At 53.5% G+C, this 121,896-nt stretch overlaps 3 protein-coding genes across 4 annotated transcripts; all 3 read right to left on the reverse strand.

The window, feature by feature from the left end:
* Positions 1–7,407: 7,407 nt before the first annotated feature.
* Positions 7,408–29,160, reverse strand: TAS1R2 (taste 1 receptor member 2). The gene is given in 7 exon segments (XM_068537746.1): positions 7,408–7,910; positions 7,913–8,335; positions 8,798–8,921; positions 20,026–20,235; positions 22,441–23,203; positions 25,912–26,211; positions 28,979–29,160. Coding segments are annotated over 7 exon segments (2,505 nt in total).
* Positions 29,161–38,043: 8,883 nt separating this feature from the next.
* On the reverse strand, positions 38,044–69,392 carry ALDH4A1 (aldehyde dehydrogenase 4 family member A1). The gene is made up of 15 exons (XM_068539026.1): positions 69,286–69,392; positions 59,472–59,565; positions 58,649–58,741; positions 52,591–52,638; positions 51,599–51,754; positions 49,889–50,038; positions 49,736–49,810; positions 48,427–48,614; positions 45,921–45,994; positions 43,247–43,443; positions 43,068–43,115; positions 42,115–42,267; positions 41,230–41,351; positions 40,263–40,381; positions 38,044–39,540 (listed from the first exon to the last, which is right to left on the reverse strand). The coding sequence occupies exons 1-15, from the start codon at positions 69,345–69,347 to the stop codon at positions 39,428–39,430; spliced, it is 1,692 nt and encodes a 563-aa protein (XP_068395127.1). The 5' UTR covers positions 69,348–69,392; the 3' UTR covers positions 38,044–39,427.
* Positions 69,393–72,174: 2,782 nt separating this feature from the next.
* Positions 72,175–120,510, reverse strand: IFFO2 (intermediate filament family orphan 2). 2 transcript variants are annotated; one of them, XM_068539027.1, is made up of 9 exons: positions 119,578–120,510; positions 86,658–86,718; positions 85,281–85,376; positions 83,972–84,112; positions 82,479–82,618; positions 78,256–78,376; positions 78,027–78,119; positions 76,965–77,095; positions 72,175–75,748 (listed from the first exon to the last, which is right to left on the reverse strand). In XM_068539027.1, exons 1-9 carry the CDS (start codon positions 120,231–120,233, stop codon positions 75,643–75,645), a joined length of 1,545 nt encoding a protein of 514 aa, XP_068395128.1. In that variant the 5' UTR covers positions 120,234–120,510; the 3' UTR covers positions 72,175–75,642. The 2 variants fall into 2 exon arrangements, with proteins under 2 accessions (XP_068395128.1, XP_068395129.1); XM_068539028.1 differs by lacking the exon at positions 83,972–84,112.
* Between the last annotated feature and the right edge of the window lie 1,386 nt (positions 120,511–121,896).

Consider the following 121,896-nt stretch of genomic DNA (forward strand, 5'->3'; position numbering starts at 1 on the left):
ACCAAGGTCTCCCCTCTTTGAGCCCGTAGCCTTCCACCATGTGTCTTTGCCAGGGCAGGACCCACTGGCTCTCGGACATCCCTGCCACAGCCAGGGTCAGGACGCCACTCTCCAAGAGCCCTTCCCTCCTCCTTGAAGTTCAAGCTTAAGTTTCAGGAGCCCAGGCGCCCCTCCTCAGTGCAGGGGCAGAGGCACAGCCGCATCTGCCCAGGCTCTTCAAAGCCTTTTGACACTTGTTAATATCCTGCCACTTCTGTGCATGAGGATCTGGTTTGCATTAGCACCCCAGGCCCCACGGTGGTCAACACAGGGCTTGGGCTCTGTCCAAAAAGTATCAGACTCTGCTGGGGCTCTTCTGACTACTTATCTAATGTGGAACATCGAATGGTTTGATCTGCCAATTAGGCTCCCCCGGAGCTGCTAATTGGAAGCAGATGGGCCTATGCGTTACTGTATGGAAAACCCCACACTCCCATCTTCCCTGCAGAAGGGGCAGGAGGGGCCCGGCCCTTCTTCCCGGCCCACCCTGGACATCCCCCATGGCCGCTGCTCGGAGGGTCTCCTTTGGGGGTCTTATGGGGGAGATCTGAGGCCCAAGGAGAATCCGCCTCACTTCCTGCTCCCAGAGAGATGGAGGAAATATTGCTTCTGGTTATGCAGTGAGCCAGGATGGGGACCCGCCCAAGTGGTCCCAAGTTCCCGGAATATTACAAGCTTCTTTCTGCCGGTTCTCTGCATCTAGTGCTCTAAGCCTGCCCAGGAGACCTTTATAAAGCGGGTCAGCGCTGGCCACCAGGCTGGGCCCCAGGCCTGCCCAGAAGCAAGGGGGGAGGTGTGAATGCCCTCTGGGGTCCCTTCTGACTCTTGAGTGGGCCGGACCCACCCACCTGACAGCTTCCCCAGCCAGCGGCTGCCCAAATCAGGAGCCCCCTCCTCCTTGCAGGGCCAAGCTGTCCCCAGGTCCACGGTCGCCCCACGTCCACGGCCGCCGCAGGTCCACGCCTGTGTCCTCACTCACCTGGACCTGATGCCCAAGGGGCCTCCCCGCCTCCTGTCTCACACCACACGGCCTGCTTTCTCCCTTCAGAAACCCTTCAAACTTCCCTCTTAGGACCAAACGGCTTACACCTGCCGGGCACTCACTCTGTGCCAGGCAGCCTGCTGAGTGCTTCACAAGGGCAGCTCGTGTCATCCTCACAGCGGTCCTGTGACCATCCCCCCATTTCACAGGAGAGGAAACTGCAACACAGAGGGGTGAGTTCACTCTCCCAGAGCCACACAGCTGGATAGGTGCGCTCTCTCTCTCTCTGTCTCTCTGTCTCTGTCTGTCTCTGTCTCTGCCTCTGTTTGTCTATCTCTCTGTCTCTGTCTCTCTCTCTCCTTCCCTCTCTCCCTTCCTCCCTTCCTCTCTTCTATCCTCTTAGTTTCCTCTTCTTCTCTCTCTTTCTCCATCATCTCCATCCCTCCTCCTCTCCCCTCCCCCCTCCACAACTCACCCTCACTCTCAAGCTCGGCTCCACACCCCCTCTCTCTATTTTCTGGACCTACCGGCTCCTCCTCTGCTCAGGCTGGCCCCTGCCTGGTGCGCCCTCTGAGCCCCCCCTCGCTGGGCCAACGGCTGCACACCCCTCAGGTCTTGGCCCGATGTCACCTTCTCGGGGCACCTTCCTCCCCCTCCCAAGGCGAGGCGTCTACTCTGGGTGCCCCTGCAGCACCTGGAGCCTACCCCTCACACAGTGTCACATGAAGTCTTGGGTCCCCCACTGGAACATGAGTGCCTGGGAGCAGGGACTGATGTCTGGGGTGGTGTCTCCTCTGGGCCACACAGCGCCTGACCCTAGTGGTGCTTTGTAAGCATTTGTGGAGTGAATAAATGAACGAGGGAGTGAGAGAAGGGGTGCACGAGTGAATGCACCTCACTCACAGACCTGAACTGCTCAGCCTGACCGTCACCGTCCACACTTCCCGACCTGCCCCTGCTTCTCTGGCTTCTGACCTCACAACCCATTATAGTTCTGTTTCTTTCACTCATTCACTCAACCAGCATTTGTTGGGCACCTACTCTGTACCAGGCACTTACCTAGATGCTTGAGATGTGTCCGTTAACAAAACAGACAAAACTCCCTGCCCTTGTGCAATGTATAGTCTGTTGGGGAAGAAACACAATAAACAAGACAAAGAAGTGAAACATATAGTGTGTTAGTGGCCAGTGTTAAAGAAGAAAATTTAAACAGGGAGACAAAATACATGAGAGAACAAGCCATGTGACTATCAGGAAGGACATTTCAAAAAGAGGGAACAGGGACTTCCCTGGAGGTCCAGTGGTTAAGACTCTGCTCTTCCAATGCAGGGGGCCCAGATTCGATCCCTGGTCGGGGAACTAAGATCCTGCATGCTGCACGGCGCAGCCAAAAATATAAAATAAAAATAAAATAAAAAATAAAAATAAAGAGGAGGGAACAGCCAGTGCAAAGGCCCTGAGGCAGAAACATGACATGTTTGGGGGATGGTGAGGAGGGCACTGTGGCTGCAGAGGAGTGTAGGAGGGAGGTGGCGGGGAGCCCTGTGGGTCTGACACACGCCCACATAAGGGCTCTGGCTCTTCCTCTGAGGGTGCTGGGGAGCCATGGGGTACTGAGCAGAGGAAGGCGATGAACTGACTTAGGTTTTTAGAGAACCGTTTTGGGCACTGTGGGGACGAGGGCAGAAGCCATTAGGAGGCTGTTGCTGGAACGTAGGTTTAAACCAGGATATATTTTGAAGGTAGAGCCAACAGTTTTGCTGACAGATAGGATGTAGGATGAGAGATAAAGAGAAGTCAGGATGATGCAGAGGGTTCTGGTCTGGGTGATGGAGATGCTGTCATTTTTTTTTTTCTTCAAAAAGTGAGATTTAGAGAAAGATATGCTACTATTTCTATGCAATTTCCCAAGTAAAACTGTTAACTGGTGCAACTGGAACAGATATTTGCTTTTTCTTTCTTAGAACAATGCAATTTAGTCTTTGGGATTTTCTCTTTCCAAGTTAAGAGTTATATAACGTATACCTGAGACAAGTAAACTGTTGGAGACTAGGCAGCACTAGAGATTTGTGCTTGCCTGGGAGGCTCAGTTCCAGCACTGCTGGCTGCCCTCCGTCACCCTCTCCATTCCCCCCGCAGCCCCTGCCACCGGGGAAAGCAGCACCTTTCTCCTGGCCCGGCCCCAGATCACAGCCAGCTCCCACCAGGTCCACTACAGCCCTGCGTAAGGCCCCGGGCATCTCACTGCTCCAGCCAGCAATGCCTTGAGCAGCGAAAGCATTGGACACTGGGGAGCCGCAGAAGGTTTCCGAGCAGGGAAGACCTGTGACTGTGATTGGAACAAGGGGACGTCAATCAGCTGGCCAGAGTATGGATTTGGGAAGGATGACAGGGGCCTTGGAGAGGAAAGCTGGTGGGGGTCCTCTAGGAGAGATGGTTACGGGTCAGAGAGTAAGGAGAGGACCAAAGGAGAGGTCCGGGTCAGTGGTCACAATCAGGTCCTAAGAGCAACTGAGAACCTTTAGACCAAAAAGGAAATGATCCGAGGAGAGCACAATAGCTGAACCCCACCCCAATTACCCCTTGAACCCAAATCCTAGCTCCCTCACTTATGAGCTGGTGACCCGGGGCAAGTTAATCAGCATCTCTGAGCTTCAGTTTCCTCTTCCCTAGGGTAAGGATGCACTGGGTTGCAAGGGGCAGAAAATCCAACTCAAACTGTCTCGAGCAATAGTGGACATTAATGGACTCGTGAAATGGGAGATTTCAGAGGTGGGGCTGCCTGCCCGCAAGATCCATCATCTCAAAGGTTTCCAAGGACCCAGTTTTTCCATCCTTCCACTTTGCCTCTAAGGCTGACTTGCCTTGCGGTCCTGCAAGAGCTGCCCCCAGCTCCTGGGTCAACAGACTTGCTGGTTCCTCAGAAAGAAGCTATCCCAGCAAGCATCCTGAAAGTCGCTCTGATTGGACCAACCCAGGTCATGTGCCCACCCCTGAGCCAATCACTGCAGCCAAAGGCAGGGTGTGTGTGGATTGGCTTGGCCTGGGTCACCTGCTCCATCCCCCGGAGCCAGGACACGGGAGGCAGCTTCCCTATAACCACATAGATCTCCCTTGGGAGACCAGGGGCTGCCAGGGAGGGAGGGAGGAAGGGGATGCTGGGAGGTATCAGCACGTGGCCACCGAGGGTCACAGGTACCCATCAGGCAGGGTCATACTGGGGATTAGAGATGATGTGTATGAAGCACATGGCACACAGTAGGTGCTCCTTCAAAGGCAATATGCTTTTTGTTATTACATATAAAAGACCTTCACGAGAAAGAGGAATGAGATTTAATTTGTGGTCCCCCAAGATAAAACTAGTGGCCACAGATGTTTCAGAATCCCGGAGAGTTAGGTTTTGATTCAATCTAAGAAGAATTTTATCAACATAGTAACTGGCGTTGTCCTCAGTGAGCCTCCCGTCACTGGAGGGGAACAAGAAGGGATTAAGCTCTCAGCTCGGGGTGGCTATAGAAGGCGGTGCGCAGCAGATGTCTCTGAGGTCAGTGGGATTCCAGGATTCTCTCTCTAATGGTGGTCTGTGAGGCAGAACCAGGAAAATGAGGTCATTATCTCTTAAAAAAAAAATGTTTAAACCAAGGCATCAGAAGCTTGCAAGAAAAGAGAATTAAGAGCTTAAAACTCCCTGAGCCTCTGACAAGCTGGTCCCAAGGGCGAGGGGGACGGAACACAGGCACATCCAGGAACAGACTGCGCAGAGCTGCTCCCCAGAAACTCAGGGCTGGATGGGGTCTCAGCCGAGCCTCCGGGCTCCCCTGCGAGGCAAGCAGAGGGGACAGAAAAGGGATGGTCACACCAATAGTCCGTCCTTGGGGCCTTGTCCCAGCAAGTCTCCAGCCCACCAGGCCAACACCCAAGACTGTGGGAAGAGGATGGAGCCAGAGAGGAGGCTGGTCACAGAGGTCAGGGACATCCAGGGACAGCACCTCAGGCAACCCCAGGAGCAGGGCAAGCCAGCCTGTGCAGGGGACGCCGACGGTGGCCACCAGGGAAGACAAGGTCCAGATCCCTAGGTCAGGGTCCCCCACATGTAGCCCCAGCTATCCTTCCACGCTCGGTTCTACAACCCAGCCACCCTCAGCCGCCTGCTCCTGCGGGCCTCCCTCCACTCTGCCTTTGCTCTGCTGCCTGTCCCACCCACCCCGCCCCTCCCCCACCCCCGCTCCTCCCCCAACACTCATACTTCCTGCCTTCCCAAACTTCTCTGTCCTTCAAGGCTCTTTTCAAATGCCAGCTTCCCCCAAAGTCTTCCCTGGTCACTGCATCCACCAGCCATCTCTCTAAAATCTGAAGCCCCCCCAGCACACCACAGTGCCCTGGTGGGGACACCGCATCCCCTCCACGCAACCATGATTGCTATTCCCCTGCACCAGCTTTCCAGGCAGGGCTGTCTGGGTCTCACTCCACAGAGGGCTGTGGTTCCGGGGCTGAGCTGTGTGGGGCTGAGGTCGTTTCATAACCCTTTTGAGTCTCTTTTTTACCCCATCTGTAAGATAAGGACCCTAACAGCACCCAACTCATTGAGTTTGGTGAGGAATAAATGGATAAAATTACAGTACAGTTCTTAGGGAGGGCAATAAATGTTAGCTGTTGTCCTCATCAATTGTAAGTACAAATATTCGTTGCATCCTTCCAGTACCCAAGGCCACGAAGGATGAACTGAATGAATGATGTGATGGTTTGGGGAAGGGGTGGTGGAGGGGATGGTGGAGGAAGCCGACAGTGATTTAGCGGTTCATCAGTATCCATGGAGCACCTGCTCTATGCCAGGCTCCAGAAAGAGGCTTAGGGAAGAGAAACAGGGACCGTCCACGGAGAAGTGGCCCAAAATATGAAGGCCGTTGCCCCAAATCCCAGATGGTTCAAGCCAAGATCCTGCCACCCATCACCTTGAAGCATGAAAGAGGTAAATTCAGGACAAGGAGGAGTCAGTCCTGCCCTCCCAGCTGCAAATAAGCTTAGGGAAGTTGTTCCTGCCGGGGTTGGCGCTGGCCAAGCTCTCAGTCACTCCCAGGGGATTTCTGAGAAGGCCACCATGTCACCGCAGTTACGGCTTCTTCAGGGCCCCCATCTCTCTGCCTGAGTGCACTGAGGCTCTGACACTCCCTCTCCCAACTTGGAGCTGGGTGCACCTGAGCCAGTCGCTCAACCTCTCTGGGCAGGCAGCAGTTTGGAGGCCTCAGTATGGAAGTTCTGGCTCCCTGGTGAGCTGTCAGAGGCCAGGTCTGGCCCCTGAACAGGGAAGGCAGGGCCCCTCCTGCAGCTGGAGCCCACCATCGGGGGTGGTGGACATGCACACGGCCACACCCAGCAGAGCAGCCTCTCCCAGGCTTGGCAGTGCCATGGTACACAGTGGCCCTGGAGCACATGAGAGGCTCGAGCACCCCCATAACAACACCCAGAATTTACTGGGTCGGGGCCAGTTTCCAGCAGAGGCTAGTGCCATGGACTAGAAGATATGCCACGGACATCAGGGTGTAAAAAGGAAGCACAGCCTTATTTTGCCCCTGATGTTTCCAGGGACGTGTGGATTTGCAACGGTTGGCATTTACTGAGTACCTAATATACGCACTTTGCACCCCTTATCTCTGATCCGTCAATGTTCCCATTTTAGGGACCGGGAAGTGTAGGCTCAGGGGCAGTAAATAATTGGCCCAAGGTACACAGCTCGGAAGTGGCAGTGCTGGGATTGAAACCGAGGTCTCCGAGTCCACATCTTCTTAGGGGACCTCCGGAAAACAAGAAGGAATCTCATTCGTTTCACCCAAGCGAGGTTTATTCCCGAGCATTTATGGGCTCAGCCGTACTCAGAGACAACAGAGACGCCGGGGATTCGTGCTCTGGGGGAACCTCGGGGATGAGACGCGGACACACGGGCAGCTAGTGAATGAGGCAGGGCAGCATTATTTGAGCTCACATCCTCCAACCCCAGCCCAGCCCTCCAGCAGGCGTCCCTTCACCGTGAACCTGCAGGTACCCACAGTGACCACCAGATGGCGGCTGTAGGCTGCCAAACTGGACTCCGTCCTTGGAGACCAATAGGTCACCTTGGGTTGTTTTTCTAGAACGGGGTGGCATTGCCTGGCAAGCTAAACAGCTCGAGGGAAAGGAACGAAGGGCAAATGTTTCTAGGCATCCATCGCTAGGTGGGTAAAAATGGCCAGGACGCAGAGAACCTCGGAGGAACGCCAAATCAGATACCAGGGCATGGTGGTAATCGTTGGGGGTGGCTTCCTTGCATCCATCTGGAGTTGAACAAGCAAGCCCCTGCCTCCATCTCCCAACGCTGAGGCCCTCATCCCAATGGACAGATGATAGGAGTGCTAGTCCCTCCCCATGGTGTAGCCCTGAATCATGCTGTTGAAGTAGGCTGGCGTGTTGCGCTCCAGGTAGAAGAGAATCATGTAGCACTTGGGGCCGAAGTAGCCCAGGGTGATGCCCAGGAGGTGGAGCACAGTGACCAAGAGGTCCAGGATGGTGACCAGCACCCCCTCGTAGGCAGACATGAAGGCGCAGAGGAAGACGGAGGAGGTGAAGTAGAAGGTCATGCAGAAGGTGATGAACTTGGCCTCGTAATAGTTGGTGGGCAGCTCCTTGCCTATGCAGGTGAAGCCGAAGCCCAGCATGGAGACGAGCAGGTCCAGGCTGGTGTTGATCAGCAGCCCCTGGTGGTAGCTGGGGTTGCAGGACAGGGTCATGATCTTGGGGTCATCGGGGTCAGTGCGGGCAGTGGGGTTGGTGGTCACGGCCAGTATGCTGCTCCCCACCATGACCGTCTTGAGCACCGTGATGAATGCCACAAAGACGTAGGGCCCATGGTAGCGGACCAGAAGCCGTAGGCGCGTGGGAGGCGTCTGGCCATCTTGAAGATGCAGATGATCTGGAAAGAGCACACGGTGATGCAGGAGATGCAGACGGTGAAGCAGAGCGCGAAGAAGGCCTGGAGGCAGAGGCACGTGGAGACCATGGGCGGCCCTACATACACGGGGACCACCATGTATGCCATCAGCTGCGGCGTCAGCATCAGGAAGCACACGGGCCCCCCAGCCGAGCAAACCATGGGCGTCTGAAACTGCCTCCAGAAGATTATCAAGATGGCCAGGGTGCTGAGGAAGCCCAGGGCAGCCAGCACGACCACAGTGATGGTGGGTGCCTCATGCCATTCAAGGAAGGCCAGCTGCCGCTTGAAGCAGGAGGTGTCTTTCCTGCGGGACCACTCGTAACTTGGGCAGGGCTGGCAGTCGAATTCACCTGCAAGACCCCACAGCAGCTCCCATCAGCCGAACCTGCCTTCTCAGCATCTACATCCTCTGGGCCTGCATTGGGCCAGGCCCCGGCAGGAGAAAGAGAGAGAGAGAGCTAAGGGCGACCAACGCTCACTGAGTCCCTTACACCCCCTGGCTCATCAACTCCTCACAGCAACCCCATTTCACAGATGAGGAAACTGAGGCTCAGCCAGGTAAAGTCACAAAGCCAGGAAGTTATAGAGGCAGGATTTGAACCGAGGTCTCCTTGACTCAGAGTCTAATAACTATAATTCCTCCCTCCCAAGACCTCACCCTCTGGTGGGAAAGACATAATCCTTGGCCTTTGGACACTTATGTACCACGGGGGAGACCCCAGAGACCCTGCCAGAGGCGAAGGGCCCTGGAGACCACCCCCCTCCCAGGGCAGGGCAGTGGCAAGGCAAGCATGTGGGCCCATGAATCACACCTGTAACTCGGTTGAGGAAGGTGCCAGAGAGGCAGTCAATACACTCGAAGCAGCAGGGGTGGATGCCAGCTGGCTTCTTCTTTTGCCCAGGCTGGCAGTCCTTGGAACACATAGACACAGGGATCTGGAGGGAGGAGAGCAAAAGACCCTGAGTCCTCTCTCCCGCTCTCTGGGGGATCCCTTACCCTCTCTAACTCATCCCCAGCAGGATGCTCAGGGGAGGGGAACTGGCCTCTGTCTGGGAGGGGGAGGGGTGCTGGGATTGCCATTAGAACTGGACCTCTGTAGGCACCTTCTTAGTCTCACCCAGCAAAGATCTATTCCACCTTCTTCGGGTAACAGCACCCAGCTGTAGAGATGGAGACTTTCTGAGGTTGCTGAGTGAATAGGCTATGACTCTGGAGCTGCTAGCAGCCTGCTGGTTTCTGGGGGGAGAACATGCCTGAGGAAGGATCTGGGAGATGGAGAGAGTGAGACCCTGGATCCAGCCTTGCCTGAAGCTTTACCTTCAGGTCAACTCCTGGAATTTTCAATGATGTGAGGCAATAAACTAACTTTTTGCTTATATTGCTTTCTGTCACTTACCACCGAGAGTCCCAATTAACACATCTTTTATGGAGGGGCAGGGGTTTTCAGGTGAGCAAGAGCAGGTAGCCAGTGGCCATGTCTATTGCTTTTACTGCTATATTTCTTTTTTCTTTTTTTTAAAATAAATTTATTTATTTATTTTTGGCTGCGTTGGGTCCTCGTTGCTGCACGCGGGCTTTCTCTAGTTGTGGCTAGTGGGGGCTACTCTTCATTGCGGTGCACAGGCTTCTTATTGCTGTGGCTTCTCTTGTTGCGGAGCATGGGCTCTAAGTGTGCGGGCTTCAGTAGTTGCGGCATGTGGGCTCAGTAGTTGTGGCACATGTAGTAGTAGTAGTAGTTGCTCCACAGCCTGTGGGATCTTCCCAGACCAGGGATCGAACCCATGTCCCTTGCACTGGCAGGCAGATTCTTAACTATTGTGCCACCGGGGAAGTCCCTGCTATATTTCTAGAAACTAGAAGAGTGCCCAGCAAAGAGGAGGCCTCCAATGATTGTTTATTAAATGAATGAATGAATTACAAGTAGAGGAAACAGTAAGAGCAACGAGGTGGAGGAGAGGATGGGGGTGGCATTCTTGGGAAGAGGGTGTGTCTGAGCCTGGCTGAAGTCAGGCTGCATGGGGAGGGTGGAAGACTGAACTATGACACTAAAAATGTAGGGGCGGTGGGAAGCAGCCATGGCTCTTGAGTGGGGAGCAGCCTGATTAGATTCAGGTTGTATAAAAATCATTCTGACAACCAATGAGGAGGGCGTTGCACGAGAACACAGATAAAGGACCAAGGGCCCAGACACGAGGAGCCATGGTAGGACCACTCGACCTCAGAGCCCTTCTCTTCTGGCCTCTCAGAGATCACCTGCTTTCCTTTTCCACCCCTCTAGTCTCTCTTGCACATGCATCAGATGATGTTTCTGGATGTCTTGTTCTCTCCCTGAAACCTCATGGAAGAGCCTCTCCATCAGCCAAGTTAAGTCTGATCCCCTGCCAGCCTTCCCTCTGTGGTCTTTTCTGCCTCCTGTGGGGCCACACACATGTGCAGGCATATGCACACCAACACACACACACGCACACACACACCTTATCCAGACCTACACCCTACCACTCCCTTGCCATGTATTCTCCCCCTCCTCCAAGTTCATCTCTTCACTAACTCTGAGCCCCTAAGTAACCAAATTAATCCTACCTCTTACCCATGGAGTCTCAACCTGATATTCACACATTCATTCATTCAAAAAGGTATTGAGTACATACCGATGCCAGGCACTGGAAATATAGCTGTGAACCAAATGAGGCAAAGTCTCTGTTCTTATGAAATGAATATTTTCATGGGGAAGAGAGACAACACACATATAAATTTGTGATACAACAGATGGTGATATATAGTGTGAAGGAAAATAAAGCCATGCAAGGGATATGGAAAATGATGGAGGAGCTGATTTCACTTTCACATTGGGTGAAGGGAAGGAAGGCCTCATCCAGCAGGTGACATTGGAGCAAAGATGTAAAGGCTGGGAGGGAGCAGGTCATGAAGATATCTGTTCAGGCAGAAGGGACAGCATGTGCAAAGGTCCTGCGGTTGGGAGACTTGGCATAGTCGAGGAGCAGCAAGGTCAGCGTGGCTCAAGCAGAATGAGCAAGAGGAAGAACAGCGGATCTGTTCAAAGAGTTGGAGTCAAAATACTTTGGCTTTTACTCTGAATGAAATGAGAAGCTACTGGAGGATCCCAAGCAGAGGAGTGACAGGATCTGACCTTCGTTTTAACAGGACTGCCCTGTCTGAATATAGATCATGAGGGGTAATGGCACAACAGGAGACCAGGCAGGGTGTTATTGTAATAGCCCAGCTGAGAAATGGTGGCGGTTCTGACTAAAGAGAGAGCCGTGGAAGAGGTGAGAAGTGGTCAGATTCTGGATGTGTTTTGAAAGTAGGCTGGACAAGATTTACTGCTGGGTTGGATGAGAAAGAAAGGAGTCAAGGATGACTCAATGCTTTTGGTCAAACAACAGAAAGATGGTGTTACCTTTTACTGGAATGGGAAGACTTTGGGAGAGCAACTTTGCGTAAGTAGGCGAATATTTGACTTAAAGTTGAGGGGAGAAGTCCAGTCTGAAGATATAAAATTGGAAGTTATAAACCTATAGATCATATTTCCAACCATGTAGACAGAGAAGAGAATAAGTCCATTGGCTGAACTCTTGTACCCTCCAGGGTTTAAGGGTCAAGGGGATAAGGAGGGACCAGGAAAGGAGACCTAGAAGGAGTAGTCATAGCTGTAGGGGAACCAAAAGAGAGACTGGCCCAGAATTCGAGTAAAGATATTGTTTCCAAAGAGAGGAAGTAATCAGCTGTGTCACATCTGTTCACAGGTTGACTACGATGATGATGGTTGGATTGGCAATATCTAGACATCAGTGACCTTCACAAAAGCAGTTTCAGAAGAGTGATGTGCTGGAAAGCCTTGTTGGTGTAGATTCAAGAGAGAATGGGGAACTTCTGGTTTCTGGTCTGGCATGTAAGGAGCTTGGAAGTCATCACCTCCATCCTCACAACAAGAAAAAGGCTGAACAAGCTAAAAATCAACAACCCTTCTTAGGTCCATCAGAGAATTGGGGTCATGGGGCAAACCACAGATCCCAAAACTGGGGAGACAGGTGCACACAAAGAATCACAGCTTAGCAGGAGCAGGAAATGCTGCTGGAGGCAGAAACCGGTAGGAGCAGCTAGACAGCAAATGACCAGTTGCTGGGACTGAGCTCAGACTAGCTTGAGAGAGACCTCTTGGGGTGCATCCTTAACCTCAGGAGCCCCACCAGCTTCTCAGGGTAAAGACTGCTCTCCAGCAAGGGGAGAGGAAAAAGCAACCATTCTGAAATACACCCAGAGCATTCTGTTCTCCTTAACAAAGGCCTGCCCTCAAGGGAAACTATTTTACCACAGCTGAATTGACATAGGGGAAAGGAAGTACCCAACTGCAGCCCCCCTCTAGCCTTCCTGTCTCACCGAAGGTGGGGAGAGCTGAGAGGCACTTGTGGAGGGCACAGCCCAGGGCACAGGCTTACCAAAAGAATAAAACCTGGTCATAGGTGATTCCAGAATTCTTCCCCTCCTCCCACATCTTACCACCACATCATTCAGGCTCCTGTATAATAACAGGGGATTACAACCAAAAGAACTGCAAGGCTCAAATTCTGTTTAAGAAAGAGTCTCTAGGGAAACCCAAAGCCAGCAGGGAAGACCCCAAAAGGGAGACATTAGAGGAAATTTTAGCCTCTGACACCACAGCTATGGCAAAGAGTAAACATAGCCTCACTCCTACCCAAATAAACATAAAACCTTATGCTAAAATTTATTTACCTCAGTTCCTTTAGCAAATACATCATATTTGGCTTTCAACAAAAAATTACAAGGCATGTTAAAAGACAAAAAGGAAGTCTGAAGAGACAAAACAAGCATCAGAATGAGACTCATATATGGTAGAGATTTTGCAATTATCAGACAGGAAATTTAAAATAACTATGATTAATATGCTAAGAGCTGTAACTGAAAAAGTGAACAACATTCAAGAAAAGATGGGTAATGTAAGCAGAGAAATGGAAACTGAAAGAAAGAACCAAAAGGAAATGTAACACATTTTTTAAAAACCTATGGTAACAGAAATAAAGAATGCCTTTGATGGGCTCATCAGTAGACTGGACACAGCTGAGGAAAAAGCCAGTGAGCTTGAAGATATCTCTATAGAAACATCCCAAAGTGAAAAGCAAAGAGAAAAAAAAAGTGAAAAACAGAGAACAGAATATCTAAGAGCTATAGAACAATTGCAAAATATGTAACATACATTTAATGAGAATACCCAAAGGAGAAGAAAGAAAGGAACAGAAGAAATATTTGAAGGAATATAGGCTGAGACTTTTATAATTAATGACAGATACCAAATCACAGATCCAGGAAGTTCAGAGAACACCAAGTGGGATAAATACTTTTAAAAAATTACTCTTAGGTATACAATATTCAAAATGTAAAAAAACAAAGATAATGTCTCAAAGGAAGCTGGGCGTGGAGGGGGGTGCAGAAATACCAACAAAAACGTTTACTAGGGAAAAAGAAGGACCTTTATAACAATAAAAGTGTCAATAGATCAAGAAGATATAATAATTATAAACAGAAATGCACCTAACAAGAGATCCACAAAATACATGGAGCAAAGACCATCAGAATTAAAGGGAGAAAAGACAATTCAACACATAATATTCCCCAGTAATAATTGAAGACTTCCATACCTCACTCTCAATAATGGATAGAACAACCAGACAGAAAATAAGTAAGGAAATAGAGGACTTGAACAACACAATAAACCAACTGGATTTAACAGATATACATAGGACACTCTACCCAACAACGACAGAATATACATCTTCTCATGTGCACATGCAACATTTTCCAGATAAGGACAGACCTTATGTTAAACCATGAATTAAGTCTGAATAAATTTTAAAAGATAGATATCACACAAAGTATCTTCTCTGACCACAATAGGATGAAGTTAAAAATCAATAACAGAATGAAAACTGGGAAATTTACAAATTTGTAAAAATTAAACAATGCTCTTACACAACCAACAAATCAAAGAACCCACAAGTGGGATTAGAAAATACTTAAAGATGAATGAAAATGAAAACACAATGTACCAAAACATGGGATACAGCAAAACAGTGCTAAGGGGGGAATTTAAAGCTATAAACACTTACATTGGAAAACAAGAAAGATCTCAAATCAACAACCTAACTTTACAGCTTAAGGAGCTAGAAAAAGAAGATCAAACTAAACCCGAAACTAGCAGAAGGAAGGAAATAATAAAGATTAAAGCAGAATGAAACAAATTAGAAAATAGAAAAATATTAGAGAAAATCAATTAAGCCAAAAGTTGGTCCTTTGAAAAGATCAGCAAAATTGACAAACCTCTAGCTAAAATGGCTAAGAAAAAAAGAGAGGATTCAAATTACTAAAATCAGAAATGAAAGTGAGGATATTCCTACTGATTCTACAGAAATAAAAACAATTATAAGAGAGTACTATGAGCAATTATATACCAACAAATTGGATAAACTAGATGAAACAAATTCCTAGAAACACAAAATCTACTAATACTAAATCATGAAGAAATAGAAAATCTGAATAGACCTATAACTAGTAAGGAGATTGAATCAGTAATCAAAAAATCTCCCCACAAAGAAAAGTCCTGGATCTGATGACTTCACTGGTGAATTCTACCAAAAACTAAAGAGGAAAGAACTCTCCTTAACTCATTCTATGAGGCCAGCATCAATCTGATAACAAAGCCAGTCAAAAAGGCTTCAAGAAAAGAAAACTACAAACCAATATCCTTTATGGATATTGATGCAAAAATTCTCAACAAAATACTAGCAAACTGAATTCAGCAGCATATTAAAAGGATTATACACCATGATCATGTGGGATTTATTCCTGTAATACAAAGATAGTTCAACATATAAAAATCAGTCAATGTAATACACCACATTAACAAAATGAAGGGAAAAAAAACACATGTTCCTCAGTCATAAGAAAGAATGAAATTTTGCCGTTTGCAACAACATTGATGGACTTGGATGGTATTATGCTAGTGAAATAAGTCAGACAAAGACAAATACTGTATAGTATCACTTATATGTGAAATCTAAAAAATACAACAAACTAGTGAATATAACAAAAAAGAAACAGACTCACAGATATAGAGAATAAACTAGTGGTTACCAATGGGGAAAGGGGAAGAGAAGAGGGTCAATACAGGGGTAGGGGATTACGAGGTACAAACTACTATGTATAAAATAAGCTACAAGGAAACATTGTACAACATAGGGAATATAGCCAATATTTTATAATAACTATAAATGGAGTATAACCTTTAAAAATTGTGAATCACTATATTGTGCCCCTGTAACTTATATAATATTGTACATCAAGTATACTTCAATCAAAAATAAATAAATAAATAAATTTAATAAAACACATGATCATCTCAATTGATGAAGGAAAAGTATTTGACTCTTTCATGATAAAAAAACACTCAACAAACAAGAAGTAGAGGAAAACTACCTCAACATAATAAAAGCTCTATGTGAAAAGCCAACAGTGAATATCATATTCAGTGGAGAAGGACTGAAAGCTTTTCCTCTAAGATCAGGAACAAGGCAAAGATGTGCAGTTTCACCCCTTCTATTAACACAGTACTGGAGGTCCTAGCCAGAGCAATTAGGCAAGAAAAAAAAAAGTCATCTAAATTGGAAAGTAATCAATATAATTATCTGCTCACAGATGATATAATCTTATACGTAAAATATCCTAAAGATTCTGCAAAAAAATTGTTAGGACCAATAAGTGAACTCTGCAAAGTATCAAGACACAAAGTCAACACACAAAAATCAGTTGTTTTCTACACACTAACAGTGAATAATTCAAAAAGGAAATTAAGAAAATAATTCCATTTACAATAGCATCAAAAAGAATAAAATACTTAGGAATTAACCAAGGAGGGAAAGACTTGTACAATGAACACTACAAAACATTTCTAAAAGAAATTAAAGAAGACATACATAAATGGAAAGACATCCCATGTTTACGGATTGGCAGACTTAATATTGTTATGATGTCAATACTACCCAAAGCAATCTACAGATTTAATGTAGTTCTTATCAAAATTCCAATGAGGTTTTTTTGCAGAAATACAAAAACCCATCCTGAAATTCATATGGAATCTCAAGGGACCCTGAATAGCCAAAACAATCTTGAAAAAGAACAAAGCTGGAGGAATCACATTTCCTGATTTCAAAACTTTCTACAAAGTGGCAGTAATCAAATAGTGTGGTACCAGACTAAAGAGACACACAGACAAATGGAATAAAATAAAGTCCAAAAATAAAACCTCACATATATGGTCAAATGATTTTGACAAGGGTTTCTAGGCCATTCAATGGGGAAAAGATAGTTTTTTAAGCCAGTGATGCTGGGAAAACCAGATACCCACAGGCAAGAGAATGAAGTGGCCTGTACTTAACACCATATATAAAAATTAACTGAAAACAGATCCATGACCTAAATGGAAGATCTAAAACTATAAAAACTCTTAGAAGAAAAACACGGGGCAAAAGTTTCACGACACTGACTTTGGCAATGGTTTCTTGGAGATGACACCAAAGGCACAGGCAACAAAAGAAAAAAATGGTCAAATTGGACTTAATGAAAAATTTTAAATTTATGCATCAAAAGATACTATCAACCAAGTAAAAAGGCAACCTATAGAGTGGGAGAAAATATTTGCAAATAAGATATACAAGGGATTAATACACAGAATATAGAGAACTCCTAAAACTCAACAACAACCAAAAAACCAACCTGATTCAAAAATGAAAAAAATAGACTTGAACAAACATTTCTTCAAAGAAGATATACAAATGGATAATAAGCACATGAGAAGATACCCAATATCAGTAATCACTAGGAAAGTGAGAATCTAAACCACAATGAGAGACCACTTCACACCCATTAGGATGGCTGCTATCAAAAAGACAGAAAATAACAAGTGTTGGTGAGGATGTAGAGGAATTGGAACAGTGAGCTTTTGTGCACTGCTGGAAATGTAAAATGGTACAGCCACTGTGGAAAACATGGTAGTTCCTCAAAAAATTAACAATAGAATTAACCTATAATCCAGCAATTACATTTCTGGGTATATACTCAAGAGAAATGAAAGCAGTCTTGAAGAGATATTTGTATACTCTTATTCATAACAGTATTAATTTCACAATAGCTAAAATATGGAAGCAACCCAAGTGTCCATTTATGGATGAATGGATGAGCAAAATATTATATATCCATAAAATGGAATATTATTCAGCCTTAAAAAGGAAGGAAATTACGATGCATGTTACAACATGGATGAACCTTGAGGACCTTATGCTAAGTGAAATAAACCAGTAATAAAAAAGACAAATACTGTATGATTCCACTTATATGAGGTATCTAGTGTGGTCAAATTCAGAGATAGAAAGTAGAATGGTGGTTTCTAGGGGCTGGAGGAGAGAAATGAAGGAGGAGTTACTGTTTAATGGGCATAGCGTTTCAATTTTGCCAGATGAAAGTATTCTAGAGATGGATGGCAGTGATGGTTGTACAACAGTATAAATGTACTTAATGTTACTGAACGGTCAACTTAAAAATGGTTAAGACGGTAAAGCCTATGTTATGTGTATTTTACCACAATTAAAACATTGGGAAAAATCATTTAAGATGGTAACATTTGTGGGGGTTTTTTTACCATAATTAAAGATAATTTTTTTAAGTAACAAAACTTCTGAAATACAATGAAAGCAGTACTTAGAGGGAAGTGTCTAGCTGTCAATGCCCACATTAAAAAAGAAAGATCTCAAATCACATTCACTACCTTGTTGCAGAGTTGTGTACTGTGCTACTGTCTGTCATGACAGAATCCACATGGAACTTGATCATTCTAGAAGACGTGGGTTCAGCAACCACAGGGTGGAAAAAGGATTGGCCACACTCACCATTCTTTGCAGAGGCCCATTGTAGAATCGGGGCTTCTCATCTCCAGAACCTTGGATTCTGCTAGAATAAGGTATGGTCTCCAAAGGGGGAATACTCCCACCAGCAGACACAATAGGGCTCTATGGTTACCACCTGGTCATTTAGGGGGGTCTCATGCCAGTGAACGAGAAAGCCAAGAAAGGAGAGGTAAATGACTTGGATTAGCGGGAGGGGCTAGGGGTGCTGCTAGGGGTAGGAAAGAGTAGGACTGGGACCCAGGCGATTCCCCAAGGCGGCACTTGGTGCTTCTAGCCCAGTGATGACTGCTACTAGATAGCCACCGGACCACAAGCCAGCAAGGACAAGGTGACAACAGCCTCTGACACCTTGGGGATGAATGTCTGGATCACCCCACATGCCAATGACCTAGAGCAGCCAATGGCTGAGGGCGAGGGAATCCAGAATGGACGGTGGCAGAAAGAGAGGGATGAATCAGGTCCACCCGGGGCCCAGGGCAGCAGCAGGACCCGTGGCTGGGTTCACTCGACTCCCCTCGTGCAGAGACCAAACTGACCGCTCTCTGCCCAGGGGCTGCAGGGTGAGACGCCCGCAGGGAGCTGCTGGGCATCACACGAGCGTGACCTGGAAATGCCAGGGAATTCATACCACCTGGCACAACCCTTGACCCCTGAGAGATATGGAGCCAATGGATCAGTGCCATCCTCTTCCCACCCTTGGGGACCGTTCTAAAGTGGCTCCTGAGAAGGTTCAGGTAAGACTGAGATCCCATTGCTCACAGCAGCGTCCAGCTTGAGAACATTCCCTTTCCCTCTTTCCCTGTTAAATACTCCCCAGCCTCCTACTCCTGTTCCCCCAGATCATATCCTGGGATAAACCATCTGCACATCAGCCCTTGTCTCAGGCTCTGCTTTCGGGGGGAAAGCCAGGCTAAGACACTTATTTGCTGACTTGTGTCCCTTCAAAATTCCTATGTTAGAGTCCTAACCCCAGGACCTAAAAATGTGATCTTATTGGTAAATAGGATCACTGCAGATGTAATTGGTTAAGATGAAGTCACATTGGAGGAGGGTGGGTCCCGACTCCAATATGACTGATGTCTTTATAAAAGGGGGAGATTTGGAGACAGACACACCCACGGGGAGAACACCATGTGAAAATGAAGGCAGAGATCAGGTGATGCAGCAGGAGCCAAGGAAAGCCAACAGGGACCAGCAAATCACCAGGAGCCAAAAGAAAGACCTGGGACAGTCTCATTCACAACTCTCAGGAGGAATCAACCCTCCAACACCTTGATCTTGGACTTCTGGCCTCCAGAACTATGAGACAATATGTTTCTGTTGGTTAAGCCCCCCAGTTTGTGGTCCTTTGTGATGGCAGCCCTAGCAAACTAATAAAGACACCAACACAATGTACTCCATAAAAATCCCCAAGAAGCTCAGAAACTAGCAGCACCAAATGCCTCTGGAACAGGGGTCAAGTGGGGGTGGGGAGAGTGCTGAAGACTGAAAAGTTTTTAGATTCCCTCCCTCACCCCACAGGGCTGGGTCTCTATCCTCCCCTCCCCAGCAGCATTCTGACAGCTTTTTATAGAAAGAGGGTAAAACAAAGGAGCTTTAGACTGACAGATGTCAGACACGGTGGAAAGCAGAGCTATCACCCCCCAAAATGTGAGTATTCCTTGATAGGGTGTAGCCTGAATGCTGTATAGAGAGACACGGACAAGCTGTGTGCCCTTAGGCAGGTCATGCAACCACTCTGTGCCTTCAGTCTTCTAACGCATAAGATAGGGAGAAGAGTAGCATCTATTTCCCAGGGTTGGCATGAGAGTTGAAGTCTTTAACACACACATGTCCTGAGCCCCTCGGTCCTGAGAAGCCAGAAAACCCTGAACTTGTACAGTTCTCCGTCAGAGGAGGAAGGCTGGGACCCCAGACAGTACACCCACAAACAGAGACGCCACCAGCTGTCGAGAACGAATGCCAGGTAAAAGGGTCCTTGCCACCCCAGCATGAGCTCTGGGGCCTGGCCTCCAGCCCCCTCCCCCACCCCCTCCTGAGAGCTGACCGTGCTGTTAGGGGTGTGCCAGGAGATGTCACAAATGTCCTTCAGCTGCCGCTTCGACGGTTGGTAGGAGGCGATGCTCTGGAAAGGGTTCTGGCTCAGGTGCCATTGCCACTGGATGACCTCCAGTTTCAGGGACAGGTCCCCTTGCTCATTGAAGAAGATTTGGTGGCCCAGGAGGGTGAAGTTGACCTTCCAGATCTCCGGAAGTAGCTAAAGGAGCCGGAGGGAAGGGAAGTGGAGCTGGCATCAGAGGTTGGGCCAGACCTGGGAGAAATGCTACCAGCTCACGGGCCTTGATTTCCAAAACTTTGAAAAATGTGGCAGTTTGGAGGCAGGGGCTGAGAGCTCTGGCTTTAGAGTCAGATGCACCTGGGTTTAGGCATCAGATCTACCACCTGCTGTGAGGCCTTGGACCTGGCACTTAACCTCTATAAACCCCAGATTCCTCTTCTGCAAAGTGGGGGCCAAAATGGCCTGACCTTCTGGGCTCTGAAGCAATAAATGAGTGAATCTCCGTTAGGGACTCAGAACAGTGCTTGGAAAATAGTCAGCTCTCACCTCCTACTGAGATGTCAATATTATTCCTTTTCCCTGGAAGTCACTTCGGCCATCCCTCTGGGATCCAATACGGGGGGTCCAGAGTCCACTGTCTCTCCCACCTACTGGGGTCTCCCCTGCCCCCTGGGTCCTGCCTGCTGCCCCACACTTTGGAGCCAACTCTTTTTTCAGTCTCTCCCCACACCATCCCCCATCATTCTCACTATGCAGAAGCTGGTATGAACTAGAACATGCTAGGACATCCTTCGGCCTGAATTCCAGTCCTAGCTCTGTCCTAAATTTGCTGTGTGACTTTGGGCAAGTCACTGAACCTCTCTGGGCTGATCCCAAAACGGCTTCCTGCTTAGTTATCAAATCAAGCTGGCTCCTAGGTCTTTCCTCCATAAATGAGAGAGACTATTGGACTACATCTTGGGGGCCCAGAGCTCACCTCACCTCAGGAACTGACAGATAGCCCAGGGATTTGATCTCTAGCCTTCTCCCTGCCCTGCCGGGAGAGTGAGGACCTGGCTGAAGTCTCTTTCGCATATGCACAGGTTGCTGGGTCTGAGAGCAATGGTCCTGGGAGCTGAGAGTGGGGAGGCTCCATCCCGGTGGTCAGCCTGAGGATGAGGATCAGGATGGCAACGGCCCCTGGGGAGCCAGCACTAGTGTCCATGTCACACCCCTGCGGCGACCTGGCCAAGCTGGGCTGAGCAGCCTGGATTCCAGGGGTCCAATACATGGGGCCAGAAAGCATTTCCCTGTAATTCTCCTGAGTAGGCAGAGCCTATTATTGCCAGGGGCCTGGGTCTCTCCGGGCTCCCCTTTTGGGTCTGAGCCTTGCTTCCCCTTCCTCACCTAGCCTCACCCCCAACCCCAGCAGTGGCTCTACCCCCAAGCCCCACCCTGTCTCCTAAGGCCAGACACTGGTGTCAGACACAGAGGAGGAGACACTCAGCTTCTACTCTGCACCAGGTAATGTACATACGTTATTATTAATCCTCATAATAACTCAGCAGCATACATATTACTCCTTGTGTTTAATAAATGAGAAAACTGAGGCTCAGAGATATTAAATAGCTTGCCCAAAGTTGCACAGCTAGTGGTGGCAGAACTGGGACTTGAACCCAGGCTGCCTGATTCCAAAGCTCTGCTCAGATCATCACCACCTGCCTCCTAACGGATGGGCTGTATCAGAGATGCCTGAGGGGTATCAGGGGAGGATAAAGACGGGGGTGGGGGGTGACTGAGCAATAGAGCACGCAGCTGGTTCCAAACTATGAAAAAGTCAGTGAACTGTTTAAGCAGAGATGTCTAATGACGAGTAGAAAGCATACGTCTCTGGTGTATATCTCCTCTGCTCCTCTGGATCCTCAGTAAAACCTTCTACACCTTCCGTAGGCCCAAGGTAGGGTGTGTGTGTGCCTGTGCATAAACCAGGAAAACGCAGCTTTAAATTCCAGGCCTGAATCAAGGTGATGCCGAACTGGGACGATGAACCTGAGAGCTGATGGGAATACACAAGCTCATCCCCAGGGCCTCCACCCTGGAGAGAGGCTGCGGGGAGACCTGGGGCTCCAGCCTGCGGGGCTTCCTTCTAGGGAATTTCACCCAAATCTCCAAGGACAGACTATCGTGGATGGTGATGATTAAGTTAATTTTTTTTTTTTCAGGAATTTTGTTTTGTCACCACGAAGGGCTCCTATGTGTCTGGAGGCAGGGTGTGATCCACGGCCTCTCCCACCCATTTGCCCAGAACCCACCAAGGGAAGGGGAGGATAGAGCAGAGCAGTGGGCAGCTCTGCGGTCTCCATGGCAACCACGGACTCTGCACCTGCTCCGTGGGGCCCTGGCTTTGCACAGGCCAGACCTCACCTGCCAAGGGTAGACCACCTCCTTGTGGCAGCCGGTCTGGTTGCAGCCCAGGAGGTTCTGCGGCGCGTGAGCCACGGCGTAGATGGCGGAGTACACGCTGTAGACCACGCGTTCGCCGGAGAGCGTGAGGATGGAGTTGAAGGACTCAGTGGTGTTCATACAGGTGTCACACTCCTGGTTGCAGGTGGCCCCCAGGCTGCTCCTGTTGAGCGCGGGCCGGCTGACCTGGGAGCGGCGTACGCGGAACTCGCTGAAGCCCGGGATGGGCACGCTCTGGGTGGTGGTGCCCAGGAAGGTGCCTGTGCGCTGCAGTTGGGTGAGGTGGTGCAGGACCGGGTCGATGGCCCAGGATTCGGAGGCGATCCACACTGCGCCCGTGAAGTTCTGGCGCAGAACCTCGCGGAAGAAGTCGAACAGGGCCAGGTCTGGCGAGAACACGGCCACAGCACGCGCCACGCTCTGCTGCAGCTTGCCCACGATGGCCTCCAGGCGCTCAGGCTCCTGCTGCGTCATCGTCTGGTCGGGCTGCGGCATGGGCAGCGTCTCCTGGAAGGCGATGCAGATGTCACAGTGGGCCAGGCGCTCGCTGAGCAGCTGGCTGTTGCCGCGGCCGTAGTCATCGCTGCTTGGCAACACGAGGATCCCGTTCCAGCGGAAGTGCAGCATCAGCTGCACCATGGCCTCCACTTGGTGGTGCACACCTGGCGCCGTGCGCAGCACCGCTGGGAAACGCAGCTGGTCATTGATGGCACCGTAGGTGATCCGCCGGAGGGGAGGGTCCAGCAGGTATTAGCGAGGGCCTCACAGGGCCCCCGCCCCCAAGGGGGTTCCACCCACCACCATCATCCTTATGGCGTTTGAGGAGCACACAGCGCCAGCCACGCCCAGGGCTAAGTGGTTTACTCCACCATCATCATGGACATCACAGTAATGACAATGAATGAGAACCTACTATGTGTTGGACCCTGAACTAGGTGGTTTGCTCCATCATCGCCATGGTCATTACTGAAATAACATTTCACAGGAATCTATCATGGGCCTGGCCCTAGGCTAGGTGATTTACGTTAACATCATCGTGATTATCCTTGTAGTAACACTTACCAAGCACCTACTGTGTGCCATGCCCTGGGCTAAGTGATGTACACCATCTCACGATGGTCATCAGCATGGTAACTTTTCGTGAGCACCCACCACATGCCAGGCCCTGGGCAAGATGCTTCTCATCGACGTCAGCCCCACCTCATCCTTTAGCAACACTGTTGACCACTTAGTGTGTGCCAAGCCCTAGGCTAGATGATTTCCATCATTATCATTCTCATGATCTAGTAACATTTACTGAGTGCCTACTGTGTGCCCCTGAGCATAAAGCTTTCCTCCTCACCATCATCATCCTCAGATTAGTCACATTTCCTTCCGCAGCCTCTGGGATGGCACAGTCTCGGTTTTCTTCCCCTTTCACTGGTTGCTTCTTCTCCTCTCCTCTATGACCTCTTAACCTTGGAGGACCCCAGGGCTCAGCCTTCAGTCCTTGTGTCTTCTCCATCTGTTCCCCTTCCTTTGGTGATCTCATCCAGGCTCCTGGCTTTAAATACCATATCCATGCTGACAACTCCCAATAGCCCTGCCCTGGACCTCTCTGCTAAATTTCAGACTCATACCTGCAACTGCCTCCTTGACATTTCAAACTTAACGTAGCCAGAACTGAACTCCTGTCTCCCCTGAACCTGCTTCGCCCACAATCTCCCCATCTCCCCTGATGGTGAATCCATCCCTCCAGTTACTCAGGCCAGAACTGTAGAGTCCTCATTGGCTCGTCTCTCTCAAACAAGCCGCCTTCAAGCCATCAGCACATCCCATGGGATCTACCTTCACAGTGTGTCCGTTCAGTGCCTACACCCCCCCACCACCATCCTAGTCCAGCCACCATCATTCCTGCTACGAGTTACCCCAATATCCTCGCCCCTCGCCCCTCTCCAATCTACACTTAGCATGGCTCCAGGGCGGTCCTGCTCACACATACACACCAGTCACATATTCAAGACCCTCCAACAGTTCCTAATGCCACTCAGGAAAAGCCAGAGTCCATCGGTGGTCCCTAAGGGGCGCCATCACTGACCCCAGCCCTTCCCGCTCTGATTTCACCTCCTTCTCTCCCACTAGTCCCAGTTCTGCTCACCCGGTTCCATGAACACACCGGGCAACTCCCGGCCTCTGCATTTGCTGACCCCTTGTCATGGATGCTCTTCTTCCTCCTTCACCTCCTTCAAGCCTCCATCCAACCTCCCCGTACCCACTCCGCCGGCCCCCCGACGCACCCCACCTCCCTTAACCTTGACTTGACTTTTCCTTTTATCCATTTCACTTCTCACTTCCCATCATCCTATCTCACATACTTATTTACATCGATCGTCTGTCTCTCCCCACTGGAAGATAAACTCTATGAGGGCAAATTTCTGTGCATTTCCCCAGAGGCATCCCCAACACCTACAGCAATACCTGGCACAGTCGGTGCTCAATAAATATTTGTTAAATGAATGAAAGAATTACTTCAGTCCTGGCCTAGATTCTTCACATAAGAATATTAACACTGATTGAGCACCTACTATGAGTCAGATCCTTGGTGCTTGATATAATAAAAACAACAGCAAAACTTACAGTATTTGTAACTGCCCACTGTGGGCCGAGTCTTGTGCTAGCTGCTCTTTTTTTTTTTTTTTTTAAATTGAAGTTTTTTTTTTTTTTTTTAAGATTTATTATTTATTTATTTATATTTGCCTGTGACACGTGGGATATTAGTTCCCTGACCAGGGATCGAACCCGCGTCCCCTGCATTGTAAGGCAGATTCTTTACCACTGGACCACAAGGGAAGTCCCGCTAGCTGCTCTTTGATGAGCAGATATTTTATGCCAGTTCTGGACTATGCCTTTTTGACCATGATGGTGAAAATAGTTAGAATAGCAGTAGTAATTCTATAGCACTTTTTTGAGGACCTGCTGTGAGGCAGATTCTGTGCTAGGCAATTATATAGGATAATATTGAGCGCTTTCTGAGTTTTTATTCTCGCGCAAGATGCTTTACGTAACAACAGTAACATTATTGACTACCTATTGTGCACTAGAAATTCTTATCTAAATTGAATGCTTTGATCTTCAGACAGTCCAAGGATGGGACTCTTATCTTCCCACTTTAGAGATGGGGAAACTGAGGCTTGGGTAAGTTAAGAGGTTGGCTCAAGGTCTCACAATGGCCAAGACTCAGAGGCAAGATGCACACAGAGGTCTTTCTGCCTCCGAAGCCTGAGCTCTGAACCAATAGGCTAGCTACCTTGCCAGGGCTGGGGTGGATGTCCTGACCTTGCTTCCGCTCCCCGATCCAACACCCCCGGGATGGGTGGGGGTGGTGAGCCCTCAGGAAAAGCACTCGGCTGCCCTCCTGCCCAGCCCCCTCTCCCAGGGCCCAGGGGCCTCACCTGTGGAAGGAGAGAGAGGGAGAGGAAGTGGGCCACGGTCATGGAGGACTCGGAGTTGTCAGGGCCGGTGGTGGCCACCACGCGGGGTACGTAGTGGCTGTAATCCTCCTGGATGGGCGGGAAATAGTCGTCCTGTGACAGGAAGTAGAGCACAGGATGGACGTTGTTGGACATGTAGCAGGTGTCCACCATCTCATAGCCCAGCAGCACACTGGGCAGCAGGCTGATGTCATTGCTGATTTCCTCCACCGCAAAGTGCGTGGCCTGCATGAGGTTGTAGCCCAGCACCTTCATCTCGTACCTGGAGAGGCCGCAGTAGGGTGGAGTGGGCAACGGGTCCAGAGTGAGGAGGGAAGGGGAGGGGAGGGGAGGGGAGGGGAGGGGAGGGGAGGGGAGGGGAGAGCCAGCCTGTTCCTCCTGCCTGCAGTAGGAAAGCCAAGGCATCGCCCAAGAAGGAACCACTCCAGAGGGTTCTGGCATTTTTACCACATCATTTTCACCATCCCACAGCTCTGAGATCACCATCGTCCCTATGACCACCTCTGATACTATGATCTCTGTGGCCACCATCAGTCACTACCACTGCCACCAGTACTACTGTCCCTATGACCTCCATCATCACTCTATCAATGTCCACCAATGTGACCACCATTACCCACCATAGCCTCCATCATCACTATCGTCACTGTGACCATCATCACCTACTATTCCTATTATGGGCATCATCACCATTGCCACCACAGTCACCCCATGTCTGTGACCATCATTATCAATACCACTACCATCATCACCACCACCACTACCATCACCATCATCACCATCACTACCACCACCACCATCACTATGCCATCACCATCACCACCACCACCACCACCACCACCATCACTATCACTACTATCACCATCACCACCACCACCATCACTATCACCATCACCACCACCACCACCACCATCACTATCACTACTATCACCATCACCACCACCACCATCACTATCACCATCACCATCACCATGACCACCACCATCACTACTATCAACTTCACCACCACCACCATCATTATCACCATCACCATCACCACCACCACCATCACTACTATCAACTTCACCATCACCACCATCACTATCACCATCACCATCACCATCACCACCACCACCATCACTATCACCATCACCACCACCACCACCACCACCACCATCACTATCACTACTATCACCATCACCACCACCACCATCACTATCACCATCACCACCACCACCACCACCACCACCATCACTATCACTACTATCACAATCACCACCATCACCATCACCACCACCACCACCACCATCACTATCACTACTATCACAATCACCACCACCACCATCACTATCACCATCACCATCACCATGACCACCACCATCACTACTATCAACTTCACCACCACCACCATCATTATCACCATCACCATCACCACCACCACCATCACTACTATCAACTTCACCATCACCACCATCACTATCACCATCACCATCACCATCACCACCACCACCATCACTATCACCATCACCACCACCACCACCACCATCACTATCACTACTATCACAATCACCACCACCACCATCACTATCACCATCACCATCACCATGACCACCACCATCACTACTATCAACTTCACCACCACCACCATCATTATCACCATCACCATCACCACCACCACCATCACTACTATCAACTTCACCATCACCACCATCACTATCACCATCACCATCACCATCACCACCACCACCATCACTATCACCATCACCACCACCACCACCACCACCACCATCACTATCACTTCTATCACCATCACCACCACCACCATCACTATCACCATCACCATCACCACCACCACCACCACCACCACCATCACTATCACTACTATCACCATCACCACCACAACCATCACTATCACCATCACCATCACCACCACCACCACCACCATCACTACTATCAACTTCACCATCACCACCATCACTATCACCATCACCATCACCACCACCATCACTATTATCACCATCACCACGACCACCACCATCACTGTCACCATCACAATCACCACCACCACCATCACTACTATCACCACCACCACCACCATCACCAGTATCACTGCCACCACCACCTTCACTATCACCACCGCCACCACCATCACCATCACCACTGCCGCCACCATCATCACCGTACTCCATTTTCCTTATCACCAGTATTACTACTACCAACATTATCAACATCACCATCACTTCTATCAGCACCATCATTTCACTAGACTCTCCACCATCATCACAAGCATCAAAATATCCAACATCATGCTTAGTACCATCACCCTCACCATTCTCAAGCCAGCGTATAATCTTCTCCAACATCTTATAAATGGTTCATTTCTTATAGTCAGGCTTTAATCATCTTTGCACTCTCCTTCTTTTCTCTCTCTTTCTCAGAATGCCTCGCCCTCTCTGCACAAGATCACTATTTTATAATCCCAGGCTGGCTCCAGTATCCCCGCCTTCATGCCTGCCCGAAGGTGGCCCACTCAATCTCTGAATGATGCTGCCACCGCAGTGGGTTCACAGCGGATGGAGTGCAGAGGAAAGCCCCCCCGGTCCTGGAAACACCCCTGCCCACCCAACCACAGCCCTGGGAAAATACAAACCTTCCTTCCAGTCTGAGAACCTGCCTCCCAAAGGTATAACAGCCGGGCCTTGGCATGGACTCACTGGGAGTCCCGCTGCTGCCAGAGGGAAGGGGGTTGGTTTTGATGGTCTCTAAGACCCCTCTAGGCTCAAACATCCCATAACTCTTTAGTAAGAGACGTGACATTGAGACACCAGGTTTCAAAATTTCAGGACATAGTCGCCATAGATTTTAATAACACGGAGTGTGCCGGGCCTCCCTGAGAGCCAGTGGAGTGCATCCAGGATGGGGGTTTGGCAATGAATGAGGAGACACATTCTGACCCGTTGGTCTTGGCTTGGCCTCCACAGGGCCACAGGACCAGCCTCGGCTCCCACCCCGCCCACACCATCACTTCCAGCCTCACACTGGAGACTCCCTCCTTGCACTTGGGCACCTGCAGGTAGTTGAGGTGGACAATGCCCTTCATGTTGGCATGGAGGGTGAAGAGGCCACCCAGGAGGTAATCCCCAAGCAAGTAGAACTCCGAGTTCTCAGCCAGCTCAGCCAGGGCCCGCAGCAGGAAGATCAGGGAGCAGACCACCCTGCCCTGGGCTCCCATGGCTGGGAAGTGGAGGTCCCAGAGGTGGCTTTGCCTCCCTGGAGAGCTGGCAACCTAACACCAGGGGATTTGCACAGACATTTACATATGGGTCCTGTTGCTGTCCATGGAGCAGGAAAGCACCTGGGACAGGTAGAGAGGTTTGAGGGCTCTGGAGGAAGAGGAGGAGGCTGGAATTAGGATGATCCCTTCTTAGGGCACAGCGGAGCCTGGGTGGTCCAGGAGAACCCCATTTGGCAGTAGACAGAGCATGTCCTGCTAACCTGGCCACACCTACGCCTTCTGCCATTTGGATGAGGTCAGGTCACATCTCTCTGATGTTTCAAACATTTGGGAGTAAAGGACATAGATGCTCCCATCAGGAGACAGAGTCGGGGGGCAAATGGAGCCCACACTCCAGAGTCTGACCAAGTTGGGGCTGGCACGTGGTCATGTGTCCCACCCCTGACCCATAGTAGTTGTTCCAAAACAGCAGCCACTGATACTAAGAACCAGGCATCACGCTGAGTGCTTGTCACTCACCATCTCATTTAACACTCACAATAACTGGGACTATTACTAACCCCATTTCACAGGTGAGGAAACTGAGGCACAGAGAAGTTAAGAAACTCAGTGTCGGTTGCACAACCAGCAGAGCTGCGATTCAAATCACACAGCCAGACCTCAGGGCCTGGCTCTTAACCTCCATGCCATATTACACCTCAAGCACCTTGCTTTTGGTAAAAGCAGCAGAACAGCAACAAAGAGATTGGGAAGTGGGAGTGGGGGAGGGGGGCCATCTGTCAGCCCAATAATCCATCATCACCTCTGCAGAGGGAGCCCCCTCTAGGTATCCCCCCTTGGATCCAGGACCCAGGGGCAAGGGTGTTGGCAGAAAGGAAAGCTGAAAATTCCTAACGTTGAAGGTGACTGCCCCCAAGGAGTGGAATGGAGGGAGACAGGGACCTGTTTCAGTCAAAGACCCTTGTCCACGGAATGCTGTTTTGGTCCTTTCCTGCCCCAACAATATGGCCTAGCAGGAGCCTTGGGGGCCTGCTATAAAATGCCCAGCATAGGTGGATATGTCACAGGCCTGAATGCTGCTCCTGGGGCCCAGGCTCATGGGGGGAGGAGGCTCCAAGGACAAAAAGGGGATTGGAAATCCAGTACTGTCCCCCCTGCCCACCCCTGCCAAGCCCTGATCCTCCTTCAAGGGCCAGCTGGAGCCTCACCTCCTCCTAGAGCCCTTTCCTGGCCCCAGTTCACGGGAACCACTTCTGCTCTGCGCTGCAGTGACTCTTCCATCTGTATCAGCACTGCCCCCCTGGTAACAGACCTACATCATTGACCAGCTCCTGCTGACATGTGTGTCTACACTCGAGGAACATTGAGGCAGCATGACTCCAGCCGGCCTGGACTGGACATCAGCTCTGTGTGCTGTGTGAGAATGGGCAGGTTACTTAACCTCTCTGAGCCTCTGTTTGCTACTGAAAAAGGAATAATAATTCTAGCCTCATGAGATCGGTGTGGGGATTAAATAAAAAGGCATGTGTGAACTGCGGGGTGCAGGGCAGACCCTGGAGAAAGGTGAATTTGCCAGAGTGCGAGATTGTCCTTTCTTGTAATGAAATGAACTGCCCCGGGGGGCACCCCAGGCTCTGAGCCCAGCTGAAAGAGCCCAAATCTTCTCGAAGTTACCCTGAAAGATACTGGCTGTGTCTTTAGCAACTCCAGAGGGAGCACCCCCTCCCTCGCCCCTGACCTCCCCTGGGGTGGAGTCAACCCACAGACATTGAAAACAACAGGGAGAGGCCTCTGGGTGCTGTGGAAAGATGCAGGATTTGCTGCGTGATTTGGGGCCTGGCCCTGGCCCTCTCTGGGTGTATGTAAACCAGTGGGGGGTGGGGGAGACCCAACCCATAGAATGAAAAGAAGAGCCCTGCACGGGGTGTCTGGAGGTGTGGGTTCTGGTCCTAGCTCTCCCCTCTCCTGACCTCAGTTTCCTCATCTGTACAATGGGGAGGTCCTCTTTGGACTGCCCTTATTCACCCTCCGTGTCAGCAGGTCAAAAGCCCCAGCGCTAATTCACCGTGTCTGTCGGTTCTCTCCAGACTCCTCCCCCTTTTGCCACACCCCAAGCTCAGACCCTTATAACTTCCTGTCTGGACCTCCCCGTCTGCCTCAGGTTGACAGTTTAAATCCCTGAAGGACAGCTCTGAGTCTATCATTCCTTGGCTCTAACACCCCCTGGGATGCCACATTGCTGCAGGATCACAGCTGAGCCCCTGGCCTTGGCTTTCAAGGCCTCCCCAGCTTGACCCCAGCTCACCCATCCTTCCCCCCGGCTCTCTCCTGCACTGTGTGCCCCAAACTACAGCCACATTGGCCTCCTTGGAACGCGGTCCCTGGTGGCGTTCTAGGAGCCCCCGAGACCACTGTCCTCTGCCCTGCCAGCTACTTAGGGAGTCGTGAAGACAGTAACTAAACAGCACTTTTCTGGGGTGTGTTTTGTGCCAGGCACGGTGCCAGGCGCTTTTTATGCATCATATCGTTTAGATACCCTGCAAAGCAGCCATTATTACTCCCATTTTTAAAGTGAGGAAACTGAGGCTGAAAAGTTAAGCGACTTGCCGAAAATCACACATTTAATAGGTAGTGACGCTAGAATTTATTTATTTATTTATTTATTTTAATTTTTTTGGCCGCACCGCACAGCTTGCGGGATCTTAGTTCCCGGACGAGGGACTGAACCCGGGCCCACAGCAGTGAAAGCACCGGGTCCTAACCACTGGACCGCCAGGGAATTCCCAATGACACTAGAATTTAGACCCAGGCTGCCAAGCTCTCAACCCTGTACTGTCTGATTTGGGTGTGTTCTGCCCGCAGGAGCTGTCACCGTTACACCCACCACGGGGGTGGGGACTGGTGCCGCCCTCTCCCAATGCAGGTCCCACCTCAAGGCCAAGGTGTTGGTGAAGGACCAGTTCCAGGCACAATGAGTGTGTGCGTCAGTTTGAAGAGAATAAAGATGCCAGTTGCTGGGTGGCCCTGGAATGTTCTGGAGACTCCCAGTCAACTCAGATTATTTAGCAAAGCTTGGGGGTAAGGGGATGGTAGAGAAAAAGAACATCTAAGTTAACTGGAGCCTGCTGGGTGTGGCGTTGTGGAGTACAAGAGTGGCTGAGAGAACCATGCATCCAGAGGGCACTAGCAGAGCCCACTATGTGCCAGGGCTGGGTGGGGCACAAGGGACACAGCCAGGACACACAAGGGATACGGCTTGCAGTCTGGAGACAGAAATCAGGGCCCTCGTGAAGGCAGCACATGCTGGAAGATGCCAGGGGCACCAGGGCCACCCATAGTGTGGCGTACTGTATCAGATCTAAGAGGGCCTGCAGAGCTCCACAAGCCTACCCATTATACAGATGGGGAAACTGAGGCCCAGAGAGGGCCAGTCGCCAAAGGGCCAGAAAAGCAGGTGGATATCCCCTGGACTCCAATCAAGTCAAAAGCATGTCGGGACAGCTCTATGATGACCCACGCTGTGCTGGCCGCCAAGAAGGGGTAAGGAGGAGGGAAGGCATGGGCCAGCCAAGAGCTCCATGGGGGAGGCAGCGTCTGTGCCACGAAGCATGGGAGGAGGATGGTGATAATGAGCACAAGTTATTTCTATCATTAACACGTTTGGAGGGCTCACTCTACGCCAAGCTGCCATCCCATTTTATTCTCACTACCTTTTGAGGTGCTGTTATTATCTCTCCATTTTTCAGATGAGGAGACTGAGGTTCAGAGAGGGACAGTAACTTATTCAAAGCCACGTGGCAAGTATGTGGATTGGAGGAATCCAAGACCCTAATGGGGACTCAGGGAATGGTGTTGACCAAGGCGCTCCAATGAGGAAGGAATGATAGGGTCCCCCTGCTTAGTGGGGGCTATTAGTCCAGATGGATGATCTTCTCTGAAGACTAAAATCTGAAGAAGGAGCCCTGGATGGAAAGTCAGAAGTCTTGGCTTCTGGTTCAGCTCCGCCCCAACCTGAAGGCTGCCCTCAGACAAGTGGCTTCCATTCTCTGGGCCTCAGTCTCCCCACCTGTAAAATGGACTCAGTGCTTCTTAACATTTCAGGGGCAAGGATCCTTTTCAGATTCTGATGAAAGCCCTGGACACTAATGCACACGCCTACAAATGCAGCCGTGCGCCCAGATCCAGGATGACACAAGGCTCAGTCCGTGACCCTTGAGATGTCCTGGGCTGGATGATCTCCGCGGTCCCCTCTAGCCTTGACATCACCTAAGAAGGGCAAGTGGGTGAGGCTAGGGCACTGGCTGCCCTGAGAACAAATGTCCAGGAACACCAAGGCCCTGCAGTTCTCCTTCAGGGCTGCACCCAGAGCACATGCCCCACGGTGGCCCAGGCTGAACACACTGCCATCCTCATGGCCCAGTCCAGGGCCTGAGGTCCCCATGATCACACCTGTGTGGCTACTGGTTGCCAAGGTGATGGAGAACCATGACAGACTTATGCAAAGTTCATGGGGCAGGGGCGAGCCATGGAAATGGGGGCCCGGGAGATGCTGCCCATTTGCCTTACATCTGCTTCCCTGGGTGCTTACAGAAAGGAACTGGCCATGTTTGCTCTAGGCCGGAGGGGGCTGCCCTGAACTTCCTTCCTCCCCCTGCCATGGTGGTTGGAGGGGCCTGGAGCGCAGGGGGGAGCCCCCAGGAGGGGCATGACCCCAGGGACTGGGGGTTGCATCGGCTTCTCTCCCCTACCCCACCTTTGTACATCCTCTGTTTGCTTCTCTGCCCCCCCCCCGCCCCATTTCCCCTGTCTCTTTCCTACCAGTACTGCCTCCTCCAGGACAAAACTGGGCAGCTGGAAACCTAGTTCCAATCCAGCTGAGGGTAGAGCAGGGGTAGGCAGGCAGGGCTTCCCCAAGGAGGGTCTGGGAGCTGCACAGCCCCTGAGCCAGCTGGCTTGGTTCAGAGACACCTTGGAAGAGGGCACAGGGGAGGCCTCAGAGCTGGTTATCAGAGGACCCAGCCTCACTGGTCACCCCTCTGAGATGTCAGAAGTGTAGTGGGTAGGGTGATCCCTAGAAGCTGGGGAACTAGGGGTCAGCTAAGGCCTGAAGGAGGGACTCTGCTGTGGTTGGGACACCTTCTTGAGTCCAGAGATCCACTCAAGCCAGCTGTGTCTCATTCAGAAAAAGATCTGAAGATTCCAAATGACCACAAGCCCAATAAGAGCCAAAAAGGTGATAGTGGCTAAAGGGAGCATAAAGGGCTGGGATGGGGAAGGGGGCTGGTCCTGTTCTGTGGGGCTCTGGAGGGCCCCGCCTGCACCACCGGACAGGGGCCAACCAGCAGGCCCTGACTCCGCTCAGCTTCCTCGCCTGTAAAATGCACACAGCCACCTCAGACGAGGGTGATTAAATGGGATGGATACATCAAGCACCTACTTAATAAATGATAGTGAATATTACGTTACAGCGTTGATGGCTTTTGTCCTAGTATGGAACTGGCATGGGTCCCTCGATTCTAGGCCCAGTAAAGGGCTAGGGTCTATGATTCTGTATGACTCTCCTTCCTAAGACTCAGATCTCTCCACAAGCCTCACTCTCCTTCCGACAACACCTGCCCAGATGCACCTCACCAAGCAGGTGCCCAGCAGAACATCAGCTCCCTCGTTTCACCCCAGCCTGTGTGTGCCAAATGCTCGCGAGGCTGAGGAGTACCTGCCGGGCACCTGGGGCCTGGAAGGAGGGCATGGCAGAGCCCCAGAACAGAATGCTCATGTACCCCGGCATCTAGAGTCATATGGTACCTGCTCCACCATCAGGGTGGCTGTCAACAACCCCGGGGAGGGGGACAAGGCTGGCTATGTCTGGAGCCAGTGTCAGCCATACCTACTCCCATCCACCTGCTGGATGGCTCCCACCCAGAAGCTGCTGCATTCCTTCGAGAGACCAGGACAAGGGGGTGCTGGTATAGCCAGCTCTTGCCCCTGTACCTCTCCCTTACTGAACAAGTCTCCCTGAGGCTCCCTAAGCCTCAGTTTCCTCATCTGTGAAATGGGGCCAAAATAATACTGCCTCCCTCCCAGGCTGGTGTGGTCCAAGCTAATTAGCAGGAGCACCTGCCCATGGATAGGTGCTCAGGGAAGCCCAGCTTCATCTCCTTCCCGGGCATAGGCATCCAGGATGAGGGTATTGAGAGGGTGGGTGAAGGTTAAGTTCTCATTCACTGAGCATCTCACTCTGTGCAGGGCACGGGACCTGGCACTTTGCTCTAAAACATGTCATTCGATCCCCAGCTCCCACAGAAACGTCAACTCTGAGATTGGGGAGGCCAAGGCACAGGTAAGAGGGGTTAAGGCAGGACATCAGGGCTGTGCTCAGTGCCCAGGCAGGCAGACATGAGGAACAGAAACCCAGGCAGTCATCTCCTACTGGTACACTGGTTACTTCACCCATGTGTGCCTCAGTCTCCTCATCTGTAAAATGGGACTAATGGAATGTACCTTCGGGGGTTGCGGTGAGAATCCGAGGGTGCGACGTTTAAAGCATTTAGCACAATGCCTGGCACACAGCCTGCATTCAAGTAATGGTGACTCTTACTATTTCCTACGCGCCTCTAGACAGAGGACCTACAGGAACTTTGATGATGAATGTGTCGGTAGGGGAATTAATGAAAATGAAGGCGTGACTCTGTGAAGAGCATGGGTCTGCACCCTGCTGCTTCCTCTTGCCCCCCAGGAGCTCCAGGTCTGCCTGGTGACCGGGACACAGGTGGCCCCTCATTTCCTTAGCGTGCACGCCCCACTGGCGGCACCGCGGTGGCAGGGACATCCAGCCTCAGTCAAATGGTTCACGCTCCAGCCCAGACCTGCGGCTGGGCCCCCGGCCACAGCAGGGAAATGAAGAGGCTCCTTGGGCCACCATGGACATGGGGACTTACTGCGGTGACCATGCAAAGAGGCCTCGGGCACCCTGGTGGGCACTGGGCCTTCGGGAGCCACCAGCCCCAAGCCTGGGGGACAAGGGAGGGCAGACAGAACGGAGGGAACGATAGCTTTGAGCCACCCCCTGACCTCGTTCAGTGGAGTCAGAGGCACCAGGGTAAAATGACGCTGGTAGAGGCATAGCTGGGAGTCGGGAACCTGATGGAGCAGGTGGTGAGGAGCATGGGCTGCGGCACCCACAGCCCTGGGTTCTAACCCGGCCCTTTACTAACCAGCTATGTGACCTTGGGCTCATCATTCTACCTCTGACCTCCACTAGCCCTTCCATAGAATGCTGTAACAGTTACCTGGTAAGGTCAATGTCAAGGCTCTGAGACTAGGTAGGTAAAACACTTGGCCAGTCATCAGCCAACTCTGCGGCTATCTCAGTGTGACCTTGAGTAAGTCACTCCATTCAGCAAGGTTAACGAGGCCTATGTATCCCCCGACGACAAAAGGCAGTTGCCTCCCTTCCCTTCCGTGAGCTCCAGCCAGAGCACTCTGGGTGCTGCCCTTTGTCCCTGACTCAAGCCCCCTTTGGCACAAATCAGTAGCAGCCCCTGGGTGAGCCAGGGCAGGGGCTCTGCCCGGGGTTGAGTCCCCTCCCCTCCCCACAGCTCTGAGATCCTCCAGCCAACAGCCCTAAGCAATGGACCCTCGGACAGGGTGGTGTCTGTGTGGTTCAGGACCAGCTCTGTTTACATTATCTGTGGGTGGAGACAGGTCAGGACACACGTGTCTTCCCCTCCAAGTCAGCTGGCCCAGGTGGGTTTGGACCCACGGATTCCAGGCTCAAGCTAACTGGCCATGGTTGCTCCCTGCCATGTCACCTGGCCAACTGAGCAGATCTTTGCGAGCCATGTGTGGACATCTGGGTGGAAGAGAGAGAATGGGTTTTGGAATCAGACAGACCTGGGTTTCCACCCCACTGATAGCATACCCTCGGCAAGTCCCTTCACCTTTCTACATCCCAGTACCCTCATCTGCAAAATGGGAGCACAGCAGTACTTCCTTCATAAGACTTGTGAGTGAAAAACACATATGCATACTCTTTGGCACGTGTATGACTCAGGGTTCTGAAGAGAAGCGGAACCTCTATGAGGCGTAGAGAGAGACAGACACAGGGAGAGAGATTTATTGTAAGAATGTAGCTCACGTGATCATGGAGGCTGGTAAGTTCAGAACTTGTAGCGCCGGCCAGCAGGCCAGAGACGCAGGAAGTTGCAGTTGAGTCCAAAGGCGGCCACTGGCAGATTCCTTCTTGCCTGGGGGAGACCAGCCTTTGTTCTGTTAAGGCCTTCAACTGATTGGATGTGGCCCACTCACATTATAGAGGGTCATCTGCTTTCCTCAAAGTCCACTGATTTAAATGTTAATCTCATCCAAAAAAACACCTCCATGGAAACATCCAGAATAATGCTTAAGTAGATATCTGGGCACCACAGCCCAGCCAACTTGACCCATAAACTTAACTATCACAGCACATAACAGTGGTTGTTATAACAATGGGTAAATGGGTAACACTGTTGAATCATTAATTACCTAGCTGGCATTGCTCTGAGCACTTATATGAATTAACTCATTGAATTCTCAAGACAACCTATGTGCATGTGAGTGCACACACGTGCGTGTGCGTGTGTGTGTGTGTGGTTATTTCCATCTAAGACACGAAGAGACAGAGGGTCAGAGAGATTGCACAACTTTTTGGAGCCGGGATTTGAACCCAGGCCCTCTGGCACCAGAGTTCCTGCCACCCACAGCAGGGATTCCAGCCATCGGTGCTCACCCTTCCTTCCATCACACCAAGGGCGCTGCCCTCCTGACACCTAATGACACACTGGCAACTCCATCGGACGTAGAAGGTGATCAGTCCCTACCAACCCCACCAGGAAGACCACCGACTTGGTTAAGTAAGAGGCATTTTATTAGGTGGCATCAGGCGGATCCTATTGCCACCTCACAGTGTAGAACCAGTAGAATCAGGAACACCTCCGGCCCCCGCTGCCTGACCTGGCCCCTTGTGGGAAACAACCCGGGCAGCATCAGGACCCACCCCTGACCAGGGGCCAAGGTGTGTGACCGTGCACTTGGGGAATGGCCATTCCAGCCCCACGGGGGCCCCATGCCAGCTGTGCTTGAGGAGGGCCCAGCCCTTTCGGGGCCCCCTAAAAACTGTGCTCCAAAGTCACCACTTCTCATTCCCTGGCCACCCAGAATCTACCCAGGATGCATTTGCAAGTGTCCACCGATTGGCTGCGTCAAGGAACAGGCCTCCTAGGGGCCAGTCCACACAGAGCCACTAACATGCAAAGGAGGGATGATTCTAGAGGCAAGCCTCAGCCCGGGCTGGACGGGGACCCAAGGAGAGGTCTCAGGGTGCTGGGGAAGGTGGGAGCAACATGTACCCGGGCCTGTTCAACCACAGCCAGTGGGTGCTGAGCTCCTGCAGGAAACCCCAGGCTCTAGAGGCAGGACCCGAGAGCTAAGGGAAGCAGCAGGAAGGGCCCCCCAAAGTCTGCCAATCTCACAGCCCAAACAGGAAGGACTAGCACATCCCACACCTTGGCAGATGGCCTGCAGCAGTCCCCCCAGACCCCCAAATGGAGATAGCCAGGAATCCGTGGGTCTCAGGTGAGCTCAGGCACTCTGGAGCAAGGCACACGGGGTCTAAGGCATTTGGTTGGGCACAGGTACCTGCTGGTACAGACGTATCTGGGCAAAGTGCTAGTGAACCGCCCGGACTAAAGAGGGCAAGGCCAGCTGGTGCCCCCATGCCCTGCAGCCACGACTTGCCAGCCCTGTAGGCCATTGTGGCCACACGTAATCCTGGAGACCCGGAGAAGCCGGGGCCAAGGCCGGGGCCTCTGTGGGTAGTGAGGTTTGCCAGGGGCCCCAGAGCTGCCTCCTTTTCCTCCACGGATCCATGAGCTACTCTACCACCATTCCTCAGGTCCCTGAGCCACTGGGCCACAGTGTAGAGGAAAGGGAAGGGAACAGATGGAGAACCAGCAGGGCACCAAGGTCACACCTACCAGATGGAATTTCTAGGACAGCCGATGGGGTCAAGGGTGGCGGCCCTGTTCCCCCCACAGCATGATCTCAAACCAGAGCCCGGCATCTGACTCCAAGGGTGGGTAAGGCCAGTGGCGGGCAGGGGGCAGGCCTCGGCCCTAGAAAGGGGGTCGTCCCGTGGGGAGCAGGGTGGAGGGCCTGGGGTGGGGTCAGTGCACTGAGGTCAGTCGTTTGGACAGACAGACGAGTGGACGGCGGAGGCGCCGAGCAGGGCTCACTGCATGTACGGGTAGCGCCAATCCCCCAGAGGCTTGTGGGTCTCCTTGATGACCTGGGGTGACGTCCACCGCAGGATGTAGTGGGGCCCTCCTGGCTTGTCATTAGTCCCTGTGGAAAAGACAGCTCTGTTTATCTCCAAAAAGATACAACGGCTCTGGGCAGAGGGAAAAGGAGTGGGGAGGAGCTGATGGAATAAATGGGGCACCAGCACGGGCAGCAAATTGCCAAACTAACCCTAACACAGTCATAGCAGCCAGGGTTTCCCGAGCGCATCTGTGCGGAGGGCACTCAGCCAGAGGTCGAGCAAGGCAGGAGCCGGCGAGCAGGCAGGACGCCCATGCTCCCCAGGTCCCTGCACACCACCTGCAAGAGGTGTCCGGGAGGCAGGGGAGCACCGTGGAGGGCACTGGACTGGGAGTCAGGAGACCTGGTTTCCGGCCCTTGGGAACTCTGGCAAGTCACCGCCCCTCGCCGACCCTCAGTTTCCTTATTTGTAAACAGGAGGGGGATGGACTACAGTGGCCTGGAGTATGACAGTAAAAGGTGTGGGCGCTGGGACCCAAATCCCAGCTCCACCACTCTCTAGCCATGTGCCCTTGGGCAAGTCACTTCACCTCCCTGGGCCTCAGTTTCCCCCTCTATAAAATGGGAAGAAGAATGGCAGCACCTGAGCTCAGGAGGCTGTTGGCAGGACTCTGAGTTAGCACAGGGCTGGCCCACAGTGCTCAGTAAATGGTGCTACTGCTGTTCCTCTTAACACCCTTGAGATGAAGGACCGAGGGTCTCCCGCCAGGAACTCGGCCCCCCTCTGGAAAGGGGGACCCACTCACCAGAGGTTCGGGACCCCCCGAAGGGCTGCTGGCCCACCACTGAGCCAGTGGACTTGTCGTTGATGTAGAAGTTGCCGGCAGCATTCCTCAGCATCTCTGTGGCCTCCCGGACAACATCCCTACAAGGCAGGGCAGCGGTAAGAGGCAGCCAGCTCACCCTCGTTCTAGACCCAGGGCCAACCTCCAACACCCCCGTCCCAGCCCACATGGGCCACCCTGGTGAGCATGAGGCCAGCCGCCAGCTCTGGGCCCTTGACAAGCTCCCGGGAGTCTCTGAGCCTCAGCCCCCTCCTCTGAAAAGGGGGTTAGCACGCCTCCCTCGCAGGGCATCTGTGAGGGCTGGATGAGGGTCAGGCTGTACACACGCGAGGGAGTGGCCCATCTCGGTCCAATTTTCCTGCCCTTGGGAGATGGGGAACCTCCAGACCCCCAGCCTGCCCCTCAGGTTCCAATCCCGCCTCCACTCTTAAAGGCAGACACGGAGAGACAAGCAGTACCACAGAGAAAGGAAAGGGCAAAGCCTCAGGTTTACCCTCAGGTTTAGTGCAGACACGGGGAGACAAGCAGTACCACGGAGAAAGGAAAGGGCAAAGCCTCAGGTTTAGTGTCCCGGTGCTCAAGTTGGAATCCTGCCTCTGCCAGACAAGCAGTGCACCTGGGCCCGAGCCTCTGTCTTCCACTCTGCAGCCCCATCAGACCCGGGGAGCAGGTCAAAGGCACTGATCCCCCGGCCCCACCCCTAGACACCTACATTCAGCAGCCAATAGTGGGGCCCCGGAATCTGCATTTTAACAAAGAGCCCACTGCCTGTGTCTACCTGCCGGTCAGGGCGGAGGTGAGGAAAATGGAGAGAAGCAAGGGCAGCATTATTACTAGGATCAGCGCCCAGGAGGGCAGTCTCCGGGGACAGCAGGGTCCTGTGGGGACAGGACACCGGGACTAGAGTGGAGGGGCTGCGGCCACTCACTTATCCTGGGCAAATACTGCCCCCGTGAGGCCATAGCTCGTGGTGCTGTCAACCAGCCTCAGCGTCTCTTTGTACTTGTCATCCGGGTAGACGTACACGGTCAGCACAGGCCCGAAGATCTCCTGGGAAAGAAGCCCCAGGGTCAGGCCCCACCTGGACCAACACCCCGAGGCCTCCCATCTCCCTGTTCTGGCCTCCGCCTCTCCCCATCCCCCTCCTCAGCCCCTGCAGGAAGGGCCAGGCGCTGCCTCCCGCTGGGTTCCCTCGGGGATGGCTTCCACCTGGCCCAACCCACCCCAACCTGGCAGAAGATCCAAGGGGTCTCTGGCCTCCCTGCCAGCCAGACCCACACCCAGAGCCAAGGGCCCAGGCCCTTGGAAAGGAGAGAATTCTGGCAACAGCCAGCCCAGGAACTGCCCGATGGTATCACCGTCCCCTCTGCCATCAAGGGGCTGGAGGAAGACCCCCACCCCTGCACTGTCCTCCTGGGCAAGTGCCCTGACCTCTCGGAGCCTCAGTTTCTCATCTGTAAAATGGGAACGATATGCCCACCTCATCTCTGTCAAATGCCTGGCCCACAGTTGAGTCTACAAGTGTCAGCCACTGAGATGGCCGCAGGGGCCTCGGTGGCTGTGGACAGCGCAAGTGCCATGACACCAGCCCGGGTCAGCAGTGTCGAAGACAGAGCACTGGATTTGGGGTCAGGAGGCCCGAGCTCAGGGCCTGGCTCTGCTCTCACCGGGTGTGAGACGGTCCCCTCATAGGGCCTTGCTTTCCACATCTGTGAGATGGGATGACGCCCTGTGAAGCACCAGGGCCCTGTGCGTGCGCCACGCTCGGGGGAGAGGTTGCCTCCTCCCGGCCCCGGGCCGCCCGTCCCATCACCTCCTTCATGATGGGATCCCGGGGGTCCTTGCTCTCGATGATGCAGGGCTCCACGAAGTAGCCCACGGAGTCGTCACACTGGCCCCCGGCCAGGACGGTGAGGCTGGGCGAGGAGTGGGCGTGTTCCAGCCACTTCCTGATGCGGCTGAAGGACTGGTGGGGTGGGGTGGGATAGGGGGCGTCAAGGGCTGGCTGGAGGCCATTCCCAGCAGCAGCCCCCTGACACACTCACCCCAAACACCTGTCCCTGAAGGGCCCAAATTCTGAAGTGGGGGGAGGGGGGGGAGGGGGCCCTGACAGAAAAAGTCGGGGCCTGGCTGAGCCAGGGCAGAGACAAGGGCAGATGTGCACGCTTGTGTGTGTGTGTGTGTGTGTGTATGTGTGTGTTAGAACTACAAACATCACAAACACACATATAAATGTATGGCCATGAATTTTTAGGTTTACGTATGTAGGCACACATATGCTTGCATTATATGGATGTTTGTTATGTGTATGTGCTTGTGCATGCAGACCCACAAGCGTGCCTATATACACGTATGAACCTGTACACAAATGTTTCTGTATAGGATATGTGTGCATGCGGGTGTGCGTGTGTTTACGTGGGTGAATCTACAGGCATGCTCCCGCTCAGAGATCTAAATGAACGTGTTCACGGCTGTGCACGTACGTGCGTGTTCGGGTTGATGCACGCGGTGTGCAGGCCTATGTGTATGTGTGCGTGTGAACACAGGCACTTAAAGGGGGCTTGTCGAGCCTGGGGCAGGGTGTGCGGGAGGCGAGTTGCCCTCGGGTACGGATGCCTCTGCCCTTTTCAGAGCTGCAGGGGTGGTGCATGGCTATCAGGCTGCCCTGCTCGAAGCAGCAGGTCTGGGTCGCCCCTATAGCTGTCCCTACCCCTCCCACCCAGTCCAGGCACGGGACCCCGGGAACGGCCTGCTTCCTGCTCGTACCTTGGCATCAATCACGGCGGAGAAGAAGCTCCCAAAATCCTCTGCAGGCTGGAAGCAAGGGAGGCATGGGAGGAGACAGAGTCGGAGACAAAGGGAGCGCCCTCCCCGCACACCCCCCCCCAGCCTCCAATCCCATCAGCCCCCTGCTGGGCCGTGGCGGGGAGGCCGGCGCCACTCACGTTGCCCACTTTGATCCTGCTGCGCTCCTCCAGCAGCCGCCCTTTGATCTGCGGCCACAGCGAGCGGGGCACGTAGAGGCGGGAGCAGGCCGAGCACTTCTGGCCGCCGTATTCGAAGGCTGAGCGCAGGGTCCCGCTCACCACGCTGTCCACGTCAGCCGAGCGGTGAACAAAGTGGAAGTTCTTCCCGCCACACTCTTCAGGGGTGGGGCGGGGAGGTGGAGGAGCATGAGTAGGGGGTGGGCTCCCCAGGCCAGCCCAGGGGCCCAACGCACTGCCTACACCCGTCCGCAGGGCCCTGCGACCAGCCCCAGTACTGGGAGGACAAGGGCATGAGAAGGCAGAGTCGGAGTCCAACAACCTCCCAGAAACTGATCAGCCAGGCCTGTCCTCCCACCCTACAGATGAGAAAACGGAGGCCCAGGCAAGGGCGAAGGGCACCAGGGGGCAGCAGGACCAGCTCCCCCATCTCACAGATGAGAAAACTGAGCCCTGGGGGTGCTGCTCAACATAAAGGCAGAGAAAGGACCAGAACCCAAGGCTCCCCAAAGCTGGTCCACTCCCTGCAGTGGGCACGGCTTCCTTTGAGACTTCCCCTGACCCCTACCCAGCGAGAGGAGAGGGGGCCACCCCAGGTCCACGGCCAGGGCTGGCCCCTCTTCCTGATCCACGGTGGGGACACCCCTCCTCAATCTCCTTGGCATGAGGAAGCCTCGGCAGATCACTCCACCCTCCGGGCCTCAGTTTCCTCACTCGGTTAAACATCAGCTAATAGCAGCTCATGTTACAAAGCACTAACTGCCAGACTCAGGTCAAAGCACTTTGAGCTCCATCTCACTGAAGCCTCACAGCAACCTCCCATTATCATCCCATTTTAAAGACAAGAAAACTGAGGCACAGAGAGATTAAAGTCTCATACTCAAGGGGGGAAGTGGTAGAGTAAGTAGCGGTCTCTCTCCCTCAGGGAGATGGTGGGAAGGAGACAGAACAGAAAACCATGGAGAGCTCACACAAGGGACTCACTGTCGCCCATCTCGTGAAGGCTGGACTGGGGCACACTGGGGAACTGGAAATCGGAGATGCAACAGCTGGCCCTGAGGAGCGTCACCTGCCCTGACACCCCCATCACAGCTCCCACCAGCTTAAGAGGCAAACTATCATATATAGGATGGATAAACAATAAGGTCCTACTGTATAGCACAAGGAACTAGATTCAATATCCTATAAAAATCATAATAGAAAAGAATATGAAAAAGAAAATATATATGTATAACTGAATCACTTTGCTGTACAGTGGAAATTAACCCAGTATTATAAAATCAACTAAACTTCAATAAAATTTTACAAAGTTCCCACCCGCTCAGGCGTGGGGTCCAGTCTCCCCGTGACCCCCCCTTCACCCCCAGGAGCAAGAACGCTGAACCACCAGCTCCAGCTCTGCCATTACTGCACTGTGTGACCCTGGACAGCCCTCTCTCTCGAGAGGTCTCAGCATTTTCCCGGAGTGTGTTCCGTGAAAAACATGGTCCAGGGGGTCCTCTGTCAAAACAGGGTTGTGTAGTCCAAAGAGTTTGGGAAACACTGCACATCAGCCTTTGCTCTTGAAGATAAGCAATGCATATATTAGTGTATTAAAGGCTCTGAGAAGTCCTGCAGGTGAGGAATCCGTTTTACTTTAAACACAGCGCACGCCAAATGTCCTTGACCATGAAACTGTTTCTTTGTGGGAAAATTATTATTTTGACAAGACCTGGCCCCGCTGACCTCTCAGCCCCATCTCCTGCCACCCCCCTCCCTCCCTTCCCCAGCTACACTGGCCTTGTTTCTTCAAACACAAGCTCATTCCCACCTCATGGCCTCTGCATTTGCCATTTCCTCGGCCTAGAACTGGGCTATGCAACAGGGTAACCACCAGCCACACGTGGCTATTTAAGTTCAAATTAATTAAAATTAAATGAAACAAAACCTTCACTTCCTCTGCCATGCCAGCCACGTTTCAAGTGCCCTGCGGCCACACGTGGCGAGTGGCTATACTATTGGACAGCACAGATACAGCCCATGTCCATTACTGCAGAAAGTTCTACTGGACAGTACGGGTGCCCATGATGGTCCATCCTCCGGATCTTTGCGAAGCTGGTTTCTTTTCATTGCTCAGGTTTTAGCTCAAATGTTCCCTCCCTGAAGAGGCTCCCCACCCCACCAGCCACCCTAAGTCACAGTCACCCACCACGCCCAGCCCTTGAGGGTCCCTGCCTGTCACCTCTTTGCCCTCCTTTAATTATCCACAGCCCTTCTCACTCCCTGACATCATTTATCTAGTTGTTTACTGTCTGCCTCCCGCTGTTGGAATAGAGGTTCGTTAACGGCTGGGTCTCTGGGTCTCATCATCCTTTGCATCCCCAGTGTCCAAAAAGTGCCTATGAACATACTTAATAATTTACTTGCTGAATGATGGATGGATGAATGAATGAATGAAAGAAAAAATGCACACTCTGAGGCATAAATGCTCTGTATAAGTGCCAGAGCAGGGGCTCCACCCTGAAGGAGTTCTCTGCACCTGCAGGGCCGCCCCACCTCTGGGGGCATCACCTCCGCCTCGTCCTCTTTCATGGCGGCCAGGGCAGGGAGGGGTCCCTAGGGCTGTAGGGCAGGGCACGGGGAGAGGGGCCCTTACCTCCGGCCAGGCGTGGGAAGGCGTGGAACCGGTCCAGGTTCTGGGCCACCTGCCTCCACAGGTGTTTGAAGGTGCTAAAACCAGAGGACAGGGCAGTGACTAGGGAGCCGGGCTCAGGCTCCTGAGAGGGTGAGGGGCCTGGGGGGTAGGGAGCAGGCCCTACCAGAGGAAGAGGCTGGAAAGCCCAGGGAGGGGCGCTAGGGTCAGCAGCCCCACAGGAGGCGGGCAGGGGTCACAGCGGTGGTGGTGGTGGTGATGGTGATGGGGAACCAAGTAGGTGGTAGCAGCTGGAAATGGGCTGCACTCCGGGCCTACAAGGAGGGAGCAAGGGGAGGCCTGGCGGCAAGACAGTGCAGAGAAGGGCCAGGCTTTGAGGCCAGGGGATGCCGGGTTCGAGTCCTGACTCAGGCATACACGGTTGTGTGATCTTGCGCCCACCGCTTAACCTTTCTGAGCCTCAAATTCTGTGCCACATCTGGGAACTGGAAAGAACAATTCCACCTGGCAGGGCTGTTTTGTGAGGCTCTGATGTGAGTCAAGTGCTTAGGACAGTGCTGGGTATGCTATGGGTGCCTGATGGGGGACAGGCACCACCGTGGTCTGCGAGGGGCACCACGAGCTCACGCCCAGGCTCCAGAGAACCTAGGAGGGTCCTGGGAGAGGCAGCTCAGGCCCCTACCTCCTCCCTGGGCTCCAAGTATGACCAACCTCAGCACCACAAAACAATAAAAATGCTAATCACCAGGGAGCTGGCGACACAGCAGCTAATACTAATTTATGACTTTCCTACCTTTAAGCCCGCTGCACATCAGAGCATGGCAAATGGGGGCCAGGCCCGCTCCGCCCGCTAATAGGCAGAGACCCATGGGGCCCGTGGCTGGCAGAGCGGGCCTTTTGGAAAACAGCCCTCCTCAGCAATTCTAACGCTGCCATCGCCACCGGGCAAACCTTAGCAGGGGTTGTTGTTGCAGGGGAGCCTGAGGCCAGGCAGAGAGGGCGAGAAGCCACCGCAGGTGTCCCTAGGACACCTGGAAGGCCCGGAGTGCAGACCCCAACATCTCCACCCAGATGACCCATGGGGACCTCAAACTCAAAGTGACCAGCATGTGATTCATCTTCTCCCCAAGGCTCCCAGGTGCCCAGCCATCTGGGTTGCCCACCTCGGTGAACGATGCCCACCTCCTGCCCCGAGCCTGGATGTTCCCACTGAACCCCCCCGACCTTGACCCCACGGACAGGTGATCCAGTCTCCCTGCTACTGCCTCACTTGAATCAGCCCACCTCACCCCGTTCCCACGACTCCAACTGAGTTTAGGCGTCCGCCATCCCTCCCCGGACGTGACACCTCCTAACCCGTCTCCTGCTTCCACCCACTGGAGACTTGTGCTCCGAGTAGCCAGAGCGATCATCTAGATCAGAGGCTGCACACGCAGGGGCCCGGAGGGGCCGGACAGAGAATGAGTGAGGCCGTCCAGGTAGGCAGAGACCCAGGGCCTGTCAGGATGGGGGGAATCAGAGACCTCCCGCCCGCCTCCAGCCAATGGTGCCACATGGAAATGCAGGCCCAGTGGGACCAGGTTCTTAAAAGAGGCCCAATATTTGGATTTTTACATGAAACTGTCCCAATGGTACAAGGTTGGTCCATCCCTATTAGGAGTCAAAGAACACAAAGCCACTTGCCAGGGCCCACTGGAGAGCTACCATCTGCAATCCCTGCGTGAAACAAAAGAAGCCTGATTAAGCCACGCCCCCTGCATGTAACTTTCCGTGGCTGCCATCATCCTCAGGATAAAGTCCAGACACCTTAGCAGGCTCATGGGGCCTCACAGTCACAAAGACTAAATCCCCCAAGAGGTAGGACCTTGTCCACTCCACATGTTCACTGCCCAGTCTTAGCACTGGCAGAGCCTGGTACACATGGGGGCTCCATCAACACCAGCTGAGTGAGTGAGTGAGTGAATGAGCAGCTGTGACCGAACCATGTCCTGCCCCTACCCTCTGACCCTCGGCCCCCAGCTCCACACTCCAGCCCCACGGGACCACGTCCACCACCCAGAGCCCAACAGCTTCAGCCTTATGCCATATGCTGTTCCCCCTCCTAGAACGCTCTCCTCCACCTCTGCCTGGCCTACTCGTCTGCTTAGATGCCACCTCCTCCAGGAAGCCTTCCTGACTCTCCTCCTCCAATTTATCTCAAGCTCCCTTGTGCCCTTTCCAGGGACAGTGGTGGCATCGAAATCCATATCACCAAACACCTGTAGGCCGCTTCGAGCCTGTCACACTCCTTCTTGTCCGTTCATTAGTTTGGCCTTCACGATTACTCTGCAAGGTAAGAATCATGACTACTGTCATATAGGTGAAGAAACAGGCTCAGAGAGGTGAAGTGGCTCACCCAGGGCCACACAGCACTTGACCTCTGGGCTCACAGCCCCAGCTCCCGGACAGAGGTCACGAGGTCTGGTGAGCGTCCCCAGGCCACCCTGCCCATCCCACCTCGGGGACTTACGGCACGCTGCCTGTGAAGTTGATGCCACACAGGTGCTCCGAGCTGGTGACAGTGTCCCCAAACGTGGGCCCGTCAGCTGGCACAAACTGGATGATGTTGGGGGGCAGACCGGCCTCCCGGAGGATGCGATAGACGGCATAGCTGGCCAGCATGGCAGTGTCACTGGGCTTCCACAGGACCACGTTGCCCTGCCCGGGAGGCACGGTGATGACTCATGAGGTCAGGGGCCACCAGCCCCAACTCCCACCCTACCCTGAAGCATGGCCATCCCTCACCTGGAGCCACCAGGACCCCATGCAGGCCAGGATGTCCCCTACCCAACCCCACTCCTACAGGTGCCCAGGTGCTGCACCCCAGGCCCTAGAAGCCCTTGTCAGTGAGCTCACACCCTGCCCTGTCTGCTCCCACATTCTGGCTACGAAAGGCTCCCTTCCTCTGGAAGCCTGTGCCCACCAGTCCTGCCAGCACCCCGCGGGCAGGTCTGTTCTGGGTGTTTCCAACTCGCTGGGTGCTCACCGGGCGAGGCTGGGCAAGTGCTCACAGGGCTCTGTCTACACGTGTCCTGGACGAGGGCACATGGGTGCCAGGTGTGTGTGCGTCTGTCTGAGTGCAGATGCATGAGGATGGCCCTGTGCACGAGCACCCTTCCAGATCACCCAGCTGCCCCTGACAGCTGTCAGCCCTCCTCCTGCTGCGCCCTGAGCCACCCAGGACCTCTGAGGGTAGGGCTGCATCTCCCCCATCGATTGGGAGCCGATGGCCACCTTCACCCTGATAACGAGTGGAGCCCATCAACTTCGAGACCACCTGCCCAGAGACAGACCAAGCCCAAATCCACACCTGTTCCGTCATTTGCTAGCCTTGCAACCCTGAAAGATAAGTCACCAGGCATAGAGCAAGCACTCAAAGGTGAGCTCTAAGTATCATCATTAGTAGCAGCCCCTATATAACGCTAAGCCTGCACCGGGCCAGACCTGCCTGGCGTTAGATGCGTCACAAGCATGGTCTCATTTGCTCCTCATGACCCTGTAATGTAAGCTTTTCTTTTACTTCCACTTTGTAGATGAGGAAACTGCCTCAGAGGAGGGCCGGGACTTGCCTGGGGTCCCCCAGACAGAGTGGGGCAAAGCTGGGACCCAGACCAGCCTCTGACCCCCAAGCCTTTTCCACAGCCCCCAGCTGCCTCCACTTTCTGTGCTTCTCCCCGCGACTAGGGCTGGGACCCCAGGGGTTCTGATGTGGCCTCCTGTCTGTTGACAGGGGAGTGATGACCCGTTCCCACCACGCCCGCCTGCTGCCCACAGCTCACCATCAAGGCCGGCGCCCCCGCCAGGTTGCCGCCGATCGCAGTGAAGTTAAAGGGGGAGATGGCTGCCACGAAGCCCTGGGGAGGGAGGAGGTGGTGAGGCCAAGCCCAGGGCTTCCAGCAGCCCTCAACGCCCGCTCCACCACCGGGGGGTACCTCCAGCCCCCGGTACACCACGCTGTTGGTGCTGGGCGGCACGCTGATGGGCTGCTCCCCCTCCAGCTCCACAGCAAACTTGGCGTTGAATCGGAAGAAGTCAATGAGTTCGGCTGCGGCATCGATCTCTGCTTGGATCACCGTCTTCCCCTGTGAGGCGGGAGGGCCAGGGGGTCAGTGGTGGAGGACGTGCCTCCCAATAGCCCTCTTCTGACACTGGACCCTGAGCCCATGGTGACACTGGGTTGCAGGTGCATTTGGGCCAAGAACCAGGAGACCTGAGGACTGTAAACATTTCCTTAGACTGTCTGATCCTCCTGACGGCGAACGTGAGCCGTGGGGAAAGGACTCTGGGCAGCAAGAATCGGGCTTTCTCGGATCGGGCGGCCCCTCCTTGGGTCACTGGCAGCTGCTCACCCTGCTCAGGACGCACAGCAGGGGAAGCTGAGCTAAGATGCACTGCCTCCTGCTCTGCGTGGCCACCATGCTTCCGACAAGCTCCTGAGTCTTAAGGCAAATAAAGAGGCACCTTCACCTGGTCTTGGAGTGTGTGCGCCTCTTCCTGCCCAGGTGTGGCTCACCTGGGACACTCTGGAGCCCGACACCCACCCCAGGGGCTCTGCTGAATCAGGAGACACTTACCCGGGTGTGGAGCTGTCATACCAGCTCCGTGCAGCAGAGGGCGCTCTCACTACGTGATGGCGAACCGGAACAGCCCTGGGGTGACCCAAACCCCCTAAGGCGAAACTAACCCTCTCTCAACTGCTAATGCCACTCCCTGGCTCAACATGCATTCAACTCAAAAAACATCTATCAGGCACTTCTGTGACTCCAGGAAGACACGGTGCAAGATGCAGAAAGACAGAGAACACTAACATGTGATTACTATGCCCAAAAAACTTGTAAAGGGGAAACAAACACAAAGGAAATCATTACACCCCGATGGAATCTGAGCTATAACCGACAGAGGAACAGCATGTTGGGGAAGGGGGGCGGGCACAGAGGTAGGACAGATCCTTATGGGCTAAGAAGGTTCTAGAAGCCTCACAGAGGAGGTGCTATCTGGGCTAGGCCTTGACAGTTAAGAGTTCATGAGGCAGAGAAGACAGGGAGCATTCCAGGCAGGGGACCCGGGGCAGAGGCAGGAGATGGGATGTTTGAGGTGTCCAGGAGCCTTGCTAGGTCCAGGCTGGTGACATCATGGGCGGGATGGCCTGGCAGGAAAGGGCAGAGCGGCTGGTGAGCTGGACAGAGGTAGGAATGGAAGGGCTCTGGGGGCTGGCTCAGGACTTGGGACGTGACCCTCAGCCAGAGAGAGAGATCTCGGTGGTTCATAAGGCTAGAGTGACCTGCTGGAGGTGTCACAGAAACCGCTCTGAGGGCTGCAGAGGTCTGATGGAGCCTGGAGGACCGTGTAGGGCAACTGTCAGTCCAGGCAAAGCACGACAAGGGCCTGGTCCAGGGCGGGGACAGAAGTGGATGGGAGGGGCCATTTCCAGAGCAGGACACGCAAGAGTAGTTCAATCCACCTTGCCTACAAAATATATAGGTCTGTCCCCTCTCTGAGGCCTGGTCCCTCAAGGACACCTCCTGGGCTCCCGCACGCAGAGCAGGTGTGGGCACCCAGAAGCCGCTCAGCTGACGCCTGCTGAATTGGATGGGGTACGACTGCCTCCCCTACATCCCCGGTTGTGCCGGTGGGCATCTCACCTGTCCCACCATGGTCTTGGCCAGGATCTCTGCCCTGCGTGGCCCACTCAGCATATCTGCCGCCTTTAGGAAGACCTGGGCCCGGTCTGCAACAGGCTTCAGGTCCCACTCTTTCCTGGCGGCCAAGGCGGCCTCGATGGCTCTGTGGAGCAGGGCCTGATGAAGAGGGAAAGGTTGGAGGCTTCCTCCTGCAGCAGGAAGGGTCCCAGAGGAGCGAGGGAGGGAGGAGAGATCTGGAGGTCACTCATCACCCAGGGAAGACCCCTGGCTCCCTCGGCCCTCAGCCCCCTCCCCCTACAGCGGCAGATGCCCTGTCCCATGGCCAGCTGGGCTGCCCCAGGCTCCGATCCTGCCCTGCTACAGTCTGGAGGAGTGCGAGGGGCCTGCCAGGTAGGGCAACAGGCCAAGGACTTGCTCCGTTCTCTCTCGTGGTCTCATCAGGGCCTCCTCTTACTCCTGGGGCCTGGTGCTCCTGAACACGCTGTCCAGAGCCTCCAGCCCTTGAGGTCTGGGTCTGACCTTGCCCTTGCCAGGCCAGAACTGCAGCCAGAGACAGACACCTGCCGCTGGCATCCCAGCTGCCAACTGCCCTCATCACCACGTGACGCCAGCGCCTTGACGCCGTGGCCTCTCGCTGGCCCTCCCTGATGCCAAGTCTCTGCCTGGCTTTCCATCCACGATGCCTCCAATTTCCCTGACTCAGCCTTCCAGAACCCCCTCCCCCTCCCTAAATCAGGGTAGCCTCACAAGGGGCATGTGCGGGCATGTCCCAGCCCTGGACAAAGCAGCTCTCATTAGGCTCAAGTTAACCCCGGCACGCCTGGCCCAGTCAAAGACACGTGCCCGGGGACGCCCTCAGTGCCAGCCGCCCCCCAGACGCCCCCACCCTCCATGGCCCGAGAGGGGAGCAGTGACTGACCTCTACCCCCATGTCAGCAACTAACCAGACAAGACAGGGTAGCACCCCAACCCCAAAGTCGCCAGGGACTCACCTTGTCTGCATAGCAGAACTTGGCCACCTTGTGTCCATGGTTAAAGGGCTGAAAGAAGAGAGAAGAGTGAGGCCGCTGTCCAGGAGGGAGGTGCCAGGGCAGGTGGGGATGGAGCCGGGCTCAGAGCTGGCATTCCAGGCCACTCGCTCTCTGCCCTCCAATCCCCATGATGCCTTCTCCAATCGCCCGGGCCCACGATGACCTCTCCACCTTGAGAGTTACGGGGGCACCTGCTGTTTGATGAGCTCTGGAAGGTTCACAGTGCAGGAGAAAGGTATGAACAGAACAGTCTTTGAGGGAAAGCATGGACGTTTTGGTCAGACACAGGTTCGAATCCCGGCTCTGCCCCCTCCTTACTAGCTGTGCAGCTTTCTGTAAACTGACTTTCCTTCTCCAAGTCTCCCCATCAGGGAAAGCATGGAGAGGAGGACCAAATGGGGTCACAGGTGAAAAGTTCCCCAACATAGATCCTGCCCTTACACCTGGGTCTGGCGTGAGGCTCGGGGGTGGGCTGTCACCACGGGAGGCCCTAGGCGATGCACTGCGTCGTGAAACACTCAGGATTTCTGCCACCCCCCAAGGCCCTAAAGGAACAGAGCAACTGCTTCTCGAGCCTCTTGCTTGGGACCCAGATTAACTTGTCTAAAAGGGATGAAGCCCAACAGACGTTTACAAACAGAACCCGGCAGTGCTGAACGTCAGCCTGGGCGACAAGGTGGGGGGAACACCACTTCTTTCCCGACCTATTTTTTACACCATAATTATCAGCACTTTCGCCACCTGTAAGTCTTCCAATGGAACGTTTAGGGGCTTCCTATCTAATGAGGCAGCCGCTAGTCACACATGCCTACTGGAGCTTCAACTCACGTGGCACAAGCCAGGTTTCATGTGCTCAATAACCACGTGGGGCTGGTGGCTGCCGAAGAGGACAGAGCAGATTCAGAACATTTCCACCATCATCTCAGAAAGTTCTACTGGGCAGCACTGGTCTGGTCTGAGTGTAAAGTGGCCCCCCCTGGCATGGTCACCTGTATCCTGTCTATACCTGAGATTGGCCTGTGACCCTTAGGGGCCGAGAAGCTGGGGACCCGGGCGCTTCGATTCAGCACATCCAATCCCAGTGGACTGCGGACACCCCAAGTCAGCAATACATCCCGGTAACAGAGCTCCTGCCCTCACGCCGCCACGGCCCCAAATGCCAGGGCTCCAAGGATGACACGTGGCCAGGTCAGTGAGGTGGTATGGGAAATGAAAACCAGAAGTGCCCACCAGGGGGTTATCAAAATCCCAGTGTCTGGAAAAATATTCAGGTGCTGCAGTGGCCATGGAGGCCGGGGGAGCTGCAGGTGAGGTCGGGCTCTGGGCGGTTACGGAGACCAGGTGAGCGAGGCCATGGGAGCCGCTCTGGGCTGACACCTGGCACACACCTGTGCAGACCTGCAGAGCCTGCAGAACCCAGGCTGTGCTGACACTCCAGGTGTGGGCCCTCCGGTTGCTGATCCAGCCGCAGGGGCTCTAGGATGCCTCTGTGGGTGACCTGTGCCCCAGGCCATCTTCGGAACCCTCAGAGTAGGGGCCCTGGGCCCGCCCCCTTAACCCTGCACGTGCTGCTCAGGGCTCCATCTGGACAGATGTGTGCTCAGCCCATTTGCAAAAGGGCTAGCCCTTCACTCCCCTAAATCAGGGACCTGTGAGTTTCCTGATCCGTCCAAAGCACATGCCAGGTCCTGGCTTCATAAACTCTAAGCAGGTGGGTTTCTTAGGCCAATGTCATCATGGGGCTTGGAGCCCAGCTTCCCACCCTAGCCCACCATTAGCCCCTAAACCGCCTTGTAGAGAAATCCATCAGGAATAACGGAAGATGTTGTGTGGACCCCTCAGGATCTTTCTTGCCTGTGGACAGGACTCAGTGATATCACAAAACCCCACATGGCACCTGCGTGAGAACCAGGGTGGGTTAGCAGAAAGTCTCTTGACAAGGTAGTGAACAACTTCCAGTGGTTAAAAACAGTTCTGCCTCTCCCTTCTTTTAACTAGCTCTTTTTTACATGAACTAGCTGCAGGCCCCTGGTTAAGGAACAGTGATAGTTACTGTCAAAGCTAACATTAATTTCCTGTGTGCAGGCACCAAGTGTTTGACACGGATTAATCCGTTGAACCCTGACAACATCCCTCCACGGCATGACTGTTACCCCATTGTACATGTGAGAAAGCTGAGGCACAGAGAGGTCAAGCAGCTCAAAGATACATAACCAGCAAGTGGGCAGAAAGGGGCCTCCTCATGGTGACTAGGGTGGGATGCAGCTGGGTCTTAGGAAGATTCGAGAGGCCCAGCCTGAAAACCCTGCGGCTCCTTCTCCTTTGCCTCTGCTCCTCTGAGAGTTGGTGTCCTGCATCTTTCAACAGACCCGCTTCCTTAGTTTATCTCGTCCTCTGTGGGGTGGTGTTCGATGCCCTCCCCACAGCTCCCAGCCCCGCAAAGAAAGATGCTTGTTGCCGGTTCCAAGTTCCAGGGCAGGTAATTCCGACTGGCCCAGCTGGGGTCAGGTGCCCATCCCTGGACCCAGCATCCCTCAGTGAGCAGCACTACACGATTTCAAAGGCTGCCCTGGCTCACCGCGTGGGGGCGGGCGAGGGGCTCATCAATTTGAGCAGACACCGCCCCCCCCCCAGACGCCCACTGCGCCTCTCCACCTCGCATGGAATCCTCAGTGCTTTGTTCCAAGGTGTTCCCACGGCTTCGTACACGACGCCTTCCCCGGCCTCCCAGGCCCCCCACCTGCTGTGGACTCCTCATCGTGGCCCTCCACCCACCTTCCCATCCCAGCTCCCTGGCTGCCCACGGGCACCTGGCCCTCCAAACATCTATGTCCGGACTCACTTCTTCTGCCAAGCCCACACTCCTAATCCCTCCTCTATCCTGATATCAGAAAGCATTCCAGCGAGCAATGGGCTTTTTCGGAAAGTCTCACCCTCCTTAACCCCCTCCAATGGCTCCCTGGGCTCTTGGAAGAGGCTCTTAACCACAGCCAACAAGAACCACACGTGGGACTTCCCTGGTGGCGCAGTGATTAAGAATCCGCCTGCCAATGCCGGGGACATGGGTTCGGGCCCTGGTCCGGGAAGATCCCACATGCCGCAGAGCAACTAAGCCCGTGTGCCACAACTACTGAGCCTGCGTGCTGCAACTACTGAAGCCCGCGAGCCTAGAGCCCGTGCTCTGCAACGAGAAGCCATTGCAGTGAGAAGCCCATGCACTGCAACAAAGAGTAGCCCCCGCTCTCCGCAACCAGAGAAAGTCCGCGTGCAGCAACGAGACCCCGCAGCCAAAAATAAATAAACAAACGAACACATAAATAAATAACCACACCCGAATCCTCTGGCCCCACTGGCTTCCTCTCTGTTCTGCAGCTCACCCAGCCCCCTCCTGACTCTGCACCCGCAGACCCCTCTGCTGGCGATGAGTCCCCAGCCCATCTTCATCCCTGGGGTTCAACTCAGATGTCACCTCCTCAGAGAGGCCTGTGGACCACCTCACCTTACGTGGCCTCACATCTCCAGCCCATCACCTGTGCCTTCCACAGCCCCTCTCACCATCTGGAATTCTGTTTGTTTCTTTGCTGACATGTACACCAATCTCACTCTCCCCTAGGTCAGCACCGTGAGGGCAGAGCCATGTGCCATTTTCACCGCTGTGTCCCAGCATCCAGCCCTAGGTCTGGGGCCGAGGAGGCTTGGATGGATGAATGGATGGATGGGTGGGTTTTACTACCATGATTTACAAGTACCCCTCCTAGAAAGAGCTAAAGTCATCCTTTTAGAAACTGTTTTCCAACTTTAAACAGGTTTCTAGCTAATAATGCCATAGAGTAAACCACTTCGTTTACATACCGTGGCATTTATTTTGCAACTGGTTGCATTTGCACAAAGCTGGAAACTCCATATGTATCCATAACATCAAAACGTATATATATGTGTACACACACAAAGACACACATACACTTCCCTTTTGTTCATAGCCAAGGAGCATATTTGCTTTAAGCCTTTCTGGGCTAAAATTGTCATGGCCATAACAAGGGATAAAAAGGGATGGGGTGGTGCCTCTGCCTGGGGCTGGAGCAGACCCAGGGGTTCACCCTCAGGCCACCTCGTGGGGAAGCACCGCAGACTTCCATTCAGCCGTGAGTCCTGGTCAAGATCCCCAACTGTCACCAAAGAATGTCACTCTCACTCTTGAACAGACGGACAGTTGAGGCACTGGTATGGGTGCCATTTCTCAACTGTCAAGTCAGACTAGATGCCTCCCAGGGACTTGCTAGGAAAGGCAGGCAGTCTTATCACTGTCTCATTATCTAGCAAAATCCCCACTGAGAGAAAGACTTAAGGAGAATGCAGGAGGAACAGGCAGACCAGCTACTGCTCTGGCCGGGGCTCTGAGAGGCCTGCCAGGGCCAAGGAGGCAAGAGGGATGAGTGGAGAGGGCTGGGCTGGGGACTGGAGCCGCTAGAGGGTCACCCCACATGGGGGCTCACAGGAAGGCCACTTGTGTGGCCACATCTTCCTTCTCTCAAGAGAAGCCAGACATTTGAATTTGTACATGAAATCGACCCATGTTTAGGTTTTGGAAACAAAGCTACCAGCTATCGATTTGCAGCCTGAGCTCTGGATGGAAAACCCACCCCAGCAGTGGACATGGGGCCTGCAGGGCGACCTCTGGGCATCCTCAGGCACTGGGCTTTGATGACATCCTCGGCCCACACGACAGTGTGTGAGAAGCAGCCCCATGAAACATCCGTGCATGAGATGTGTGACTCTTGTGGGGACTTGTCACATCACTGTGTCCTTCTGACACTTTCAGGAGAAATTCCTCTCTGGGCCCAGTATCAGAAATGGCTGTGCTTCTCCTACCACACAGTGGGGGATTTATTTCAGGAACACTCTGACTAGGGCAAGTGATGTGTTCTCCTCTCTGCTGCAGACCAGGAGGCCTAAAGGCAAGTCTGTGGCCATCTCCAGCCAGCGCCTAGGGCCTCAGGATTTTGTGACCAGCAGGTCACAGCAAGAATATTATCTTGCTGCCATATGCTAATTAACACTCTGCTTTGAAATCCCCTTTAGAAATAGTCAGGGTGTGAATGAATTCATTTGAATCAAAATCAAGGGGATATGGTTCTGGGGAAACTGGATCCATCATCCCTGTTCCGTATCTAACTGTGCCACCCCAGGAGGGTCATTGATTGTCTCTGAGTTCTCCCCTGATCTGTAAAATGGGCAGCTAACCTCCTGCTCTTCCAGCCTCCAAGGGGGGTGGCAGGGGCTGAGGGAGGAGCTTATGCAGAGGGGACAGGGTCTCAACAGATGCCTCTGTGGATGGAGTCTGGGCTCCAACAGGAGGGCTTCTAGGAGGAGGTGACACCTGGCCACGCCCTGGGTGCTTACCTCTGCTGAGCTCATTGTCAGCTAGACCACTGGTTCCCAAATACAGACCAGGACTTTGGTGACTGTCTTTCTTTGGAAGGATTATCTTTTTTTTTTTTTTTTTTTTAAGTATAGTTGATTTACAATATTGTGTTAGTTTCAGGTGTACAGCAAAGTGATTCAGTTATACATATTTTTTTTTCAAGTTATTTTCCATTACAGGCTATTACAAGATATCGAATATTGTTCCCTGTGTTAGACAGTGAATCCTTGCTGCTTATCTACTGTATATATAGTAGTGTGTATCTGTTAACGGAAAGATTCTCCTTGATTCTGACATTCTATCCTTGCTTCCTACTCCCTAGGCTGGTGAGTGGGTCAACTTTTCCAAAGCGATGGCAAAGCTGGGGGCAGCTGCTGTTTTTAACTTCTTCTTGGCAGGCGCGATGTTGGCACCTTCTACGAGAGTCCCCTAAGACTGCCTTTGGAAGTTTTATACCGGTGCACAGAATTCAAAATCTTGCAGGGACTCTAAGTCCTTTTGGAGGCAGAGACCCCATGTTGCATGCTTATGTGCTGCCCGAGAGACAGACCCCAGATTCAGGGGAGAGGCTGAGCCCTGCCCGCCCACTGGACTTACCGACACCTGGTACTGCACGTCTGAAGTCCACACCTCCTCGTCCCCCACCACGCACGGGATGGCTTCCGTCCGGCCCTTCAGCTCCTTCAAGGCCTGGGGAGAGGACGAGAGGTCAGATGAGCACTTCCTTCCCCTCTACTTCCCGCCTAAAACCCCGATGCAGTCTGCCAACGCGGACACCCAGGAAGGAACAGAAATGAGGAGGGGGCCGGGCGGGGTCTGTGGTCAGAGCCGCTGTGCTTCCTCCCCAGGGGCAGGGGCAGACTCAGCTCCCACACTGTCACTTCCTGTCCTGCAGGAACGTTAAGGCCAGTGTTGCCAGGTCTTCCCATTAGAGATAAGATTTAAAAACCTGTGTCTGAAATTTATGTGAAATCTCACAATTTTAGAACACTGGCAATTAATGGGAGAATTCTTTTTCTTCTTTTTTGGCCGCACCTTGCGGCTTTGCGGCTTGCGGGATCTTAGTTCCCCGACCAGGGACTGAACCTGCGCCCTCGGCAGTGAAGGCGCAGATTCCTAACCACTGGACTGCCAGGGAATTCCCGGGAGAATGTGTTTAAGCATAAAATATAATATCTGTGGACTTATGACCCCTGACCTGGCACCCCAAAGAGACCCAGGTTGCCACCCTGCTGCTCCCAGGTCCCCCACCCCCCTCCAGATGCACAGCTCTCCCCAGACTCCCAGTTTCCTCCCGGGGCTGGGAGCAGAGGCAGGAAGGCGTGGGTGGCTGTCGGCACAGAGAGGTATCATGGGGGCTGCTGAAGGCCATCTCTTCCCCAGGCCCTACACCACTGGGTGCCCCCCACCCTCCCATTACCTTCTGCAGTGCATCTCGCTCAGGGCTGCCCTGCGTGAATGCCAAGATGGGCTCGTTGGCCACCTTCAGGGAGGAGACGTGCTTCCAACACAGCCTGGGGAGCGAGGGTGGGGAACAGAGGTGGACAGGTCAGCAGCGGCCACCACCAGCCCCAGCCCTTCTATCTCCGACAGGGGGTCCTAGGTTGGCCCAGCATCTTGAAATCCAGGGCAACTACAGAACTGGGAGACGAGAACCAGCCTTGGGATCCAAAACCCAAGTTCAAGTCCAGATCCTGCCACTTTGTGTCCTCGGGCATGTGACCTGCCTCCTCCGAGCCTATTTCTCCACCTATCAAGTGAGAATAATCATAGAAACTCACATGGTTGCCTGAAGTTTTTTTGCTTTCTTTGGTTTTGTTTTGTTTCCCGGCCGCACTGCACGTCACATGGGATCTTAGTTCTGCGACCAGGGGTCGAACCAGTGCCCCCTGCAATGGAAGCGCAGAGTCCTAACCACTGGAACACCAGAGAAGTCCCTGGTTGCCTGAAGTTTAAATTCATAGGTGCAAAACCATGGCTTAGTGTTTTGCACATAGAGAAGGCTTATTCTCCCTTTATTTCCCCACAATGCAGACTTTCTTCCAAACAGACCCGAGTTACTTCTTTCTCTAAGCAGCAGAGTCAGAGCATTCCAGAGCTCAGTCTCATCAGAATGTGAAACAGCTGAGACTCCCCTGGCACAAAGAGCTGAGCTCCGGGTGGGCAAGAAGGGCCACGAGGTGGGCCGTGAACTTGGAGGAGTGCTCTGAGCTCGGTTTACAGACACAGGGAGAGCTGCTGTTGGGGTATGGGGTCCGACTCCTGGGTACTGCGCTCCAAGAACTCCTTGTTCTGCAGACCCCATTCAATCTTAACCTGTATGACCTCACTGATTAGTGCCCACCAGTGGCCTCCACCCCTAACGTGTCTGGGGGTCCCAAGGTGGGAGGACAGGTGGGTAAGAGTCAGTCATTCCACTCATGGACGTAGAGAACAGACTTGTGGTTGCCAAGGGGAAGGGGGTTGGGGGAGGGATGTAGTGGGAGGTTGGGATTCGCAGATGTGAGCTACCGTATGGTTATACAGATAAACAACAGCAAGGTCCTACTGTAGAGCACAGGGTACTATATTCAATATCCTGTGATAAACCATAATGGAAAAGAATATTTAAAAAAAGAATGTATATATATGTATAACTGAATCACTCTGCTGTACAGCAGAAATTAACACAACATTGTAAATCAACTATACCTCAATTAAAAAATTTTTTTGTTAATGAAGAATTATTGTTCACAAGTGATCCCAAATAAGCCACACAATATTCTATTGTCTTAATACTGGTGAAAATGGTATATAAACAAAATAACATATACTTAAATGAAAACAGTTGTAAATACAGCCTTAAAATTTTTCAAAAACAAAACAAAACAAAAAGAGTCAGTCATTCCAGAACTGGAGGAACCCCAGTGGTGGGACTTCCCCTCCAGGCCTCAGTTTCCCCATCTGTAAATGAGGAAAATAATGAGGACAAAGCCCACCTAGGGCATAGGGGGCACATCAGATTTGATAACGCCATCGTGGCATCCGAAGGGCCTCGCCAGTGGCACCGTGATAGAAATAAGGTAATTTTGATCCTAAAAGTAAAAAGACTAGGTCAAGATCAAGATCAAGAGAAACCTGGATGTGAATCCAGAAAAACCCAGATCTATCTCCCCCTGGTGTCAACACCCCACGGGCAGCACCCATGGGGGGTCGAGTCAGATAACTGGTTGCCGAGGTAGGGAGGACACACACCTGGGGGACCATAGGACCTCCAGGGATGAAGGTGTTGGAAAGAACCTGTCATAGGATTTGGGTTATAGTAGGGTAATTTGGGGAGGGTTAAGGAAGCTGGGGCTGGCTCTGGATCAGGAAGCTCGGCAATTCTACGGTGGGGTGAAAGAGTGGCAGTTCCTCATTTGGCGAGAGGAGGGGACGCCTGGTACTTTGGGGGTGGCATGGTGACCTCTGTGCTTAGACAAAACTAAAAAGAGGGCCTGTTCTGTCCATTTCATCATGGCCTCCGGTGACCTTGTCTGAGGCTGGGTGTCTGCGAGGTTGCTTATGCCCAAGAGATCCAAACAGAACGGCTACGAGTACTGGGCACTTTTTTTTCTTTCTCACTGAGACCGGGTCTGGGGGCTCAAAGACCCAGCCTGGGAGGCCAGGAGGAAGGACACAAAAGCGGGGGCCGTGAGGGCGGGTCCTTCATTGATTCTACAAGGTTACTGGGCACCCGCTCCGTCTCTGGAGACACAGCGGTGACCAAGACAGCAAGGCCTGTGGTTGCATGCAGCTGACCTCCAGTGGGGGACGCAGGTAAGAAAGGAACACAGCGGTGACAAAGGGGATAGGAAAATGAGGAACGGGAAGGGCAGGACTGCTTCAGCGGGGGTGGTCAGGGAGGGCCTCTCGGAGGAGATGACCTCTGCCAGAGACCTGAAGGAGGTCTGAGAAGAGCTGGGAAGAGCGTTCCAGACAGAGGGACAAGCAAGGGGAAAGGCCCAGAGCAGGAAGCCTGAGTCAGGAAGAGCAGAAAGGGGCCTGTGCAGTGGAAGGGGAGGGAACGGACGGGGGAGGGAGCAGGGCCGGTTGCCCAGGAGGGCAAAGTGAGCCCTGGGGCTTTCTCCTGCTCCTCCCTCCAGGTCCACCCCAGCCCTACCCACCACACCCAAGGAAGCCAGCAAGCCTCAGGCCCCACCCTTCCCCAAACAGAGGAAGAAATGCGAGGCTCCTTCGCCCTCTGTGCAGCTGTGTGACCTTCAGCTGGATTCCTCGGTATAACACGGAGACACCTATCTCCTGGGGTTATTCTGGAGATCTGAAGAAATAATAACGCAAAGCTACACGTGTGCCCAAAAACTGAAAATCCACACGGCCCCCTTCCACCTACTGCGGTGGGGAAGAATGGAGAGGCCAGAAAATTTCAGTGGCCACAGGTCTCAACAGCCCGGCAGGAAAGGGGAGGGCGGCGTCTACTCCTCCACCCCCTACCATCTGGAAGGTTCCAGATGCCTCTCTCTCTGCCTCAGTAGCAGCACACCACCACAAAGCAGTGAATCACATATCACCTGGTCCTCTTCAAGCCAAGAGAGAGCCGCTCCGTGCTGGGCTGGGAGCCAGAAGCGGGGCGGCCCAAGCCCTCTCTTGACCCCATGTCCTGGCGGGTGTGAAAAGCAAAGGCTCTGGAAGCAGACAGAGCCCGGACGGACCTCCACACCTGCTTGAGACCTCAGCACATTATTACAAACTCCACAGGCCTCTGTTTCCTCACCTGAAGAATGGGTGACACCATGTGCCTCACAGGGTCATTGTAAGGATGACAAGCCTTGCCTCTCCTCACCCTTCCTGCTCTTAGCTTTTCCTAAGAAACTGTAAAGGTCTTCCAGAATGTTTACTCCACCAGGCCAGGCTTTCAAAGGCAAACTGGTTCCCAGACACCCCCGAGGATCAGGGGCTGGTCTGGGGGCTCAGCAAACACTGCTGGAATAGACGTAGCCCCATGTCCCACCAGGGCAGAAGTTCAAAAGGTAGCAGCTACCAGCCCTCCTCTCCCTGTTCCCTCCCAAGCAACGTCAGAAACAGAAATCCTACAGGTCTGCCCCTACCTTCCCCAGGGCAGAGGTCCACTGTGACCTCAGGATCACATGCCCCTGTGGCTTTCTCTCTGCCTGGAAAGTCTCCAGGCCCTGGCCCCACTGTCCACCAGTCCGAACGTAGCTTAGGGAACAGAGACTAGTTCAAAGATCAGCCTGAGTCAACTAGAGCCAAAAATAATCCAAGGATGCCTGACAAACTTTCTTTTTTTTTTTTTTTTTTTGGCTCATGTGCCCTTTGGGATAACATGAGCACCCTTTCACTGGCTCAGGGAAAGGCAGCGTGAACCACTCGCAGGACTTGGGGCCTCTACAAGGATCTGCGAGGCCCTTCTAGGCAGGACTGTATTCCCATTCATTCATTCAGTCAGTCAGTCAGCACATATCTATCCCACATGGCAAGGATGCAGAGATAGCTCAGATGAGGTCAAACGGCTCACCCAAACCGTGTGTTCATCACACCTGGCAGGTGCCTGGCTCTGGGACACAGAGGTGAATCCAACCCAACCTTCTTAGGGCAGCTCTCAGCCCTCCCGCTTCAGGAAAGAAGCATAAGGCAGAGTCTGAAGTTGACTCAGTTTCCCCGAACAACCCGGGGTGCCCCTTCTGCGCACCTGGGGACTTCACGGCCTGGGCCTGAGACCCCAGCTGCCCCTCCCCACTCTCGGCAGGTACCAGGATCTGAGCTAAAAAGGCTGCAACACCAAAACATAGCCTGCAACGTGTGAAATTTACAGAGCCTGCAAGCTCTGAAATTTACAAAGGGGAAAACTGAGGGGGCTGCTGCCCGGGGCTGAGCTGCCAGGGGCTGAGCTCCCAGGCCGCCCCTCCGCCTCCACCCTGGTGCAAGGCACCATCAGCTTTTGCCTGGACAACTACAACAGTCATTCTGGCTCCACTGACTCCAAGCTCCTCTCAAAACTGCTGGAATAAACTTAGTCCTGTGTCCCACCCAGGGCAGAAGCTTAAAAGGTAGCAGCTACTGGTTTTCATAGTCTTAACATGAAAATATGATCAACACAGAGAGACGGAGGGTAAGTGCTCGGCTCATAACTTACTGGCTTCCCATTTCTTCTACAATAAAGAATCAGAATCCTGGGACTTCCTGGCGGTCCCGTGGTTAGGACCCCGCACTTCCACTGCAGGGGGCACAGGTTCAACCCCTGGGTCGGGGAACTAAGATCCTGCATGCCACGTGGCGCAGCCAAAAAAAGAAAAGAATCAGAATCCTTACTGAGGCCTCCAGACTCATTTCCCATCACCCCCCACCCCCTCCCACCTCATCTGCTGCAATCCTGCCACCCTGGTCTCCCCACTCCACCCCACCCCCATCTCCCTCTGCAGGGGATACCAGCCTTGCCCTGCCTGGATGGGATCCCTATCAGATCATCTCACAGGTGACAACCCTCATTACAGAGCTCTGATTGTCTGTGCTCCCACACTGCCCAGACCACAGTAAGCATCTGAGAAATACCTTTAAAACAATAACACACAAGTGGACACCAGGCCCCCGGGACGGACGGGACTCCCAGGCCAATGTTCTTTTGCTGGATGCAGGTCCCCAGCGGCTGGGGTCAGGGCAGCCAAGGCCAAGGAGAGGACTAGAAAGGAAATTGCCTTTGCTTGTTCAGCAGCTTCCGGGCTTTTCGGCTGTTATCTGGGACCTGATAAAACCAATCCTCCTTATCACTGAGATAAGGGACCAGTGATGGAGGTGAGCTGAGAGAAAGTACAGAGCCCAGGGCAGGGTCAGAAGGGAGGGGCCTGAAGCCCAGTTCAAAGAACTTTTCTGAAGCATTTACCGCATGCCTGGCATAGTGCTAAGCGATGACCTCATTGAATCCACCCTACAAATATATTACCCTGCAAACTCTTATTACCTCTATTGTACAGCGAGGAAGCTGAGGTTCAGAGATTAAGGGCTCATGGTCACAGCTGGTGGAGTGACGGTGCAGGATCTGAACCCAGGTTTCCTCACCTGGGAGACACGCTTTGGCAGAAACATGGGGAGCATCTCAGACACCTTTGGCCAGCTGACTGGGACAGGTTCATCCTCCTCACCGCCCAGCTGGCACCTCCTCTCTTCCCACCTGAGCAAAGAGGCCACCCTGAGGTGGGAAGTGAAGCTCAGGGCTTTCACTGCATAACAATGCCCGCTAGTTGGGGAGGGGATCAAAATAATGCTTGAAGCAACACTTACTAAGTTTTCTAGGTGCTGGCCACTCTTCAAAGTGGTTTTCGTGTATGAATTCGTTTACTCTCCAAGACAATTCCACAAGGTAGCGACTATTATCTTTCTTTTCCACGTGGGAACAAGAGGCAGCACAGAGAGGTCAAGCAACCTGCCCAGGGCCACACCGCTGCTAAGAGGTAGAGCCAGGATCCACCCCAGGCTGTCCTGTGTGCCATTCCAACAGCAACTGTTCAGCACCTGCTGTGTGCCGAGCCAGGTGCTGGGCCCCAGAAGCCAAGTTCCCCAGGGTCCATGTGCTGGTGCTGACTGCTGCCTGAGTGGGGATTTTGACACCTTTAGAAGCAAGTATTATGATCATTGTAGGTTCTACTTATTCTTTTACTCTATTCACAGGGCGCACACTGAGTCCCAGGCCCCCACCAAGCCACTTGTCACATCATCTCTAATCCTTGTGCTACATGCCTGTTAATAGGATTATTCCCGTTTTACAGATAGGGCACTGAAGGGCCAAAGGAGAGCTGCCTTGGCAAGGCCACAAAGTGCTGGGTGAGCATGGGTTCACCAGGGGAGGACATTCTAGGCAAGAGGCACTGCCCTGGCCACCGCTTGGAGGAGTGAAAGGGCAGAGTATGTCCAGGGAATGGTGGGAGGTACCAGGCCCCAGCCCAGCACAGCCTCTGCCCATCCCAGGGGCGGGCAGGCTGGGACAAGCACTGGGGGGTTTTGAAATTGGGAAAATTAGACAGGCTGGTGGGCTGAGAGGGGTCCAAAGTTACCAGGATTTCTGCAGGGGAATTCCAGCCCGCAAGCCCCCTGACACTGGGGGGTGGGGCTGAACTGGAGTCACCTCTGGACCCCAGCACCCAGCGAGGTCTGATACAAGAGTATGTAAGGGACAAAAATTAACATTGATTGTAAGCTTCCTATGAGCCTGGGTTAGTTCTTTTATTTATTAAATTTATATATAAATGTGTATTGTGGCTCTTTCCAAAGAGAATTTGCAGAGGACACCCATGACAAAGTTAATGAAATAGAAAAAAGGGCAGGCAGGTCAGGGCCAAAGGAGACAAAAGGCAATCAATTGGGAGGTCTGGTGTTTACAGCTTAAGGCCTTGGACAAGTTTTCCTTAACTTCCACAGGCCTCAGCTGTTTAATCCGTGAAGTGGGTATAGTAACACCCACAGCATAGGTTGCTGAGGAGCTAAGTAACATCATCCACATAAAAGGTAAATGGTAGCCCGTAGTGACCATCCCCGGGCCATCCGTAAAGGCCAGGTGTTTGTCGTGATTGTCTCCCAGACTGGTTGTGATAAATCTCTGTTGGCAAGGAAGGAATCACGTAATCGTTCTTTCATTCACCAAATGTTTGCTGAGGGCTTCCCAGGTGGCAGTCACAGTTCTAGGCCCTGGGGACATATAATATGGTAGAGAAGTCTCAAGTGAAAAAGCAAGCTACAAAAATGGATTTGCAGGGGAGCCCATTTTTATGTTGTTTTTCTAAAGCATATATGTTCCTAGAATATTAAAAGGCTAGTAATCAAAGTGACAGCAGTGGTTCCCTCTGTGTGGTGAGCTGCCAGGAGATTTTTTGTAACCCTTTTTTGCTTTATCTGTACTTTGTACAATGGACACCTACTAATTAAATAAAAAGAAAATGCACAATCAAGAGTATGTTTAAAAATTGGTTGAGATTCCTGGCACTCCAGGCAGAAAGGGAAACACTACAGAACATCACCCATGGCAGTTCCCCAAGAGATGGTTTTTCTCAGCACTAGAGCTTCACGTACAGGACACTGAGAGATATCACTGAAAACGTCCTAAAGCTGTTTCTCCATAAATGCAGACATGGCGTGCCACAGGAGTGTTCTAAATATGTGTCGACTAAATGAACAAGTGACCAAACACCAAAACTGTTCTCCTAGAACCATGGCTCTCAACCAGGAGTGATTTTGCCCCCCAGGTGACATTTGGCAATGTCTGCAGACATTATTTTGTTGTCACGACTGGGGGATACTATGGCATCTGGTGGGTGGAGGCCAGGGATGTTGCTAAACATCCTGCAATGCATAGGACGGTGCCCCACAGCAAAGGGTTATCAGACTCAAATGTTAATACTGCCGAGGTTGGAAACCCGGTCTGGGGCAGCGGGGCAGCTGCTGTATCCAAGGAAATAACCTGAACCGGCAGATCTGGTTGGAAAACGCTTTCTCTGATTGCAAAATGCTTTTTCTCCACTCAGGAGGCTTTGTAATTAAGAGCATGAGTCTGGAGTCTGACTGCGATTTTAGCCTCACATTTGTCTTAACAGACAGATAAGTTTCCCATCTGTAAAATGGTAATAATACAGGGCTTATCTGCACAATCAGGCCTATGGTACTTGATTGCTTGATAACTATTGCTGTTATGAGCTTTTATTTTTTTTTTTCAGAATAGGGATTTCTTTCTACCAGATATTAGAGGGTTTGTTTGTTTTTTTAATGTTTAAGGCTTTCTTCCTCATTACACTGAAAACTCTTGGAAGGCTCCCATCCACGTGTAAATCCCCTGGGTACCCCCCCTCCTGCAGTGTTTAGCAAAGCACATGCACACGGTAGGTACTCAGTAAACAGGTGAATCTATGTGGCTTCCATCTAGGGTCTGAGAGGGATGGTCTCATAGTGCAGGGAGAGGCCTGCAAATGGGACCACGCTGAGGGTGTAGTGAGCGTGGCCCCCGTCCTCAGTTTGGAAAAAGAGCCCTTCTTGTCCATGTCCTCTTCCTTATCCCACCCCGCCACAGAGAATACACAGCAGCACTGGGACTCATCCGTGCCCAGGGCACCCCTGCACCATCCCTTAGGACACTGATTAACTCAGAAAGGGCATAGCTCAGCAGGCGAGACGTAACTGGTGAGTCCTAGAGGTCAGGCAAACACTGGGGGCAGGAGCTGCCCAGCTCTGAAAGGGAGGTGGACAGAAACACGGGTCCATAGGGGTGCAGCCTCTCCAGACTGTGAGCCCCTCTGGGGCAGGATCTGTGTGCTACCTACCTTCTCCACCAAGCCCAGAGGCAGAAAGGGGCTCTGAGAACATTTGTCGCTGAGTGGGCAAGGGTCCAGGAACCCAACTCCACAGTGCGGGGGTTTGCAAATCTATGTTTGCAGGGCAGCTCCACTCTGAAACTGCACCTTGGTTTCTTCATCTGTAATTTGGAATAACAGCTACCCACAGGAGAAGTTTAAATAAGAGTGATAATGACGGTCATGATTAATAGCAACTGGGCACTGCCTATGCGCCAGGCACTGTTCAATGCACTTTACATGTAGCAACTTATTTATTAATCATCACAATAAGGCACATACCCCAAGTGCGTAGCACAGGTTTGGCACGTTCAACGCACTCCATAAGTATTATTATTCCACCTATCAGAAGAAAGGAGTCCTTTTTTCTGCCCAACACTTAACTTGAAAAAAGGGGAAGGAGAAAAGAGAGAAATAGAAATGCCGGTGGACAGAAGAGAGGGAAGACCCAGGTAGGGTTCTGAATGTGAGACCGAGGGTGGGGAGGTGAGAAGCGGGGTGTGCTAAAAAGAGGTGCCCTGGGAGGAAGGCACTGCACTCCGGCGGTGGGCAAATTTCGAAGATCCAGTATCAGGAGAAGGACGAGTGATTAAGCGGCTACTTTCTAAGCGTGGGAGCCAACAGGGCACCGAGGCACCCCACCCCGCTGCAGGATTCGGGAAGGGGGTCCCCCTAGCTGAAGGAAGACCTTTGGAAGACGGGGGAATAGCAATGGGAGGAAGGCCTGCGTGGGGGTCGGACGGCATCAGAGGACGTGACCCCCGGCGGAGCGGAGACCCTGGGAAACCCGGCGAGGGTATGGCAGGGAGGGAGTCCGGCTCGGGGGCGAGGGAGCGCCCAGTGACTCCCGGGATCCCGGGCCAGCAGGCGCCGCAAGGGGCCTCCCCAGGCCCGGTGCTCACTCACCCGGCAGCCCTCCACGGGCGAGCCAGCAGGGCGCCGCGGAGCGCGAGCCGCGGCAGCAGCATCTTGAGCTTTCGGCACTGCAGTTCGCTGGACCGTTCGTCCCCGGAGCGGCTCTACTGCGCTGCCCCGCCCTGAGCGCACCACCTCGGCTGGCGGGGGGAACATGTCACCCCAGCCGTCCTCCAAGCCAGGCTCAACCGAAACGCCTCTGTATTTACCTTCTGCTAATAAGATAAGTCCCTTCTGAGGGCATGATAAAGGACGTTATGTGACATAGGGCAAAATTGCCCAAAAGAGAAGCCTTGAAAGGTACGCACTTCCCCCTCCTCTCTTTATGGTATGACCCAGTCGCCCTCCAAAGGGGGCCGCGGGCAAAAGGGAGTGAGCTCCATCGGCCAATCAGAATGATACATGGAAGCTCCTGGACCAATCAGAGGGGCGGTCATGTAGCCGCCTTCTTAGGCCGGGATAGAGGGGCTGAAGCAGCCAATAAGAGAGCGGGAATGGGACACGTGTGAGGCGGCGCGGAAGGACAGTGGGTCTGCCAGTCAGGTGCAGCTGGAGTTCCAGCCCTACCACTCTCGCTGTCCTTGGCCAGTGGCTGCCAGAATATTCGACCGTGCAGGGCCGCATAGCGGCCAGCCCCCTACCTCAACTCGGGGGCTGCAGCCCCTGGAGTGAGCCTGTTGCCCCTGGCTCTAGCCTCCTGGTTGGGACTCAGCCGCCCTCCACCTCCCGGCCTGGCGCGGGGCCACCCAGCTTCCTGAGGCCTAGCGCTTAGATAAATCAGCCTGCTTCTTTGCAAATTACGATCAATAAAAGATAAAACCGGAGCCAGTCTATGCTCAGGCTTTCCTTCAAAGCCTATGGACGCGGAACCAGTTGCTCCTGTGCTTTATTTTTGTGCCCCGCACCAAAATTTGAATTTTCGGGGAAGTTTTCTGCATGATGAACACGTGAACGTTATTTAAAACTCAGATTCTGAAGTCTTCCAGAGGATGGAATCTTAGAGACCCATTCGATTCCTAAAGTACTGTTATAGCTTTTCTAACGCTCTCTTCTAATATATCTGTTTATATTTCCTCCAGCAGCGTGTACCAAGAACTTGCTTAGGAGTCAGAGTTCAGTTGCTGATCATGGTTTCTCCCCATGACAAGGGCGAAATACGTAATTTTTCCTGGGCTTCAGTTTCCAAGTCTGTAAAGTGGGGGTAATAATACCCACCTTAGAACGCCCTCATTATTTCATGCTACTCCTTTCTCCAGGAGGGCACACTCTTTAAGGCACTTTGGAGAATTTAAACAGAGTGGGGAGTGGGAAAGGAAACTACAGTCGTCCCCCAGTCTTGGTGGGGCATTGGTTCCAGCAGCCCCTGCAGATACCAAATCCACGATGCTCAAGTCACTTACATAAGATGGCACAGTACAGTCAGCCTTCCCTATCCAAGGATGAGAAACTTGCAGATTCGGAGAGCCATTTGTACATTAAGCACAAGTCTTAGAGATGGTAAAAAGTTCATTGGAATTGGTAGTGGCTGTTTTTCTTCATCCTTGAAGAAAACCCTAGTCATGGGCCCAGTTCACACAGGTCAATGTCTCCCTGAATTCAGCCATTAACAGAAAGAAACTAGAATATTGGACAGTGTCAAATCCAGAGCCTAGGAGGTAGCCTTTCAAGGGCACTGTGAGGAGGTTTATGAAATGGGGTCGATGTGATTAACAAGGAGCTCAACTTCAAACCAGGCTATGCCAGTTATTCAGTCTGTGATCTCTCTGGCTCTCTTCCCCTTCTGTAAAATATGTATAATAATTCCTGCTTTAACTACTTCCAAAGATTTTACTGTGAGATGCAAATATAACAGGTGATGTGAAATTTCCCTATTTGATCACTAATCAGCTAATTGTTTTAGTGGTTATGTGGCCCACCGTCCTCTTGCCCCTCCCCATCACCTCTTTATCCTTAATTTTTTTTAATCCTTAATTTAAAAAAAAACAAGGCACCATCAATTCTAAGACATTTCACTTTATTTAAAAGAAGCCAATATACAGGATATAAAGGGCATGATATTTACAACAGTACAGTAAACAGGTTGGTTTCCGGTAGGATCAGTAGTCTTTCAATGAATATAAACCCCCCCTTCCCCTTGACACTAGACCCAGCTGGCAGACAAACAGCAACAGTGGGGTGGGATGGGACTTCAGGATAGAAAGTCTCCCTGGATGGGGCTAAAAATCAGGTAGATGCTAAAATGTCCACGAAGGGGTCTGTGGGTGGGGTTGCCTTTGCCTCATCTCTTTGAGGGCTTGGCAGAGGGAATGGTGAGGGATTTAGCCTGAGACTAACACGCAGCCCACCCTGAGCCTGGAAATCTTCCACTCATGGAAAATTCCCTTCCAGGGAGAATCTGCCTTTACCGACACCCACCTGGCTGCTTCCAGACCCCCCACTCTAGGAGAGTGCCCTTCTAGAACCAGAGCTTAGTGTCTCAAGGTGGAGGACCCAGGAAGCTCCCAGCACCCTAGTTCCTCATCCAGGTCCCTGGAAGAGCACAGCAAGGACTACATCCCAGGCCTTGGCCTGGGGTTGGCACAGCCAGGGCTGGGCTGTAGGCATCTCATGGCATTTGCACTCCTGCTCCAGCTGCCTGACAACCTTGGACCCACTGAGGCCCAGGCCCCAAGGAAGCTGTGGGCTCCATGAACCAACAGCCCATTGCCACCCACACCCTACTGCTTCTCAGCTCTCTCCAAACACAGCTGACTTGGCAATGGATCTTGGCAGACCAGAGTTTGAGCAACTAATCGGAGCCCACCCTCTGAAGCAGAGCTTGTCCCCTACCTAGTGCCCCCTTTCCCTCCCACCACCCACCTCCGTTCTGAATTCCCCACTGCCCACCCACTCCCACAAGTGCCCAGCCCCCTGGACTTCAAAGGACCAAGGAGCTGGGGGATCAAGGGACAAGGAAATGAGGTGAGGGGTGACCTACACTCTGCTGAAGCCGCTCGTGGGTGTGGATGAGTAGGTGGTGAGGATGCGGAGACAGGTGAGGGGTACTGATTATATTAAATCCAGCAGCAACATGCACCTGTCCACAGAAAAATGCTGGGCTACCATAACTGCCTACCCTAGATTTAAAAAAAAAACTTTCCTTTCATAAAAATAGATGAGAGTCTCTTGCTTTATAAATAGATTACATTTAGCTTAAGTTACACCTTACATGATCCCCTGCCCCACACCCTCTCCCCCATCCCAAGCCAAAGTGGTTTGATTCTCCAAAGGTCATCTGAGCTACATCCATAGAGCTAAGTCCATGACGGACAGGCCTGTCAGAGACCTCTAGACATACTGCCACAAGAAAACAAAATGTGTTTACTTGCCAATCATTTTTTTCCCTGTTCAGAGTCTCAGAGAAGTGTGTGTGTGTGTGCGTGTGTGTGTGTGTTCCACAAACAGGGAGCCCAAAGGAAGCTATTCTCCCTGTCCCTCCCCAATCCTCTCTTTTTATAAAACCCCCCAAAATAGGAGAGTGAGAGAGGGCAGCACAGGAGAGCCCATCTGAGACCAATTCTAAAATACCAATGTCAATATGACACTGGGCTGAGAAATAGAAAACCAAAATTCAGTATTTACATCTTTACAAAGGATGGACCAGTTCATCCCAACTGGACCTGGTGCTGCCCCAGCGAGCGTTGGGGTCTTTCTCGGCAAGCTGTGGGCCCATGGCAAGGGTACAAGCGGGGCCCACTGGCAACTAACTCAAAAAAGAACTTGGTGGGGAGGGAGGCAGCCAGGCCAAAACCAGGACCGCACCCTGAAGGCAGGTCACTAACACTCTTGCTGTCCCCCCATCCAACAGCCCCAAGTCCTTGCTCCCCAGCAAGAACAGCTATTGAAAACCAGCAAGACGGATCTTTCTGGCCAGCATCTGACTCTGGCTCCTGCCATTTCCATACTCCCCAGATAAATTCAGAGTACGCTAGTCCCCAGAGACAAATATCCTATGTATCCAAGGGGGAAAGCAAAAATAATACCATTGGACAGCAATCACCATGGTAACCTTAGTTACCCCCAAATACTTACATTGTTGCCTAACTGTCTTAACTCTAAAGATAGGTCTGTCACCCTCCCACCACCTTGAGGAAAAACCTGGGGCAGGCCTCCACTCTGCCTACCTGTCCACGGCATTCAATGCCTCCCTCACCCTGGGCAGAGGAGGCCAGAGAGGCAGCCAGTTTCCCAGCCTCCCAGAAACGGAAAATCTTTTCAGCAGCTGAGGTCCAAGCCCAACTGGCTCTGATAACCTTTGGTTAAAATAAAACTAAAACTAAAACAACAATAACAATAACGACAATAATAATCTGATATGTTTGAACCCTGTAACCTTGAGAACAAGGGTCAGTGAGGAGGAGGAGAAGGGGTGATCTCTCCTCCGAAACCTCGTCCCTCCACGTACCCAACAAGGGACTATTTGGCTAATAAGAGATTCTGGGAATGGAAGACTTTCAGCCAGACTTTCACAGGGAAACAGCAGGAGGTTCCTCCACAACAACAACAACAAAAAAGGAAAAAACTCACAATAAAGGCCACCAAGTTCTGATAAATAAAATTACACACAATCACTAACAATCTCCTCTCTCTCCATATATATATATATATTTATATAATATGAATATTATGTACAATGATTTTAAGACTGCAAAACAGGTGGGGGAAAACGGAAGAGAGAGGAGGTCCTTACAGATCACTGGTACCCTGGGAGGAAAGACAGGGGGCCTGATCTACACAAGGCCAGATTTCCCCCTCTGCCTGCAGACACAAGCAGTGGGTAGCAAGGAGCTCTGGGCCTTGGGCACATTTTGCTCCTCTGACCTCCAGGGGGAGCTCCTGGGCCAACCAAAACAAAAATCAGCAATCACACCCACAGTAGTGGGTCCAAAAAGAAATTTAAAAAACGAGCAAAGCTGGCTCTGCTGGCTCCAAGCTGAGATCTGGGGGTGGCCGCCACACAGTGCCCTTTGACTCAGGCCCTCTCAAGTCTGGGGAGATATGGCTCAGCTGAACTCCCCAACTGCTCAATCAGGGAATTATGGAAAAAGGTGAGCTTATGTCCATGAGCAGAACAAGGACGGTTCTTACTCGAGCTCCTACTCTCACCACCTCCTCTCTGCCAGCAGCCCCCGCTGGCTCCCTCCCCTTCCCTTCCCAACGCCTGCCAGTGGCCAAAGAGTGGGCCACCGCGGCACAGTGGAGAACCAAGATGGCAGCGGGCGGTACCGACCCAGCTCCGAGGTGGAGGGGGTAGATACCAGGCCTGGCCCCCTCCAGACTTTCTCACAGAGAAATTACAGATCTATAACCCCTTACTGTTGGCTGGGAAAAACATCAAGTCATCAGGGCAATAAAAGACCCGCTCCCCAACCCCAACCCACAGAGGTCCCAAGAAAGCAAGCAGTCAGGTGGCCGAGGGCCTTACGGGGCCCAGGCCTCGCTAACGACCTTGACCAAACTCCCTCCCAAGTCAGTGCTCACCCTCAGAGGTTGCGAGAGAGATCGCCCTAGCTTCTGCCTCCCTCCCAGCTCCAGGGGAAAACCAGGGATCTAGGAGAGGGCCTACGTTCCACAATGGTATAAGGCAAGCTGCTTTTTGTTTTGTTTTGTTTTTGCATAGTAGTTTAAACACAGTGAGGTTCCGCCTTCCCCCACAGTGCCTTGGCCCTCTGCTTTGCCACTCGATCCAGAAAGAAAAGAAAAATTTGTCTTCCCTCCCTCCTTCCATCTTTTCTCTCTTTCAGTAAGTGAAAAACCCTCAGGAATTCCCCCACCCAGGCCTGGAAAGCTCGCAAAGACAAACAGCTCCTTCCTGGGGGGAGGTGGGCCATCCCAAGTCCAACTCCAGCAGAGGAGGGAGGGCAGAGCTTATGGCCAATCAGAGGAGCAGGTGGGAGGGTAGAAAACGGCATTGTACCACGCCAGGGCCCCCCCCACCCCGCACCCTCACCTTAGAGTTTTGTATAAAAACACCTGCTAGGAATAATTCTTTGGAGCTCAAAGTGGCTCAGCTTAAGGGAAAAGGCACAGTTAACACTGCATCGTCCGGACAGAAGTCTGCATTTGTAATGTGGAGAACAATAGAAATTGACAGCACCATTCCTTGGGTGGGTGGATGGAGAAGGGGCACTGGTTGGTGGTGGGCGGAAGGAAGGAAGGAAGCAGCGGTCCGTTGGGGCCTCCAGAGAAGGGAGGGCATAGGAAGTCTGCGTGGCGAGGGCTGGAGCCCCACTTCCTGGCCCCGTGGGGAGAGGCGGGCAGAGGCCCCATCACCAAGACCACCAGGCACAGGCTGGGGGACATCAGTCATCAGCTGACCATGGGCTCCACATCCGCCTCCCGCTCAAACTCATCCTGGATCTCGTCTGTACTTCCTGAGTCGCTGCTGGCCATGGAGCTAGGGGACGGTGAATTCCTGGAAGGCACAAGAGAATGGGGGACATCAGAGGGCAGCCTGAGGACCTCTGAAGGGATTCAAAGAGCTGGAAAGACGGAGCAGCCATTCCTGGAAAACCTAGCCTCAGAGGCGGATCCTGCCCCGAGGCCCGCCCTTGCACCACGTGCCTTAGAATCTTCAAAGCCCAGGAGTTGAACGTGGCTATGGAGACCTATTGGGAGGCCCTGCACCCGCCTCTCTAATTGCTTGGTGCTGAGAGCTCCTTGGGAGCAGAAACCACGGGTCAAGCTCAGTTTTTACACTCCCATCACCTAACACACGTCTGGACAATTAACTCAGAGCCCAAAGGGAGGCCACACGGGACAGTGGTTAATAGCACTGGTTTTGAATTCTCACTTTATCACTGCTGAGCTGGGGGGCCTGGCGCAACCTATTTTCCCTGCCTACGGGCCCGCTCCTCCATCCAAACAATGGAAAAAACAACAGTGGCTTCTGGGAATCAATGAGCTAAAGGTGACATGCTAATAAGCCCAGGGCCACACACACGCAACTTCCCCCTGCCTCTCCCTCTCTTACAGCCCAAACAACAGCCTGCAAGAATATCGTCATGATAAGAGAAACAATTATAATTAATATATCTGTGCTTCATGCCAAGCATTTTATGTGTATTATCTCATTTTATTATTAGCATATCTGTCTTCCCCGAAAGGCTGAGTGTTCCTTGAGGGCAGGGGCTCTGTCTTGGTTCTGGTGTCCCCCAGCAAATAAAAGAGGCCTGATGCATGTCAGTCTCCCGGGGACAGACGCATATGGCCTTGGGTTGGAAGACGGGAAAGGAAGGAAAATGGCTTCCTAAGGACACATGTGAGCTCCGGCCACCTCCTCCACCCACCAGCTCAGCAGGAAGTGGGGCGTGGGCTCCAGGAGGGCCGGGGCTGCGAATGTTCTGCTCATCACTGTATCCCCATGGCTTTGCACAGAGCAAGCCTTCAACAGTAGCTGTTGAATCAATGGGGGCAGGGTTGTTGTGAGCGGTCACGTGAGATTAGATGTGTAAGGCATTAGCACACAGTAGGAGGCTAATAGTCATCGGATGCACAGACAGGTGGATGGACGGATGGACCAAAGGCCTGGGCAGGTGAAACCACCAGGCTATAAGTTGCAGCCCCACAAATCCCGCCACCCACCCCAAGGATGCCACCACTGCATTGCCAGGGAGGACAAGGCCGGGTACCTGTCTGCGGAGCCTTTGATGAGCCGGCGGCAGGTCTCCATCTGCACGTCCAGGCCCCGCTTCATGCTGCACATCTCCATGTACTCATGCAAGTGTCGGTTCATGTCGCTCTTGGCCGTGGCCAGCTCCAGCTGAGAGGAACCAACATGGCATAAAGGGGAGGCCAAGGCATCCTCCCTCATGGCAGACCACTCAGCAACCTCCCGTCCTCAGTGGCGGTGGCAGCATCGGGGCCACCCCAGGACACCACGCCCTCAGGGCCCTCCCTCTGCTCTCTGCTCTCTACATACTGGTGCAGGGCCCCTAGAACCACTTCTGCTGGAAGGTGAATGGTTGCTTAGCAACCACTGGGGCAGCCCTAGCAACTCCACCCTGTCCGGCATCCCTGCAGTCCTTTATGTGGACTGGATTAGAAAAGTCCTGAAGTCTCTCGTGTTTCTGACCCTTCTCCTCTACCAAGTGATACATCCCCCAGGAAAGGAGCTGGCCTTCTCTTTCTCCAGCGTGACAACAGCAGTGACTCTCACTGATAGATGTGGCCCAGCACACAGGCTCCAGAGCTGGGAGAACTGGGCTTACAGGCTGCTTCCTGGCTGGGGGGCCTTGGGCAAGTCACTTGGTCTCTTTTAACCTCATCTCCTCCTCTGTAAAATGGGGCACACAGTACCTACTGCATAGCGTGGAGGCACCCAGGTCCCTCTAGGTACATACATAGGGTATGCGGATACCAGGGAGGGTGTATTTTTAAAGGGCTGAATGCCCAGTGTCACTTGATGTCACTCAAATGTCAGTTCTCATTATTTTGAGATCATCATCTCAGTCAATAACTTTAAAAAAAAACCTCTCTGGGGCAAACATGGATCACCAACCCCATTTCACAGATTAGGAAACTGAGGCCCTAAGAGGGGTGTGACTTGCCCAGTACTAGGCAGGGAATCAGCAGATCTCCTGACTTCCGATCCTGTGTCTGCCTCGCTCTCCCAGCCCCTGTCCACACGGGCACCTAATCACCGTGAGTCTCGGGGGTCACAACCGGGTGATGTGAACAACCTAACGCCTCACCTCGATCTGGCCTATGGTCTCCTGGTACTCCTTGTCTCTCGTCTTGAAGAAGGATTCAGTCTCATGGATCAAGTTGCCCAGGTTTTCCTCTTGCTGGGGAAACAGAACAGAGGGGACAACTTAGCTGAGTGGTGAGGGCTGCAGGGAAAGAGTGGGGGATGCGGGATCGTGGAAAGGAGGTGCTCCCGGTGCCTACCTCCCAGCCTCTAAGAAGCCATGCCCGGCTCACCTCGCCCTGCAGGTCAATGCTCGGATTGCAGTTGGTGAAGTCCTCCCAGAGCAGAAGTGTGTCTTCGTTCTCCTCCCACGTCAGGCTGTCACAGTCATCGTCGAAATCAAAGGTCTCCCGCCTGTTGGGGGGGACACAGGAGGGCATGAGTGAACAGAGCCAGGCTCCAGGGGCCTGGACAGGGGAGAGCAAGGGACACTGCCCTGATGATTGGGCTCCTGCCAGGTGGCCATCCAAAAAGGCAGCGGCGGTGGCCAAAGGGGACACATGCCTTCTCCTTGGAGTTTAACTCTTTTCAAATGCAGAGTTTATTTACATATTATTTATACAATTTAAAATGTATATTCCTAAAGATGCCAGGCTTTCATTAATGGAGACTAAAGATATTTTCCTCCCGAGTCCAATCTTGTGACTGTTTTCCTTTCATTTAATAACTCATTCCTGGAGCCCCTGCTATGCCTGAGGTGATTCATATAACCTTTTCTGCAACTTGGAAAGGTGGGTATTATTATTATTCCCATTTTACAGATGAGGAAACTGCAGCTCAGAAAGAATAATTCACTTGTCCAAAGCCACACTAAGCTAGGCTGTACCAGAAACTAGGGCTGATAAAAAAGAACAAAATAATGCCATTTGTAGCAACATGGATGGACCTAGAGATTGTCATACTGAGTGAAGTAAGTCAGAGAAAGACAAATATCCTATGATATCGCTTATATGTGGAATCTAAAAAAAAGGGTACAAATGGACTTATCTACAAAACAGAAATAGAGTCACAGATGTAGAAAACAAACTATGGTTACCAGGGGGTAAGGGAGGGAGAGATAAATTGGAAGATTGGGATTAACATACACACACTACTATATATAAAACAGATAATTAATAAGAACCTACTGTATAGCACAGGGAACTCTACTCAATACTTCGTAATGGCCTATATGGGAAAAGAATCTAAAAGAGTGGATATATGTATATGTATAACAGATTCACTTTGCTGTGTACCTGAAACTAACACAACACTGTAAATCAACTATACTCCAATAAAAATTAAAAAAAAAAAAAAAAAAAAAAAAAAGAAACTAGGGCTGAAAGCCAGATCTTTCTGTTTCCTATGGCTTTTTCCTGCCCATCAAAACATCACCAAGCACCTATTATGTGCTGGGCACGGGACAGGCCACCATGCATGTATTAAAATGCAATTCATTCCATCCTCACAACAATCCTGTGAGGTGAGCATGATTGTTAGTCCCATTTTACAGGTAAGGAAATTGAGGCTCAGAGGGATTAGGTGGACTTCTAGAATAATACATGCTGGAAATCAGATTTGAATGCAAAGCCTGAGTGATTTCTGGGCTTCCTTATTCACTAGAACTGGAAGTAGGGTGATGGACCATACAGGTGTGCCTGGGACTGAAGGGGTTCTGGAGGTGTACTGGTTACCCCAACTGGAGGGGACCGTAAAAATCATTCAGCCCAATATGCCCATTATTCAGATGGGAAGGCTGAGGCCTGCAGGAGTTAAACTGCTTGACCCAGTGAATCAGCTGCAGAGGAAGATGTGGGTCCCAAGTCCTGATTCCCATCCCAGGGCTCTCCCCACTGCCCACGCTCACTCCTTCAACTACTTTCTGGATCCTACAGGGCACTGCTCCCAACCTGCTGACAATGGACCAGGCTGGAGCCACCCGGCAGAGCCCAAGAGCACTCCCGGGAGCCAGGTTCCCCACCAAGAAGCGGTTCCTGCGGGAGCCTGCAGGTGGCTCCCTACATCCAGGGACCAGAGCTGGGGCAGGGCTGCAGGGTGAGGCGCTGCCCATCCCCCACCCCACCCCCCCAGCAAAACAGTTCCGGGGCGAGCCCCTGGGTCAAACGTCGTCGACCCATCACCACCTCACATACTAGACTGCTGACCTCACTTCCTTCCCAGCGGCTGGGACAAGAAGGAAACCCCAGCTGAGTAATGGGGAACTAGAAAGGATAGGAAGCTGCCTGCACAAGAGAAAGGGCTCGGAAGAGGCGCGCCCCTCCCCCCAGATCTGGAGGGCAGGGCTGAGCAGGAGGGTTGGACACTGTGCAGAGAAAGTAGCAAATTTCTCCCCTTCTCGGCCTGAAGCCCAAGCAACTGATTTTGATCAAAACAAAACAGCCCTGACACGGGTGCATTATTCAAGGAGTTCAGAGGAGCTGGCCCGGGGCGGTGGGGGCTCTGGCTTGAGTCTCAGCCCGTAGCCCGCGGAGATGTCAGCAGGAGGGGGCCAGGGCCCTGCCCTGGTGCCGTCTGCGTGGCCTTGGCTAGAACTACAAGGGTGGAGGGGTGATCAGAGGTTGGCCGTTTTTTTTTTGAACTAGGCAACTTTACAACCAGATCAACCTAACTGGATACTGAACCCAGTTCAGACCTGTCAACGCTCAGGTGCCCATTTTAGCAGCATTGGAAAGAAAGCCCTTTCATACACCTGGGAGCACAGCTTTTTAGCTCACCCCACTTCCTGGGCAGCCTATGGATTCCTGGTGACTTTATGAAAACCAGGGACAACAATTTCTTCAAAGAAGCCCTTTAATTCAACCAAATGAACCCAGCCTGGGTCTCTGGGGCATACAACCCTGCCCTACACTCAGAAATGCCCACAGCAACGTTCAGAAAACCTAGACCCGACCAAGGGTTCTCTTCCAAAGCCCCTCTCATCAACGAAAGATGAGACTATGAGAACTGGGTGTGGGGGGAGATGGTGAAAGATGAATCGAGAGTCTAGGAATCTCCTTGTCACCCTCGAAACAGCAAAGTCCCAAACACAGCCCCATCTCAATGTTGTTTCAAGGGAACAGCAAGTATAGGTAAGTGCTGGGCAAACCCATCCCACCCAGGTCCGATTCCCATCTTCCTGACAAGTCACCAGGGTGGGGATGGTGTGGCAAGGAAACAGAAGAGGGAAATCTCTTCTGAGCACGAAGACAGTGCTGGACCGGTAGTCAGGGGCCCGGCTCTGTCCCAACTTGCCCAGCCCTCTCTGAGCCTCACCTGTGCATTGAAGGGGCTGGGCAGAGTGATCTTGGGACTCTACCATGCTAGGCCAGCCCCGAGCATTGTAGGAAGCATTAGGAGAGGCCTGTGCCCCTGGCTTTTGAAATGAGTATGATGGCAGGAGCACCTGCTAATAGGAGGTGCCCTCCTGGAGGGGCCTGGAAGGTCGGTGATGGCTCACCAGAGGCAAGCACTCGAATTCAGCCAGCCCTGCTACTGGAAACTCAGGACTCCAGAGAACAGACATCAGGCCAGAAAGTGTGCTGGGCCCTGAGACTCAGACGCAAGGGGTGGGGGAAGTAGGGGTGGAGAGGGAGGACTCCAGTCCTGGGCAAAAGCTGAGTCCTCAGGGCTCAGGGGAGAGAGCAGGCAAGAGCAGGCCAGTGGGGCAGGGGGAAAGGTGGACTCCAGAGACCCAGTCCCAGCCTGCTCTCTGACTCAAGGCCCTTAGATGAGTCAGCCAATGCCCACAGCTGCACCCCTACCCTCCCCAAGCCCACACCGGGATACTCTACGGATTAGAGCCAAAGATGGATCAGGATTGCAAGTATAGCACTGGGTACACCAAGGCTACAACGCATCCCTGACCCAGATGACTGTACCCAGCCAGGTTCTAGTAAATCGGCTGTCCGCAGGGGTGGGAGAGGGCTGCCCAGACTGGTAGCACCTGACAATTTCCCATCATGGCAAATATTAAGCTACTGATGTGCCATCGCTAAACCTGGAGTGGGCAGACATGCGTACAATCAGCTTTCACAAGCTGGTGCGAGCCAGCTCCAGCCCACCACGGACCATACCCAGCCCAACTCTGCCACTAACCCGGGCAGCAGCTCAGCCCAAGGGAAAAAAAAATTGTAACTTTGTATGGTGATGGATGTTAACTAGACTTATTGTGGTGAGCAGTTTAACAACATATACAAATACCAAAACATGATGTTGCATATCTGAAACTAACAGAATGTTACACGTCAGTTATATTATCTCAATAAAAAAAAAAAAGAATTGCCCACAAATATGACCACCATTACCAATTTGACCCTTTCTGAAAATGTGAAACTCCGAATCCAAATTCTTTCAGAGCACCGTGCTGGCCAAACAAAACATCTGCAGGCTACTTCCGGCCCAGGTCACCAGTTTGCCACCCCGGCCCTGCCCAACCTGGGGAAACGGAGAGGAGCCCCCAGGCAGCAGGGATACTCACAGCTGGTTAAACATGCGTTTCATCTCGTCTGTGATGTTCATGGAGCCGACCTCGTCATCTGAGAACCGGTTCACCTCCCCGTCCTGCTCAGAGATGTCATCGTCCGAAGCCACCTTACGCTCTTTCTTTTTAGGGACCACCTGACCCGGAAAGGAAAAGATCAAGGTCACTGGGAGGCTCTGCTGGGATGGAGGGCGGAGTGGACGGGGAAGGGAGCCGGCGTCCCACAGGATGGATGGAGCATGGCTGGGGCAGCCACTGCTTGGAAAGATGCCGGGTCCTCTAAGAAGCAGGCGGCGTTAGCAGGAAGCGTGAGGTGGGGAGACATGCAGGATGGAGGAACAGATGGCCTGGACCCTTCCCTGCCCTGGGACGCCTGGTGGTTGGGCTGGCTCAGCTCACCCCTTCACCAGAGAGGCAGCCCCATCATGTGGGGAGAAGAGCGGGCCAGACTGGGGCACTGAGTCGCCTGGTATGTCTCAGAGGCAGCCAGAGAGGAGAACCCCTTACAGAGGCGCAGACGGCTCCACGCTTCCCAGAGCCCTCCTGCTCCCATGCAAAGTTGACAGGCAGGCAGCCCCAGGTTCAACAAGCTTCCTCCACTCCAAGCAGACAAGACACGACAAACCAGACAAAGGCTGAAATGGTCCCTTGCTTCCCCGCAAAGGGGCAGCAAGAAGGCACGAGGTGGACAATGGGCCCCAGGGAAGCCCAGACCTCACCCCACTCCATCCAAAGTCACATACTTAAAGCGACAACACGTCATACTGCCCTGGGCTCAAGCAAAAGCCAAACCACAACCCAAAACTCAAGAAGCAGCCTTCAGAGAATGACGCACGCCCTTTGGGCAGCTGGACCAGCCCCCAAGCCCTCCCTGGAGGACATTTGCCAGTGCTAACCCATCGCCTTCGCTTGGGACACACACGCTTGCTGGTTGGACGGGGGGAGGGGGGGATGGAGTGAGTCTCGATGTGGGACTGAAAAAGAGTCAACAGCCCCTCTTCTGAATTCTGAGGCTCGTGGACCAGGGCTCAGGCCAGCTCACCCAGCGCTCCCAAAGCCTGGCCAGGGCTCCCCGACCATGGCATTTGTACCCAGCTCCGGCTCCCAGAGGAAGAGGCAGGAAGCAGGGCAGTGGACCCAGGGTGGATGGATGGACTGAGCCCTGGAGGGTCCAGAGACCTGAGTCCTACTCCCAGCTCTGCCATGTCCGTCCTGGAGCCTGTCACGCCCACTGCCCCGCCCGGTGAGCGGTGTCCTCAGCCACTGGATGAAGCGGTCAGCCTTGATGGTGGAGTCAGACGTGCCTATGAGTCTATGCGTCCCTGATTCTACGTTCTCCTGGGGAGGCCAGAGGGTTGGGCAAACGCTACCTCGTGGGGGGAAGGGGCGTGGGCAGGGTGCGAGGAAAACGGGGGTTGGGTGGCCAGGCAGGGGTGGAGGGCGGTGGGCGGCTGGGAGTGGCAGCTGGTGAGCAGGGCAGCCCTAGTCACCTGGAAGATCTTGGACACGTCTTCCGAGTTCCGCTGCTGTGCGACATCGCACAGCTTGGCCGTGATATCGATTCGGCGGCAGATGTCCATGTCCACCTTCATGGCCTTTTCTTGGATCTTTGTGTCCAGGTCTGTCATGGGCTGCAGGGAGGACAGCAGGGGGTTACGTGAGCGAGGGATGGAGCAAGCATGGGGGTGGGGAGGCACTCCCAGGCTCCGACTGGATAGAGGGGTGGGGAGACCCCCAGGTGTCGGGCGGGAGGCCCCGCAGTCCGAGGGGGTCTTTGAGCCTTTTCTGGACTTGAAGGGTCAGGCCAGCTGCTCGGGTTCAGGGCAGGGGGCGGAGGGACTGTGGGAGCCTAGGGCTTCGGCGCCGAGTGGACAGTGTGTTTGCCGGTCACCCTAAGGGCTGGAAGGCATCCTCTCAGCAGATACAGCGTCAGTGTTTATTTTGTCAGAGCAGAGAAAAAAGAAAGACAAGTCCCACTGCTGAAAGACCCCCCTGCTTTCCCACCGGGTCTGCTCCACCTGTCCCCCACACAGAGATTCCTCCCACGGCTGATGGTTGCGGCTGCCTAGGATGGGGGGGTCCCCTGGACCCCAGTGAGGGGAAGCCACATGGCCTCTTCCAGCCACCCCAGCTCCACGCCTCTCAGGACCAGAACTGCTCCAGGCTGAGTCACCTGTACTGGGCTCCTTCTCCTTTGTGGAGACTCTCTCCACATACTACCCGCTGCTTGAAGGTGGCAGGAAACCAGGTCCCCAGTAGGAAGGAGGCCCTTGCTGCCATCAGCTGCCCCTGCCCACGGTTACTCAGAGGGGCTCCGATCGTCCCAAGGATGCCCACACTGGCCTGTCCCGACTTTACAAAGCAAACCCTGCTGAAGGCAGCTGGCCCGGGGAGCCTCTCAGGCCGGCGCAGATCAGACCCGGGGTCTCCTTCAACCTGCCATTGGCCGCCACTGCGCCCAGACACAGAGGCCCATGGCCACCACCCGCCGTCACCGTGGTGAGCTGGCAGGAGATGGAGCAAACGCACACAGACCATCAGAAGAGCCCCAGGGAGGGCGGGATGGGTTAAAGCAGCGGATTAATGCATCTCTACTCAGACCAAGGGAAGCGGAAGTGGGGAGGGGGCAGGGAGGGGGGCCTGGTCTCCGATGCATCCGTCATCCTCACGGGTCAAACGCAGCCAGCCAGGATTCTAACTAGAAGCCGAGCTCCGGGGCCTCGGAGTGAATGAAGCGTTTTGCATGATGGCTGTGGGCGGAAGTCATGATGCCTGGGGGTGGCGGTCGGTGGCACTTACGTCACTCATGAGCCCCTTAAACACCACCAGCTCGGCCTTGAGACGCTCAATCTTCTCGTTCATCTCCTCCTGGATGGCTTCTGCCTCTTGCGCTGCCTACGGGGGATGGAGATGGGGGAGGTTTTAGGGGGGCTGGTCTCTCTGTTGGAGGGGAGGGGATGGACACCTGGGTCCAGAGCCCCGGACACCTGACATCCAACCAAGCCGGGTGCCTTTGTGCCAGGGAAGGAAGGGGTGCCAAAAACCTCGTCCCAGCCTGGGTCCCCACTCAGCCCTCGCTCAGCACAGGGCATTGCTCAGCCTAAAACACTTCTCCAAGGATTATTTATTGTATGGAAAAATCCATGGCAGACATTAAGAGAAAACGTGGATGTAAAAGGGATCCCAGTAGTAGGTCAATTCACGTGAAACTGCCAAAATATCTGACCATCTCCGATCTCCAGAATGGCAATGTCACACGTGCCAGCCTAACCGAACATGCCCACCTCGGGCTTGTGTGTGTCTGCACAGAAAAGACCAGAAGGTCACACACCAATTTATCAACAGTGGAGGGGGGAGAACTGGAGGTGAGTTTTATTTTCTTCTCTGTGTTTTTCTGAATTTTCCATGTACTTGACCATGAGCATGTTATGTGTGTAAAGTAAAAAGTACTTTTCTTATAAAAGAAAGTGGGGTGGGGGGACGTTCATCCTTTTCCTTCTGCATATTGACATTATTTTAATCTGTCTCTAACTTCCTTAGAAGATCAGTGTTTATCTTCTTTCTTTCTTCTTTCTTTTTTTTTTTTTGGTTATTATTTATTTATTTATTTATTTATTTAGAGGATCAATACTTTAAATATCAGAAGGCAATTTTTTTAAAATGCTTTTAAAGCTCTTTTTTAAAAGAGCTTTCCATGCCTTCTCATGAGCTTGCCATTCTTATGCCCATTTGGCTGAGAGGAAAACAGAGGCCGAGAAGGTAAAGTTTGTTGCCTGGCGTACACAGCAGGCCAGTGAGAAGCAGGGCCCAGAACACAGAGCCACAGAGCCAGAAGAGCAAAAGAATGTCCTCATGCCCGCTGCTGAGCACCTGCCAGGGCTGGGAGCCCACCTGATGATGTGGCCACCCGCCCTGTGCAGGGCACTCAGCCCCGAGTCCGTTCCTGCACGCCGGGGGCAGCACCAGGATTCCTGTGCCCAAGCTTTTCTGCAACTCTTGTGCTGGTGCCTTCCCAGCCCTGAAGGAGGGGAGGCGGGAGAGGCCTCCGGCTCCCTCGAGGAGAGACTGAGGCAGCAGGAGGTAGCAGAGCACAGAGGCTGTGCTGGGAACTGCCCCCGGCTTTGCCCCTTGGCCACGTGGTTCTCCCGCAAGCCTCTGCTGGTCAGGACCTCTCACCTCCTGCAGCGTGTCCACCATGGTCTGTAGGTTCATGCGCTTGGTGAGCTCCTCCTCCCATCTGCAAGAGTCAAGAGAGACAGGTGGTCAGAGGGTGGCCTCCCCAGGCCAGTCCAGCCTCAGACACAATGCCAGCACCCACCCTGGGCCTGTCCCCAGGCTGGGCAAGGAAGGTGCAGCAGCGACTCCATCCTTGCCTGCCCCTCGGGAACTCCCAATCTAGGGAGCTAGATGTGTGGGACAGCCAGGTGACCCATGATACCAGGTGGTGGTGACGGGTGCCAGGCTCCAGGCATGAGCACAGCACCACCGGGAGATGACGGCAGGAGGGACCGCCAGCCCCCCACACAAACTGTGAAGCACTGTACAAATGCTACTGCTCTTTCCGTTCCTGTAAGACATGGTACTGAAGCTGCTCTCAGGAGCAAGGCTGCAGCCAGCACCACTTTCAGGCTCTCCTTTGCAACCACAAGAAACAAATTTCATTGTGCCAACCATCGCAATCTCGGAGTCAATTTGTCCTACCACCTACCCTAACCAACAAAGACACTTCCCACCTAGCTGTTATCACCCCTATCTTACAGATGAGGAAACTGAGGCTCAGAGAGGTTAAACACCTTGCCCAAAGACACACAGCTAGTTAGGGGGTGGGGCTGGACTTCAAACCCAGGTCTGTTTTATTACATTAAAACAAAAAATAAATATAACTCTCACTTATTTAATGCTTATTAAGTGCCAGGCTCTATTCCAGGGGCGGTACGTATGTCATCTCGTTTGTGTATACGTGGGCTGAAGTTGAACAGGAAAGGACAAAGGGGAGAAGGCACACGGGGGCTCTGAGTATACCCCCAGCATTAACCGGAGGCAGGATGGGAGGATAATAATTAGTTACCACAACAATACCAGCCCACCTTAACTGAGTGCTTACTTTGTACCAGGCACCATTCTATGTGATGTAATTCAATCCTCAAAACAACCCTCTAGCCTAGGTGCCACCATGATCCCCACGTTACAGGTGAAGCAAGCAAGGCAGAGTCAGGTACCCAAGGTCAGGGTGAGGACAAGTGGGGCCAGGACTCAAACCCAGGCTGGAGACTCCAGATTGAGTGCTTGTAACCTTGCCAGGCTTCCTGTAGACCCAGGACCCATCAGAGCCCTAACCCACTTCCCACCCAGATGCCCCTCCTTCCCCAGAGGGACAGGTCCTTCTCCACCCCCCATCCTGGGACAGACAGACCAGGACTTTCTCTCTTTCTTCACCCTACGGCTGCCTCCCTACATGGCCTCAGATCAGGCAGGTCTGGAAGCCTTTTAGGATGCTGTCGGGGCCAGCTAAAAATAGGCCAGAGGGGAGGGATGGCTGAAGAGTGGGTTACGTCACCAGCTTTTGGAAGCAAGAGAAAACGGATACTGTTTGCACACACAGAGGAAAATTCCTCTTCTTTCCCACAGGAGACACGACGGCCCTGGCCAGGGCTCCCAGAGGACACACTCGCCACTCACCCCCCATCCCCCGTTCCCTTCGGTCTTTACCAGCCCCCAGTGGTGGCGGCCAGGCCTAGATCTTCTGTGGGCTGCAGAGTTCAGAACCCAGTGGGCAGTGGGGCTGGGACAGGGGTCCTGGCAGGGATGAGGAACACAGAGGAAGCTAAGGAGGGGCAGCAAGAGAATCTAAGGATCTAACCCAGGTGGGATCATCTCACTGAACACCCTCGTTGTACAAATAGGAAAACTGAGTCCAGTCCCAGGCCCAGTGTGGGGAACAGGAATCCCAGGTGGGGAGAAGTTCAAGGCTGCCCTCACCTCGCCCAGCAGCATGGGGCATCTGGGGCTCCCCTCAAGGGAGGCCAAGGCCCAGAACACAGGTCCCGAGCTGAATCATCTTTACTGGCCACACTGCCCTGAGTGGGGCAGGGGGCTCAATTCCAAAGCCGCTGAGCAGAGAAGGGACAAGGGAGAGCCCGGTGTGGCGCTGGCTGCAGCCTGGCTCCTGAGGCCAGCCTCACTACTGCATCTTGCAGCAACACCAGGGGCAGCAGAGGAGGGGGCAGTGAGGGTTGAAGATGCGGGCACCCAGGGACATCTCTCCCCCACACCCACCCATTTCCAAGACGGGCTTTTGGGGATAAGGCCCAGCCCCTCCTCACTTTTCCTTTAAGCAAACTTCTTGTGAGGAAGGTGGGGCAGGGGTCAACAGACCCATTGAACAGACGGGAAAAATGAGGCCCAGCAAAGGAAAGCAACTTGTCTCAAGTCAACTCAGAGCGAGAACTTAAGCCACGTCTTTGGATCTCCAGACACATTAGCTGTAGTAGCAGCAGCCACTGATTGGCGAGCACAGTCTGAGTCCCACACACTGGGCTCAGTGCCTTGTACACATCTCATCGGCTTTCATGCAAATTATTAACACTCTCGGGTAGAGAAATTTTCCCCAAACCCATTTTGTAGATGAGAGAGCTGAGGTTCAGAGAGGTGAGGTAACTTGTCCAGGGTCACACAGTTAGTAAGCAAGGATGGGACTCAAGCCAAGCTCATGCTCTAAAGCATCCAGTTTCCAACTGTGATTTGCATGGGAATTACCCGGGGAGCTTGTTCACGTGCAAACCCGGATTCAGCAGGTCTGGGGTGGGGCTCATTTCTAATGAGCTCCCCTGCAGAAGGCACTTTGGTGGCCCCCTCGCCTCTCTAAGCTGCACCCCAGATGAGCTTGCACAAATGACTTCGTGGGCCTTTTATTACCAGAGCTGGATGGGTGGGCAGCCAGTGCACCTGCCCCCAGGAGACCCAAGAAGGACCCCTGTGTGTTGGCAGCAGCTGGCTTGACAGACCAAACCCGCTGCCTACGCTGACCTCCCCTCCCAGCCGCAGCGGGAAAGCTTGGCTTTGCCAGCTTCAATGTTGACAGTGCAGAAAAGCTTTGCCCTTCAGCTGCTCTGGCTGACTGGGGTGAAAGGATGGATGAGTGATGTTTCTTAAGGCGCCCCAGATGCCCTGCATTTATTGCAACTCAGCCCAGAGAGAGGGAGCATGCAGCTGAACCAAAAACTGGTCAACCAAGTTGTGGGCTCTGACATTCCAAAACCTGCTTCCCAGGCACGGCCCCCTCTCCTGATCTGGATCTGCCCACAGGAGTAAGGTTTCAGCAGGATGGAAGTTTCAGGCAGCAGGACCAACATAAGCAAAGACAGGCCAGCAGGAAGGCCAGGGAGTAGCCAGCTGCCACCAAGAGGGGACACACCTACAATGGGTCAGGGGCTGGTGGATGTCATGTCCTTTAAGCCTTTGCCCTCCTGACTTTCATGTGTGGCCCATTGCTGAGCACAGGAGCTCACACAGCGGGCTGTGAAGCTGCAGAGAAACCTCCTCCCCATTTTACAGGTGGGAAAATGAAGGCCCAGTGCACACAGACAGCTCTAGCCAAGGCCAAGACAGCCTGAATCACTTAGATCCACCCCTGCCCGCCCTGACCCACCAGCTCATAAAACTTCCAAATTCTTTTCTCTTTTTTTTAAAATTTATTTTTATTATTTTTTAATTTTTGGCTGCATTAGGTCTTTGCTGCTGCGCATGGGCTTTCTCTAGTTGTGGCGAGCGGGGGCTACTCCTCATTGTGGTGTGCGGGCTTCCCTGGTGGTGGGCGCCACCAGGGAAGTCCCCAGATTCTTTTCTCTCGAAGGGAGTGGAGAGAGGGACATTTATTGGTCACCTTCTGGGTGGTGTACACCATGTTGGGCCTTCATATACATATAAAAGATAAGGGACTTCCCTGGTAGCGCAGTGGTTAAGAATCTGCCTGCCAATGCAGGGGACATGGGTTCGTTCCCCGGTCCGGGAAGATCCCACATGTCGCAGAGCAACTAAGCCCGTGCACCACAACTACTGAGCCCGTGTGCCACAACTACTGAAGCCCGTGCACCTAGAGCCGGTGCTCTGCAACAAATGGAAGCCACTGCAATGAGAAGCCCGCACACCACAACGAAGAGTAGCCCCCGCTCGCCGCAACTAGAGAAAGCCCATGCGCAGCAACGAAGACCCAACGCAGCCAAAAATAAATTAATTAATTAATAATAAAAAAAGATAAAATATCACTTAACCCTCCCCTAAGGATGGTCCCCATTTTGCAGATGAGAAAACAGAGACTCAGAGGTAACTCGATTCCCCTTTCCCTCCCTCCTCTTCAGCCTCCTGAAATCTATCCATTCTCCCAGGCTTGTCTCAAATGTCATCTCTTCTCTGAGCCTCCGCAGCCACTTCCATTGTTTTCCCTCCTTGAGCTCAGGCTTGAGGCAGCAGACCTCAGGATGCCATCTTTCCCAGGCGGCTTGGCTGTGGCATCTCATCAAGCATGGCTCTCACCCAAAGAGCCGGCCCACGATGCCAGGGACAGCGACGGACCACCCTCCATCTTCTCTACCTCCAAAGAGTGCTCAGGCCCCAGATCTAGCTCGTGCCCCAGCCACATCACAGGGACCTTCTCTCGCCCCCAGCATCTCCCCCCAGCATCCTCTCACTCTCCCCCCATCTGCAGACACCCTTCAACAACAGCCTTGTACGCATGCCAGCTCCTCAAAATGCTCTCAGTCTATGGATGCTCACGCCAGCCTCTGAAGCAGGTGGGATGGATGATGGTGGTGGTGATACTGATGCCATGACGATGATGATGTGATAGGGCAGCTAACACAGACTGAGTGCTTACGACGTGCCAGGCACCGTCCTCGGGGGCTTCACAGGCAGAGCCTCATTTTAGTTTCACTGTAACCTCTAAGTCGGGTTATTATTACCTCCATGTCGTTGATGAAGAAGCTAAAGTCCAAAAGCATGAAGCACCTCCCCCAAAATCACACAGCCAGCAAGGGGGGGTTGTTTCTCTTTTACGGAAACAAGAGACTCAGAGAATCTCCAGAAGCGAAGGCTGAAAAGGGGACCAGAGTTCCCCTAGACCACGCCTCTGAGTGTACAGATAAGGAAACTGAGGTGCAGGTCACCCAGGGAGTGGACAGCAGAGTGCCCTCCCCTCCCCCAGCCCAAGCAGCGCTCATGAGGAGTGAGGTGCAAGGACACGAGCCTGACCCCCGGCTCTGCCTCCCCCACTCAGAGCCTCGATCTCTCCATCTGTAAATGAGACACAGTGTGAGCCCAGCATACCCCAGGCTCGCTCCAGAAAAGCCATTCTGTTCCGGCACTCTCTGACGGTCATGTGACTGGCCCCCAGTCACGGGCTGGTTCTGGCTGGACTGGACCCCAGGGCCCATCTCCCGGCCCCAGCCCAGCCTCCTGCCCCTGGACTCAGTCACCCCAATCCCTCTGCTTACCAGTGTCCAAATCCACTGGGTGTGATCCACGACACGGCAGTGCTGGACAAGGGTTAGTCCTGGAGGGCCTCTGTGCCAATGCAAAGGACAAGCAGGGGCTCAGACTGGGGAGCCCACAAATCGGGAATGTGAATGTGGGTGCAGGTAGCACCCTGGTGCCCAGGCCAGGTGCCCTGGCCTGTTGGAGCACAGAGGAAACATGGGGGAGACATCTGTTCTAGGTGGGAAAAGGGGCACAGGATGGCTGCCACCATACAAGTCATTGGAGGAGTCGGGTCTAAAGCTGGGGGTCTGCCCGCTCCCCCAGCCGGAGAACTGGTTATAATTACCATTTCTGTGCTCACTGCTGTTCTCCCTACACCTAAACCCACCCACACTTGGTAAGGAGTCAAACAGTTATTGAATGGATTTGTTGAATGAATGAATGAATGATCCAAGCAGCAATCACTCCTCAGCCCCCCTGCTTGCCCCTCCCCAGCCAGGGCCCCTTGGACATCCTCAATCTGCACAGCCCCGGCTGGGGGACTCCGCTGCTCCGTCCACGTCCGCTCGGCTCCTGAACCTCCCCTGGGAGAGGCCAGGCCAGCGGGAGGGCGGGCCAGGGCAGGAAGCGGGCAGGGAGAAGGAGAAAGCTTCCCTCTCCCACTTCCCACAGCTCCAGGCCCGGGATGGGAAAGCAGGGATGTCAGGACAATGAGCGGGGAGAGGAAATGACTCCCCAGCCCTACACCGCTGCCGAGATCTCGGCGGGGTTCAGCCACCATCTTAGCAGAAGGAGCACATGTGTGAGGAGGTGGCCAGGAGGGGGAGGTAGCTGCCCCGCCTCAGCCAGATGTGGTCTCCCCGCATTCCTGAGGAGCCACCGCTGGACCACGTGATGGACGAGAAGTCTCCGCAAGCCACTGGGGGGAGGGGATCGGCAGCTTCACTGCCAGCCCCCACCCCCAGCTAACACTCAGGGCCAGTGTCTCCCCTCCCCCATCAGCTCAGGATGACACACAGCCCACCGGAAAGGGGCCACAAAGCCTGGCCTACTGAGGGGCGGAAAGCCAAGCTGAAGTCACTGGCAGTGGGACTGACTCACAGATTTTTCACTTCCTGTGCACTCACAGAAAGAAGCTCCGTGGCTCTAGCTCCAGAGGAAAGTGGGTGCAGCCCCAGGAAAACAACTTGGGCTCCTGGAATAGCCCTGGGGCTTCTGAAGAGAAAGTCCTAGAAACTCCTGGGCAGCAAGAGACTGGGTTCGAATACTGCCCCTGCCGCTTCCCAGCTGTGTGACTTTGAGAAAGTCAATTACCCTCTCTGGGCCTCAGTTGCCTCATCTGTGAGATGGGAAGCACACCACCCCTTTCGAGGGTGGGTTGTGAGAACTACACAAAGTGGGGTGGTGTGGGTGAAAACACCCAGTCCCACCTCTGGCACATAGCAGACAACCGATGCTCCGAGGCTCAATTCAAACTGCAGAATCCCACAGCTGGCTCCAGTGGCCAGACCACAGAGAGCTGGGAGGGCCCCACAGGAATGGTCCGCACCTTTCCAGGGAAGGTGAGCCGCTGGCACGCCCAGGCCGACCCACTCAGGTGATGGAAAGCAAACTCAGGTGAGGCTAGGCCAGAGCTGTCAGCAGAAAACTTCATTTTGGGCCAAGCATGGGTCTTGCCTCTGGCAGAGGGCAGATGGGCGGAGGGCAATTTTCACCCGGGCACGGGGAGCTCACCCCACAGCAGCACAGCCGGCTGCAGGCTGCCAGTGGGTGTGCTGGAGCCACTCCGCCCACCTGTCCCCAGGGCTCTGCGCTGCCTCTGGCTTCTGTGCGAGCCCACCCACAGATGCAGAGGTGCCTTTCCCCTCCCCGCGTGGACGTGCCTTGCCCCACCCTCGCTGCAGAGCTGGGGCTGAGCTGGGGCCCTGACTGGTAGGTCCTTCTCTAGACTTACATCCGAGCTGGAGGATGAGGCAGACCAGGGGGACCCTTCTTCAAATGCAGTTTTGCAGAAGCCGATGGGTAACAGATCAGAGTGGGCACTCGGCGGGCCCCCACCCCTTAGCTTCTGCTGAGCCCCCCTAGAGAGCTTACAAATCACAACTGGGTCAACTTGCTCATTCCACGCCACCACCCTTGTTGAAAATCACAAACAATTCATGTTTGTGGCAGAATAAAAAAATACAGATGAGCAAAAGGGCAGTGGGAGTCGGGTGGAGCCAGGGATACATGGTGAGAACCCACTTTTCTCTGAGGGAGATCCTCCTCCCGGGCAGCCCACCGCTGAAACACGTGAAGCCTCATCTCCCGACTGCCTCCTCTCATCTGTTTTGCTGTATCTTCTCTCTCCAGTAAAAGGAGGGCCGGGCCGCCCAGCCTGTGAGCGGAGAGGCCCTCCATCCCCCCGAGCCCCGCTCTCACGGGTACCTCCCGGCCCCCTCCCTGTGGACTCCGGTGCTCCCATCGGCACCCAGCCCCTCATCCGGGGAAGGGACTCCTCCCAGACGTGCCGATCAGAGGCCCAGCTGCCCAGCTGTGCTTTGTTGCTCGGAAGGAAACACAAATTAAATGCCAGCTGATTGTCTCTGCAGAGGAGGTATTAATTTAATGTGAACACTTAACCAGGGCAGCCGATTCCATTACAGGCGGGCAGGAACGGCCCGGGCAGGCCAGAGCACAGGCTGTGAGCTGGTGATGGGCCGGGCTGATCAGCCACCGTATCAAGTGTGCACCTCTCCCAGCATGCTGCCACCGTGCACACACACACACGCACACACACACACACACGCACACACACGGACTTGCTCTCAACCTGAAACACCAGGCGCCTCCAGGGATCCCAGCGGAGAGGTCTGTGCAAGGATACTCGGGGTGGGTGGGGGTCTAAGGTCCATGGGGAAGCACCCAGTGCAGGAGAGGGTTCTGGGCTAGGGGGCAGGAGATCCTGGTTCAAGTCCCGGCTCTGTTGCTAATTCACTGCACAACCCCAGCAAGACCCTTCTCCACCTGGGCCTCAGTCTCCCCATCTGTAATATGATCTCTAAGAGTCCCTCTGGATATGATGTGCAGACCCTGGATGTGGCCCTTCCTTGGAGCCCGAAAGAGGAGACAGCCTCAGGGACGTCACCGCCATCCAGAGTTACCCTGGGTAACAGCATCAGGCCGCTGGCCCCTGCCCTCATCACCAGTGACCAGCAAGCAGGGGGTGGGATGGCAGCATGCACTGATTCAACGTTTGTCCACTCACTCATTCCATGATTGGTTCTGCAGCACTTGCCACGAGCTGCTCGGGCCTGATAGAATCAAAGGCTACAGGAGTCTCCACCAGCCCCACTGGGAAAGGCAGCAAACTGAGAAAGCCATCTGCCACTATGTGGTCCCCGGAAGGCCTGCTTACCACTAGCTAGAAACCTCAATTTCCTCCTCTGTGAAATGGGGGTAGCAATCCTACCTTGCAGGGCTCATGGACATTAAACGAGCTCAAGCGAAGGCACACAGGCGCCCTTGCTGGACGGCCATTCTCATCACTGGCATTGCCCTGCCTACGCCTGTCTGGGGGAGGCAGGAACAGGTGGGTGCGTAAGGCCCGGACCACCTAAGCAGGGACACTTCTCCATCCTGCCCTGCCCCTCTGGGGATCTAGAAGCAACTGAGAGAGGTGGCGAATGAATTTTCCCAGCAAGTTGCTGATCGCAAGCCTGGCCAATGGACTGCGGGGCTGAGCTGCGTGGAGTCATCCCCACTCTCCCTACCTGTTTCAGTGACCACGGGTACCCTTTACAGGGCAGCTGGCTGGCCTCTGGGGCCCTCCGCGGGGAGCCACCAGGCCTTGAGAGAGGAGGGAGGGAGAGACTCGCAAGCCTGTCCCTGGACCGCATTCCCCAGACCCACACCCCCTCAGGCAACGAGGCAGCCGGCGTTGTGCAGGTAGCCCTGTATCTGGTCCAGTCTCTGCCCCTAACTTGCTGTGCGACCTTGGGCAAGTCCCTTCCCCTCCTCTAGCATCACTTTCCCATTCTTAATGCAATGGTGTCAAACTGGATAAATTCGAAGGGCCCACCCAGCCAGGCCAGAAAACAATTTCCACAGTGCCTGGGCAAACACCCCATGCTGACGGCAAAGCTATCTGATAAACCATAGAGTGTCAAAGCCAGCTGGGACATCAGCCTTTGGGTTCAAACCAGTGTGTGTAGTGGAGGGATGGGCAGGGGCTCTGGAGCCACAGGGTCCTGGGGTCAAACCCCAGCTGTACATCTTGCAGCTCTGTGACCTGGCGCAAGCTGCCGACCCTCTCTGAGCCTCGGTAAGACCACCCACCTCACAGGGTTTTTGCAAATAGTCAGTGGACTCGTGTATGACAGGTGCAGTCAGTGACATCATTCTCGCCCCCGTGACCTCCCAACAGCAGATGGTCAGAGAAACTGGGAGAATGGCCCTGGACCACACTGCAAGTGACAGGGCCAGACCTGAACCCGGGACCGGCTGACCCCACAGCCTCTATGCTGCCATAACCATCATGTTGATGATGATGATGATGGGAAAGAGCTAGATGCCACTGTCACCTGGCTGGGGGACCAGGGGCACAGGGGGGTGGGGGTGGCCAAGGGAGCCAGATGCTGACACCGCCGATTCCACTGCCAGCAAAACCCAGCAAGTGTCCTGCTTCTGCCCTCCATGCCCCCAGACGTGCCCCAAGAATGAATGGGCACGTGCTCAGGCTTTAAAGTCTGTCCTGACAAGGGCAGCCATGACAGCAGATGAGACTAAGGCAGGAGGGGTCCCGCCAGCCAGAGCCCAGCTGTTCTCATGGGGCCACCCCAGCAGGCACAAGGCATTGAAGGCCATTCTCCCAGCCCCAGAGGTGCCCCTGGTCACCTGTCCCAATGCCAATCTGAGGTTCCAGCTGTTTACACCAGTCTTCCGTTCCAGTTACCCAGTGTCCATATCTGCCCAGGTGCCCAGCATCACTCCCACTTTGGTGTCATTTATTGAAAGCCCCTTTGGAGACCCGGCAGCTCTGTGGACGCCAGTAACCCAGAACTCTGGGTGGGGAGGGGGGAGGGTTAGGTTGCCATCCTTCCAGTGCTTCTGTCTAGAAACCACACCCAAGTGGGCACCGTCCCCCACCAAGCAGGCCACTCCGAGAAGGAAAGTGGCTCAATGAGCATCTCATGGTGAGGAGGAATCTGTGTCCCAAAGTGCAGGCCACCGTCAAGTTTCTGGGGCACCATTTCCAACCTCTTCTAGGCTTGCGACACCTTCATCACCTCCTCCAGGAAGCCCTTCAGGACTTCCCCAGGATGAGTCACTACACCCATCCTAGCATTTCCAGCCCCAGCACATGCCTTCCTCATGGCATCCAGGTGCTGTAAATATTCACTTCTCTGCCTCTCTCATCAGACTCTGCTCTCCTGGAGAAAGGGAGGACTTGCTTTCACTGTAAAATGCTTATTTTGTGCTAGTCTAGTCACTTTACTCCGACCACAGCTCTGTGAACCAGGCGTTATCCTTCCCACTTTACGGGTGAGAAAACCGAGGCCCAGGTGAAATGACTTGCTCCAGGCCCAGGTCCATCTGACTCCCATGTGTGAGCAGCCTCGCGGTAGTCAGCGCATCTCATCGGTTCCATAAACCCCACTGCCTACCATGCCTCCCAGTACGCTGCTCAGGAAACACCCCCAAATTACCCTGCCGGGGTCAGCACCGATGTGTACCCCTGGGTCACAGTCACTGACTTGCAAGAGAGCCGCTTAGCCAGGGCATTTGCTTTGCCTGTTTACTCACTTCCTGGGCCCTAGAACCCAGGTGGAGAAAGGCCCTAGCGTTCCACCTCCACTGGCCAGGACACACCTGCCCACAGCCCTGCCACCCGTCCCACCCCTACACGGCTGAGGCAAAGCACTGAACCTCCTGTGCTCCTGGCTCCCGTCTTTAAGGTGGGGGCCAGTGGAAGCACCTGCCTTGTGGGGCTGGTATATTAAATGAGTCGGCATCCGTTACGCGCTTAGCACAGAGCTCAGCTCCTAGTAAACGCTCAATAGGTGGGCACTGATTAGCCACGGAACGTGGTCTTTATGTTGTCTCTCCTGCCATGGAGAATGGGCAGCTCAGCTTGGGGTGGCAGCTCTGCTGAGTGGATGGTCAGGGCCCCAGGCACCAGGCAGCAACCCCGGGTACCAAACCAGACTCCCTGCTCTCAACACCTGGTGACACATGGGCCCGTCAAACAAGTCTTTGGAGGCTTGTCTCATCTCAGGAGGATGTCTCACCTCCCTCGTGTCCAATCCAGCGCCATATTCCAGCGCTTGCATGAGACCCAGCACCAAGGACGCCCCAGTGAGTGAGTGTGGGGTGTTTCTGGGACGCCCAGCCCAGCAGCCTCAGCGTCCACCGCAGCCCAACCCCTCTGGCTGTTGGCTTAGATTCCGTCTTCTTTCCCCCACGACAGATTCAACAAACATTTCCCAAGTGCCCACTTAGAGGCACAGGACTGAATTAGGAGCACTCTCTTCCCACCGCGAGAGGGACAGCGAGTTCCGGGGCTTTCCCCAGGCAGGACCTCTGCCCCACCCCACAGCCTTGGGTCCTCAATCCCCCAACCCAACAGGGCTAGAAGATCTGGGCACCGCTGCCTCGTGCCCTGGAAGTGGGGATGGGAGGGGGTGCTCATCCCAGGCTCTTGGAGTGGAAGGCATCTTTGCTCTGCCCATCAGTGAAGGGGCCTCATCCGAGTTGCCCCTGCCCATGGTACCCAGGGCAGGAGGAAGGAAAGCAAGTAGTCTCCACCACCACACTGAAAACAGCGGTTGCCTCCAGAGGGAGAGCCTTGTGGCTGGGGACAGGGTGGGAGGGAGACTTGTCACTCTGTCCCCTTCTGTACCATTTTCTAAATTGTAGTAAAATTCTCATAATATAAAATTTGTCATTTTAACCATTTTTAAGTGTACAGTTCAGTGGCATTAAGTACGTTTACACTGTTATGTAAACCTCACCCATCTCCAGAATTCTTCACCTTGCAAAAACTGAAACTCTGTCCCCATTAAACAGTAACTTCCCATTCCCCCTCCCCGCCAGCCCCTGGCAACCACCATTCTATATACTTTCTGTCTCCAGGAATCTGACTACTCTAGTTTCCTCATATAAGTGAAATCATACAGTACTTGTCTTTTTGTGACTGGCTTATTGCACTTAGTATAATGTCCCCAAGGTTCATCCAGGTTGTAGCATGCATCCAAATTTCTTCTGTATCGTTTAAATTTCGAATCATGTAATGTATCTCCCAGTCAAAAGAACCAAAGCCATTAAGACAAAAATACCCATTCGTTTTCCCTTATTTTAAATTGCCTGAGTATTTTACGATTACACAAGAAACAGAAAAAAAAAAAAAATCAGGTAAGCCAAACAAACAAAAAAAGAATTTAAAAACCCACCCAATCCTCCATCCCTGAGAGAATCGCCATTAACACTGGCTGCACACCCTTCCCAATGTTTTCTTATGAGTTTTGTTCTTGTATGAGATCTTTTAATAGTGAAAATGGGATCAGACCATGTGCGATTTTCAAGTGTGCTTTTCCCACTTAACAACACATAGCAAGCCCCCTTCCCAGCAGGTGATACAGCGGGTGGCCGTGGCACCATTGATCTAATGGGTCCTGCACTGTCATTCCCAAGTCCTGGCAATCTAATCAACACTGCGAAGAGGATCTTAGTACATACATATCTGCATATTTGTCCAGTTACCTCCATGGAGTGGATTACTGTCTCAAGGGTATGGACATGGAAAAGGCTTCTGTGCCCCTCAAAAGCGCTGGGTGTGACAAAGCTGTACTCTCATGGGGCTCAGCAGCCGCCCAGGGAGCCAAGGAAAAGCAGGGTCCCTGGGTCCTGACTCCAGCTCGGCAGCAACATTGTTTTGTGCCTCGGTTTCCCCATTAGTCAAAAGGCTGCCACTCCCATGGGTGGAGGAAGACCCCACCATAAATACTGTCCTTCCTCGCCCTCATTGGGTGGCACTCTGCCTTCCCCAAGGAGCAAGGGCTGGGCAATCAGGCTTATATGAGAAATGGGCCCCGTCACCTCTCTTCCAAAAGGGTAGACATGCCCACCTGGTGTGTGATGAGCCCTGGAGCAAGTGGCCACGTGCTAGGGTGGGGCAAGATAAAACAGCATCCCCCAGGGCACCTCCAGGGCCTGACAAGCTGCATCACACCTCCAAGCCTTTGCCTGTGCTGTATACTCTGCCTGGAAGGCTCCCTCTACACGCCACTTTGTCATTTCTTTCTCTGAAGCTTTTTCTGAAGCTTATGCCAACTTCAGGCCTCAGTTTGTATACCCCCTCCTCCAGGAAGCCTTCCCTGGCTCCTCAGTCAGGGTCAAACGCCCCTCTTCTGTACTCCAAAGGCACTGGTCACTTGCTACTGAGGTTATCTGTTCATCTGTTCATTTCCTCTACTTAACTCAGTCCTTGTAAGATGAGACCCATCTCTGGCTCCCAGCTGCAACTCCAGAGTGCAGTATAGATCCTGGTACACAGTAGGCACCAAATAAATGTTCGGTGGATAAAGGGCCCATGGAAGGTCCCCTCCAGGGCCTTCCTTAGGAGACCCAATCTGGAGTCAGTGTAGCACCAACTCACTGTGTGGCCTTGGACATGACCTCCCTGCCCACCCCACCCCTCCCCGTCAGCCTCAGTTTCCCAGACAACCTCCACAATCCCTGCCAGCTCTTCTACTCTCCTCCAACAATCCCCTTCCCTCACCTTGACGCCTGGGCCTACCTCTCATGGGGCCCCCGATGGGCAAGTTAGTGCTCACAGCTCTCCATCCCCAGGACTTAACCTCTCAGCCCAGGCCTGGCCAAGCCCCCAGGGACCCTCCACCCAACCCCCATCCCTGGTGTCAGCAGCTCTCAGCCTCTGGGACTCCATCTCTTGTTCAAATCCAGAAGCCAGGAGGGGGTCTGGACACCAGGCCAAGAAGCTGGAGGTCCAGGGGATCTGTGCCCAGGAGGCTGGGGGAGCCCCACCCCAAGGATATGTTTATAGCTTTGAGGAAAAACAGCAACTTCCAAGGCTATTTTGGAAACCTAATGTGCACTTTGGATCTCTCTGTTGTTTATTTCAAGTGACCGTACCGCCCTGCAGGTAAACGCACGGCACTGCTGGTCTGCAGCTCAACGCCATCTCCCCATCACAGCCATGTCACTCACTCCGAGCTAAGCACACCTGGACCAATGAGGGGTCAGCAACCAAGCAGACCCCACCAGGCAAGGGTTGGCACACACCTCATCCTGAGTTTAAACCAAGGCCCTGCAGCCTTGAGCAGGTCACCTCTCTGTGCCTCAGTCTCCTCATCTGTGAAATGGGGGAGAATGGCCCCCCTCTTGGATTAAATGAGGATTGGCAAGCACATCAGGCTCCAGGCATAATGGGGAAAAAAAAAATCACAGAACGTGGGCCCTCAGGACCTCAGAAGGGGATGCTCAAAAGCCCAGGCCATTTGTAAATGAGAAGCCCGAAGCTCAGAGGGGTGAAGTGACGTGCCCAAGGTCACACAGCCAGGCAGCGGCAGAGCAGGGACTGGAGCCCAGAGCCTGTGTGTTTCCTGCCATGCCGCTGCTGAGGGAAGGAGGACAGTCCTGAGCAATCACCAGGAAGGAAGGAGGGAAGAGTGACAAGGACCCCGGGAACCAATTACATGTGCAGCTGATGCAACAAGGGAGGGGTCATGGCAGGCACCACCTGCATGTGGAGCGCCATCAGTGTCATAACTGGCCGGGAAGGCTGCAGGCACAGCGGGACAGGTAATTAGACTGCAGTCACCCGCGCCCGAGCGGGATTAGTGACTACACACAGCTCAAGGGGATGGACTCATGACTTAATACCAGCCTCCTGCCACCATGCAGCCCTGACATTCAACATGATGTGAATCAGTGGGAAGGGCACTTCACACACACACACACACACGCACGCACACACACACGCACGCACACAGCGTTCCTCCCATCCATCCACAGGGCTGGGGTACGCCTCTAGAGGACAGAGAGGTCAAAAATAGCAGACTCCCAGAGAACCTTCTGCGACAGTAACACCCCTGGCAAAGCACCTTATTGGAGCCTCTAGTTTCCTCACCCCCATTCTGCCAATGGGGAAACTGAGGCTCACAGAGGTAAGGCGACTTGTCCAGGTTCCCTAATCATAATAGTTAACAATATGAAATGTTAGGATGTGATAGGCACTATCAGCTCATTTAATCCTCACAACAGCCTTATGAGGTAGATGTTATTATTATGCCCATTTTACAGATGAGGAAACTGAGGCCCAGGGAATTGAAGCAACGTGTGCAAGGTCACAGAGCTCAGAAGTGGTGGAGCCAGGACTTAAAGCCAGTCAGTCTGGCTCCAGAGCCCGAACTCATAACCACCAGACTCGCCTGCCTCTGCTCTCCATATGGAGCTGCAGTAGAACACGGGTCTCTCTGACCCCAAAGCCTAGGCTCCTTTCTCTGTGCCAGGTGGCGTCATGATGGAGAAGGTCAGGGAGCGTGTACCTCAGTCTCCTGGGGATCAGAATGGACCCCAAGTGGTATCACCTCCAAACTGCAAGAGCGAAGCACAGAGGCCCTACCCTGGGCCCCACTGGGCCCCAACAGAGGGGTCCCTGAAGTGAGGTTCTTCTAGGCCTGGCCCAGCCCCGAGGACCCTCAGATGGGCAGGGGATCCTGCAGGCATCCTGCAGACACTAAAGATCCCCAAGCTGCCTGGATCCTGCCAGGTGCCCAGCCCAGGGGGAGGAGGCAGAGGATCACCAATCCCAGCCCCGCCAAGGGACCAGCACAGATTCCCTTCTCAACTCAAACCCAATCGGGGCCTCTCTCCCCCTGAGACTTGGTCCTCCAGCCACACACTCCCTGGCCTGGACTCAGCAAGAAGCCAAAAAGGAGATGGTCCAAGACAGAGGGACGAGAAGGAGAAGCCTGGGGGAAGGGGTGAGGCCACTCACACAGCCCCACTGCTGCCCCTTTATCTCAAAAGATTTGCAAGTCAGAGAGACAGACTCAGCCATGGCCATGCCCCAGCTGGTGACCTGGTAAAAGTGACTTTACCTCTCTGAGTCTCAGTTTCCTCACCTGTAAAATGGGGTAACAACAGTATCTACCTCACTGGGTTGTGAAGATTATACAAGATCATGAGTACCAAGCATCTCATGTTACTTTGCTCACCTTAGTGAGCAGACCCCACTTCCAGCTGCTGGGGCTGGGGGGTTGGTCCAGGGTCCAGGGTCCTGGGCTTGACTGAGATGTGCCATTTTGTCCCTCAGAGGCTTCATTCTCTGGGTCCCTCTCCCCCACACTGGGACTGGGGCGCTGTCTGGTAGACTTGGATACCAAGTACCCAGCACATGCAGGCCCTCAACTGGTATTTATGCACTGGATGAATGGATGAGCGTGTGAGCTGAAGCCCCGGGGCAGAGCAGCAAGCAGGGCCTGGGTGCAAGTCCCGCTCTGCCTGCGTTCCAGCCCGTCCCGGGACCCATCTGCACAAGGAAGCTCTGACCATCCCTGGGAGCTCAGGCTCTCCCTCCGCCAGCCGCCCCCCCCCACCACCACCCCGGGCAGCCTGCCAGTGGTGGGCCATTTCCCAACCTGCCTGGCCTCCTAGGGACAGACGGCTGGTCCACGCCCACCCCAGCAGGCCCACAAAGGCAGCAGGCAGCTTCCTCCTGGTGACTTTGCCTTGGGACAGATGAAACTTGGTGTGATGTCTGCCAAGCCAGATGGCCTGGTTGGCCTGAGGGGCCAAGACACCAGCTGGGAGTCCTGCCCCAGCAGACAGAGCTGCTTATTAACCCTTCCTGCCCCAGCATGGGAGCTAACATCCCCCTGGCAACTTAATTACTGTCATAACACTAGGCCTCCTGCCCTCCACCCTTGGAGGTGAGAGGCCTCCCAGGGGCCAAAAGGGAGTCAGCGAGGCAGTGGGGTGAGAGGGAACCACGGAGCAGGTGGAAGTGGAGGAGGTGCCACCGCCCGGCTCTGAGGGGAGGCCTGGCCCGCCAGGAATCTGCCAACCCAGAGAGTGAGCGGGGCGGGTACTGGTTCCCGGCTGCGGAGCGCAATGAAGCCAGCTGCCTCGCTTCCAGGACACCCATCTGGGGCAGGGACTGCCAGGTCTGAAGGCTGGAGAACCCACTCCCCGACCCAAACCCCAGAAACAGCACTGCCCTGTGAAGGCTGTCTGAATGGCCGCAGACATCTGCTCAACCTCTCTGGGCCTCAGTTTCCCCATCAGGAAAGGTGGGGCCAGGGTGATCCCTGGGCTCCAGGGCCACTTCCGGCTCAGAGGGCTCCATGACTCCAGGAGAAGGAATGTACCTCCTCCCCCTGCCCCTCCCCCCGCCCCGGCTCCCCCAAGAACTTGTGGAATCCTAGAGGGATGAGCCAGATCCTTTCTACACAAAAAGCATGTCCCAACGAGAGCATGTATATGAGTCAAGAGGAACTTCAGGCAGGAAGAAGGTAAGCTTCTGAGATTCAGTGCGGGACTGATGCTGCCTGGAGAACTCAGGAAGGGTCTTCACCAGGCAGTGCCCACCCATTCCCCTACTCGATGGAAGGCTAAGCACGGGGAAATGCAGCGTATGGGATTATGGCTAGAGACCAGGAAGCATTTCCCAATGGAAAAGCCTACAAGGATGCTAGAAGGCCCTGCAATGTCCTTCCCAGGCAGTAAAACCTTTAAGTGGGATCTGCAGAGGTCCTACCCTCAAGGCGAGGGAGGAACAGATGACCTCTGGAGACTCTCTGGGGACAGCAAGCTGGAGTCCACAAGCAAAGCAGGGCCTCAGAGTCTCTGCACTCGGGTGCCCAGCCAACCTGACATTCCAAGTGGACAATGGTGTCATCTCAGGGTAGAGCACAGCCAGGCCCAGCTCCAGCCTGGGGCCTGTATGCTGGTCCAACCAGGATCTCTGGATGTCTCTCAGGAGAGAGGCTGCAGAGGACTCCAGAAAAGCCCAAGAACACATCAAAATAGCCAAGGAAGGAAGGGCCAGGTGAGAGGGCTGCCAGCCAGGAGTGGAGCCGTCTGTCAGCACAGCAGAGATGCAAGAACATGGGGCTGGGATCCACAGACCTGGCTCTGAGCCCTAGGTTTTCCACCAACTTGCTGTGTAACCTTTAGCAAGTCACTACCCCTCTGAAAAGTGTGTGCTGGGGGAGAAATTGAACATCTCTAAGGACTCTTGCAGCTCTGATTTAACAGTCATTTGGCGAGCTCCCTAGGCACAGGAGTCTGCCTTTCCAGTCCATGCTGCACCATCCCCAGGGCCCAAGCATGGGGCCAAGCACAAGCACCCTAAAAATGATGGATGGATGGGTGGATGGATGGATGGATGGATGGATGGATAGGTGGATGAATGAATAGATGGATGGATGGATGAATGAATGATCAAGCGGAGTAATTCCTCAAAAAGAAGAGCAGAAGGTCCTAGGTGTCCCCTGGGATGACTCCTTACACTTGCCCTCAAGGGCTCCCTGGAATCACCTTCCCATGACTATAGACCTTCCAGCGTCCAACCCCCTTCTCTAACTTGTGCTCACACCCACACACACTTTCTTAAATATGCAACACATGCTCCAAGCACCGTGGCCCAACTCTGAATCCTGAGAAGAGAAGCTATGGATCCCCAAAGCCATGAGACCTATCTGCTCCAGCCTCCCCCTGGGGCGCCTCAACCTCCTGAAGCACCCTCCCAAAGCTGGGTTTGAAATGAGACTGAACAGTGATGGAACCCCAGGGACGATCTTTTAAGACCCAAGTTCACATGCCAGCTCTGCCACTTTCTGGCCATGACAAGCAACAAGTCATTTCACCTGCCGAGACTGTTTCCTCATCTGTACAGTAGGCGTTAACCACAGCTACCCTTCAAGAGTCTTGCGAGGTTCAAGACTCTTGTGCAGTTCAAAACATCCGTGAAGTTTTGCACAGCATCAGGCACATGGGATGTGCTCGGGGAACGGTGAGAGGAGTATAATGGGGTTATGAGATCCTGGCTTCCTTCTTGGAGGAGCTGAGGGTGAGTGAAGCCTCCCAGAGTTTCTCTGCAATCCCTTCCACCTCGTTTCCTACTTTGGGAGGGTGATATGCCTGGACTTAAACCCAGCAGAAGCTACAAAGCAGCCTTTGTCTCAGAGGCGAAACCCTAAACCAGCTGCCTTGACATCAACTCTGGAAAAACAATGCCAGGACAGCCTTCAACGTCACCTCTCTGCCAAGGTCTGGGAGCGGGTGCTTCACCCACAAGGCCTCGCAGAGATAGTCAGTGGGCTGGACAAGAACCCGGGAGCCATATTCCCATGGCCTTCAGGAAGAACAGCTGCCCCGGTGATCCCTGAGGTGTAAGATAGGACTTGAACTCCTGTATCTCAGCCCAAGGGCCAGGGCCAGGAACATGCAGCCCATTCCTCAACCTGAAAGACAGAGCCTGGGAGTGCGGCCGGAATTATTCTGGAAGAGTCCACCAGATTCAGGTTCAAATCCCAGCTCTGCCCCTGCCTCACAGTGAGACCTCAGGCCAGGGATGGGTCCCAAGGCTGCCTCCGTATCTGCACAAGGATGCTGGGACTTAGGGGGCCCCTCCCCAGGGAGGCAGGGACACAGAGAGACTCCCCATTCAAGACCACTCTCCAGCAAGGCCACTGGAAGCCACAGGCTCCAGGTGACACACTGTGCTGGCCACAGCCTCGAATGCTAGGTCTTGCCCTACCAGTGACCCTGCGCTGACAGTCTGCTGGGGAGGACAGGGGATGTGACCTCCTCCTTGCCAGCCAAGCAGGCAGCTCTGCTGGGGAAAGGAAGTGCTCTGAACACAAAGGCCACTCTGCAGCCTGAACGGGGAGGGAAGAGGCAGTTCTCACTGTGTGGGGCCTTGGGAGCTGGTGAGGGCCAGGATGAGACAGAAGGGACAGAGCAATAACAGCTCAGGGGCCAGCACCACACTTAGCCCTCGGCATGCACCATCGCACTGAACCCTCTTTACAACCCGTGAGCTAAGGTTGTCATCCCCATTTTACAGATGAGAAAACTGAGGTGTGGGGTGGTGATGGGAACCCAGGCGATCTCACTCCAGGATCAGAGCTCCCACCCAAGTGAAGGCCCTGACTGCAGGCTGACAATGCAACCGAGGAAGAGTGAACAAATAATTTCTTTTTAATTCCCCATGGATGTATTATGCCTTAAGGCCCAGAAAGGAACAACCTACACGTTGGGGCTTCCCTGAACTCAGTGTAGGTTAATCGTGGCTGTCAGTAGCCTGGTGAGCTCTGACCCCAGTTTTCCCAACTTGAATAAGTCCTGATGTTTTAAACATCAATACTTTCTTTAAAGGCAAGTGTCAAACCAGCTGCAATGTAATATTAAGACTTTCCATATAAAACTGTGTACAGATCCAAACATACTATTTGTTAGGGCCCAGCCCCAGGCTGGGGACTCAAGAAACATGGTCTTTGTAAAGACTGGGGGATCGGTCTTTGTGGTTCACCCAACTCCTCACTGTGGGCAAACTTCTCAGACCTCCAACTCCAGGGCTCACCCCAGAGAAAAGGGGATGGGAATGGCCCTCAGTGGGCCAGGCTCATCAACAACCCTGTGGGTCTCGTCATCCCATTTTATACAAGAGGAAACCAAGGCACAGAGAAATGCACAGCTGAGCACACGGCTGGCAGACAGGGACAGTAGGTCAGTCAGCCAGTCAGTCAACAACCCAAGGCGCCAACGCCAGGCCGAGCTCAGGGAATTGCCTCCTGTTACAAGGAGACAAACCCAAGGTGACCTCAGATGTCTCTTTTGTCGGCCAAGAGAGCCTCATCTGCAGCACTGAGGACCCGGATGTCTGGCCAAGGGGCAGGGCTCAGTCTGTGTGGGCTCCACTTTGACAGGCTCCGAGGCCTCTTCACTCTACGTTCTCTGGCCTCTGGAAGTTTTCCAAAGCCCTCCTTAAAGGACCAGCAGCCTCCAGAAGGATCCCTTAGCCCAAGGGTTTCAAAGGAACCCTGTTTAGGGGACCTGGGTTCTAGCCCCTACTGTGCTGTGTGACCTCAAGGGAGCTGCTCTCCTTCTCTGGGCCTCAGTTTTCTCATCTGTAAAATGGTCATGGGTATGTGGGTGGGGGTAGAGAGAAAAAGATAAAACACTGAGGGACGAACTCTCAGGTCTTCTTCAAAAGACACCAGGCACATTTAGTCATCTGGGATGACAGGGGAACGACGTCTCCTAGAAGCAGGGGGATGGATTAAATGACCTCAGAGAGAGCCTCAAACCCGCTGGGCCCACCAGGGGGTATGAGGAAGGCACAGGTGTGAGGGAGAAGGGGCAGGTGGGGCAGTCAGGCGGGAGAGGTAAGGTGAGCAGCCTAGCCTCCCCAGCTCACTCCCCGACCGGTGTCTAATCATAGGCCCAGAACTTGACGGGGGTCGGGGAGGCTGAGGCCCCCATGACGGCATTGACCTCTAACCTGGCAGCTATCCCTCTCACCAGGCAACCTCCCCTATCCCCCAACCTGATGTCAAGACCCCAGGCCCGTAGTACAAGGGGTCTGCAGTGGACAGAGGTGGGGTCCTGACCCCGGAGCCTCCAAGTCCACAGGGGGTAGAAAGAGGCTCTCAGCCCCATACTCACAGACACACGCGCACACCCACGGGCTCACGCACGGGCTCACAAAGCCCCAGCAGCAAACAAAGGGCCCCCCACCAAGGCCTGGCATTGGGTGGGGGTGGGGGACAGAGACCCCTCACAGCCCTCCCCTGCCTCCAGCCATAGGGAACAGAGACCAAAACAAGAAAGAAGGGAAAGAGGGAAAGGAGAGAGGAGGAGAGACAGCAAAACAGAGCAAAGAGAGCCAAGAAGGCCATGAGGAGGGAGGTAGGCCAGGAAGGGGGAGAAGAGAGAGCAGGCAGGCCAGGTTCTGGCTGTGTCCTGACTCCGGCCCGGGCCTGGGTTGTGCACCAGCATGGCAATCTCAGCTCCAGGTCTTTGCACAAGCTGTTCTCTCTACTGGCAGCACCCTTCCCCCTTCTCTTCCACTCTTACTGGATCTTCAAAACACAACTCAGCTGATGTCTCCTCCAGGAAGCCTTCCTTGACTGGCCCTAAGCTGGCTCAGCTGTCTTCCAGAATCCCTGGATTTCAGGCACTACAGGGTCCCACCAGGGTCCCGCCTAGTGCTCCAAGGCTCTCTCTCTGGTCCAGTGTTCTTCTGACTTTGCAACAAGCTTTCCCCACATCTATTCCAGTCTCAGTCTCCACCCACACTCTGCCCCGGGATGGCCTTCTTCCCATTAACCACAGCAGGCGGGGACAAAATGGGGGTGCCAGTGGGCCCCGGGAAGATGTACCGACTCTGCCCAGACAGAGGCCTGTCTGCTGGGGAATTTCACAAGGTCCACTTAGACCCAGCTCTTCCCCTCCCCCTAGACGGCAAACAGATGGCAGCGAGCCAAGAAACTCCTTAAATAACCCAAGTAATAAAAATGCCAATTAAGAGGGTGGAAGGCAGTGTCTCCACTGCGGGGGTGTCTCTCCATCGCGCAGCAGATGAGCAGGGGGCTGTGTGCACCTGCACATCCTGAAGTCAGAGCACGCAGGCCAGAGAGCGCTGAGCAAGCATCTCAGAGCCGCCCCGGAGACAGCCCCGACCCAGCGCAGCCCAGGCCAGGGCCCCAGTGCCACCGGAGTGCCCCCTTGCTCCTCTCCCCAGGACCCCCAGTCTCACTGAAGAATCATCATGGCACATATATACACTACTATGTATAAAATAGATAACTAATGAGAACCTACTGTATAGCACAGGGAACTCTACTCAAGGCTCTGTGGTGACCTAAATGGGAAGGAAATCCAAAAAAGAGGGGATATATGTATACGTATAGCTGATTCACTTTGCTGTACAGCAGAAACTAACACAACATTGTAAAGCAACTATACTTCAATAAAAATTAATTAAAAAAATCATCACAGCAGCTGCCAGTGTCTGAGGGCCGTCACCTCAGTCCCTTTCTCATGCCACCCGTGCAAAATGCCTATCCATCCCCATTTTGCAGATAAGGAAGCAAGGACTCTCTCAAGGTCACGGAGCTGATAAGCAGTGGAGACACTCTTGGACTCCTCTCTTCCCAGCTTCCAAGTTCCACACAAACGCTCTGCTCCGAGGTGTTTAGTTCCAAAGGTTTTTGTCCTTTGACTTGGGATCTAGGGGAGATGTGATATAAAGGCAAGGGGAGGACAAGACCTTTCATGGAACTTCAAGTAGCCCCAGGTTGCATGGGAAGTTGGAAAAGAAACAGCAGTGTGGGTGTGGCCCAGGGCTTCCGATCACTTAGTCACCACGGGCACAGCACTGGATCTGGAGCCTGACTTCCTGGGTTCGAATCTTGGCTCGCCGCTTCCCGTCTTGGCCCGGCTTCCCTCAATGTCTCTATGGCTCAGTTTCAGCATCTCTAAAATGGGCTAATGATAGTATCCAACTCATAGAGTTGTTATGAGGTCATATAAATTAAATATTCGTAAACTGCTTTGAATGGAGCCTGGCAAAGGGTACATGGTATATAAATATTTTTAAAATTAATTACTATTTATTGTGCCTCTAGTATGCATAGGCACTACTTGCGCAGGTACTTGTCATGTGACATTGTCCCATTTGCCTGTGTCCCCAGACACCGAGCTCCTGAGGGCAGGGGCTGTGTCTGCTTCACCCCAGTGCCCAGCATGGGGCCTGGCACACGGTGGGTGCCCAGCCACCGTCCAGAGAACAGAACCTTGGTTTCTCAGACACCCACACCCAGCAAGCTCATCTTCCCCAACAAGAGGCACAGAATGACTGTAACAAGTTCCCTATACCCTGGCAAAGTTCACAGCACCAACCGAAAGCAAAAGTCAGACCTGAGCCCAGGGTGGAGGCCAGCTTCCCTCCGGCCACCAGAATGTCTACTGCTCTCTCCTGCTCGTCATCAGGCAGTGAGAGCCCCTGACCACTGCCCTGGGAGTGCTCAGGCACTGGGCGTGACAAAAGGAGCATTGAAACTTAGAGTCTGAGACCCACATCCAGTCCTGGCTTCGCTATGTGACTTGGGGCAAGTTAATTTTCCTCTCTGAGCCTCGGTTTCCATCGTGCAGGGTTGTCACAAGGTTTAAATCAGATCACATGGAAAGTGCCTGACAGGTAACGATTCGTGTTCCTAGCTCGTCATCCCTTCCCCCACCCTCACCCCCAGGTCTCCCAGCCTAGACTTGCCAACCCAGGAACTCCCCATCCCCAGAGCTCAGTCCTCAGAGATCAGGGGGGCTGGCCCGCCCTCTATGGCAGCCCAGGAGGCTCATCTGCTTGCGTTGCCAGTGATTCATTGGCTTCGCCAGAAATAATTACTCTAAAGTCACAGCAGGAAGTCTTCCCAGCATGGTGGCCACCTCCTGTTCCGTCACCGGCCCGGCAATATTGTGACAGGCGCCGGGGAGACCCACACCTCAGCCTGCCTCCCGCCTGCTTCCTCCACCCTGTGCCAGCTTCACCAGCCTCCAGGCCGCACGAGACGAAGCCAGCCTGCGTCTCCGCCGGGCAGAGCACTGAACTTGGGGTCTGGAGACCCAGGCTGGACTCACTGGGAGATCTGGGGCGGAGTTCTTCACCCTTCTGAAACTCGCATCTGTAAGATGAACAGAATCAATCCTACCTCTTGGAATTGCTCTAATAATTAAATCTCACTTATTTAAAGAATTCATCACAGAGCTTAGCACGTAGTAGGTACTCACTTAATGGTGGCTATGAACTCACTATGATTTATTTTATTTTATTATCATTTTTTTAATTTATTTATTTTATTTTATTATTTATTTTTGGCTGTGTTGGGTCTTTCTTTGTTGCTGTGCACGGGCTTTCCCTAGTTGCGGTGTGCGGGCTTGTTATAATGGTGGCTTCTCTTGTTGCGGAGCACGAGCTCTAGGCTCGCGGGGCTTCAGTAGTTGTGGCATGCAGGCTCAGTAGTTGTGGCTCACAGGCTATGGAGCACAGGCTCAGTAGTTGTGGCGCACAGGCTTAGTTGCTCCGCGGCATGTGGGATCTTCCCGGACCAGGGATCGAACCCGTGTCCCCTGCACTGGCAGGCGGATTCTCAACCACTGCACCACCAGGGAAGCCCCTCAACTGATTCTTATAACAACCCTGGGAAGCAGAACGCATAAGAAAACTTATCCCCATTTTATAGAGCAACACATCAAGGTGCAAGAGATTAAATGACGTGCACAGAATCCAGATCACTCCAATAAAGTTACAGAGACAACAGTGTTCCTAGGGCACTGGGCGAGCCCATCTTCCCAGTGTCCCCATTCCCAGGTGGGCAACAGGAAGCTTATTTCATACCCCAGGCAAGCCAGGACCACGACCTAGACTCCGCAGGGCTCTAACTGCCCCCTGCCACACCCCAGGGGGCTCAGCCAGGCCACAGGCCCTCAAGGGAACCTGAAGCATTTGCCAGATTTAGTATTGGGTGACAACTACTTTTGTACCAAGAACTAGAGCAAGAAACTACATCCTGCCCAGGAAGCCAAGCATGGGTGCCCACTGGGGTTAGGAGGGCACTGCCCTGGCAGGCAGGCGGCAGCATAAGAAATCTTCACCAGCCTCCCACCTGGCCTGGAATCTTCTAAGCACCTCTTCTAAGCACCACTCCTGCCAAGGGGCTTCACAACCCCCAGATGCTGCCAGCAAGGTCATGGACTACCCTCTCCCCAGGTCCAAGCCCCGTTCTTGACTACTGCCCACCTCACAAAGCCATCACTGCTCACCCCTTCTGCCCTGTGAAATCTGGCTGTGTAACTCTTGGAACTTCACCACCTACAATGTACTGTAGCTCTGTGAGCCCATTTACTGCTCTCACAATGTTGGGACACAGATCTCAGCATCCCCCTTTTCCAGATGAGGAAACTGAGGCTCAGAGAGGCAAAGTGATAGCCCAAGCTCATTCAGCTTTTAACTCCTGCACTGGAGGCCCATCATGTGGCACCAGGAGACAGGTATTCATTCAAACTTGTTGAACTGATGTGTTGGGACAGGAGCGCGGGTCTCCTGACTCCAGGTCCAGACCCTGCCCTCCACAAGCTGTGAGTCTGCCGGATGTAGAGTCCATGCGTGTCAGTTATTGTGTCAACCCAGCCTCACCGGGGCCTACCACCACGCAGCAGCTGGGCACAGAGCGCCCCTCACTGCACAAATACTCGCTCAGCATGGACTCTGCCCAGGCCCTGGATGGGTTCTCTGTGTACAAGACGAAGAAGACAGACCCGGAGCCGGCCCCCAAAGAGCTTACAGTCAGTGGAGGGGGCAGATACATCCCAGGCAATTACAGTTCAGGGTGTACGGTCCTGTGATGGGGAGGCAGTGGGTGCTCAGGAATGCCCAATGCAAGAAAGTCAGGGGAGAGCAACATATCCTGATCCTGAGGGAACAACAGGGCTGCCTCCTTCCCTGCCGTGGGCCTCCTGCCATCTATGACCTGGGAAACAAACGGAGCGCCAACCCGGTTGCATCTCATCAATGTGATCGAAAGCTGGGACTCCACATGCAAAGTCCGCAGCCTCCGGTATCACTGACACGTGGCATGGTTCAAATCAATTCCCTTGGAAGTTCATGCATCTCTTGGCAGCAAAGGATGTGTGCAAGTTCTGGGTCTACCCTTCTATGTCTTTCAAATACAGACACGTGTGGGGATGCAGGCACAGGCTTGGAGAGAGAGCCTGAGAGCGCGTGCGTGCGTGCGTGCGTGCGTGTGTGCATGTGTGTGTGTGTGTGTGTGTGTGTAAGTGTATGTAAGCTGGTGGGGCCCAGGGGCCTGTATCCGGTGGCCAAGGCAAAAGCCCCGCCTCAAATTCCTGGGAGAAGGAATCTTCAGTGTCAGCTGTATCCCTGCTTCCTGCTTCCTGTTTCCTTTTCTTTTCTGGGACCTCATTCCCCTCCTTCTAGCTTGAGGCTCTGAAAAGCCCTCCCAAATTTGTTCCCAAAGAGTCTGCCAGCCTAACCCAAGAGACTTGGAATACTGAGGAGCTAAATGAAGGCGGGGCGGGGTTGGGGGGCGGGGGGCGTGTTTCTTTTAAAGGAGGTTGGAAGAAAGGGCGGAGGGTGGCCAGAGATTCCCGGAGGCACAAATCAACCACTAAGAGTAGGAAGAACAGCCTCCTTAGATGCTGGACAAAGAAGTAGCCCTTTCTCCCTCTGCCCCCAGCACCATCTCAGGCGCCTTCCACGGGACAGAGAGCGACGACGGGTCCTGAAATGGATGTGTCAGGCAGTTCAGCGCTGTGCTGAGAAATCCTTGTAAATGAAGGGAACAGATACTGCAGGGGTGGGTTGGGACGGGGGAAGGGCTCTGGGATGGGGGACGTCCCGGGAGCTTCATGTGTCTTAACACAAGAGCTTATTTACTCCTTTCCGATCCCTAGGGGTGTTATTCTCCCTCTTTTACACAAAGCAGTGGCTCAGGCAGCTCAGAGAGGCCAAGCAACTGCCCATAGTCACACAGAGAGTGGCAGAACCGGGATTCAATCCCTTTTTCCACCATCCCAGGCTGCCTCCCAGGAAAATCAGAAATAAAGAATCCGTATCAGCAGCTTCGGAAACAATGGAAGTGGCAGGGAACGAAGCCCTCTGACCAGCTTTCCAGGGCAGTCTTGTGGCTTTGGGGCACTTAGGGGCCAGCACCCACCTGCTCAAGGGCCTCCCAGCGCATGATGGGAAAAGGCAAGGGACGCTCCAGCTGGCTCACCCACCAGCCTTTTTTGGAGCCCTCCATTCGGGCCAACAGCCCAGCCGCTTCCGGCTCATGATCAGAAATAGCTGTGACAAAAGTCCCTCCTATCCCTGAAAGTGGCTTTTTAAAAAATGCTTAAAGGCAGACACATAAAAAGGTGGAGAGAATTCTGCCAAGCCCCAGTGGAAGGCAAATGATGCGGGCATCATCTCAGGGCAGGGAAGAAAGCTCTCAATGGCAGACAGAAGTTCTGCCTGGCTCGGCTTTGTGGGTCAGCTCCCTCTGGGCCTCAGTTTCCCCATCTCTAAAATGAAAGTATTCAGCTGAATCAGCGATTTCTTTCTTTCTTTTCTTCTAAACTGTAAAACCCTGGTTTCCAATCGAATCTCCCTCAGAATATTAATCTGAGAATCATGAAAATGGAGCTGCTGTGTTTGATGTTGGCCGAATCCTAGGTGGTCAGCCCCCCGGACTATCCCCAGAGTCACCCCAAGACACCCTCTTCTAGACTCCAGGGCTCCAAAGAGTCCACTTGAAAACCACTATGCTAAATGATCACTGTGGTCCTCCTGGCTCTCAAACAAAGCTCCAGGGAAAACAAACCGAGACTTTCAGGCTGACTGGAGTCAGGGGCACAGACACTCAGCAACTTGCAAGGGGAGGGAACAAAACCAACTGGTTCCAAACCACACGGGGCCTGAGGCAGGAGAGGGGGAGGCCCGGAACAGAGAAAGGCCAAACTGTCATCCCAGGAAGCAGAAAGAGCAGCCCTGAACTGGGCCCCTCCAAGTCACAGACCGAAATGTAGAGCGAGCTGGCAGGGATCACCTAAAGGAAACGTGTTGTGTATAGGTGGGGGACCTAAGGCTCAGAGAGGGCAGGAGTTGGCCTGAGGTCACACAGCGCCTAATGGTAGAGCCAGACCTGGAGTCTGGATCTCTAGGATGCCCATTTAGAAAACTCTCTGCCTGTCTAAAGTTTATCTAGTTTCAGTAGGAATCTCCCAGGGAAAGGCCCCCCAGCTTGCAAACTCAGAACAGGATATTTTGGTGGCATGACTGAATGGTGACAGGGTAAAGATGTTTGTTTTGGTTTTCAAATCAATGCTTGACAACCTTGTCGGCTACAGTTTCAGTGACCACATTTCCCTCGTGGTAAAGAGCTCAGAGCTGATTGGACCAAAAGGAAACCAAAGCAGGAGTGATCAGGGCCAGGGCCCAGTCACCCCAGGCCAGGGGCTCTGGTTTGGGTTGGTGTTTCCAAAGCACGGATCCTGTAGCACTGACAGCACACAAGATGATGTGACATAGCACACAGGTGACTTTTTAAATTTACATTTTATTGACTATGTATGTGAATGGATACACAAAATGTGCTCTACCCATACAGTGGAATATTATTCAGCATTATAAAGCAGTGTACTGCTGATATAAGCTATAGCATGGATGGACCACACAAGCATCATCTAAGTGAAAGAAGCCAGACACAAAAGACTACATACTGTATGATTCCATTTATATGAAATGCCCAGGAAAGGCAAAGCTATAGAAATAGAAAGCATATCAGTGGTGCCTGGTCTGGAGTGGGAACAGGGATTCACTGCAAAAGGGCAGAAAGGATCTTTTTTGAGATTATGCAAGTGTTCTAAAACTGGATTGTGCTGATAGTTGCACAACTCAGTGGACTGGCTAAAAATCATTGAATTGTACACGTAAAATGGGAGAATTTTATGATATGTAAATTATACCCCATAAGGCTATATAAAATATTTTACATAAGTAATAATATGGATGGTGGTACATGAATATGGCCACAGTTCATGGAGGTGGAACCCCAAAAGTCCCTAGCTTGGAGAACACTGAGCTACACAACCCAGGTTCCCCTTTGGAGAAGCAGAATGAACATCTCCAAGGCTGCGAGTTCCTCCAGGTGGACCAGAGGAAAGCCTGGAACCTTTCCTTTCCCGGCACAGGCTCCTTCTGTCGGTCACTGCTTGGGGCTCCATGCTAGACATCCTGGAAGGATCTGAAGCCTTCAGTGGCCAAGAGCCCAGGTAAACACCTTGGTCTCATTCTCTTATGAACAGGAGATCAGAAGTGCGCTGGGAGCTCAAACTCAGATTTACATATTGTCAAGGCTGGGAAGACCCTTTGAGATCATCTAACCCAGTGGTTCTTAAGCTTTTCAAAAAGCTGATCATATGCCTGCCCTCTTCCCAAAAGAAAATTCTTATGAGAAACCCAAATACAGAAACAAGTAAAAACAGAATGTTACTTGTATAAATTTATATTGTAGGCTCAACGATATAACAGTTACCTATTCTAAATTCAATCCATGAGGTTGATGAGGCTATTTTGATCCATTAACATTTAGAACTGGGATTATGGATGACAGGTCCACCTTCGCTTTAATTCTCTCTCTGGTTTTGGCTGCAGAGTATCAAGAAAATCCTGACTCACACAGATTAGTAGCTACAAACGGGACCAGCTTTTAGCAGTTTGCTTTGTAATCTCAGAGTACTCTTCCGACAAAGAGAAGGCAGGGGAAGGCTCTAACTTGAGACCAAGTACTAACAAATCAATGTTAAGTAGACTTCCGTGAGTTAACAGTAAGAACTTAAAAGTGACTGAGCACACTTTTATGACCATTTTAACATTTTTTTAAATATTAGCTTTTATTTAATATTCAAGGAACTGCCTAAGGCATCTCTGAGGCAGCCGGGGCCTTCAAGGACAGTTCTAGACCACCCTCCTCTCACTTTTACAGATAGGGAAACTGAGACTCAGAGAAGGGAGTAAACTTGCTTTGAAAAAATCCAACTTGAGCCCTGAATCAACTTCAGAATAGATGTGTCTCCCCAATTCACAAAAAAAGAAAAAAAAATGGGGGAAGAGAAGGTGCACACACACCCCAGAAGGGTGGGAAGAGAGATACCCACACTCCACCTGTCTCAGCAGCGCCCATGTCATTCCAGGCCAGTCCAGAAGCTGACATCACACCCCACACCCTGGGTGCAACTTGAACAGGGCATTGCTCAATGCCGACCCATCTCCCTCTAAGACTGGGCACAGTTTTTTCATCTCCTTAGTAGCCAGGTCCAAAAAGCACACACACAGTAAAACAAACACAGCGCAAGCCTGGGGCATGACGACACAATCAACAGTGGCAGACAGAAGGGCCCATCCCTCCGAGTTTCACCATCGAGAGCAAGTGCCTGTTTCTCTGCCCCACCCCAAGGAAGCTGCCCGCTAGGGGCAGAGAGGTGGCCTCCCCATGGCGAGGCACCAGGCCATTCTCAAGTCCTCAGGAGAAACAACCAGCCCAGAAGAGTAGCTTGTCTCCCCGCAGGGTCCAAGACCTACCCCCAGGAAGCCAGGCCCTGCATGAGAGACCTGATTCTCCAGGCAACTGCTCCCTGACAGCTTGACAAAACCAATCATCTTTAATAATGTCAAGTTGATTACTTTATACCTTCCAAAAAGCATCACCAGCCTACTCACGCCTTGTGCAACTGTGGATGGATTTTATTATTCCCATTTCTCTGATAAGTAAACAGGCTTCCGAGTGGTTCAGTGACCACTTGGTTCAGCCAGTGGTTCTCACGGGCAGGTAATGGAGCTGGCACTTGAATCCTGCCCAGTGGCCAGCCTGCCAGTAGAGGAAAAGGAAGGAGACCCATGCCCAGCTCTCTCTGCTCATGTGAGCGCTAGGACTCGAGGAATGGAGGAAAGATGCTTCTCAGTGCATCCTCCAAGCCCTGAAGTTCAGAGCCACAGCTCCCAATGCAGAGTTGCCCATGCCTGGGACAGCAGAGGGCCCTGCCCCCATCCAGGCCTGAGATGCTACAGACAGACCCCTCTACTCTTATCAGAAGGCCGATTTGACAATACTGTCAGCCAGGTTGCAGGCAGGAAGCAATGTCAGTTTCCCAGCTAGGTAATCTGGGCTGGGCAGGAATGTGCTAGCCAGTTCAGCAGGCAGTCTGCGCCACACTCCAGCCAGAGACGGTGGTCTGGGTCCATTCAGTGCCCAGTCTTCCAGCCTAAGGTTATCTCCTTCTGTGGGCCTTTAGGGCTGAGTTTGTTGGGGTCCAAAAAACCATGAGAATTGGGGGTGGGGAGAAGAGAGGTGAAGGTAGCTGTTTCTAAAAGCTCGTGGCCAGTCTGATGTAGGTCTGGTTATCCAGCCCAGCCAGCTGGACCTTACAGAGCTGGACCAAGACAGCAGACCCTGGCCTCAGTGGACAGATCCAACCATTCTTAAACACATGACTTTTTAATTCAAGGAACAAGAAGCCAGTGGATTACTTAAGAGTTATTTCTTTTCACCCATTGACAGAGGAGAGCCCACCTCCTACATCCTTGGGAAAATACCTAAGCTGGAAGACAGACTAGCCAGGAGTAGTTCACATCCTGACTTCACCACCTATTAGCCAAGCCATCTTAGGCAAGTCACTTGCATCTCTGTGCCTCGGTTTTCTCATCTACAAAATGAGGATAAGAATGCCCCACACTTTGCGTTGCCATGAGGATTAGACGAGATCACGCAAAACACCAATGGTCATTATGTCACCTAGAAAACAATGTGCCTGGTCCAGTGACGGAGCGGAGGTGTCCCCCACCATAGTTAGCGCCCGCTCCCATTCTTGGAACTAGATAACTGAGTTTTCCAAGCGTGTGTAGGGCGTTCTGCAAACACAGCTTCCAGCCCACCTGCCAGGACCAGCTGCCGCCCCCGGCCCCTCCCGAACGCACACATTCCTTGGCCGCGGAGACAGGGAAGACACCCCCCCCCCCCGCCAGCCGGGAGTGCGGGGGCAGGAGCGGGGCCCCACTCACCTCCGCTTGTACTCGTCGCGCTCGCGCTTCACCTTGGCCAGCACGTTGTAGAGCGCGCGGATCTCGGGGGTGATGGTGTCGATCTGCACGCCCACGCCGTCGGGGTGCACCCACGACACGCCGGGGCCCTGCACGGTCTCCACGCCGCCGCCGCCCGTGCGCCGCACCTGCGTGTAGCTCCAGATGGTCCCGGGCAGGCGGCCGTAGTGCTGCGGCTGCGAGCCGCCGCAGGGGGGCAGGCCGCCCAGGGCCGCGGCGTTGGCGTTGGCTCCGGCCGCCGCGCCGCTGCCGTGCCCGCCGCCGGGCGCGGGTGGCTGCAGCAGCTCGGGCCCGGTCTGCACGGCCTGCTCGCGGGAGAAGGTCTTGTAGCGCAGCCTCCGCTCGCGCTCGCTCTGCTGCTGCTCCAGCTGCTTCTCCAGCAGCCGGTTGCGCCGCTCCAGCTCGTGCACCTTGGCCAGGAAGCAGCGGAAGCGCACGTTGAGCCCCTTCAGTAGGTGGATGTTGGAGCCCAGGTCGTCCCGCAGCGCCGCCGTCACCGGCGATGGCCCTGGCCCGGCCCCGCCGCCGCCACTCGCGCCGGGGCAGGTCCCCCCGGCACCGCTCGGCGGGCAGCCGAAGGCCAAGGCCATCTCTCCGAATATCAGCGAGTTCACCATGCGCCGGCTGCGCGGCTCAGGGCCCCGGGCCCGCGGCTCCAAGTGCGGCTCCAGCTCCGGGCAGGGCTCCCGGCGCGGCCGGGCCAGGGAGGGCGCGGGATCCAGCGCGACGGGCCGGGCGGTTCCAGATGCGCGCCAGATGCGGCCTCCGCAGAGACGGCGAGCCGGACCGCCCCCGGATATGGGCGCCGAGGCGAGGAACTGGACTCGGGCCGCGGTGGAGGCCGCGGCGGCTTGCGCGAGGTATCGAGGATCGCTGGTCCCGGCGCCGGGGCTGTCAGAGACGCTGTGGAGGCACCGCGGTATTAGCGCGCAGAGGACTCTCAGCCGGCACTGCCCCTCTGCGGCGGGCCCCGCCCACTGCAGACACAGGCCCAGCCCCCAAGCTCGCCCCGCCCACCCCGCCCTCCTCTGCGGCGCTCCCAAAGCTGGAGGCAGGGTCCCCGAGGCCCGCAGCGCCGGGCCCCGCCCACGGCCCCGTGGCTCCTCCCATTCCCGGGCTCCACTGTTTTCTCGGCTCTGTGGACTCGCTGTCTGCAGCTTTGGCTCCGCCCAGCTCCGGGCTGGACCACTCCCTCCCCTGCGCCGCGTCCTGCCGTCCAGCCCGGCTCGGATTCTTTGCCCGGGGACACAGACCGCAGAGCTGCACCAGGCACGCGGTTAGGTGGAACCGCCGCAGAGCCAGCCCGGCCTCTTAAAGGGACAAGCAGCCTCGGCAGCGCTCGTTTCCCCCTTTAGGAAGTCCCCTCCCCCACGTCCTCTGTCAAGGAGACCCCGCTTCTCTTCCACCCCACCCGAACTCCCCGGCCCCAGATTACCACGGGGTGAGGGAGACCTCGGCCTGGAAGAGCCGGGGGACCAGAGCCTCCGAAGGTGCATCCGCACCCCACCTCCACTCCAGCCTGGGGCGGCCTAGTTCGACCTTCCCAGGATAAGGCAGCGCTTCCAGCGGCAGGTCCCCCACGCGGTGGACCCGGGAGCGCTCCTCTACCGCTTGCCCCCCGCCTCTAACTGCGGGCCTCGTCATCCCGAGATTGGCTGGGCAATGCCGAGCCCGCTGGTCCTCGGGTCCAAAGATGCGCCTCACGGATGGTGGGGACAGGAGTGGGGAGACTGAGCGAAGACCCTCCCGGAATGTGACACCCGCAAGCTCAGCCTGGGCTACTGCCCCTCCCCCGCCTTGAATGACCACCTCCCCACCACCGCACACTCATACGCCGAGATGCAGCTGACCCCAGAGCGGGTCATCGAACTGCTTGGGGGGGCAGCTTGAGGGCAGAACAGGTATAGAGGGCGGAGCCCACCAGAGGACGCATTCATTCATTCATTCATTCATTCACTCATTCATTCAAATCTGTTTTCAGATTTACCACCGTAAAGACGAAGTTCTCCAGTCTCCTGGTGTCTCTTAAACCGGTTTGCAAACATCTATGGTTATTTTTTGAACGCTAATAGTAGTTCCCATTATTGAGTGCTAAGTATATGTCAGGTGCCATAGTTGTTATCCCGATTTTACAGAGGTCGCTGAGACCAGAGGAACAGCTATCCATCCCCAAACACATGCTCTAACCGGCCTACCGATGCTGGTGGCCTCTTGTCCATTTCCCCGTTGGATGCTCACCACAAACCTCAGAGGGGAGGTAACCCGCACCTTTGAACGCCT

The sequence above is a fragment of the Eschrichtius robustus genome, chromosome 3 (genome assembly GCF_028021215.1).
Source record: "Eschrichtius robustus isolate mEscRob2 chromosome 3, mEscRob2.pri, whole genome shotgun sequence".
NCBI lineage: Eukaryota > Metazoa > Chordata > Mammalia > Artiodactyla > Eschrichtiidae > Eschrichtius > Eschrichtius robustus.

Coding starts and splice junctions, on each gene's coding strand:
- ALDH4A1 (XM_068539026.1), bottom strand. CDS start 69,347: ATGCTGCTGCCGCGGCTCGCGCTCCGCGGCGCCCTGCTGGCTCGCCCG. Junction 49,811..49,888: donor TGGTGTACCGGGGGCTGGAG/GTACCCCCCGGT, acceptor CTCCCTCCCCAG/GGCTTCGTGGCAGCCATCTC. Junction 40,382..41,229: donor GCAGTATTTGCCCAGGATAA/GTGAGTGGCCGC, acceptor CCTGCCTTGTAG/GGATGTTGTCCGGGAGGCCA.
- IFFO2 (XM_068539027.1), bottom strand. CDS start 120,233: ATGGTGAACTCGCTGATATTCGGAGAGATGGCCTTGGCCTTCGGCTGC. Junction 86,719..119,577: donor CGCGACGAGTACAAGCGGAG/GTGAGTGGGGCC, acceptor TGACTCTTGCAG/ATGGGAGGAGGAGCTCACCA. Junction 84,113..85,280: donor TTAAGGGGCTCATGAGTGAC/GTAAGTGCCACC, acceptor TCCTCCCTGCAG/CCCATGACAGACCTGGACAC.